The sequence below is a fragment of the Pseudoliparis swirei genome, chromosome 5 (assembly GCF_029220125.1).
Source record: "Pseudoliparis swirei isolate HS2019 ecotype Mariana Trench chromosome 5, NWPU_hadal_v1, whole genome shotgun sequence".
In the NCBI taxonomy this organism is placed as follows: Eukaryota; Metazoa; Chordata; class Actinopteri; order Perciformes; family Liparidae; genus Pseudoliparis; species Pseudoliparis swirei.
The window spans coordinates 8793316-8898668 of NC_079392.1; the positions used below are offsets into that span (position 1 = coordinate 8793316).

General features: G+C 42.0%; 5 protein-coding genes and 2 long non-coding RNA genes across 8 annotated transcripts in view; 3 read left to right on the top strand and 4 right to left on the bottom strand.

Moving 5' to 3' along the window:
• Window positions 1-3675, top strand: part of LOC130193813 (tetraspanin-1) — a 20546-nt gene extending 16871 nt beyond the window's left edge. The window contains exons 4-7 of the mRNA XM_056414571.1: window positions 867-965; window positions 2335-2478; window positions 3133-3216; window positions 3603-3675. Coding sequence (XP_056270546.1) covers window positions 867-965; window positions 2335-2478; window positions 3133-3216; window positions 3603-3662 — 387 coding nt within the window. The 3' untranslated portion in view covers window positions 3663-3675. The remainder of the gene's footprint in view (window positions 1-866; window positions 966-2334; window positions 2479-3132; window positions 3217-3602) is intronic.
• Window positions 3676-7028: 3353 nt separating this feature from the next.
• Window positions 7029-9935, bottom strand: LOC130193815 (uncharacterized). The gene is made up of 3 exons (XR_008831711.1): window positions 9848-9935; window positions 8966-9037; window positions 7029-7973 (listed from the first exon to the last, which is right to left on the bottom strand). It is a non-coding gene; the product is annotated as an uncharacterized LOC130193815 (long non-coding RNA).
• A 4005-nt stretch (window positions 9936-13940) lies between these two features.
• On the bottom strand, window positions 13941-31305 carry pomgnt1 (protein O-linked mannose N-acetylglucosaminyltransferase 1 (beta 1,2-)). 2 transcript variants are annotated; one of them, XM_056414564.1, is made up of 22 exons: window positions 31183-31305; window positions 30778-31029; window positions 29545-29647; window positions 28707-28822; window positions 28546-28611; window positions 28169-28282; window positions 27946-28063; window positions 24600-24698; window positions 24264-24391; window positions 23328-23398; window positions 22873-22948; window positions 22184-22267; window positions 21952-21993; window positions 21625-21683; window positions 19713-19785; window positions 19139-19267; window positions 18555-18680; window positions 18293-18357; window positions 18145-18189; window positions 17926-18061; window positions 17655-17764; window positions 13941-16313 (listed from the first exon to the last, which is right to left on the bottom strand). In XM_056414564.1, exons 2-22 carry the CDS (start codon window positions 30895-30897, stop codon window positions 16232-16234), a joined length of 1962 nt encoding a protein of 653 aa, XP_056270539.1. In that variant the 5' UTR covers window positions 30898-31029; window positions 31183-31305; the 3' UTR covers window positions 13941-16231. The 2 variants fall into 2 exon arrangements, with proteins under 2 accessions (XP_056270539.1, XP_056270538.1); XM_056414563.1 differs by having other exon boundaries at window positions 31195-31296.
• Window positions 31306-31436: 131 nt separating this feature from the next.
• Window positions 31437-34766, top strand: LOC130193811 (interferon-induced protein with tetratricopeptide repeats 1-like). Its single transcript, XM_056414568.1, has 2 exons — window positions 31437-31794; window positions 33128-34766. Exons 1-2 carry the CDS (start codon window positions 31787-31789, stop codon window positions 34431-34433), a joined length of 1314 nt encoding a protein of 437 aa, XP_056270543.1. The 5' UTR covers window positions 31437-31786; the 3' UTR covers window positions 34434-34766.
• A 1112-nt stretch (window positions 34767-35878) lies between these two features.
• Window positions 35879-37823, bottom strand: LOC130193816 (uncharacterized). Its single transcript, XR_008831712.1, has 4 exons — window positions 37787-37823; window positions 37004-37084; window positions 36729-36881; window positions 35879-36630 (listed from the first exon to the last, which is right to left on the bottom strand). It is a non-coding gene; the product is annotated as an uncharacterized LOC130193816 (long non-coding RNA).
• A 21110-nt stretch (window positions 37824-58933) lies between these two features.
• Window positions 58934-62413, bottom strand: gpx7 (glutathione peroxidase 7). Its single transcript, XM_056414572.1, has 3 exons — window positions 62263-62413; window positions 60109-60370; window positions 58934-59424 (listed from the first exon to the last, which is right to left on the bottom strand). Exons 1-3 carry the CDS (start codon window positions 62392-62394, stop codon window positions 59261-59263), a joined length of 558 nt encoding a protein of 185 aa, XP_056270547.1. The 5' UTR covers window positions 62395-62413; the 3' UTR covers window positions 58934-59260.
• Window positions 62414-62938: 525 nt separating this feature from the next.
• tut4 (terminal uridylyl transferase 4) lies at window positions 62939-81366 on the top strand. The gene is made up of 31 exons (XM_056414556.1): window positions 62939-63029; window positions 63142-63255; window positions 65418-65973; window positions 66062-66222; window positions 67032-67148; window positions 67260-67437; window positions 67887-67975; window positions 68081-68132; window positions 68887-68956; window positions 69582-69708; window positions 70124-70243; window positions 72686-72868; window positions 73016-73190; window positions 73288-73787; window positions 74380-74530; window positions 74794-74880; window positions 75282-75385; window positions 75495-75552; window positions 75651-75754; window positions 75857-75946; window positions 76704-76817; window positions 76929-77006; window positions 77185-77362; window positions 77678-77725; window positions 77888-77970; window positions 78086-78201; window positions 78767-78921; window positions 79045-79142; window positions 79627-80191; window positions 80561-80731; window positions 80830-81366. Exons 3-31 carry the CDS (start codon window positions 65490-65492, stop codon window positions 80916-80918), a joined length of 4545 nt encoding a protein of 1514 aa, XP_056270531.1. The 5' UTR covers window positions 62939-63029; window positions 63142-63255; window positions 65418-65489; the 3' UTR covers window positions 80919-81366.
• Window positions 81367-105353: the final 23987 nt, after the last annotated feature.

The following is a 105353-nucleotide window of genomic DNA, read 5'->3' on the forward strand; positions in this document are numbered from 1 at the left end:
GACCCTGTTGGACTTCTGCAGTGAATAGATGTGCTTCTTGTCTTTGAGCTGCAACGAACAATGGAATGTAACACAATACATTTAATCAAGCACTTAAATACAATGTTGAGGTACTTGAGTATTTCCATTACTTTTTACTGAATTTTAAATGTTGCACCTTTTACACCACTACGTTTTTTTTGACAGGTTTAATTATCGTAATTTCACAGATCCACATTATTTAAAAAAATGTATCAACCAATAAAAAATGATATCTTATTATATATTAAGCTTCCCCATCAGTATTTAAAATGTGCAACTATTAGAGTTTCTCTAAGCTAATTTCCGCTAATAAGCGTGAGCTAGATCTGCTGTCAAATAGGTTAACTCTGTTTACTTTTAGTTTAGTGTTTTGTTAAAGTGTAATATTTATTATGCTTGCTGTGTTTTATATATAGGATATTATTTATATTGTTTGCTTCAATGATTTGTACATTTGTTTTGTTGATGTAATCTTTTTTTATTTTTTTATTTGGTAGACTTTGACAGACAATTTAAGGTTGATTTAACAACAACATACACACATACATATCTGTCTCTTTCCTCTTCATTTGTGATGGATCAAAGGAGCCGGGCGTTATGAAGGACTAGCTTTCATGAGGACGGTGCAGGACGTCGGCTACATTGCGCCATCACGAAACGGAGAGGAAACAGATGGAGGGAATTTCTGTCGAAAAACACATTTCCTTCAAATGAAAAAACTGCAATCAAGCATTTGCCACTTTACTTTTCTCTGCTAATTGTGATGGAAATTAACCTTTCCAATCTCCCTTAGAGGAAACAAGTGTAATGTCGAAATGTCCTTACATGTGTGTGGTTTCTCTCAGGCAGAGGGGATCCTCAACGCGTGGGCGGCCCCTGCTTTACAGAGACACTACGGCAGCGACCATGTGTTCACGAAGCTCTGGAACACCACCATGACAGAGGTACAGTGTCTGCATTGTTGGTTTTCAATGGACTGCTTTTGATCGGTTCTTTATACCAGATATGTATAAATACTTTATTTCCCCTTTCCCAAAACACAAAATCAGGTTTTACATTCTTGTTCTTCTTTCCTCTCTATGAAAATGTTCTGAATCTTGAAAATGCTCACAGCCAAACCTCTATCATGTTGTATTACTATTCAAATGATTCAATCATTCTATAATATTTGTGTGAAGGTTATATTATTGACATGTTGCAATAAAGATGCATGGAGGAAGTATTTTTTGAACACTTCTGTGGTGCATGGACACATTCAACAGAACATAGTTCTCTTTAAATCTCCACCCCATAAATTATACACGCATTATAATTTAGTGCGGCATTTTTCCACTTTATACACAATAAATATATTTCACTGTTTTGTACCATCGGGAAATTATCCAATAAGTTTGCCAACTGCTAGGTTTTAAAATATACAAATACCAACCAAAACTATTAGATAACCTCCATTTCTGTTCAATCAGTACATTTCTAAAGGACTATGCACCTTGTGTGCTCAATATTAACTGAAATATTTAAGATATTACAGAATATTCCTTGACCACGGTGAACCAGGGGATTTGTGAACCCCTGAAGGTTGATTTAATAGACGTAATGTTCTCCCGGTGTCCTTCAGCGAACTAATAAAACCGAAAAAACAAACAACTTGTTTCTAAAGTGCAGTGAGATATTTTCTGAACTGAAATCAAACAAAAGCAAAACTGTGTGCCACATCGATCTGCCTTCATCCATTCCTTTTACCTCAGCTCACCTGCACACAATGGTCCCAGTCAAGGTAACTCGAGAACCTTCTATCTCTCATTTTACATCCCTGAAAAAAAAAAAATTCCATTCGTACCGTGTGACAGCTTTACAATGGCTCAGTTTACATTGGCAAAGTGAAACATTCAAGCGATGTCTGACCTTGACAACAAAACACACACACATGTGTATCGAGTGAAGCAGAAGCTTTGGCTTGAAGTTTCTGTTATGAGGTGATGGAATTTAATTAACACTCAAGTTGCTAAAAGTCACATTTCTAAAACTCAAAGCAATGTGGTGCCCCGGAGAATGTGTCACGGTTACTTGATAGTTTTCAATTGTTGAACTCTTTTTGAGCACCCAACACAGTAAATACAGATCTGTTCTGAATGCCAACGCACAACAAAACAGAGCGACAACTTCTTCTCACCCAGCAGCAAGGCCCTCGCTCAACTTTAATTAAGTTTTCTTAAATGGTTGGACAATGAAGAGCGATTTCGTTTATGAATCTTTAACCCCACGAGATTCTCGTCGTGTGTTTTTATGCCATGTTTTCCTCCCCTCTCCTAGCTGGAGTGCTGCGGTTTCACCAAATACACGGACTTTGTCGGCTCTGAGTTTGAACAGGGGAACGGAGGCCGCCTGCCGCCCAGCTGCTGCTGGACCAACAGCACCCCCTGCAGCCCTTACGAGGCAGAGCGCAGCACTGTGCAGGTGAGATTTTAAAAAACGCGACGGATAGATGAACCGAAGAGCCGCAAGTTGTAAACATCGAATATTTTCAATGCTAACTCCCATTCCGCACATGAACGCAGCGTCAACAATGCCTTTGCATTGACTACTGGGTAAATACTCAAAAACAGATTATCTTATTTTCTGATTCAATCCTTGGGGTACCATTAATGTTATCATCCTTTACACGCACACAAAGGGACACAACAGAATAAAGTAAGCGAGAGAGAGTTATTCTCTCATCTCATGGCCATCCAATAGCTGCTGAGATATTTCCATCATTTTTATCATTTAAATCCATCGCTGCCATGCTACAAATTTGTTTTTGGACCGAGATAAAATATCGTGAGAATATCGTGAAAATACAAGGACATTCATTTTGAGACTGAAAACTGATGATCTGTTATGACGTGGTAATAAGTCCAATTATTGAACTGAAATAACCTGAAGTACATTAAGAGTTAGAATTAGCTATTGTGTATTAGGTGCAGTTAGCCCTAATTTCATTACTATGAAAATGTGTATTATACTGCAGAATTAGGTAATGTATTTTGGCCATTGGTCCCTTAGTTTGTTATGTTAATTATGTATTAATTAAGAATGTATTATTCCGTTGACACAATCCATTATGCACAGGGCTGTTTCAAACATATCTTGGAGACCATCAAAGAGCACGCCATCATTGTGGGAGGCGTCGCAGCAGGAATTGGAGCCTTAGAGGTAACATAACTAAACTTTCAAAAGTGTGAGTCAGTGCTTCGGTACATAATAAAGAGTGTACAAATCAACAAACTCTTACTGCAAGACCAGTGTCTTGGTTAACATCAGTGGTGGTAATGTCTTTATCATAAGAGGAGGGATTAGAACCCCGGACATCGACATGGAGCCAGCTTTTCTGAGAATGGGATCTTTTGATAATGATATAATACAAGTTTGAAGAGATAATATATATATATATTTATATACTCAAATTAGCTTTCTAATCTTTTATTTATTATTACTATAGAGCCCTGTAATGTCTGATTATCATCTGATCTGCACGGTTTTAATAGCCTCAAAATAATACGAAAACAGATAAACATATTTGCATTATGTTGTTTCTTCAGATTGCTGCGATGATAGTGCCCATGTACTTGTACTACCACCTGGACACGAGAATCAGCTGAGACGGCTTCAGGGAAACACCAGTCGGGACACAGAAATCTTTTTACTTTCTGGTTTGCTCTTTTTGTCAGAAAGACATCGACATAGAACAGTTGTATTTGTACCTGCATTGTGTGAATATTTCATATTTGCCAATAAAAAATGTCAGGGATACACCTGTTTGTTCCCTGTATATTTATTTGATGGACAATCTTTTTTACAAATGTATATGGTGACACGATGGTCAATTATTCTCAAAGGTGTCAATTGTAGTTCTGAATCTCTCACATTTGTGACCACAAAGAGATGCAAAACTACCACAAAGAGATGCAAAACTACCACAAAGAGATGCAAAACAACCACAAAGAGATGCAAAACTACCACAAAGAGATGCAAAACAACCACAAAGAGATGCAAAACTACCACAAAGACACCACAAAGAGACTCAAAACTACAGCAAAAACACGAAAAATTACCACAAAGAGACGCAACACTACCACAAAGAGACAACAAAGAGACGCACAACTACAGCAAAGACCCGCAAAAGGGACATCAAAAAGTCGCAAACCACAAAGAAATGTGAAACAACCACAATAACAAAACGCCTTTTTTACATATCTGTGCCTGGCGACCCATTGTCTCATAGAGCTTTGATGATTTAGATGTCCAAGACTACAAGTTATTCTTGAACTAAAAACCTGTATTTAAAGCCTTATTCCGCCATATGACAGATCATGCAGTAAATAGTTTGTCCTATTTACAATAAATCAATGTTCATCTCGTGCCCTTGAATATGACCTTCATATTGGGACAAGGCTAAGGTAATACTGACCAACAGAATGCCTGACAAAAGGATTGGAGCGTTGTTCAGCCATGCAGCAGGTTATCTGTCGCTGCTGAATTAGTGCTTTCATCACAGTTTGTTCAACTGACTCAATGCAATGGATGTGCATGTCTGTTTGTGTGTGTGTGTGTGTGAGGGAAACAGAATGACAGTGAGAGAAAGCAATCAACAGGAAGAGATCATCTATTTTCAGTCTTGTGTGCAAATAATTCAGCATAGCCATAATTTATTTCTAAGTCTAAGAGAGAAGATCCTTCAAATGTTCTGAAAATGTCATTCCTGAAGCTCCTCTGATCAATATGTTTGTATTAACAATGGATGAAATGTCAACGCATAATGTGAAAAGTGACAAATATGTCGTTCCCGTCAGCTCTATAGAGCTTTCCAGCATATTTTTGGTTGTAAGGGCCAATTCCTTATTCTATGCTTCAGCTCTCATCAGAATTGTTTCCGTTACCATAACATGACATCTGTAGACTAAATCGCTAGACTAAATCCCAAAGTTATTGATATAACAAACATCTCGGTGCGAACTAGCCAGTAGTAGTTTGAAAAGAGGAAAACACAGGTGGACACAATCAGTACAAATGAATGCTAATGTTGCTGTGTATTTAATCAACGGGTGGTGTTGCCCTTTTCCTCCAAATTCGACTTTAACAACAAAAGGGCATTTTCATTTCTTCTTTTCATTTTCCTATCAAAACATTTTCATTCACCGTTTCCACTCTGTTGCTGCTCTTGTTTCCTTTTTTATGCATTTAAGTCCAGACGACCGTTGGATTTGAGTTGAACTCTATTCGACTTGAATGATTGCATTCAAAGGAGGTCATCCTCCCTTTGTCCTCCAGAGATTGTATTTCTCTTGTTTTTAAACATCGAAAATTTAAAATATTTAAGAGGAAAAACACAACATGGCTCATATTTATAGGTACAGTAAGGCTAATGGAGGGGAAGTGCATAAAGTGCCTGAGAATGTGTGGTGGTGTGTATGTACTGTCATTGTGAATGTATGTATGGAGGTATGTGTCACATGTTGGTGGAGGGTGGATGTATATGGACATGTATGTTTGAGGGTATAGATGAAGATGAATAAAAGATGTAAAAAATAAATGTAAACATATTCCAAGAGATTAAATGAAAATCAAGATAAACAAAAAATCCCAGTAATATGGTAAATAAAGGCAAAATGAAATGATCTCTCCCCTTAGTGTTTAATCTCATTGTTCTTTCTGTATTCATGTTTTCTGTGCATTTTGTTAACTTCTACAATAATAAAACCAAAACATTTTCTGGCCAAACACTAATGTTCTTCAAGGCAGGCTTGTTGTGATGGAGGGACAGAGACGGAAAAGGAGCGGGAAGACAAACCGAGTTCGTTCTTCCATCCAATTATACACCTGCGAGGTATTTAGAGTTAAATCTGTCTTCGTCTCAGCGCTGCTGAGCTCCATGTTTAACAATAACCCCCGGCTCCCTAACTCACACATACACAAAATCAATATTCCATCTACATCTCAGCCATCAGCCTCTGAGCTCGGCTCATCAGAATGCTCAATAGGTCAAAAATGACATTTAAAAGGCACACACACACACACACACACACACACACACCGATACGAACCAGCAGGCACGTGCACAGATAGAGCCCTAGTGGTGCTCAAGCACGTGCCCCTTTGCCCTAGATGAGAAAAGTGCCCTTTCTGTATTCATGTCAAATACACATTATTGTGGTCGTCATGGTCCAGTTTATTTTTTCAGTTTTTTAGATGTGAGACGGGAGTTGTTCTTCCAGGAAGCCCGTCCGGCCCAAAGATGAACGGGACGATTAAAGTCTGTTTGATTCCTTCTACAGGTTGGAACCGACATGCCACGTTCAACGAGTCCAGAAGGCTGAGCCCTGTGTCCGGCTGCTGGGAGGCGAGGAGCTTCCAGACGGACTTCAGGAGCTGCTGGACGAGGTGCCGGCTCATGTCTCCTGTCCTCAGCCTCCAGAGGACGTCCATTCATGCTGCTGAGGAGACGTCCTCCTCCATGTCGTCTGTTCTTTGGTTTTGTTTCAATGTTCTCCATCCAGTTAGGAGTTTGGTATAAAAGCATCATTTCATATACTGCCGGGGTCTGTTACTTACTTTACTATTCTCTATTTTTGTCAATGAAAATCTTGGAAATAGAAATGATGCATTGCTTTAGTTGGATTATTTAGAGTAAAGATATGTTGGTATTTGTTACTGATTGTTGCCAACTGAGATGACACGTTTTGCCATGTAGGATTTTTTGTACGATAAAATATTTTTGTGGTCATTTAAGCTACGTTTGGCAAAACACAAAACAAAAATATAATCGTTTATCCGTTATGAAGATGAAAAATGAGCACTGGTGTAAAATATATTAGACATTAATTATTAAGAATCAACACAATAAGTAAATATAAAAACTATAACATTGTAGTGCATATGTCTCAACCATTAAAGTTGATTTATAACCCAATATGAACATCATAACAGTGTTTGCTGACCCAGTAGTTTGGAATAAAAAGACATTTAGATGTTGCTGTACATGTATTTATTAAAATCAGGAAATAATCTAAATACTGTACACAGTTAACATGAACGTACAGTATTCCATGTGACAAATGAAAGGATTATTAAGTCTCGTTCAGGCTGAAGTGTCCGTCTTCTTCACAGCTGCTTCCTGGGTGGGCGGGGCGGGCGGTGTCGGGGGGCTGGGTGGTCCTTCATCCTTCTCATGTGGTCCTCCCTCGTCATCTTCTTCGTCGTTAAGGAGATCCCGGTAGACTCTTCTGTGTCACAGCAATCGATACCTAAATAAAAAAGTAGAACCAGGCCAACCAGCCTTCCCCGCCAGGCGCGAGGGAAGGCTGTCTGGAACTTTATCGGTCCTGCCGGGCAGTCGGGCTCCTCCTCTTCCTGCTGCTCCTGGGAGACTCTTCTGGTTTCTGGGGGACTGGGGTATCTGTTCATCGCTCTATCCATCCGTCTATCTGTCTATCTATCTATCTGTCTATCTATCTATCTGTCTGTCTGTCTATCCATCTATTGTAAACTATATTTTCACATACAAGGAATGTGTCATGGCGGGTGGTGCAACATTAGACAACATTAAACAATCAACAAAGTGCAAGAATTGTAACATTACATTGACAGTAGAATATAAAATAAAGTGCCCATACAAACCAATAACAGTACTTTAAACAGTGTAGTGTAAGTTTAAAGGGACAAGTGTATCACTAACCTGATAACTTACCTGCGGGCCAGTCCCTGGCGGAGTCGGCGGATGGCGCGGAGCTGGCGGAACCGGCGTCGGATGTCTGGGTGTCGGAGTCGGCGCCGGAGCTCGTCTGGTGTTAAAAGGGCAAAGACACGCAACAAAGACACACGCGCATTATGAAGCCTAATGTCCGCCATGTTATCTTCCTGGACTAACCTGATGGCCGTAGGGAGGCCAGGAGCTCCATCGTAGTCTCCGCCAGCTGGAGGGAAACATTTAAGGATTCAATAAAATAGTTCTGGATTACATTGAGCAATAATAGATTCAGATTCCAGCTGCTGATCTATCAGTTAGCAGGTCAATATACAACTGTTTAGACTCGTGAGCCACACCTTCCAGACTAAACAATGTTTCATATCTTCTCACTTTCCCCCTATATAAACCTTTAATTGTGCATTGCTCTGATTTCTTACCTCCGTAGTCGATTCCGATGGCTGCCGCCGGGGGGCTGGGAGGGGGGGGCGGTGTGGAGCTCCAAAGTCGCCAGCTGCAGGGAAACATTGAAACAGGATTCTTCATTCAATAAAATAGTTCTGGATTACATTGAGCAATAATAGATTCAGATTCCAGCTGCTAATCTATCAGTTAGCAGGTCAATATACAACTGTTTAGACTCGTGAGCCACACCTTCCAGACTAAACAATGTTTCATATCTTCTCACTTTCCCCCTATATAAACCTTTAATTGTGCGACAGGAGGGTTAATTGTCAAAGAAATAGTTCATGGGATAGTATTGAGTAAAAGGGGCAGATGTTTGTTGAATAAGTGACGTTTCAGTCAAACAGTCAAAACAAACCAACTCATTCTCACAATCAGATGCGTCTCCAACACACCTGGTGTGATGACGTCACACTGACACATGATTCTATTTCAGTATTAAGAATATCTTTTTTCAGAAATGTCAAGGTAAAATCTGTCATATTTGATAGCCTCTAAATAAAATAAGTTTTAAATCCACTACACTAATAGTTAACACATACCACAGATATCCAGCGACTTTTAAGACATTCCGGTCCTCAAATAATCATTTTACACGGAGAACCACATCTGTATTTTTCAAACAGGCCCCTTGACATTGTGAACTGTTCAACTATAAACTCAAAAGGTTTCACTGATTTCTCAACTGAGAACGTTTTAAATGATTTTAAGGTAAGAACCAATAACAAAAATGCTAAATATAAATATAAAACTTACCTCCGCGCAGCGCGTACGGGTGGTCCTCCATTCTCCGGCTTCTCGGAGGTCCGCGGAAGAGGAAGTCAGAAACTAGAACGAGATTCAAGGATAACTTTCAGCTAGCGGTCAACAGCTCGAGGAGTTCGCTTCACAGCTCCGGTCAACCAGAGGGCTCAAGCTCAAACGGTTTGGACCGATAGCTCTGAGTTAAGGGCCCCAAAAACAGGTCCATGCGAACTTTATGGGATACGGCTACAGATCTCACTCATTATTCTCCACTTCACGAGGTGCATCTCAGAGCGCGAGGACGAGATGCTGGAGGCAGCGCGCGCTCGTGCACTCCCATCAGTTAACTATTACTTAACAAGCAAAGCACCGCGACAACGAGCACAGTGCATTTTAATGTTAAATACATCACTTTCATATGATAAAGTAAAAGGAGGAGACGTGTGTACAATAAGGCCCGTTTCAACGGTCACGACAGAGCAGCTCAGGGTCACGCGCAGCTCAGGTCAGGCGGCCCGCGCGTTCCCGATGGTTACCATGGTGCTGAGTTTATGCATTTTACAGGGTACATTTGAGAATTCTATAGAAATGGTTAAGGCGCCATCTTTTTTCTGTAATTTCAAAGTTAAAGTTCAACGTTTTGATGCCTTAAACCTAAAATAAAAGGGGTTTCGAGGCGTTGCACTTATTGTCAACACATTCCGCACATCTCCTGACATTTTCAAGACATTCTGCACCGCAAATCTCATTTTACACGACGAATCATCGACTGTCAACATTCTAAACGTTAAAACTCAAAAGGTTTCACTGATTTCTAAACTGAGAACACTTTTATGGATTTAAGGGGATACGTTAATAATAAAAATGCTAAATTAAATGTAGAAATGGTCTTACCTTAGTCCAAATCACAGCCCGGTCGCGTCAGCAGGGTCTCGTCCTCGGCTCTCGGTCGTCGGAGGGCCTTCCTCGGGGTCTCAGGTCTCTCGTAGTCCGGATCTCGTGTAGTTCTGTAAGACAACAAGTTTTGTTTCCAACAAAAAGACTCAAGCAGTGCAAAAGTCTCAGAGTTTCCTTCACAGGTCTGGGTTCACAGGAGGGTTCACAGGTGAGGTCCGCTCGCGTCAAAGTCCAAAGTGCAAAGGGCAGAATCAGAACGTCCGCGGCCTTAAATAGCCTCGGTCCGGTTTCCATGGCATTGACGTGCGTGCGTACGTACGTGCGTGCGTGCGTGCGTGCGATTGAGCAATAAAGAGGCATTATTTATTTCCCCCATATTTTTTAAATATATATTTGATTCATACGAGTTATTATTATTATTATTTGTATTAGTAGTATTATTATAAGTATTATTATTTCTCAGTTATCTGTTGCTATTCAGTAGCTGTATGAGCTGTAAAGCCAAACTGTATGCTAGATGAAATATATTATATTATATATTATAATCTTATTATTTCAGAGGGACCATGTACAGTTAAAACAAATGTCACCATTTGATGCACTGCACCAGATTGTACTTGGCAGATGGATGAGCAATAGATGACGCGGGCTTGCAACTAAACTTCATTTATTTGACAGCTATACGTTTCCCCTCTCAACTTCTTGAAACTGTTAGAGAGGTCAAATGATTACTTTCCATTATCTTTTTTCGTAAATTCTTCAGTCCATTTGTTGTTCTTCTTTAAACAAATAATGTATTCTTTTATTTGGAAATATTGACAGGTACATAACACAGTAAACATGAACTGATATTTCCATTGTTTTTCATCTTTTTGTTGAAATATCAGATAACAAACCCACTCCCCCACCCCTCCCACTGTATACACTAGAGTACAGGACATTAAATACATACAAAGAGGTCACCTCATTTCGCCGAGCCAGACGCACATGCACACGCACACACACACATCTGGAACATCTGCATGGAGACACACCTGCACAGAGTCAATACCCAGTATCACACAAGAACAATATATCCAGAAATTAAATGACAACATGAGTTGTTCTTCTTCTTTGAGTTCGGGCAACCTATTATACCACGACTTGGGGAATAGACACAACTGAACATCAGAAATAGAATATTGTAAATCGACAACTGGCACATCTCCGGCTCAAGATTTATTTCCCAGGGACGTAGACATATTTTTTCTTCATTAATCAGTATTTAAGAATAACACGTACTCTCTCTGTCATCAATTCCCCCCAAATGTGTTTGGATATCTGTCGGGGCATTTATTTGAGTTCTTGTGAGAATTTCGCCTGGACATGCTCCGCGGCGCTCATGTCTTCAGCTCTCATGTCTTCAGCTCTCATGTCTTCTCACGACACAATGTGTTTCAGGTGTTTCGTAACAACCAATTACTTGCTCACTTCAAGTTACAGTGATCAATAGAAAAATCATTTTGCCAATGGTGCCCTTTTCTTTTGGTTTGAGCACCTGCCTCCCAAAATGTCTGTGCACGTGCCTGCGAACCAGCAACCTCTAACTGACAGGCACAAATGGCCAGGTCTGGAGCTATGGGCTGGTGAAGACGGATATATATATATATATATATATATATATATATATATATATATGTGTGTGTGTGTGTGTGTGTGTGTGTGCACATGCCAACAATGAAACAAATGCCTTGTGGAGAAAAAGGCGCTACACGCTGCTGTTGGCACTGTCAGTTAGTGCATAACATACAGCCAGTAACACACACAGTAGCTATCACGATATATTCAGTCAGAAAATCCATCTTAATTAGAGGTAATGCAAAAAGATTCCAGCAGAATGGTTCATAAATACGGTGACATCGGCTCACAAACACACAGGGTAGACTTCACGAACACTCCACGTCCATGTTGATGAGACAGAGACCGGGTGGCCACCCGGGCTGGTGCTAGTGCACCCTCAGCTGTTTTCAATCATAATGGCTGATTTACAGAAAATAAATGTGTTCAATCGAAAATTCAGATTCATCACAACTTGGTTCTTGCGTTTGTTGTTTGCTACATAGTTTATATCAGAAATAACAAAAACTAGAAAGTTCATTGTTTATCTGGGAACATTCACCGCAGGAAAGGCAGGCAGGTGAAGAAACACAAGGGCCCAATCTTAACCTGCACACTCACGGACTCCCAACAAGTGGGTGAGGGTTTAGGGCTGACCCTGTCAAATCGTTGAGTGTTTGAGGGCTCTCTGGCAGACATGATGAGCCCTTCATGAACCCTTTCCCCAAGTCAGCATCAGATGCAGACTTTGCCCAAGGGCATTACCCACAATATGTGCCGTTAAACATGGGGTAACCAGTGGAAGCGTGGAGATATAAAAAAAAAAAGGTAGGCTAAACAAAGATGGGTTTTCAGTCTGGCAAATGACATGTAGGCCTACTCAGAAACATATGGGATTTAAGATGGAACACAAAAACACATGAACTACCCAGCTAGGCAGCATAGTTTCTAAACATGACGTTTCTACGTAAACCTAACATTAGGAGAGACTTTCCTAATGTTAGGTTAGGGTTAGGCATCATTAGCTAGCGCTAGGACATCTATGCTACGCTAGCTACTGAAGGTATAATAATGTAAACACATGTTGCTTTAAGGAACCTCGACTTAATTGAATTGTCTTCCGTCTCAATCACCAGGTGATGTAATGGTTCACTTTTCCAAAACTTTAGGTTTTAGCTTAAACTTCTTAACATGTTATTTTAGACTCTTCAATTTGCTTTTCTCTGAAAGCTACTGATCAACAAAAACAAGCTAACATTTATTCAGGGAGTGCAGTGAGGTTAAGGAAAGCTCAGTTAAAGGAGAACCGAGAAGGGGAATATGCACACGATTGTCGGAGGTGTTGATCACAAAAGTACAGGTAAGAAGCAGGAAACATTAACTCGTAGCCACAATGCAAAAAAACAATATTTAGAAGTTGTTGTACATGTTGTCTAGTCGCGCTCTTTCCAGAACATCAAAGGCTCGCAGAAGACCGGGTACCCCGAACTGCTGTTGGGATAAGCACAAGCCGCAGTCGGAGAATTCCTCTCAGCGACTCGTTGTCGCGTAGAGGCGATCTGCTCATCCCCCGGGGAAAACTCCCATCACAGCAGAGCCTAGGCGGTGGCTCGCGAGTATCCTCACAGCCGCCCGGCGCCTCTCACCATGATTTTGCATACTTATAGCACTTGACCTGACAAGACTTAAAAGTCCTTAAAAGAGGACTTAGTAGCGCACTTCTATTTCGTTTGTGGAATACATTTCAGACGGACTAAACATGTATACATGCAGCAGCATATATCAAGATATCCGGACATTTAGTCCCTAGTTTGTCAAGACGGGGGAAGAGAATATACTATTGTTTAAAAAAAATACATTTTCAGATGGAAATATAACATGTTTTATTATACATTTGACAGCAGTAAAAGCTGACATGATGCTGACCATGATAGATTACTAAACTCAGTTTCAAGCTGAATTTCACAGAATTGACACAAAGGGAAAATAAATGCTGCTTTAAAAAGGTGGTGTAAGGGCGGGGGGGAAATCACCTTTGAAAATGTAAAAGTCAAATATGAGGTATTAAACAATTCAAGGTTTAATATAAGCAAAAGCGTATTCCAATAATCAGACATAGTAACCCTTGATCTGAGCCGAATTTGTCGAGTTTTATTACATCACAGGTTTCGAAAGTCAGAGCTCAAAGGGCAGGAAGCCGCATGTGTCCTTGGTAGACCACATTGGCTGCAGCAATCCACTGAGCCCAGAGGATTTGCATACATTTGCCTTGCTGCACGCGTTTCCTTTCACCGTTGCTCTGCCTGGAGCTCTCTAGGGAAATCTGCAGGCAGCAGAGGCCACACAACTACAAAAATCGGAGCCAAGAATAACAATAACACCAAGTTTATTCCATGAATAACATGCACTTATAATAAAACCTTCTTTATGAATTATTTAAACAACATAAAGTTGGATATGACCTAAAAATAAAAAAAAGACACTGACACATCAGTAAAAAACAACATCTTTATTCATCTCCATGATAAAAGATCTCATACATGTCAAACTGCACCGGAAATGTACAGTACGTCCATGGATCCTCAGCATGCACACGTCACTATTTTCAAAATTATCTCACAGCATCACACACACACAAATCAACCATATTGCTGAGGAGACGATGATTTAGTTAAACACAAATGCACACATACTACCAAAATAATATGGTTGAATGAAAAGACCTAATGAAAAAGCAGCTTTATAAAGATAGGCATATTCTACTTCTTCAGATTCTTAAAACAAACTGACATTTCCAGGCCACAAAGGGACATTAATTCAGTCATGACGCAGGCTGTAATACTGCTGAATAAGTGGTTATGCCCGACAGGATCGTCCGACTACAGATAGTAAATATGTGGTTTCTCAGCACAGCAATTAATCACATTAAAATCAAACTGCTCTGCAAATACTGATCGATGCATTGAAACGTGATTCATCCTCATTCATGTAGTCGGTACAGTGTTGCGTCAGATGGAAATCACTTTGAATCCGAGGTGAAGCAGGTGTATTAAAATTCTGCGCACACTTAAAATCAATTTCAGTTGAAATGTTGGGTGTCTTATAAATGCTGATTTTTGTAATCCCCTAAACAGTAGCTTTAAGTTATATATCAGCAATTGCTAAATATCTCTAAAACCCTATATTGCAAAAAAATGTCAACAGCTGTAAATTCTCAATGAAGCATCTGACCTCACTTTATTTATTTTATATATATATATCTCCATATGGTACTCTCAAGGGTTCACTATGTTTTACACCAGGTACGGCTGCTTCATAAACATGCTTCAAAATTTCATTTTAGTTTCTAGCTACTTTACAGTGTTTTGAACCATTTATTAAGTGTTAATAAACCTCTTAGTGTTTGGATGTATTGGCGTTCCTGACCATCAATTCCTTTTTGATAAACTGCGGCGGAGTAAAAGGTAAATGACGACTTAATTTGTTGCTTGATCTAAATTGTACAGAATATATTGCAACTATGACTTAGTATCTAATAATTATCGAGTTACAAATAGTTTAAGTAATTATCTACTGTAAAAACGGTTTTAAAATGCAACGTGAGAACCACAGAATCCATTTCTCTCATAAAAAGAGATGTTACATTGAGATAACCACCCAAAAAACTGCTTGTTACTTTGAAAGATATTTAAGTTTAAATAATGACCATAACACAATAGCAGCAACCACGAGTGAAGGTGGCTGAGGCCAAAACGTACATTGCAAAAAGGTCAAAAAGCATCTGTATGTAGTCAAAAGATTATTTAAAAAATTTGTTTCAGGGACCGTCTTATTTGATCAAAGATATAAAATATCTGATTAGAAAAAGGTGTGGGACAATCGAGTAAGCATAATGTATTACATCGTTTATAATTGGAGAGTATGTTGCTAAATGTGTAAATATCTTCAGACTTTTGTCTCTTTCAGCCACGACTGAGTTTCCCTCATGAAACCTGATCCGAGGCAACTGACCCATGCAGTCAATAATAGTAAAAACCCACAGGGCTGTCATCAACTCTAACTCAAAGTCAATGTCTAACGCTGAAAAATATGCTGACCCTTTACATTTTTCATCAAAAAATATATAGGTATCTATGTACATTTTTATTTCATAAGCTGTAAATGTTAGGCTCTTAAAAATGCACTGATCTCAATCAAATTTGACCTAAAAAAGAAGAAAGAAAAGCCATAAAACCATTGAACTTCTTTTCGATTGATAGATGTAAAATAAATAGAGATAAGTTAAAATATATGTACAAAACAAAGCACTCAGTAATTTAAAAACACATCAAACCGAAGCGAAAACTGGCGAACTTGTGGCGCAAGTGTGTTTGTGTCATGTGTACAGTTCTCGTTTACAAGTCACAGGTTGAATTACATTTACGGCCCACAGTTGTCACGGAAACAGAAAAAGACAGCTGTTAGTCATGTACCGGTCCAGTTGGTCAGTCACGCTTAAACAAAACTGGGTTGAGCATCATCGCTCCTCTGAAAGCTGTTGGACGGATGAAGTCGTGCATTTTGTGGTGTTATTCACCCTTTTGTTTGGAAATAAGAAAGGAGTCAACTTTTAACAAAGGACTCCATTTCTTAGATATCCTTTCGCACACATCTAGGAAAAGTCAAAAAAGCGTTCTGTGTTTATGGATCGCAGACTGGATTACTAATGGTTGTTGGTGACGAGAGGAGGAGGAGGAGGAGGAGGAGAGTTAAGGCCCGGGCTGGTTGAAGACTGTAACATCAGGGCTACATCTGCTCCACCGGTGCTCCCTCTTCTTTGGGCGGAGGCTCCAAGTGAATGGGAGTGACACTGGCTGGTTTCGTCACACTGGTCAAGAGACAAAGAGATGGACAGACAGGACGGAGGCAGATGGTGAGATATAAGAAAATGGAAAGACACATTTCTTCTGTATTGAATGTATTTTGCTGCTTTATAACAAATAAACAAACCGTAAACAAGACGAAAGAAGAGGGGAAACAAAAGATACCGTTTACACAAACAGTAGGACTCAAATCGACAACTTTGCTGACTATGTTGAGTCGACAGGGATTCGCCTTGCACAAAATGAGCATGTGCTGTGCGGAAAAGAACGACATTAGGACTTCAGGTGTTTCCCCGTTTTTGTATAGCAGCAGTTTTTGTATGCATCTCATCACAGTCGTAGAAGAATAAGACCACGCTGAAAATGGGAGACAGGAGGATCCCGTTTGATATCGGGTTGTTGCTATTGTGTGTGCTCTCCTGCGCATGTGGTCGGAATACATTCACGCATGACTTTTAGCTTTCAACCAGTAAGTTATTTCTGGTGACACCCGTGAGCACCCCCAGACCCATTTTCCACAATGGTGCGTCCACGGTTACCCGACTCCTAAAGCGGGGATGCGTTTTCCCCAGAAACCTCAGATCCAGATTTGTCAATCTCACAAGCCGTCTCCGCTTCGATGCATTTTTCAACCCTCATTTTCACAAATGTCTGAGTGAGCAGATACAGATAATTTAATCGATTTGGCTCCGTTACGGCGGTGCTTCGAAGAAGCCTTGGCACAACATGAAACTGAGACTCGCCTATTTTAAAGCATTCTTTACGCCGATTTATAGAAGAGAATAGCTTCAGGGCTGCTTTCTTTACACAGACGGCATAAGCAGGGTGTTAGCTGGGCCCCTCACCTGGAACCAAAGCACCTTGGGAGACCAGATGCCACAAAAGCCAATACTGCAGCTTAGTCTGTGGTGCTAATGATAGCCTCACTGCTACAGGCCGAACCTCATCGCAGATAACTAGCTACATGCAGAGATGGGCAGTATTTCTATTTCTTGTATTTTAAATACGTATTTCAACTACTTTGGAGTATTTTGTAATTTGTATTTAATAAATACATTTATTTGAGGGGTATTTTGTATCAAAATTCATTCTCTTTGGTGGCCACAAAAGCTATTTACTCCTGTGTTTCATAGCTTTGATATACTAATGATATACTTTTAAGGTGGACTGCAAACAGCACACGGTTATGTCGATAGCCTATTTGGTTTGTGCGTAGCTGGATGCGTTTATTTAAGTGTCGTCTGTCTGTAAAGATTTTGGGCTGCACACCAACGTGGGCAGATTACACAATTTACGTCACGCGGCCTCCATGCGAGCGCACAAAGTGCAGTCTGAGCTCCACTCACGAGTATGGGGAGATCGGCACGGCCACCACAAGGACATGGTTCCTTTTTCTGAAGAGCCGCCACAGGCCTCGGTGGTATCCCCGGACATCCAGGTCCCAAACATGGAGGCACTGAGCAGGGGACGGAGACACACTTGTGAAGGATTGGGTTTTTTTAATGTGACAAAAACGAGACTTCAATATAAATAACGAACAAAAGGACAACAAAATTGATGTGAAAACACTCAACGGTGACAATATGGCCACCGGCCGGTGTTCCCGTTCTGACTTACCTTGGAGAGCTCCGTCCAGGTGGATGTGTCTGTCTCCGTCTCCATCTGAATATACATGATGTAGGTCTTCCCCTCGGAGTCTGGCAGGAACGAATCCTCACACGGATTCTTTGTGTGGTCCAGTACTTCCGCTAACCTGGGATCACACACACACACATCATACATCGTGTAACAGAAATATAATGTCAAAATCATCTTTGGAATCAGTATCTCACTCACTTCAACAGGTTTTGGATCTCCACCTCATAAGCAGCTTGCTTTAAACTGTGAAGAATAAGAACACCAAGACTGTCACTGTGTTGCATAATTATTTCCAATAAACAGAACAGAACAGAAAATAGTCAAATAGAAATTAGAGCGAACGCACCTGTCAACATTCCTCAGCTGCACATTGGGAACGGTGTTGAACCGGTGTTTCTTAAAATATACCTCCTATGAGTCAGAAAACAGTTCAATGAGACAAAATATCTATACATCACAAAGACACATCCTAACACAATGTTCTTTTGACTGCTGCAAGGCCGATAAAGACGGAGAGGTTAATGCTGAATTGTGTCGCCTAGGGTTACCGGTGTTAGTTTGTAACACAGAGCCAAATTAAGACCTTAAAAAGCTCTCTCAGGTCTTACATGAAAATAGCCGTTCATGTTGAGGCCGACGATGCCGAAATGGTACGAGCGGGACACGTCGGGGATGATGCACTCTCGGCCTTTCCTCTGCTCCGGCATCCGCATCCACATGTCCCAGTCCCACAGCTACAGGACAAACACACACACACACAGTAGAAGATCTTCGACACACTTTTCACACGCATTAAAAAAGACCACACATGTATGTTGAAACTCCTTATACTTAAATGCAAACTTCAATTCAGTTTATTTTGTATAGCCCAAAATCACAACTTTAATTCACATAAACATATTCACTATTTTTTTAGCTCTGGTTTAGTCTTCACCAACTATTAAGAAAAGTATCCGGCTCTTGAACTGCGAGATACAAACTTTATCTGCAAATATTATTAATACATAAATACAAACAAATGATAAAAGTTGAGTCATTTTCAAAGAAATCAATTGTAACCAATGGGAGTTTTTGGAAATCCATCGGAAGCAATTTAAAATGCAATTGGTCCGCTGGGATGTAGAATATGCATAACTGGTAACAGGTATCGGAAACACCCAAAAGCGTTGGTTAATATTCTTAAATGCTGCACCTTCTCGGGCGTCGGCCACTTTGGCTCCAGTTCGTCCTTGTAGATGCTCTTCTTCAGCACCCAGCCCAGCCCGGGCATACTCTCCACTCTGTACAGCAGGGCCGGGTCCTCTGCTGTGTGCTCATAGCCCTGTGCAACAACAAAACAACAGCAGTCAATGACAGATGCAACCTTTCTGAGGGCTCATTGTGAGACTCATTCAGATGTCCCCCCCCCACACTGTAAGTTATACCCCTGGGTTAAAAGAGAACTGATGGGTCCTGTCATCACATGCTCTATTGTTGAGGTCACGCCAAATGACTCTTAAACCTCCAGAAATGTTCAAACATTCAGACATCAGTTATGTAACAATTTACAGCTAAACACACAGACACCATGATACTTATTTAATGTAGTGGTCATGTGTATTAGGGAAGGTATGGGATAAAAAGAAGAGGGGTAACAATATCATGCGAACAGCTGACGGGCGAAGAAAAATGAACCCGTCAATACTTTAAACCGATAAGTCAGAGAAAAGAGATGGAGGTTTTAGGGTGAAGGGACAGGTTGAGTCGGGGAATGAGTCGGCACTCACCTGGTCGTTCCAGGCGGAAATACAGTAGAGGCTGTCGTCCTCGTCCAACAGGTGGAGGGTCTGACTGAGAAAACTGAGGGAGATGCAGAAACGCAACATTAGTACAGACAGCGACATCAGTAACGATAACAACAAAAACATAGATTAAAAGAAAACTGCCTTGTTGAGCAACAGTAAACTCGGAGAGGACAATATCATACTTTATTAACCCTTGTTGTGTTCATTTTGACCCTTTGACCGATTAATTATTAACCCTCGCGCCGTTCGGGTCATTTTGACCCAATATTTAACCTCTCCTCCTCTTCCTTGGGTCCAATTTGACCCGATTTAATCTCGGTGTTCTTCGAGGAGTCAAACAAACAAACAAACATAAAGTCACTCAAAACTTACAATAATAATTCTAATAATTTTTTTTCTTTTTATAATTTTATATATTGACCTCAAGGGTAAAAATAAATAAAAATGTTAAAAAATATAAAGGAGGTTAAACATTGAATATTGAATCAGTCAAATTGACCAGTTAAAAGACATTTTAAGAGACATATTTTTTGTTTTGTTTTTAAATGTTTGCGAGGCGAAAACTTAAGATCCTACAAACATACCTAAACTACATGGATGGGCAATAATAAGTGGACACCTGATGGTGGCTGAACATGTCCTTCAAAGACCACGAGCGTTAATGTGCGGCTTTAACAGCCTCCAAGTCTTTCCACCTTGAACGTTGAACCTTCTGCAGGAATTTTCTTATTGAAGCCCGACACTGATGCTGGGTGATGAGATCTAAATGGCGGCCTAAGATATCATGACGATGAAGCATCATAGGGGACATTAAATGCACTTTCTGAACATGTGTAGTACCATGAGCCAGGTTTCATCTGTGCAGGCTATACATCAGGTTAGCAGCAGGTTAGTATTTATTTATTTTTTGTTTGGAGGGGAAGCATTAGTTTGGCCCGAAGAAATCAAAAACATTTTGACGAAAATAATGTTTTCATCATGAATCAATAATGAATTCAAATGAAAGAGAATTTTTAATTGTTATGTTCCGATAGCAGCAAAATATAATTCAGGACTATAAGGACTCCCAATCACCCGGAAAATGTTTCAGCAGTAAACATAAAATATTAACAGGCTTGTCTTTGTTGACAGGCGGTCTTGTTTATGTTTTTCCACCGCTCTCTAACTGAGAGCCCAAAGCTCGTTTCAGAGAACAACATGGCACTAAAAGCTCAGTGTTTCTGATCCATTTGAAGTTGGCGCTTCAAACGGCTCGGTGAGCCCAGAAGGGGGGCTGGAACTTTTACAGTCGCAAAACGCACAGTTCAAAGCCGAGCCTGTCCAACAAAGGAAGACTGGGGTTTCTGACAGAGCTGATTTATCACTGTGGATCTGCTGCCATCACGTGGTGAGAGGCAGCCGAGAGGCTTCATGATGCTTTGTGTCCAGAACACGTTATTTAACACGGTAGCAAAGGGCTCAATCCAACAGAAATAGATTAACTAATGCTTAAATTACACATCTGCCTATATGTGGGAGTATATCTGGTTGTCATTCCTTTCAGGTTATATTTGTGTCACTCGTAATAGTAAAGACAAAATAGGGCATCAAGGAAAGGGTTTATATATGAAGGTAAGTCCTGCATATGATGATTTTATCAATTAATATGTTGATTGTTTTCCACAATAGATGAGAAAATAGATATATAATTTTCTTTATCAATAAATATATTTCATTTATAAAAAAAAGTAAAAAAAATAAAGCAGCTAATCTTCACATTTGAGAAACGCCCAATTTTTTACAAACATTTTGTGCATCTCCTCATATAAAAGTTTAAATCATTGAGCCTGCTGTAATTCCATATATAATAATTGCCGTTATATTTAGTAATGTTTGTGCACACTGGAGGACGTACCTGAAGAAGTCGATGGAGATATCCAAGTCTTCTTCAAGGACAATAGCAAAGTTGGCCTCCTGATGAAAATAAATAAATAAATGAATAACACGTGCCGTGTCAGTGATGTCGTGAGACGTCTAAAAAAGTATTCAATGCAACTCACAATTGATGAATGAAAGTTATAGTCAAGGAATAAACCGACCAATAATACAATAAAGTAAAAAAATAAAAAAAGAAGAAATGCTGTTGCTTTTAAATCAAACGCATTTCATTGCTCATTCATCAAGAACATGAAAGAGTAACTTTCTGTTGATCGTCTTGACAGAAAGAAACCGCAGCACTCACTGGGTGAAGGTTGAAGGTTGCAGTCAGACTCGCCTTGTAGTGCTGCGACAGGGAGCCGAGACAAGAAGCCAAAACTTATAAAAGCAAAACATCTGGACGGCTTGTTATTTCTGTGAGATGTAAAGTGTAATGTTACGGTTGAATTAATTAGTAATCAGTCTACTTCTGGGTTTATTTTCCAGTGAAAACATGTATCGTGAGTTAACTCTTAAATGGGGAGCTGACTGTTCACCTGGGACACTCTGGCATTCTTGATGCTGATGGGCGTGTGCTGAACTCCCTTCAGTCCAAACAGCTCTACGACATCCATCGGCTCCTGGGTCAAAAAACACACACAAAGACGTACGAGTGGTTGAGCTGTTTATGAAGCTACACAGGGTGCATTATGCCACGTATACCACATAATGAAAATAAACACACGGTTCCTGTTCTTGTGTATTCCCAACGTATTTTCCTGTATGGTTGTTTATGTTTGGACATTAAACATTTGAGACAAAGTGTCAGAAACCCCTTTCCCCCCTAAATTATTACATGCATGCAGTTGTTTTTTTAAACATGGGAAACCCAGCTAAAAATAAATAATATGCTCTTTTCCCACTGCCACTAGACAAGTATGCCTTCCTGTTTATTTTGCCCATGAGTCACTTTAGGAACCGTTTTGGAAAACAGGGTTAGTAAGCTTTTTACATCCATTACTTATGCATTCACTCTGCTGACTAATTTGGTACTCTGTTCGAGTGCTGAGTAATTATTCTTTTTAAAGGATGAATAATGCACATTTCTTAAACTCAGATATTGTATCAATGATATTATTTACAAGTGAACCTAGTTTTACACCCATATTACCACAGTGTTGGTACTTGTGGCGTGTAGGACCGGCACCATGGATGGATATGATGCGAGGAAAGAAAAATCTGGTACCTCGTAATATCCATCGATGAAGACAGTGATCATCTGCGGGTTGACGCCGTGAGCTGAGAGAAGAGACCTCAGCATCCTGAAAACAGACAACACACGGCAGTCAATTTTGTTTCAGGCAAAGGAGATGAATGAGAGCAATTTATTCTTCATAGAGACAATGTGATTTGTTACAATGAAAGAAAAGGTCGGACAGATACATATGGGGTCACATCGGTTTCAATATTAATGAAAGCACAAATGTCATTTGTGACTCATATACAAGTGATTCTCTAAACAAAAATGTTTTTTCAATGCACATTGGTGGGAAGGATGTTTAAACAAAACAGTTTGAAATGATAATATTGATAATGTTTATTTGTATATATTTGTATTATTTCCTGATATTTTAGGAATTTGCCGTAGTATTATATCAAAATTATTGTTTGGGTATTATGAAGAACTATTTCAGATCTTACCTGTAGAGATAGTTGGGTCTGTTCCCTGCGATGATGGCCACTGGGACATTCAAGATGTTATTGTTGGGAATCTGGAGACAGAAAATAACGTGAGTCCCTCAGCTGGGTTTTGTTTTGACAGTAAAATGTAGAGTAACAATTTCTGTCCATCTAAAGTGGAAAGGTTCAGAACATAACCTAGCAACGTTCAAACACATAACCTGTGTGAGAAGATAAGGATGACACGGGATAACAGGATGTATCGCTGAATATAAAATAACATTTTACACTATCTGTAGTACTCCTACAAAATGATATTCTTAATATTTTTGTCATTCACAGTGATAACGACATACATGCATTGGTTAAAGCATCTCTGGATCAACATTTAGTAGATATATAGACCAAAGCAATTTTCTACGTCTTCATTCTTAGTACTTATGTACTTTTTTTGCAATATCCTGCAATTTTACAGCAATTCAGTCATTTACTTTCAAAAAAATATGCTTATGCACTCTGGCAGAGTTAGATGAGAGGACCGACATGACTCAGGTCAGTAAGGTAAATATGAAGCTACGGCCAGCAGCCTGTAATTTTTAGCTTAGCATGAAGAAAGGAAACCCGACTCTGCCATACAAAAACTAAATAAGCACCTCTAAAGCCTAATTATGTACACTTCAAAATTTAGTCCACGTTTATTTGAGTGGGTCTGTCTATTGTGAGGTGAAACTGGTCTGACTGGGCGTTAAAGCCTCGTCAGAAAGTGAAGAGGCAATAAAATTCCGTGCCTAAATCAGAAACAGCATCTTGTGTGATTGTGTTAAAAATCGAGAAAGTCTCAAAATGTAAACCGTGACAGAATCATCCCACGAGTTACTCTTGACGCTCTTCTGTTACGTGTGGCTCAACGAACCATACATCTGCCAGAGACGTAAAGCGTCCTGCTGTGTGTCTTACAGGGTCAGGGTTGAACTCGATGGGCGCCGGGTCTTTGCAGCTGCAGATGCTGCCGTACCCTTCCACTTTGCTGCAGAAGAGCTTCCTCCTCTTGTTGAGCTCAGTGGCTGCCCAGTGGCACTCTGCCTCTGCGGGACGGAGGACCACATCCAGTTTGTTAGACATCGCCATCAAGTGCCAGCAGGCGTGTGCAGCTTTAGATTGAAGACATTGAGAGAACGCTCCGCCTTTTTACCGACTGGTTCTATTGGTTTGTTTAAGTTGTGGCCCTTCAAGGTGCATCACAATATGAGCAGTTATGGCAGATTTGACACTTGTCCATGGACTGTGTCTTACCTTCAGAGGCGGTGAGCTGCACCTCAGTCTTCAGCAACACCGGGTCTCCCCAGGTGGACAGAGCTGGAGACTTAGAGTGCCTTTCTCCATACACCTGGCCTGGAACCCCAAACACACAGATAACCTCATGAAACAAGCTTCATTCGTTCATTAAACCTATTATAAACGTAATCCTTGCCTTTCTCCCAGCTATTATACCAATGTAAAGTTTACTCGTGCGCCTGTTCCTGTAGCCAAAAGAGGCGCGTTGCTACTGGCACCATTGAGACGATGAACAACAACCCACTCATATTGTAGTCCGAATAACTGAATTATGAGTCTTGAGCCTTTTTTTGTCCCCAAATTATTGGTAACTGATTCATCATTAAACGTAATGAGAAATGACATTATACAATACGGCATGAAAGCTTTACTGAAACACAGGCCGAACTGTAAGACCCCAAGAACATTAAGACCCCAAGAACATTAAGACTCTTTCTCGTTCCTGCTCGCCGAACCTGGAACATCTGATCTACTCATCATGCCATCTCATTCTCTTCCCCGGAGTTCAGCTCATCACCAACCACGCCCACATACCACACCCACCACACCCCACGACACCACTTTCTCGGACCTACATGATGTGTGTTGTCGGCATCACATCGGCGGCTGTGGTGGTGGCTGTGGTGGGGGGTGGTGGGGGCAAACCTAAAAAAGTCAAAAAAAACTTTCGTGTGCTCACACACGGTGCTACCAGAGGAAGACCACTCTGGACCACTGCTATACCACCATTCAAGCCTATCGGAAGAGTCTCTCTCCCTCTCTCTCTCCCGAGACCATCGCCATTTTTTGCTGCTTTCTGCTTCATCGGATCGGCAAAGGCGGCGAGCGAAGTGCGCGAGGAGACCGACGCGGTCGGTACAAGTGGTCTGACCGCTGGAGCGAGGTGCCGTGACTGGGACAGATCCAATCCAGTCCAGTCCGTCAGCGCCCAGTTCCAGTAGTAGCGTTCAGCGGAGTGCTTAGTACACTCGGTACCCACGTAGTCGTGGGGTCTTTCTAAGTTGATCCAAAGGTTAACCAAAAGATGTGAGTTCCATGGCCATCCGCGTGACCTGCCTTGCTGCCCGGCTGCAGCCGGCCGGTCTTGTATCCGGCACGGCGGCACCATAACTGAGGACCGGCTGAAGGGGGCCGGGCGGTGAGGAGGGCCAGGAGGAGAGAGGAACAGAGAGCGGAGATGGCGCGAGCCAGACGCCTACAGACGGGGCTCACAGACCTATGGCAGAGACGCAGCAGGCTACATGGACACCCGGACTGTGCGTGCCGGAGCGGCTAGCAGGCTGAGCATACGTCGCCGGTTTGAAACTTTATGCACGGAGCGAACAGCGCTAACAACACCGTGCACACAACACAACAAACAGCGTGTAGGTGAGCCGGTGATGAGTTCTCTGACTGGGGTGGTGGTGACCACTGTGCGCTGAGACAGGGAGGGAGGAGGGCAGAAAACAGGAAGTGTGAGGAGGGCTCTGCAGAGGGTGAACTGATATTCATGCTCCTGCTCAGCCACCCTATACCAGCGTCTACTGGAGATCCCCCTCCTTGTCCCTGTTCCAGGGGTCCCCGCCTGTCAAGAGTGCTCCACTATTGTCCTCCCTCCCAAATGATGTGCTCTCCCAGATGCATGGTCCTAGTGGCCCTCACCCTCACCTGAGGAATCTCATGGAGGATTGAAATAAGGACTACATCCTCGGTGGTCATCCTTTGCTTCCTCCCTCCCAGCCCAGACACCACAGTCTCTCAAACAGATCCACAGATGATGCTCTCTCCACTGTCTCCACACCACACTCTCTCATCTGCACAGCCAGAGGGGGCTATGTGAGACTGCTAGTTCAGCTTTCAACACCACAGTCCCCTCCATAGTCCAGCTTGGGACCTGGCTGCAAGCTTGATGACCCCCAACAGACTGGCCCCTGGACTTCCCGATCCTGGTCCACAGACCGCCACAGGTGGTCAGGGTGGGTGGGCAGACCTCCACCTCCTCCCTCCTCACCCTGAACTCAGGATCCCAACCCCCCTGCACCTCAGCCCTGTCACACCATCATCCACACAACATGCTCATCAAGCTGAACGCATATGATCCATCAATGATCTGTTGGTGGTGGTGTACTCTCCACCACATACAACAGGCCTACCTGGAAGCCTCTGCCTGAGTGTCACTCTGGTGTACCAGCATAAGGATCATGAATGTCACCAAAACTACTGAGAACCTTAAAGAGGACATTGTGACCAAAAACTGGACGAACAACAGGTGGAGGAGGACAGGACTACCTACAGATTAGGGATCGAAAGAGGAACTCTGGGGAGGGAGTCATCCACCGGTCCTGACCAGGTCCAGCAAACACATGCACTCTGGTGAGAAAGGCAAGGCAGACAGTAATCTCCACCAGCTCAGGCTGCGGAGGAAAGTTGAAGGCCAGGTCCTTTAGGAGTTCCTTTCAGCTCCCTTCCTGCGTCTACTCTGAGAGTGGAAGCATCACAGCCTGAACAGGCTGCTTCGCCTGGAGGTTTGGAAGCCAGCAGGCTCAGTAGTCGGTGAAGAGAGCAACAGAGCTGCACACCTGAACTCTCTGACTTGTACACTGGAGGATCAGAACCAGAGCCAGGCAGGCCAGAGAGAGATCACCAGGACCAGCAACACAGAGGATCTCACCACATCAACAACACAGGCACCTCCGCTGGCACGCGGCAAGGCCCAGGCTGACACACACACACACACTCACACACACACGACTGTGAACACACACACACACACACACACACACACACCCACACCAAAACACACACACACACACACACACCAAAACACACACACACACACACACACTCACACACACACACACACACACACACACACACACACACACACACACACACACACACACACACACACACACACACACACACACACACACACACACACACACACACACACACACACACACACACACACACACACACACACACACACACACACACACCATGTGTGTGTGTATTGAGCATTGCCACTTTCATTTCTCTGCCTGTACTTGTTGCATTTGATATCCGAGCCACAAATAACAATTTCTCCTCAACACCACTATGTGTTTAGAAACTTCATGAACAAATGTTTACATACGCCTGGTGTTAGCCTGGTGTTAAATTAGCCAGGGATTCAAAAGACTCTTCCGAACAGACAAGTTGGTGTTTACATTTTCAAATATCGTTCGTCACCACATTGGAGACCATAAACAGACTTCTGGTCACTCCCATTGTAGCCAGTCTAAGCATTCACACCTATTTGTAAAATGGAAGTTTGCTCCTCTACCTCCTTTCTTCACCACCAGAGTCCACATGTCCCTCCAGCTGAGGTTGAGGGACACCTGGCTGCCGAGACTCTTCAACAGGTTCTTCGCAGCCTCCTTCAGGTGGAAGGTGCCCTCATCCTGCAGGAGGAACGCCGCTCATCTTTTAATGTATCACAAGTCCGTGTGATACATGAACATCACATGAATTATTGATTTCTAATTCCGACAGTGGCGGTGACTGACCTTTATGGTAAAGATGAGGACTCGACCCCGGGTCACCATGTTGAGTAAGAGGATCATGGCATCGTCCTCGTGGGGAGAGTAGGTGTCGAATATCCTCTTGGCCATCACATGACCCTGAGACAAACAGACAGTGATGGATTTTCAGACCTTGGTGATTTGACATTGTTCAAAAAAATTAGATTGACGAAGAACATTTTCCGTAATTCAGCGCCTGCTGTTTGTCGGGCAGAAAGAGTATCAACACTGCACAACCAACCATGGGACACAATGGGGAAAGAAGCTTTAAATTGTAATGAGAAAAGAAACAAAAGCCATAAAACTGAAATGAGGGAACGGTTGCTTGTTGAGATGAAACATAATAAACAGCAAATGCTTACAGTTGCCTGGTTGAGAACTATCACATGGATGCCTCTGCCCTGCTCTGGCATATCATCCTCCAACACCTGCAGGTTATGAGCAAAATAAAGAATGCTCAGTCGGGACGGGTTGTCAGTTTTATCTTTTTGTACGGAAGAAACGTTTGTTTATTTTAACTCACAGTGGTGCCGTCCACAGCCACGTAGACCTTGGAGCGGCTGGAGTACACCTCAATGTCCAGGATCTTGCGTCCCTTAGCCGGCCTGCGTGGGGTCTCCATGTTGGGTATCGTGTCCTCTTAAAAAAAAAAAAACAAGAGCATGCAACCAATATCAGTTTCTCTCTGGTGAAGCCATGCTGAGATGCAATATTTTTTCCACAACAGTGTCAAAATAAATTCACAAAACAAAACGCATCGCTGTAATCAGGTCTCAATAACAGACTTTGACAAGTTGGAAAAGGGTGGATTCATTCCTGCTTAAAAAACCCACCAACAGGTCCACCGTTACAGTCTCATATTGAGACCATTCATTGTTTAAACTTTCTGAACTTCTAGAAAAAAAGATGAGTCTCAAGTTTTCAAAGATACAAACTATATGCATCAATGTTTTGATGACATTATGCAGAGGACATTCATAGTCATGGTTTCACTCTGTGTGCACATCACACAGCTTCCATAGAGAGTTAGAACCAGCTGATATTAAATACGTATGTGACTGACAGAGCAGAAAAGGTTTCTACATTTCAAAATGGTCACATCAAGATTTTAAGAGAGTTACCGATTGATTTGATGGCCATATTCTGCTCTGGAAACCTCGCCCACGTTGAGTAATACTACAGCATTTTCCCCAATAGATATTCTTGAAATGGCAATTATGAAGATAAAGACACAATGCATTGCAACACAAACTCGGACAAAATTACATGCCAAAGTCATAGACTACAGCATTCAGTGGTTGTGATAGTCCGAACGTGAAACAAATGATGTTAACAAAATGAACACCGGACATGTTTCTTACCATATGCTTGAGCCGCTGCATCTTCATCAGCTACTCTTCTCGTGTCCAAGATGAGTTTGATGTTGACGATCACAGTTATCAACAGAAACAGCACAGCGCCAGCCTGCGGGAGGAAGAGATATACACTTTGAAATATGAACTCATTTCATCCCTTGGGAGGGATTTCTTATCTCGGTTAGATGTGCAGGTTTCAATACAGGTAGGCTGTTAACAATCGCGTTCCACACTGAGGTAGGGTCAACAAGGAGTGTTTGTATGAATCTCCAATGGCACTCTTTTGAAATTGCACACAGTGCTCTAAATGTTCAGCTCTACTCATGATGCACTCCCATCGCAGAATGATAACAACCTTTTCCCACTTCAACTCCTGCTTGTTATTGATGCCAAATAGAGACGAACAAATACAACCAGAAACATATAAAAGGAAAGCGTGGTATAGGAAGATACAATTTTGTATGTGTCGATATTAAAATCAGGTTACCATAACTTAACACAAAAGAAAAAGCCTCTCTTGAGAAGTTTCTATTTTACTTTACCCACCTGTCTACCACATAACTTGATGTCATATACATGTTATATTTGGATCCCGATATTATAACTTTATATATATTATAACATTGCAAACTCCTGCCTCTCTGTGGCTGTTTTGTTTGTACATAATATCTAAGAATAACTTTTTCGGACAGTTGAAACATTTAAAGAGTAGACCAACATGGTTACATGCACTACACACATACACACACTTTGCATTTTGCACACTGTCTATATTTGGTGTTTTTATATTTAGTTTAATTTGTCATTAGTATTGTGTATTGTGTATGCATATATGTTGTATATATACATATATATTTTATTTTATATTTTGCTTTGTATGCTTCTATATCTTTCATCCCTGTTTTTTATATTTTATGTTTTATTTTTTATTCTTGTGTGTTTGGTTTATTGGTGCTGCTACTGCTACGACAAATTTCGCCTTGGGGATTAATAAAGTATCTATCTATCTATCTACATCAATCCAAAACAACTGTTGGAAGAACTACTAACGCTACTAACTTAAACAAGGACAGTTTTAAAGACTCAGAGGGGGTAGCTCTAGTGTCAGTTGTTTTACAAAGAAAGAATAGCAATGAAGAAATGGGACTAGTCTGTGATTCTGCTGCTGAAACACACGTCAACTCCAGCTTTTAAGCAGAGCTCCAGAGTCAGAGACAGTCGTGTTTCACTTCACGGTACCTGACAGAACCGACGAATCGTCCTCTTGTTGGTTAGTTTGTATTTCCAGGTGAGGTACAAGCTTCTTTGCTGGCGAGGGATGAACGGCTTGGCTCTGGGATTGGGGGTCCAGGTCTCCATCCCGGACACCGACAGTCGCCGACAACAGAGATCAGACCCTCCGCATTGGCCTCCTCCTCCACCTGCTGCTGCTCCAGGGGCGTGCACTGCTCCACGACACCACCCAGACACGACTGGTTGTCACATCGTCATCTGCAAAGCACGGATAGAGCACGGACACGGGTCATAAATAAAGTTGGCAAACCACGAAGTTCAGCTAACGAGAGCTAGCTGACTATTCATACACCAGCACATTAACCGGGCCCTTCTCGCTCACTGGCTCTCTTTTCCTGCTGAGATACTAACGTTGCTACTCACGGAGTCGTCAGCAAACTCAGCATTATCGTTTCAATCTCGTAGCCAGCAAACCCAGAAAAGTCGCTTCTCGCTGCAGCTACAAGCTACAAGCTACATGCAGGGTGTTTTGTCGCAGGCCAAATGACGTCACAGAGCTTATTCTTCTCCTTGTTGTGACTCTGCGGCATAAACAATGTCAGGCTCATTACTACCCTCAACAGGAGAGCATAACGAATGGCATTAGTCACCATTCATTCTGTTAAAGCTGTAGCATTAGTTTGAGACTCATGAACTATCACGAGAGGTGAATCTGAATACCTCAAAGTGTACTTTAATCATCACATCCATGGAATTACAAAGGAAACGAGAGAAGAGACATAGGCCTACTGAGTCATGAGTCGGTGTGCTTGTTTAGTGTGACCGATAGGACTGTATACTGTATACTGTATGTTACTGGGAAAAGAAGGTCCACTGAGTTAAACTCCAGTGCTCAGCATTACATCATTTACAATGCCAAAGAAGTTGAACATTTGTCATTTTATGGCGCCGCACCTAAAGCAGCACTGTGCACAGTTCAAAGAGCAGACTCCAGAGACTCTCAAACTACAGCTGGATGATGAGGTGAGCGTCTGCTTCTGCATGTCAATCGGTAGCATTGCTAATATAGTTATACAGTATGTTACATTTTATTTTTTGGATATTGCCCTCCTATTCTATTATCTTCGTTTCTATCTTTATTTTCTTCACACCATTTATTCCTTTGTTTTTGTTTTGTTTTTTTCATGTATTTTCCCCCTTAACTGGTAGTATACTTTCATCCTTTTCAGACTTTCCCTCCTTTAATTATTTTCTTTCTTATTTCTTTCTGGATTTTTTTCAGTTCTTCCCTTATGTTTCCTCCTCACTTTGTGTGCGATACCACCTTATTTCCCTTCATATTTTGCTGCTGCCTTCTGAGACATTATTTCCTCATTCACTTATTTTCCTTCTTCCATCTCATTAATTTATTGTGACTCTGTTTTATCCTTCCTTTTCACATTTCGAGTCCTTCATTTCTAACCTTATTCCCTTTCCTTTCTGTCTTTTCTCCTCATTTATTTTTCTCCTGGCGGTTCTCCCCTCTGATACTTCCTCATCTGATCCTTATTAATTTCCTACCTAATTTCCTTCCCACTCGTTCATTCATTATCTTTTTTTCTCATTCTTTCCCTCTTTTCCATGTTTCTGATATTGTTTTTTTCATTCTTTCCTCCCTTCACACATTCATTATTTTCTGTCCATTGGTTGTTCCTTCCTTCTAAAAGCGTATTTCAAGATTGGTGGCCCGCTGGTGTATCTAATAACGGTCAAACAACTTCTAAATTCAAGATGATTTATTCTTCTGGTCACAGGCAAAGTATCGGTGCTGTAATTGCAAGAGGTGAGAAGTCCATTCAACTCGCAGGTTGAAGTGTAACTCTGACTTCAAACAAGGATGACGTCATCTGACTCCATTCAAAATCCTTAATCTAAATGGACCTAGCTGGCATGAAGGAGGGCAACTGCATCCTCACATGTCTTGACATTTCTGTCTGATCTCAAAGAATATCAAATTCGAACAATTGTGTGTTGTATTTCTGGGCATGTATCTATCTGGAATGCAGGTGCCTCTTGTTGTTACAAACTTATCTCTGTCTCCCCTAGATAAGTCAGCCGTCTGACCTTCAGTTATTATGGGAAACTGAATTCCGTTCTTTAAAAAAAAATCATGAGTCTATTGCAGGTCAACGTTTATGAGAGCTCTAGCAAATGGAAGTATAACAATAGAAAGGATATAAGAAAAGAAACAATTATATATAATACTTCATTCCTCAACTTATTATCACTGTGATCACAAACATACTACACCACAGAGCACATTATCTGACTGTACTGCATAAGTGTTTTTACATTTGGCATTTTTAAACTCCATCAGTGCAGCTCAGAGTCAAACACTGGAGTCCAAACTGGAGGCCCTGCAGTGCCACTTCACATGGGATCTGGACCCCAGCAGAACTACACTTAACTATCTCAAGGACCAGCTGGTGGACATCGGCACAGTGGATGAGGGATACAGCTGGCTGGGTCACAGTTACAACCTGCAGGGGTATATCTGCTACCAGCTGGGATTAAGCAATGACGCCTGCCATTTGCTCAGCAGGGCTGCGGAGGCCTTCCGCCAGATGAGAAACACCGTCTCAGATGAGGGCCCCTGGTTGGTGGTGAACCACGGGAACCTGGCTTGGCTCCACTACCAGAGGAAAGAACGAGCAGAGTGTCGGGCTTACCTGTTAAAAGTCGACGCCTTGATAAATGAGTACCCATCTCCATCCCAGGATGAGCTCCATCCGGAGATCTACGCTGAAAAAGCCTGGACCCTGATGAAGTTCAGCAAAGACAGTGAGCTGGTTGCAGATTACTTCCAGAGAGCCATCAGGATGCAGCCGGACATGGTGGAGTGGCACACCAGCCACGTCATAGGGTTAGAGAAATCTCTTAGACACAGTGACAAAGGGCTGGCGGCTGACATCTTGGAGAAAATGAAAATCGCCAAGGAACATGATCCAGAGAACTTGTATCTCGCTGCTCTTTACCTTGAGGCCTGTGCCAAGAAAGGAAAGAACATTGAAAGTGAAGCACGCGAGTTAGCGAGAAGGGTTTTAAGAAAGCCCGTCAGCAGCTACAGTGGTATCGCACCATTACTAAGGCTGTACAGAATATATGTATCTATGGATGAGGCCATTGATTTGGCAGAGGAGGCTCTGGAAAGAAATCCAGATGAGCGTTATCTGAAGAGATGTGCTGCACTCTGCTACAAGGGGATCTTCCAGGGGAGGGACAATCCCCTGGAGCACAGCATGATCGAAAGAGCAATCAGTCTCCATAAGGAAGTGATTACCCTGTACCCTCTTTCTTCCCTTCCAATAGAAATATATCTTGCCAACATCTACGCAGAGTCCAATAACCAAGCTAAAGCTGACCAGTTATACAAAGACCTTCTGAAAAGGGATCTGGATCCCAGAGCGGCACAGATGCTTTACAACTTCTATGCAAAATATGTACATTTCGGTCGAAGGGAGACCTACTTGTCGATAGAATACCACATGAGGGCGGCAGCCATACGGCAACAATCTTCCTATCGTAAGAACAGCATCAATACTCTGGAAAGGATTAGAAAAAGAAACAGGAACCGAATGTGCGGAGAAATTGATGAGTTTCTTAATAATCTGAAAAAATCTTGAAAAAAGAGGGGAATATTTAATGTATTGTTGTGACCGTTTGGCGTGGAAGGGAAGCAGCACATATTTAAAAAATTGAGAGAGCGGTACACCCGGAAGGTCTGGCTAGCTGGAAGCCGTCGTGCTAATGCCATATTTTGTTTTCCGTGCTTGCTTTTTAAATCAACGGGGATAGATCCTGCATGGACAGTTATGGGAGTAAGAGACATGAAGCACATGTCGGAAGAATTAATGAAAACATGAGAACACCAGGACACACATGAAAAGGTGACACAATGAGGAGGTGGATAAAAACAGACTCACTTTTAAGCTAACAAGGTTCATAGGTCCATCTTAATAAATAAACATGTTCTATTCAATTTAATATATATATATATATGTGTGATTCATATTATATGATATTAATATGTTATTATTATATATTTATTATGTTTACTGTATATTAACATTATATAGTCATATTATATATCATATTATACAGAATATTATCATATGATTTATATATTAATATATTGAATTGTATGAATAAGATGTCCTTATTATGTCAGTGTTGGAATAAATGTTAAATATGTAACTACAAAGTAGAAAAGTGTTTGATACTTTTATTGCATTGAATCATACTGGGATGTTTGCTATAATTGATTGGATGGCCCAAGCAAAGTAAAATTCCACCAGCCGCCAACGATGGCTCCGTTGCAGCCCAATAAACAGAAATACCTTTCCTTTGCACATGGCTGAGTTACAGATAGAGGCCAAATGTGTAGTTTCATGGAGAACGTTGTCTCATTTTTGTTGATATTTTGTGCAACGGGTTTGCAAATTATTGGAACTTCTGAGGATAATTTTCCTGCCTGTAAAATATAAATTAATACTGCAGTAATACAAGTAAAACCGAGCCAATACCACAGTCCTGCTGAGCTCAATATATAGAACTAACTTGTCCAAAGGTCATATTAGAATTACTCCTTTGGATAACTGATATTTGAGGGCAGAAAATGAGTCAAAAATCTAAAACAATAAATGGAAACCATCAGGATTTGGTGTCTATATGAAGTAATCCATTATAGACAAGGCAGCAGTGCCGCTATTTCTTTCCTCAAACAGCTTTAATAGACCAGAATGCATTGCATATTTTAAATGTATAGTGGTGTGTTTATTATGAGTCTGATTGCAACACTGGTGTTATTTAGAGAATATGTGTATATGTGTGTGTGTAAGAGAGAGTAAGAGTGTCCACTAGTTATGTTTGTATTCAGCACTGTATTTTAGTCGACACAATTTCTTTCTGTGGTCTGTCGTGACTTCCCCTACCACTCATTCATTCTCGTAAAAGTGTTCTTCTCATTGATAAAAGAGGTTTTAATCTCAAGAAGGCATTTATCTGATCAAATAAAGTAAACGTAAAATAAGCAAGTTATCCGCAAGCTTCATAAAACACCAGAGTCCAGTAACAGAAACAGAAGAAAGATGTTTATTATCAATTTTATAAGGAGCTTTTCTGCAACTACATTTGTTTTAATTGAAAGTGCAGGACAACAACAAGAGCTGTAAACACCTAACAAGAGGACTGCTGGGTGTTGGTCGTTTTTAAGGAGGCAGCTCTCAAAAGATGAAAAGTTTGAACTAATCATGTGTATACATTCATTTGGACATTCGGAAGTTGGAGTTTGCGTTGCATTATATATTCATATTTTACTGTCCACCCCTTTTAGATCAATGACGTTGTTAGTTGTTGGTTGTAAGTTTTTCAATGTACCTTTCAGTTCTATTTCACTCTTGGTTCTAATAGACGATAAGGAAAAGAAGAACAAGAAGCATGGGAGCAACACTCAGATTGACCGTCCCGGCTGAATTACAGAAGCTGGTTCTACAACATTCTGGTCCTCGGGTAAAGTTAATATGACCAATCAAAGCAGATGTCTTGTTCAGCTGAAGAGTACACAGGTTTGCAGAAGCACAGCCAAGAAACGGGAAGGTGTTGTTATTAGCTTCCACTGTGGATGACAAAATCACTGTTTTACGAAAGAATAAATCAAATCCATCAAGGAACACTTGAAGGCAGACGTAACACCTGTGAAAGGCTCACCGTATCCTTTAAAGCAGCGGGACTGCACTCCCACACACTGAACCGTCTTATTACAGACAGCATCATTATCGCAGGTGACACACTGAAGGCTGTTATTCGTTTGAACACCTGGGTCTGAAACAGAAGAAAAGACACTAAGTGACAACAAAACATTTTCCATGTCCCCCTTTGTAGTGGTCTGATATTTCAACACATATTCTTACTTTACTTACAAGCCACAGCTTCACTATTGCAGTTATTTGTTTTGCAGCAGTGAATCAGTGCAGTGGTGGTATCGCCACCAAAGTTGAAGGAGAACGTCTGATTGTTTGGTTTGCACATCGAAGGCGACTCGCATGACTTAAACTGAAATGATCTATCGTTTTCTGTGAAATCGAAGTGCATTTTGTAAATGTCATTCAAAAAAATGATGCACAGGACAAACGCTGTAAAGCCGAAATCGAAATGACCCGAAAGATATGCTTTTTTAAAAGCTTTTTACACTTACTCTGCACAGCAGCAGTTGCACAATATTCATCGGATGCACACGTTTTGGAGCCTCGATTAACCTGACATTCAAGAGCTCCATCTGCACAGAGAAAATACTTATCACTTATATGATGATGGTGAATTGAACAATCAGCAAATTATTTGACCACAAATACACACAGATATATGATTTCATTGCAATTAAATACAACCTCAACTTATTTGGCTTGTAGAAAAAAGGTGATCATCAATTTAAATGTATGCTATGTATCAAATTGCTTATTCTTCAGCCTCTAACTGAGCTTGACTACAACACGTTATCTCGATTAGATGTCACAAATTCCTCATCATATTAGTTGTTTTCATTCTGTTTGCTGGTTTAATGAACTCTCATGTCATTTCAGACCCGGCCATTCACACCTGATCATCCTTCATTCCCTTCACCTGGTTCTCATGCCCATCTCACGCACAGCCCATCCCTTCATTAGTCTGTCAGTATTTAGGTCCCCTCACTTGCATCTGATCTGCTTGTTCTGATCCTGCCTGCCTGTCCTTCCCATTGATTCTCTGCCTGCCCATTTTTTTTGACTTGTTTGCCTCACGGACTGATCTCCCTAGTTTGACCCTGCCTGTACCCAGTAAAAGAAATCATCTTTGTTACTCCTGTCTCAGAGTCGTGCTTTTGGGTTCTGATCCTGTTTATTTAAAGTAAAAGCCTTCGCCAAAACAAAAGTCATTCAAGAAAGAATAGTATATCTTAAAATGTGTCCATAAACCCAGATTTAGGAGTGAGTCGAGTTACCTGCGCTGGAGAGCACCCAGATAAGAGCGAGAAGGAGACCCAGCTTCATCATGATGGGAACATGTGCACAATGTCGGGTTTACGGAGCTTCTATATGTGACATTGTGTTTAGAAAGAGGAAGCTAACTTACCGTAGATACATGGAGAAAAAAGGAACTGGATAGTACCTTGACTTTCAAAGCAGGGAACTTCAACAAGAAACTATTGTGCTTAAAAATAAATTTGCATTGATCGAATAAACATGCTCCACTCGTCATAATCCTTTTTTGTCTTTACAGGAAACTCAAAATCGTGAATATGTTGCTTTATTGGTGCTCATTGTGGATGCTGGGGCCTAATCTATGGTGTGATCGATGGTCATTAGTCCAATTAGTGCTGACAGAAGGTGAGTTCTACACTTCTGAGAAATGTTGAAAGTAAGAGACTCTTACAGGTGACACGTTCGCCACCATAAAACATCCAAGCATCTTATTTCAGGTGGCGAAATGAGCCGGTTAACATTATTTATAATTTGTGTGGAGCTCAGCAATGGAGGAGCTAATTACTAGTTACCCTATTGGCCTCCACATATTTAAAAAAGTTGGGTTCATCTTATATTCGAGGTCGACGCAATTATGTCTTTACAACATCCGTGTGTTTGTCATCACAAAGTGTTTGCTTAGTCCAATTTAACTGCAGAAGTTTCTAAAGGCCTGTGTGACCTATTTTGCCTCCACAGAGGAAATGTAGTCGCTGTGAGTGAAGTGTCACACCTTCACCGTGACGAACAAACAGGCGAGAACATGTCAAGTGACCAAGAATGACCATGTGACGTCAAACAGCTTGTCCACATGGTACACATAGAGACTGAAATACAGAGCTGTCAAGGCTGTGAGATTCCTATCAAAGAAACCTACAAAGTGAGGCCTTGTTTCTTCCACAGCTATCTTGATTAGATTTGCATCGTATTGAAATGTGCACACAGTCCTGGCTTCTAGACCTGCTTCCGAAGAATAATGATGATCCACAGCCATTTTCTGATGTTGTATAAATATGACTAGCTGTGACTTTAAATGCTTCACACAGTAGACTGATTTACGTATACATATATATTATATATTTGATAAAGTGTGTGTGTGAAAGTTGTCAGTTGTCCTGGTATTTCCTGTCAAGTTCTGAAGAACAGATAACAAGGGTTGGGTCCAGATGCAGACAGACTCAGGGAGCAACAGGAGTAGTTCAAAACAAACAATCAGGTGAATCATAAACCAGCACGAGGGATACTGAGAGGAGACATGGCAGACAAACCAAAAGACGAGGGACAAAAGTCAGGACTATAAATACAGAAGAAACAAATCAGACAAAATAAAACGGGGAGCAAAAACAAAATAAAAAAGATCACGATGTATCCAGAGCTGCTAAATTCCTTTAACTCTACATAAATATTTGCATTTAGAAAAAAAGTTAAGTAAAATGTGTCCAACATTTTAATTTGGTGTAATTTGCAGGGACAAAACTAAAATCATCAACAATCATCTGGATTTTGGTCTGACCATTTTTCGCAAAATCGTGGCTGTAGATTGCAGGACGACACTTTAGATTGCAGGACGACACATTTTGGGCTGAAGAAAATGTTTAGGCCCTGTGGCCAAGTGCCTTTTAAACAAAAAAAAATCTTTGAGAAGTCGTCATAATAACCGGATGATGAATGAGAGTAGCAGGTCGCCCTTAAATGTCAGGCATGGGTCGAAGTCGTCCCCAAATTTTAGGGCGCACCCCCTTCACTTTAATCAGCAGGTGTCTCAGCATTTGTTCTGCAATAAATAAACTGAACACACACTGCAGTGCTTTGTTCACGGCTATAACGTTACTGCTAATGTAACTCTACACACTGACGTCTTGTGTTTTTCGTCTTTTTCACTCACAAGTTATTCCTTATAGGTTGCAACACATTTCAGTTTAGAAAAGATCTCTAAAATACCTTCTTTTAAAGAAAAATCCAGGATGAACCTGTCCACACAGTTTATACCTATCCCTCCCTGCTGCTATATATCCAGTGAGAATATTTACCACATTTTACTTCAGAAACCTTAAGAAAAAAAGAAAAATGTGTTGGATATTTTGCAGTTTGATCAGGTCATTGCTGAAACCAGGATGAATGTTTGGCTTTCACTTCTCGACAAAACTCTTGTGCGAGCACTTCATATCAACAGAGTTCCTGGTAGCTCTTTTTTAGTTCCTCGTAGTTTTGCATAAATTCACGTTGAAATCATGTTGACTGCCAAATAACAAGGCTGGTTAACTCAACCACCTGTCCTTGATTAACCCCATTGGGTTTATTGTTGCAGTTCAATTCAATTAAACTTCCTAAAATGTAAATCATCTTGTTTGGAAATAAATCTTTCTCGGACTTAAAGGTCTACTTTTGACAATGGCGAATCTACAGTTTCTAAAAAAAAAAAATTTAAACCTTAAAATGTACTTAATTTATGACACAGATAAACTGTTATCCCTCTGAGCAACTGCAATTCAAAATACTGAACATTTGCCCATACCTTGGAGTAAATGTAGTGATTAATCACATAAAATGGCGATGAAGTATTTTATTGTATTGGTCCTTTGCACATGAAAGATTTATTGGTGTGCAAAAACTTTGTTTAGCTGTTTGAAAAAAATTGGCACATATATATCGTAAATGTTTATTAAAAATATCAAACTACTGTTGATATAAACTAAAAAGTGTTTTGTCATTGTATCTAATCAGAACAACACAAAAGCATCTCTGTGCCTCTCAAGAGAGGAACCAGAATTAATTTCCCTTCCTGTTTTCCTGCTTTGACCACAGACTTCCTGACAGCCTATTTAACTTCACAGACTCTACAATTATGACAATAGTCCTTCTGTCTACCCACAACTCACGCAACATTTAGAAAGGTCAATTTCACAATAACAGCTCCTTATCGAAACATAATAATGGTCCTAATTTTGGAAACTCACACTGTCAATCTGTGGTGTATTAACGCATCTGTTTTCTTACGGAAACAGTACTTTATTTGGCTCATGTTACTATCTTATGTGATGTTACTATCTTAAATATACAAACAATCTCACAAAAGATCTTCATTTGTTTGTAAATCTACATGTGTGTGCAGAAATGTTTCATTAATGTGGTCAAATGATCCAAAACTAAAATACAAAAATTATCCTACAGGCAAGGTCCAGATTCAGTGTGTCCTGGTTGGGGCTGGGGTAGGCTGCCGTAAACACAAACGGTTATTTCCCCTGCTGGTTTGGGCCAAACAACAGACTGACATTGCAGCGGTTTCGGCAGCAATTTATTGGCACTTGTTGAGGCAGGAAATTGCATATTACTACTTCTACTTTAAATGCTGTTAATATTAAGCTATACTATAAGGTGATGCAGACAGTGCAAAGCAGGACAAAACAAATGTATTTGTAAAGCAACTTTCAACATTAAGGCAATAAGGCAAAGTATTTTACAAAAGACATAAAGGACTTGAGATCGAAAAGTTTTGAAAGAAAGTAGAATAAGAATGAATAAAGATAAAATAGAACAAACCAGAGTCCAATAGAAAAATAAAATGCAGTACAAGATAAGAGAAAAATAGTTTAAAATGTAACACTTTCCAATTCCACAGCTTTCCCAAAGATGGAAAGCAAGAAGTGCATGCTCGCAAGTTGTGAAATATTCAAGTGCAAGGGCCTTCCTTTACAACATAATGCATAGGAAAGTTGTATCAAAGGGCACATTGTTCACAATGCCATCATCGTAGTCTTTTGCATCAAGCAAATTTTCTTCTTGTTTTTTGTCCAAAAGGGTGTGCGAAGGTGTGTTGGTGTGTTGCTATTCCGAAGAAGAAAAAAAGAGAAATTGAGAGGCAGAACGTTGTGAAAATGTGTTCACACCCAATCCCTAAAATGCTTCCGTAGGCATGCGTCATATATTTGTAGGACACCTGCACAGTATATTCAGAGCAGCGGAGCCAATAAGGTGTAGCATCACCTTCCAGGACAACTAATCTACAGAAGACTACCTGCTAATCATGATGAAGCTGGTCCTTTCTCTGACTCTCATCTGGGCCCTCTCCTGCACAGGTAACTCTACTTATTCTTACAATATATAAGTGACTTATATATATCAGAAATAGAGCATATAAAGAAATTTTAAGACATTTGTCAATTCCCAGAATTAATTTTTTTGTAAAGTATTTTAAATCGTACTAAATCGTAGCAAAATTCCATTCAAAATCGCTGTGAATTGTACACATTACAATTAGTGTTGTGAAAAATAACGCGTTAACTCAGTTAATTCAATTACAGGTTTAACTAGTTTTTATTTATTTAACGCATTTAACGCATGCGCAGAATGAGCTTCCAATCCGTCTGTTGTTGGTCGTCGGGACGAAAAAAAAGTCACTTGCAAAATGAGCTTCCAATACACCACTTCAATCTGAACTATGTCCGCTCTCATGCAGACGGTCTTGCTGTTCATCGGTAATGATCCTTCCGCAGGTTCACCTACGGAAACCTTGTGACGACTTTTACTTCCTGTAGATCGCGACCTGCCAGTCGATCGCGGCGTAGTGTTGGTAGATCGCATGACATTAAAAAGATTGGCCCGCCCCCTGACATGTTCTCTATAGCACGTATTTGTTCTTTTATTAAACTAAACGTCTGTTGTTGATCGTATCACCACAGCAGCATGTCATTTCTGTCTCTTCGCGTTGCGTTAACACTTATCGATCTCCGTCTCGCGCGCCGCAGAGCTCCGTGCGCGCGCATCGGGACCGAGCAAAAAAAAAGAGTCACTTGTCAATCTGTCCACCTGTCCGTGCCGGTGAGGTTTCAGCTTTGCAGCGGTGTCCCCGCCGTCCGTTTCATCACGGCCCAGTTCATGAAGAAAACCCACACAGTCAGTTTGCCTCAGCAGCTGCTAGAGGAAGACTAGAGGCCTTTAGATTGTATCATGGTGGAGTTAATGGTTGACGAACAAGAGAAAAATGTTCTGTTTAACCCTCCTGTTACCTTTACATTTACTAACATATTTTACCCTCGGGGTCAATTTGACCCCAGCAATTAAAACCTCCAGAAAATTATTAGAATTAATATTGCTTCCCAAGTTTAAGTGTGAGGTACTTTATGTTTGTTTGTTGACTACCTAAATAGCCCTTTAAATAAATAAAAAGTTGATATTTCTGATATGTTTGACACAGTGAAAAACAGCCTGGGGTCAAATTGACCCCAAAGAACACCGACATTAAACATTGAATGGGGTCAAATTGACCCGAAAGGTAACAGGAGGGTTAAACATTCTGTTTAGGATGAAGATGTATTAATGTTCCATATGGAAGAAAACTGCTAAATAACTGCTGAGTTGCAGCACCATTGTATAGAAGAATGTATAAATGTATATATCCGTCTTTTGTCATAAATCTATGTTCTCACAAAATATACCGAGAATATCGGTAATATGTGATTAATCATGATTAATCCACAACAACCTGTGATTAACCCGATTAAAAATTTTAATCGTTTCACAGCCCTAATTACAATACATGTCTCGACTTCGCTGTGCAAATATATTTGTACAGAAGAAGAAAAAAAAGAGAAGAGCATATTAGACATGCAGGTTTTTTAGACATTTGTATTTGATCATAATTTGTATGCACCACCAACAGCCACAGCTGCTCAAACAACGACCACAGCTGCTCCAACAACTACACCACCACCAACAACCACAGCTGCTCCAACAACTACACCAGCACCAACAACCACAGCTGCTCCAACAACTACACCAGCACCAACAACCACAGCTGCTCCAACAACTACACCACCACCAACAACCACAGCTGCTCCAACAACTACACCAGCACCAACAACCACAGCTGCTCCAACAACTACACCAGCACCAACAACCACAGCTGCTCCAACAACTACACCACCACCAACAACCACAGCTGCTCCAACAACTACACCAGCACCAACAACCACAGCTGCACCACCAACAACCACAGCTGCTCCAACAACTACACCACCACCAACAACCACAGCTGCTCCAACAACTACACCAGCACCAACAACCACAGCTGCTCCAACAACTACACCAGCACCAACAACCACAGCTGCTCCAACAACTACACCACCACCAACAACCACAGCTGCTCCAACTACACCACCACCAACAACCACAGCTGCTCCAACAACTACACCACCACCAACAACCACAGCTGCTCCAACAACTACACCACCACCAACAACCACAGCTGCTCCAACAACTACACCACCACCAACAACCACAGCTGCTCCAACAACTACACCACCACCAACAACCACAGCTGCTCCAACAACTACACCACCACCAACAACCACAGCTGCTCCAACAACTACACCACCACCAACAACCACAGCTGCTCCAACAACTACACCACCACCAACAACCACAGCTGCACCACCAACAGCCACAGCTGCACCACCAATAACCACAGCTGCAAAACCAACAGCCACAGCTGCAAAACCAACAGCCACAGCCGTACCAACAACTACACCTCAATCAACAAAAACTGCATGTGGCGCCTGCTCCATCCGACTGGGTACGGTACTGCTTGGACTCCTTTTCTTTACCCTCTGGTAGAATACAGAAAAGACACAACTTGGGTTTAATGCTCACTGACACCTTTAGTGGGCCGGTACAGTGGGCCTTTTCAGATTGAGTGTTGTAAATACTCAATACGCCTCATGATGGGGAAAGTTTAAAACCACCAGCCACATTATTTCTGACTCATTTCTGGAATATAAAGCTCAATGAAATCTCAATTTAAATGTATAATGGAAGGCAGTGGTGGCGAAGCAGAATATGTATGTTGGTCATTACATTACAGCTGACGCATATTTGCAACCAAGTTCATTTTCTTTTTTGTCATGTTGTGTTCTTTTCTTTCATGGATGGTCCTCAGATTTTATTTCTCAAAAATGGGTCCTAAATTAAGAAAGATTAAAAAACACTTTATTTCACCATTGCAATGAAATAGAGGATATAACAATTGTAGTTGATAATCTAATATCTCTTTATGTAATTTAACTATGTATTTGTCTTATGACTGATATAAATGTCACATTTTGTAATCTCTTGATGTATCAATTAAATATGTGTTGCAATTAAATTGTGTGATGATATTCACACTCAGGTAAACCCTTTTTACAGTTTATATGACCCCCCCACTGACTGGCTTGCTCTGGAGGAGGGATTGGTACAATTTGTTCCCTGCACCAGTGGGGCAGGGTTAGGAGACGTGTGCTCACAAGTAATCCAAGATTCTACCTCCGTCCCCAGATGAGTGCACAGCATTAAAAGATGTGCTACATCTATCAGAAGATTATGAAAAGCAACCTGTGAAAAGTTCAGCAAAAGCCGGTGTGGCAATATTCTCACGTCCCTGAAGCGATTGTACATTTTGAAGAAATGTAAAACGTTAACTTTGACTAACTATTTATTGGAAAATACCAGTTTTACAAAGACATTGCAGCATTGTCGGAAAAAGTGCTACATTAGTGAGAAAGTTGCCAAATCAGTGACACCTGACAGTCCATGTGTTCGGACTCCCTCTCCCTCACAAACATGGCTGTTGTCAGTACTGAAAGCTGTGAAGCCATAGCAGCTCGTGGAAGACTCTGGGATGCACAATGAGTGCAAAGCAGGTATGCAATCCGATCATTTCACAGCTTTCTACAGTCCTGTGAGCCACATATTCCAATTTTCTTTTTAATGTAATGACAATTTCAACAAATATAACAACACATTTTCTCAAATTACCCCACCCTACAGCCTTAATATAATTGACTTTTATTATAATGAATTGTAGTTGTAATATAATGTAGATGTAAGCAGATATAATAAATGTTAAGTGTCTATTAATGCGTAAGAGATAATCAGCAATTTGAACTTCTCCTATAAAAATGCAGTGTACATTATTACAACTATGTTACATGTCATAAAATGTCTGTGTATATACCAGCAGAACTGGGTGCTTCAAAGAAGAAGATGAATTTGCTGAAAACTACACTTAGAAAAACTGAAAAGGCCTTCAACTACATTATTGTCTGCTATAGCCCTTATATTTATGGTAAATTGAATGACAGTGATAAGCAGTAAAACTCAAAACAGCAGAACCTGGTTGGAGATTTTATGTCATCTTCATGGCACCCAATATCGTGAATTCCCTAAGAAATTTATGTTTTTCATAAGTTAATGTTTGTGTTCTGAAAATGTCCAGTAAAGAAAACCGTAGTAGCCAGGTATACCTTTCTCTCATCACAGTAAATGTTTATTCGATCAAATCAGACGTGATCATCAGCCAAACACATAATCCACAAGGCAAACAAATAGGAAAACAGGAGCTCTTTGGATCAAAGTTGCAGCTTCAAATGTCATCCACCTGATGTAAAACTTGATCTTGAAATTTAAAAAAATGTTGATGTTTCATCAGTGCTTTCATTAGAGCAAGGATAACTTGCTTTTTCTATGTGACTTACTAATGGTTTAGTAAAACAAAGACTGATTGTACAAGTAAAATAAATGTGTTTAGTTTACCTCTTAAAATCTAACCCGTAACCTTAACAGCAGGTTAAAGCTCTTCTTTCTTCTTTAGGATTATCTGCCGCACCATTTCAGATATTTTGGGTCTGATTTCTTTGACAGGAACCTTTGGGCCCCATGCATCCAACACTTTCCCATTCACATCAATGAGATACTTCCAGAAATTCCAGTCAGGCTCATTTTCAGAAGACTCTGCAGAGAATGAGAGATTGAAAATGAGTTAATATATATCAGCCATCTTCCTTTATACCTTCATCCCATTGCTGCCCTCTTTTTTTTAATACTTGATATTTTATTTAGGTATTTTTACAGAAATACAATCTTCAAAGGTAAGAATGCATAATAATAATAATAATAATAAAAATAAAGTAAAAATTAACCATGCATAAGGAAAGACAAAAATAAAAATGTTAAAGCAGGAACAAATTATAAATAAGGAAGCAAAAAATCAAACCAACCATGTAACACTTCACCAACGTTTTCAGTCAGTCATAAATTCGGTCCAACAAACAGATCTCTAGTACAAAATATATTCAAAGAGTTCTTATCGCAGGGTATTTTTAACTTAGTTTTAAACTTATATATATGGGTTGCATCTTGGTTAAACATAGTGCTTTTCTTTTTAAGAGATACTGAGCCTCAAGCGCTAACAAAAATCCCAAATCCTGTGAGGTTAGGGAGGGCGTGTCACTTGCCAACTTCCTTATTTTTACATATATTTTTTCCATCTGACAATAGTCGTTCTGTCTAGCCACAACTCACGCAACATTTAGAAAGGTCAATTTCACAATAACAGCTCCTTATCGCAACATAATAATGGTCCTAATTTTGGAAACTCACACTGTCAATCTGTGGTGTATTAACGCATCTGTTTTCTTATGGAAACAGTTCTTTATTTGGCTCATGTTAATATCTTATGTGATGTTACTATCTTAAATATACAAACAATCTCACAAAAGATCTTCATTTGTTTGTAAATCTACATGTGTGTGCAGAAATGTTTCATTAATGTGGTCAAATGATCCAAAACTAAAATACAAAAATTATCCTACAGGCAAGGTCCAGATTCAGTGTGTCCTGGGTGGGGCTGCCGTAAACACAAACGGTTATTTCCCCTGCTGGTTTGGGCCAAACAACAGACAGACTGCAGCCAGACTGACATTGCAGCAGTTTCGGCAGCAATTTATTGGCACTTGTTGAGGCAGGAAATTGCATATTACTACTTCTACTTTAAATGCTGTTAATATTAAGCTATGCTATAAGGTGATGCAGACAATGCAAAGCAGGACAAGACAAATGTATTTGTAAAGCAACTTTCAACATTAAGGCAATTAGGCAAAGTATTTTACAAAAGACATAAAGGACTTGAGATCGAAAAGTTTTGAAAGAAAGTAGAATAAGAATGAATAAAGATAAAATAGAACAAACCAGAGTCCAATAGAAAAATAAAGTGCAGTACAAGATAAGAGAAAAATAGTTAAAAATGTAACACTTTCCAATTCCACAGCTTTCCCAAAGATGGAAAGCAAGAAGTGCATGCTAGCAAGTTGTGAAATATTCAAGTGCAAGGGCCTTCCTTTACTACATAATGCATAGGAAAGTTGTATCAAAGGGCACATTGTTCACAATGCCATCATCGTAGTGTTTTGCATCAAGCAAATTTTCTTCTTGTTATTTGTCCAAAAGGGTGTGCGAAGGTGTGTTGGTGTGTTGCTATTCCGAAGAAAAAAAAGAGAAATTGAGAGGCAGAACGTTGTGAAAATGTGTTCACACCCAATCCCTAAAATGCTTCCGTAGGCATGTGTCATATATTTGTAGAACACCTGCACAGTATATTCAGAGCAACGGCGCCAATAAGGTGTAACATCACCTTCCAGGACAACTAATCTACAGAAGACTACCTGCTAATCATGATGAAGCTGGTCCTTTCTCTGACTCTCATCTGGGCCCTCTCCTGCACAGGTAACTCTACTTATTCTTACAATATATAAGTGACTTATATATATCAGAAATAGAGCATATAAAGAACTTTTAAGACATTTGTCAATTCCCAGAATTAATTTTTTTGTAAAGTATTTTAAATCGTACTAAATCGTAGCAAAATTCCATTCAAAATCGGTGTGAATTGTACACATTACAATACATGTCTCGACTTCGCTGTGCAAATATATTTGTACAGAAGAAGACAAAAAAGAGAAGAGCATATTAGACACGCAGGATTTTTTAGACATTTGATTAGACATTTGTATTTGATCATAATTTGTATGCAATAGCCACAGCTGCACCACCAATAACCACAACTGCACCACCAATAACCACAGCTGCAAAACCAATAACCACAGCTGCAAAACCAATAACCACAGCTGCAAAACCAACAGCCACAGCTGCACCACCAATAACCACAGCTGCACCACCAATAACCACAGCTGCACCACCAATAACTACAGCTGCACGACCAATAACCACAGCTGCACCACCAATAACCACAGCTGCACCACCAACAACTACAGCTGCACGACCAATAACCACAGCTGCACCACCAATAACCACAGCTGCACCACCAACAGCCACAGCTGCACCACCAATAACCACAGCTGCACCAATAACCACAGCTGCACCACCAATAACCACAGCTGCACCACCAATAACCACAGCTGCACCACCAACAGCCACAGCTGCACCACCAATAACCACAGCTGCACCACCAATAACCACAGCTGCACCACCAATAACCACAGCTGCACCACCAATAACCACAGCTGCACCACCAACAACCACAGCTGCACCACCAATAACCACAGCTGCACCACCAATAACCACAGCTGCACCACCAATAACCACAGCTGCACCACCAATAACCACAGCGGCACCACCAACAGCCACAGCTGCACGACCAATAACCACAGCTGCACCACCAATAACCACAGCTGCACCACCAATAACCACAGCTGCACCAATAACCACAGCTGCACGACCAATAACCACAGCTGCACGACCAATAACCACAGCTGCACCACCAATAACCACAGCTGCACCACCAATAACCACAGCTGCACCACCAATAACCACAGCTGCAAAACCAATAACCACAGCTGCAAAACCAATAACCACAGCTGCACCACCAATAACCACAGCTGCACCACCAATAACCACAACTGCACCACCAATAACCACAGCTGCACCACCAATAACCACAGCTGCATGACCAATAACCACAGCTGCACCACCAATAACCACAGCTGCACCACCAATAACCACAGCTGCACCACCAATAACCACAGCTGCACGACCAATAACCACAGCTGCACCACCAATAACCACAGCTGCACCACCAATAACCACAGCTGCACCACCAATAATCACAGCTGCACCACCAATAACCACAGCTGCACCACCAATAACCACAGCTGCACCACCAATAACCACAGCTGCACCAATAACCACAGCTGCACCACCAATAACCACAGCTGCACCACCAATAACCACAGCTGCACCACCAATAACCACAGCTGCACCACCAATAACCACAGCTGCACCACCAATAACCACAGCTGCACCACCAATAACCACAGCTGCACAACCAATAACCACAGCTGCACCACCAATAACCACAGCTGCACCACCAATAACCACAGCTGCACCACCAATAACCACAGCTGCACCACCAATAACCACAGCTGCACCACCAATAACCACAGCTGCACCACCAATAACCACAGCTGCAAAACCAATAACCACAGCTGCACCACCAATAACCACAGCTGCAAAACCAATAACCACAGCTGCACCACCAATAACCACAGCTGCACCACCAATAACCACAGCTGCACCACCAATAACCACAGCTGCACCACCAATAACCACAGCTGCACCACCAATAACCACAGCTGCACCACCAATAACCACAGCTGCACCACCAATAACCACAGCTGCACCACCAATAACCACAGCTGCACCACCAATAACCACAGCTGCACCAATAACCACACCTGCACCACCAATAACCACAGCTGCACCACCAATAACCACAGCTGCACCACCAATAACCACAGCTGCACCACCAATAACCACAGCTGCACCACCAATAACCACAGCTGCACCACCAATAACCACAGCTGCACCACCAATAACCACAGCTGCACCACCAATAACCACAGCTGCACCACCAATAACCACAGCTGCAAAACCAATAACCACAGCTGCACCACCAATAACCACAGCTGCACCACCAATAACCACAGCTGCACCACCAATAACCACAGCTGCACCACCAATAACCACAGCTGCACCACCAATAACCACAGCTGCACCAATAACCACAGCTGCACCACCAATAACCACAGCTGCACCACCAATAACCACAGCTGCAAAACCAATAACCACAGCTGCACCACCAATAACCACAGCTGCACCACCAATAACCACAACTGCACCACCAATAACCACAGCTGCACCACCAATAATCACAGCTGCACCACCAATAACCACAGCTGCACGACCAATAACCACAGCTGCACCACCAATAACCACAGCTGCACGACCAATAACCACAGCTGCACCACCAATAACCACAACTGCACCACCAATAACCACAGCTGCACCACCAATAATCACAGCTGCACCACCAATAACCACAGCTGCACGACCAATAACCACAGCTGCACCACCAATAACCACAACTGCACCACCAATAACCACAGCTGCACCACCAATAACCACAGCTGCACCACCAATAACCACAGCTGCACCACCAATAACCACAGCTGCACCACCAATAACCACAGCTGCACCACCAATAACCACAGCTGCAGGACCAATAATCACAGCTGCACCACCAATAACCACAGCTGCACCACCAATAACCACAACTGCACCACCAATAACCACAGCTGCACCACCAATAACCACAGCTGCACCACCAATAACCACAGCTGCACCACCAATACAGCTGCACACCAATAACCACAGCTGCACCACCAATAACCACAGCTGCACCACCAATAACCACAGCTGCACCACCAATAACCACAGCTGCACCACCAATAACCACAGCTGCACCACCAATAACCACAGCTGCACCACCAATAACCACAGCTGCACCACCAATAGCCACAGCTGCACCACCAATAACCACAGCTGCACCACCAATAACCACAGCTGCAAAACCAATAACCACAGCTGCACCAATAACCACAGCTGCACGACCAATAACCACAGCTGCACCACCAATAACCACAGCTGCACAACCAATAACCACAGCTGCACCACCAATAACCACAGCTGCACCACCAATAACCACAGCTGCACCACCAATAACCACAGCTGCACCACCAATAACCACAGCTGCACCACCAATAACCACAGCTGCACCACCAATAACCACAGCTGCACCAATAACCACAGCTGCACCACCAATAACCACAGCTGCACCACCAATAACCACAGCTGCACCACCAATAACCACAGCTGCACCACCAATAACCACAGCTGCACCACCAATAACCACAGCTGCAAAACCAATAACCACAGCTGCACCACCAATAACCACAGCTGCACCACCAATAACCACAGCTGCACCACCAATAACCACAGCTGCAAAACCAATAACCACAGCTGCCACCAATAACCACAGCTGCACCACCAATAACCACAACTGCACCACCAATTAACCACAGCTGCACCACCAATAACCACAGCTGCACCACCAATAACCACAGCTGCACCACCAATAACCACAGCTGCACCACCAATAACCACAGCTGCACCACCAATAACCACAGCTGCACCACCAATAACCACAGCTGCACCACCAATAACCACAGCTGCACCAATAACCACAGCTGCAAACCAATAACCACAGCTGCACCACCAATAACCACAGCTGCACCACCAATAACCACAGCTGCACCACCAATAACCACAGCTGCCACCACAGCTGCACACCAATAACCACAGCTGCACCACCAATAACCACAGCTGCACCACCAATAACCACAGCTGCACCACCAATAACCACAGCTGCACCAATAACCACAGCTGCACCACCAATAACCACAGCTGCACCACCAATAACCACAGCTGCACCACCAATAACCACAGCTGCACCACCAATAACCACAGCTGCACCACCAATAACCACAGCTGCACCACCAATAACCACAGCTGCACCACCAACAGCCACAGCTGCACCACCAATAACCACAGCTGCACCACCAATAACCACAGCTGCACCACCAATAACCACAGCTGCACCACCAATAACCACAGCTGCACCACCAATAACCACAGCTGCACCACCAATAACCACAGCTGCACCACCAATAACCACAGCTGCACCACCAATAACCACAGCTGCACCACCAATAACCACAGCTGCACGACCAATAACCATAGCTTCACCACCAATAACCACTGCTGCACCACCAATAACCACAGCTGCACCACCAATAACCACAGCTGCACCACCAATAACCACAGCTGCACCACCAATAACCACAGCTGCACCAATAACCAGCTGCACCAATAACCACAGCTGCACCACCAATAACCACAGCTGCACACCAATAACCACAGCTGCACCACCAATAACCACAGCTGCACCACCAATAACCACAGCTGCACCACCAATAACCACAGCTGCACCACCAATAATCACAGCTGCACCACCAATAACCACAACTGCACCAATAACCACAGCTGCAAAACCAATAACCACAGCTGCAAAACCAATAACCACAGCTGCACCACCAATAACCACAGCTGCACCACCAATAACCACAACTGCACCACCAATAACCACAGCTGCACCACCAATAACCACAGCTGCACGACCAATAACCACAGCTGCACCACCAATAACCACAGCTGCACCACCAATAACCACAGCTGCACCACCAATAACCACAGCTGCACCACCAATAACCACAGCTGCACCACCAATAACCACAGCTGCAAACTCAATAACCACAGCTGCACCACCAATAACCACAGCTGCACCACCAATAACCACAGCTGCACCACCAATAACCACAGCTGCACCACCAATAACCACAGCTGCACCACCAATAACCACAGCTGCACCACCAATAACCACAGCTGCACCACCAATAACCACAGCTGCACGACCAATAACCACAGCTGCACCACCAATAACCACAGCTGCACCACCAATAACCACAGCTGCACCACCAATAGCCACAGCTGCACCACCAATAACCACAGCTGCACCACCAATAACCACAGCTGCACCACCAATAACCACAGCTGCAAAACCACAGCTGCACCAATAACCACAGCTGCACCACCAATAACCACAGCTGCACCAATAACCACAGCTGCACCACCAATAACCACAGCTGCACCAATAACCACAGCTGCACCACCAATAACCACAGCTGCACCACCAATAACCACAGCTGCACCACCAATAACCACAGCTGCACCAATAACCACAGCTGCACCACCAATAACCACAGCTGCACCACCAATAACCACAGCTGCACCACCAATAACCACAGCTGCACCACCAATAACCACAGCTGCACCACCAATAACCACAGCTGCACCACCAATAACCACAGCTGCACCACCAATAACCACAGCTGCACCACCAATAACCACAGCTGCAACCACCAATAACCACAGCTGCACCACCAATAACCACAGCTGCACCACCAATAACCACAGCTGCACCAATAACCACAGCTGCACCACCAATAACCACAGCTGCACCACCAATAACCACAGCTGCACCACCAACCACAGCTGCACCAATAACCACAGCTGCACCACCAATAACCACAGCTGCACAACCAATAACCACAGCTGCACCACCAATAACCACAGCTGCACCACCAATAACCACAGCTGCACCACCAATAACCACAGCTGCACCAATAACCACAGCTGCAATAACCAGCTGCACCAATAACCACAGCTGCACCACCAATAACCACAGCTGCACCACCAATAACCACAGCTGCACCACCAATAACCACAGCTGCACCACCAATAACCACAGCTGCACCACCAATAACCACAGCTGCACCAATAACCACAGCTGCACCACCAATAACCACAGCTGCACCAATAACCACAGCTGCACCACCAATAACCACAGCTGCACCACCAATAACCACAGCTGCACCAAACCAACAACCACAGCTGCACCACCAATAACCACAGCTGCACCAACCAACAGCCACAGCTGCACCACCAATAACCACAGCTGCTCCAATAACCACAGCTGCACCACCAATAACCACAGCTGCACCACCAATAACTACAGCTGCACCAACAACCACAGCTGCACCAATAACCACAGCTGCACCACCAATAACCACAGCTGCACCACCAATAACCACAGCTGCACCACCAATAACCACAGCTGCACCACCAATAACCACAGCTGCACCACCAATAACCACAGCTGCACCACCAATAACCACAGCTGCAAAACCAACAGCCACAGCTGCACCACCAATAACCACAGCTGCACCACCAATAACCACAGCTGTACCACCAATAACCACCAATAACCACAGCTGCAACCAACCAAACCACAGCTGCAAAACCAATAACCACAGCTGCAAAACCAATAACCACAGCTGCACCACCAATAACCACAGCTGCACCACCAATAACCACAGCTGCTCCAACAACTACACCAGCACCAACAGCCACAGCTGCACCACCAACAACCACAGCTGCTCCACCAATAACCACAGCTGCAACAACCACAGCACCAACAACCACAGCTGCACCACCAATAACCACAGCTGCACCACCACCAACAACCACAGCTGCTCCAACAACTACACCAGCACCAACAACCACAGCTGCACCACCAACAACCACAGCTGCTCCAACAACTACACCAGCACCAATAACCACAGCTGCACTCCAATAACCACAGCTGCACCACCAATAACCACAGCTGCACCACCAATAACCACAGCTGCACCACCAATAACCACAGCTGCACCACCAATAACCACAGCTGCACCACCAATAACCACAGCTGCACCACCAATAACCACAGCTGCAAAACCAACAGCCACAGCTGCACCACCAATAACCACAGCTGCACCACCAATAACCACAGCTGCACCAATAACCACAGCTGCACCACCAATAACCACAGCTGCACCACCAATAACCACAGCTGCACCACCAATAACCACAGCTGCACCACCAATAACCACAGCTGCACCACCAATAACCACAGCTGCAAAACCAATAACCACAGCTGCACCACCAATAACCACAGCTGCAAAACCAATAACCACAGCTGCACCACCAATAACCACAGCTGCACCACCAATAACCACAACTGCACCACCAATAACCACAACTGCACCACCAATAACCACAGCTGCACCACCAATAACCACAGCTGCACCACCAATAACCACAGCTGCACCACCAATAACCACAGCTGCACCACCAATAACCACAGCTGCACCACCAATAACCACAGCTGCACGACCAATAACCACAGCTGCACCACCAATAACCACAGCTGCACCACCAATAACCACAGCTGCAAAACCAACAGCCACAGCTGCACCACCAATAACCACAGCTGCACCACCAATAACCACAGCTGCACCACCAATAACCACAGCTACACCACCAACAGCCACAGCTGCTCAAACAACGACCACAGCTGCACCACCAATAACCACAGCTGCTCCAACCAATAACCACAGCTGCACCACCAATAACCACAGCTGCACCACCAACAACCACAGCGGCACCACCAACAGCCACAGCTGCACCACCAATAACCACAGCTGCTCCAACAACTACACCACCACCAACAACCACAGCTGCTCCAACAACTACACCAGCACCAACAGCCACAGCTGCACCACCAACAACCACAGCTGCTCCAACAACTACACCAGCACCAACAACCACAGCTGCTCCAACAACTACACCACCACCAACAACCACAGCTGCTCCAACAACTACACCAGCACCAACAACCACAGCTGCACCACCAACAACCACAGCTGCTCCAACAACTACACCAGCACCAACAACCACAGCTGCTCCAACAACTACACCACCACCAACAACCACAGGTGCTCCAACAACTACACCAGCACCAACAACCACAGCTGCACCACCAAAAGCCACAGCTGCACCACCAATAACCACAGCTGCACCACCAATAACCACAGCTGCAAAACCAACAGCCACAGCTGCACCACCAATAACCACAGCTGCAAAACCAACAGCCACAGCTGCACCACCAATAACCACAGCTGCAAAACCAATAACCACAGCTGCACCACCAATAACCACAGCTGCAAAACCAATAACCACAGCTGCACCACCAATAACAGCCACAGCTGCACCACCAACAACCACAGCTGCTCCAACAACTACACCAGCACCAACAACCACAGCTGCTCCAACAACTACACCACCACCAACAACCACAGCTGCTCCAACAACTACACCAGCACCAACAACCACAGCTGCACCACCAACAGCCACAGCTGCACCACCAAAAGCCACAGCTGCAAAACCAATAACCACAGCTGCACCACCAATAACCACAGCTGCAAAACCAATAACCACAGCTGCACCACCAATAACCACAGCTGCACCACCAATAACCACAGCTGCACCACCAATAACCACAGCTGCAAAACCAACAGCCACAGCTGCACCACCAAAAGCTACAGCCGTACCACCAACAACTACACCAGCAGCAACAACGACCACAGCTGCACCAACAACTACACCTCAATCAACAAAAACTGCATGTGGCGCCTGCTCCATCCGACTGGGTACGGTCCATCTACTGCTTGGACTCCTTTTCTTTACCCTCTGGTAGAATACAGAAAAGACACAACTTGGGTTTAATGCTCACTGACACCTTTATTGGGCCGGTACAGTGGGCCTTTTCAGATTGAGTGTTGTAAATACTCAATACGCCTCATGATGGGGAAAGTTTAAAACCACCAGCCACATTATTTCTGACTCATTTCTGGAATATAAAGCATACTGCTCAATGAAATCTCAATTTAAATGTATAATGGAAGGCAGTGGTGGCGAAGCAGAATATGTATGTTGGTCATTACATTACAGCTGACACATATTTGCAACCAAGTTCATTTTCTTTTTTGTCATGTTGTTTTCTTTTCTTTCATGGATTGTCCTCAGATTTTATTTCTCAAAAATAGGTCATAAATTAAGAAAGATTAAAAAAAACTTTATTTCACCATTGCAATGAAATAGAGGGTATAACAATTGTAGTTGATAATCTAATATCTCTTTATGTAATTTAACTATGTATTTGTGTGTTATCACATCATCCAACGATTATATTTATACTTAACTTATAACTTATATAAATGTCACATTTTGTAATTTCTTGATGTATCAATTAAATATGTGTTGCAATTAAATTGTGTGATGATATTCACACTCAGGTAAACCCTTTTTACAGTTTATATGACCCCCCCACTGACTGGCTTGCTCTGGAGGAGGGATTGGTACAATTTGTTCCCTGCACCAGTGGGGCAGGGTTAGGAGACGTGTGCTCACAAGTAATCCAAGATTCTACCTCCGTCCCCAGATGAGTGCACAGCATTAAAAGATGTGCTACATCTATCAGAAGATTATGAAAAGCAACCTGTGAAAACTTCAGCAAAAGCCGGTGTGTCAATATCCTCACGTCCCTGAAGCGATTGTACATTTTGAAGAAATGTAAAACGTTAACTTTAACTATTTATTGGAAAATACCAGTTTTACAAAGACATTGCAGCATTGTCGGAAAAAGTGCTACATTAGTGAGAAAGTTGCCAAATCAGTGACACCTGACAGTCCATGTGTTCGGACTCCCTCTCCCTCACAAACATGGCTGTTGTCAGTACTGAAAGCTGTGAAGCCATAGCAGCTCGTGGAAGACTCTGGGATGCACAATGAGTGCAAAGCAGGTATGCAATCCGATCATTTCACAGCTTTCTACAGTCCTGTGAGCCACAGATTCCAATTTTCTTTTTAATGTAATGACAATTTCAACAAATATAACAACACATTTTCTCAAATTACCCCACCCTACAGCCTTAATATAATTGACTTTCATTATAATGAATTGTAGTTGTAATATAATGTAGATGTAAGCAGATATAATAAATGTTAAGTGTCTATTAATGCGTAAGAGATAATCAGCAATTTGAACTTCTCCTATAAAAATGCAGTGTACATTATTACAACTATGTTACATGTCATAAAATGTCTGTGTATATACCAGCAGAACTGGGTGCTTCAAAGAAGAAGATTAATTTGTTGAAAACTACACTTAGAAAAACTGAAAAGGCCTTCAACTACATTATTGTCTGCTATAGCCCTTATATTTATGGTAAATTGAATGACAGTGATAAGCAGTAAAACTCAAAACAGCAGAACCTGGTTGGAGATTTTATGTCGTCTTCATGGCACCCAATATCATGAATTCCCTAAGAAATTTATGTTTTTCATAAGTTAATGTTTGTGTTCTGAAAATGTCCAGTAAAGAAAACCGTAGTAGCCAGGTATACCTTTCTCTCATCACAGTAAATGTTTATTCGATCAAATCAGACGTGATCATCAGCCAAACACATAATCCACAAGGCAAACAAATAGGAAAACAGGAGCTCTTTGGATCAAAGTTGCAGCTTCAAATGTCATCCACCTGATGTAAAACTTGATCTTGATTTTTTTTTTTTTTTTTGATGTTTCATCAGTGCTTTCATTAGAGCAAGGATAACTTGCTTTTTCTATGTGACTTACTAATGGTTTAGTAAAACAAAGACTCATTGTACAAGTAAAATAAATGTGTTTAGTTTACCTCTTAAAATCTAACCCGTAACCTTAACAGCAGGTTAAAGCTCTTCTTTCTTCTTTAGGATTATCTGCCGCACCATTTCAGATATTTTGGGTCTGATTTCTTTGACAGGAACCTTTGGGCCCCATGCATCCAACACTTTCCCATTCACATCAATGAGATACTTCCAGAAATTCCAGTCAGGCTCATTTTCAGAAGACTCTGCAGAGAATGAGAGATTGAAAATGAGTTAATATATATCAGCCATCTTCCTTTATACCTTCATCCCATTGCTGCCCTCTTTTTTTTAATACTTGATATTTTATTTAGGTATTTTTACAGAAATACAATCTTCAAAGGTAAGAATGCATAATAATAATAATAATAATAAAAATAAAGTAAAAATTAACCATGCATAAGGAAAGACAAAAATAAAAATGTTAAAGCAGGAACAAATTATAAATAAAGAAGCAAAAAATCAAACCAACCATGTAACACTTCACCAACGTTTTCAGTCAGTCATAAATTCGGTCCAACAAACAGATCTCTAGTACAAAATAAATTCAGAGTTCTTATCGCAGGGTATCTTTAACTTAGTTTAAAACTTATATATATGGGTTGCATCTTGGTGAAACATAGTGCTTTTCTTTTTAAGAGATACTGAGCCTCAAGCGCTAACAAAAATCCCAAATCCTGTGAGGTTAGGGAGGGCGTGTCACTTGCCAACTTCCTTATTTTTACATATATTTTTTCCATCTAGCTGTGTATATGTCCCTTGTCAGTCTCCGAAGGAATCAGTATCATTCATACTTACTGTACCATCCATATTTAGTTATTTGTGTCATTTGGCATTTCTGAATATTTAACATTTCCCCTTTCAAACTCACACCATCACATCTCACTCACCAACGAGGTACTTGTAGACATTGTTGGCTCCGGTTCCGACGACAGCGATTTTACTGAACATGGGGAAGGAGACTCCGTACACTCTGCGAACAAAGCTGTCGATCTCCTTGTCGCTGCCGGGCTCCTGCTGCCCGAACTGGTTGCAGGGGAAGGCCAGCACATTGAAGTGATATGGCCCAAAGTCCCGCTGGAGCTGCTGCAGGTCTCCGTAGTGCTTTTCAGTGAAGCCACAGTCACTGGCTACATTCACCACCAGGGACGCCTGAAGCCAAAGGAACACACTTCATGTGTAAGCAAGACAGTCACCGGCCTGACAGCCATAAAACAATAAACAGCAACCGAGGAACGGTTGGGCGTAATGTACTGAGCATGCTCTGTGCAGCTCATCTGTTAGTCGTGTTAGATTGTGTTCATCTCAGGAATTACTAAACGTGAAAAGAAGGACACAATATGTTTTCTCGTTTCTAGTTTCATGATCTTTGTAGGATGAAGCTTATGAAGATTATTACTTAGAACTGTTTATCCTATTCAGGGCGCTTGAGCCGATCACATTGGGCGAGGTATGGGTTCACCATGGACATGGCGCCCTTCTATGGCAGGGGCACATATAGAGACAGACAACCATTCACACCTACAGGCAATTTAGAGTCCAGTTAACCTGATGTGCATGTCGTTGGACGGCGGGAGGAAGACAGAGAACCAGGTAGGAACCCCGATGCGACGGGGAGAACATGCAAACTCCACACAGAAGGACCGCCCAAACTGGGAAGCGAACCCGGGCTCCTCTTAGAACCGCTATGGTTACATATTATAAATATATATATATATATATGTCAAGAATAAATTCAAGAACAGAAACGTAGATATTGGTAAATGTGGCCTCATAATATCAGATATAACAATATGTGTCACAAGGGCGAATCAAGGACTTTTACTTTGATACTTTCAGTACATTTTGCTGCTACTACTTTTGTACTAAGATTATTAATGCAGGACTCTTACTTGTCGTGAAGTATTTGAAACATTGCTGTATTGGTTATTTTACTTCAGTAAAGGATTTAAATACTTATTTCACAACATGACAGCTCCATCTCTGAGGAGTTCAATGCTTTTGTTGTTTACCTTTTCATGTTAGGTGTTATTGACGTGTTCATGGGTGTCCAGATACACGGTATGGAAACAGTTAAGTATATGAGTGCAGGTTAATACGTGTTAAAGCCTCATGCTTTGGTTCACTGTCAATCAGGTTTCTAATCACTGGATAAGTAAGCGCATGCGCTCTTTAATGTAGACTACAGACTGACACTTTGATGACATCTAGTGTCACAATGAAGCCAATTCAAGCATATGAAAACCTCATGGGGTTATTTATGACCATTATAGAGTCGACCTGATACAAATCAAATCCTTTACAGCGGCAACAGTGCATTATAAATGTTTAACACATAGTAAGTGATATATGGCTATATGGTGACAACATGGAATCATCTGTGAAAGAGACCTATACTAGGGACATTGGGGAGGATACATACTTTATATATGTTTACAGGAGCATCCTTTGAAGTTATGTTTAACACTTTAAAGATGACTTTAAACACACACAAAAAAATGTATTGGATTTACAGTGACACAAATACATTGCTGGTCGAATACGTGATACATTTATTTATTACTTGTATATACGTTTGCTGTCGCGTGGTGACTTTGGACATTAACTGGTTGGCGGATTGCAATACACAAATAAAACAACCAATGAAGAAGAAACCTGCCGACATAAAATAGAATGCATTATTATGTTCAGTCTCATTTAATAACCCTCTGAAGAAGACACAGTTCGTGCTACATTGTATCAATCCATTGCAGACCTCCGTACCTGCGTTGAATGAAGAGACAATAAAGCTCCTGCAGCTGCAGGGGCTCGGCAGGCTTTCTTGCCACGTAGGCTGGCGGGGCTACATGATGATGGGACATCCCGAGCGGGATACCGCAGTCAAACTGACCCGCTACACGTTGTTAGTGACGTAACAACATGCTGATTGGGAAGAATAAGCAATAAGCAGTGCCATGCAAAATCAATGCATGCCACCGGTTGAAATGCAGAGACCGGTTACAGTGAGACTTTTAACATCATGTATAAAGTTACCTCAAACTTACCGAACCCCGGTATTTTTCCAGGGACACTAACTTTCCCCTGATGTTCACAACTTTAAAAGTATAAAAGTCTTTCTCTTTGGTCTCAATGAGGCTGAATAGAGTCAACAACACGGCGAGTGCTCCTGGAAGCATCTTTATTCTTTACAGTCTAACTGCCAACGCAACAGAGGAACTTCTCGGGAAGTGAAGCTACAGATGGGGAGGACCACACTTCCTGGACTGGGCCCTAAATTACAAAATAAAAGCCGTATTGATGAATTGTAAGAGTTGCATTCTGTTGGCTGATAATAATAGTCAGGGCCCGAGACGACCGACGGAGTCGGTCCGACGAGGATCTATTGTTATTCTAATTAGGGCCCGAGACGACGAGGACCTTTTGTTATTCATATGTTTATTATTAGTATTTGTCTTACCCGCCTTAGCAGGGAGATACACGAGTGTCTCGGGCTCAAACGACAACGTTCAAAATTTCCAAACATATCAGGATCGGCGAAAATACCGATCTGATTGGGGTCTCGGGAAAAAGTTTTTGAGGAAAGATGCTTGTAGTTCATTTACTGTAAAGCGTATCCGAGCGGTATTTGAATGCAGCACGCTTCACGCCCCTCTTCATTCATCACTGACACTCCCACAATGCAGCGGGGTTATGTATTAACATGGCGTCAATGGTTGCCGTTTGACCAGGGCCGTGGGATTTTAACAATATTATGTAGAACAACACCATGGACGACTGAACAATTATCCGAAATCAACTTAAGAGCCCGAAAGTAAGTGTGTACGCGCTCTTCTGTGTTGTTCCGGTCGAAGTCGTTGTTCTCTGCTTTTAAGGACTTGCTCTTGTATGCCAACTGGGTGCCAATGTTATTTATTTCCCGTTAGCTTGGACGACCGTCACAGCAGCTAACGTTAGTTAGCCGACGAGGACCGCTCACAGGAAAGTCGGTTGAGCAAAGAGCCTCCTTGAAGTCAACGTGAACCGTCCCCATAACACAGGTGACATTTTTCAGGTTTTAATGGTGTGCGTTTATTTGAGTCGGGAATATATGCCTGCGGGAGGTGCCCTCTGTTTTCATTTCGGTTTTGGAAGTGGAGCTAACGCAGTGTTGTCAGTTTCGTTTTCCTCTGAAATAGTTCGCCGCAATGTTAACTGAAACCAACAGGAGCCCAACCAGTCACATGTTAACCACACGGGCAGTGTGCGTGGCCACTCTTTATAGCGTTCAATCAATCTCTTTCGTAACGCAATCATTTATCAGTTGATTTATGTTGTGTATCAGTGTTTTGTATATAACAAGTCATAAGGGACTGGAGTTATAAAACACATGTTGTTTTTTAAATATTTCCCCTTCCGTAAATGTAGTGAAGAAGATGGAAAGTAGGAAGAACCTCACACTTATACTTTAAAATACCAAACGTGAGTAAATGTTCTGAAATACTGAATTTAATTGTTAGTTCCAGTCTTCTAGGATACTTCTTGGAGTTGTCATTTTAGAAATGCACTTAAATGGATAAACATTACATACATTTCTTTGCGTCGATCGATCAAGGAAATCTTGATTAGCTTCTTTTAGTAAATTCACACCACAGATGTTTTGGACTGAATTAGAAGACTTGTTTTTGGCACGTGTACTTGATAATGTTTGAATTAAACATGTCCATGTTTTGTTTACAAGGAAAGGAGTTCAATTCAGTTACATTTATATAGCCCAATATTACAAATTTGCCCCAGAGGGCTTTACAATCTGTACACATACGACATGAATGAAGAAGAATGAACAGCGTTACAGTTACAACACATTTAATGAATATGACAGAAATGTATGAGTAATTAGTAGTAGGCTTGGACCACAATCCAGACCTCCACAATCCATGAAACAGAAGGAGGTCGACAGGAGGGGGGGCAGGGCCATGGGAGGAGGCCGGCCCACCAGGCAGGAGGCATCGGACACAGCCAGGTCCAATGCACCCTATGAGACGTGAAGTCACAAAGACTCTGGGGAGGAAGCAGAGTTAATAATGTCATTGTGTGATGGAGAGATGTGAATTCATTCATAAGGAGAAAGAGAGAAGAGGAGATAAGTGGTCAGTGTATCCTCAAACATCCCCCAGCAGCCCATAAGCCTATAGCGGCATATCTCGAGGCTGGACCAGGGCAAACCTGATTCAGCCCTAACTATAAGCTCTATTAAAGAGGAAAGTCTTAAGTCTACTCTTAAACGAGGTGACTGTGTCTGCCTCCCGGACTGAAAGTGGAAGCTGGTTCCATAAAAGAGGAGCTTGATAACTGAAGGCTCTGGCTCTCATCCTATTTTTTAAGACTAGGGACAACGAGTAGCCCCTCATGTAGTGAGCGTAGCTCTCTAGTGGGGCAATATGGTACGACACGCTCCTTAAGATATGATGGTGCATCAACAATACAGGCTTTGTAGAGGAGGAGAAGAATTTTAAATGTGATACCTGATTTTACAGGGGTGCAGAGCAGCTAATACAGGAGTAATGTGATCTCTTTTCTTGTTTTTTGTGAGTACACAAGCTGCAGCATTCTGGATGAATGAACCGAGTCTTCAAACCGAAAGTTAAAGTACAAAACGTAGAACGCCTTTACTATTGTGGCTTCACAATTAAAGACGACATTAACACTTCTATTCAACTTTTTCCGTGATTCATTTATTATAAATTTATTACCACACCATGTGTGCCAAAATGATTGTGTTTGCATTGCACATGTTTATTTTACCTGGTCATATTTTCAAAGCAAAACTGTAAAATACCAAGGTATGTTTTTTTCCATACTGAAATACTAATTCACAAGTTAAAGCAGAAGGTGTATATGTAATCTAAAACAACAGATTTAAGAACTAATGTCCTTTTTTATTTGACCAGAGTAATTGTTGTAAGACCTTTATCTCGATTTTTGACTTTAGAATAATTCAGATTCCTTTTTAGTAAATTCTGTACATTTCGATCATTGAAGAAAAACTAAATATTAATTATATTTAAGCCATGTACGTTAAATGCAAAGTAATTTTTCAAATGTGTTTGGTCAGTTGGCTTCACCTGATCAAAGAGACCAACAAGAGAAGCAGCAGCCTATCACAATGGAGTGTAATGTTGTAGTTAAACTGATTGCTATCATTTCCTCTCTTCCTACCTAGACTTGAGGTGGCCTGCCTGCCTCCCTGGTCATTCTGAGCGTGCCGTTGACTCCACCAGGGAGAATAACGGGGATGGATGAGTCTAAAGGTCCAGTAAAAGCAGTCAAACATTCTCAACCCAGAGGACCCAAAGCTTCGTCCAGTGAGAAGTCAAATATAGAGGCTCCCGCTCAGAGAGAGGGGACCAAGTCTGCAACCCGCAGCAAAGAAAGCCTCACCGCTGCAAAGGATGAACATAATGCAGTCAGTCAGGGAAGCCGTGGGCCAGGCAAGACATTCACTGAAATCCCCCAGGACAAGAGAAGAGGGCGGCCCTCCAGGCTGACTAAACTGACTGGAAGAACAAGTTCTGGGGAGAGGGGGAAAGGAAAGGTGGCAAGCTCACAACAGAATCTGGTGGCACAGGATCCCGACACTCGGGTGTCTATTTCTGCATACAGCAGCCCCTCAGCAAACAGAGAGACCAACTCTCCTGTAGTGCCTGGCACACCTGAGAAAGGCCTCACAGAGCTCCATTGTAGCTCCGTTGTAGTTCAAGCAAAGGAAAAGTCCCGTGGTGAGTTTACCCAATGATTTGTTTCCTGAAATGGCTTCCCCACCAAATGTACCTCTGGTTAACTGCTTTGTCATTGTCGGTGTGAAAGGAGTGAAAGCGGTGAAAGCGGTGAAAGTGGCTTCATTGATGCATCGGTCTTTTGAAGAGGCGAGGCCAACTGTGGAGGACGGGCCGCTGACAGAGCAACAGCTGGGCCTCCGACAGGCAGAGGAGCGGCTCGACAGAGACTACATCCACCGACTGTTGAAAGTAAGGAAACAATACAGTCATGTCTGATGTGATGTATGGCTCAGCTCATTTCAGCTGCTGTATTCTGGGTTCAGCCAGTATACAATAGGTAGTAGCTTGATAGATTAATAAATAGATCAATGGATGAACACATGTATTCATCTTTCAAACTGTTTTCCTGACCACAGACATGTTTTGATCTACTACACGATGGAGACTTAAAACATAAAGACCCTATGTGATTTCATACTTTCTGTGTTTTTCAATGACAAAGGAGTAGTTTTGATTGTAAGATTTTAAATGAGGTAATTTATAACATGGAAAAAAATTAGCGCACAAATTAATGTTCCCAACAGTGTATTTTTAATTCTCAATCATATAGAGTTCATATAGCCATTGCCCATAATTCACTGTAAAACTGTCCATTGTCACCTCATTACAACTAAAACAATTGTGGATGGAAAATAACTGCACACAAGAGAAAACTACTTATGGTCAATGGCAATACTTTGGCACCATTCCATTTGAGACTGTATTTTATGGAGGCAGAGTTTTTGTACAGCTGCAAAAAAAGGCTGATGCACTGGTTTGACTTAATTTGATTTAATAAGGATGATAATGAAAGCCCAGCTCTTCCATTGTTTAGTTTTGTTTCATGGAATCATCACCAGCTTGTTTTTTTCCCTGTGATTTGTTTGTTTTTATCTCCAGGTGGCATTTTTTATTGTGAATCAACATCATGTGATATCCAAATTTACAAGTGAAAAACTGCCAGAGAACATGCACAATCTGATTAATTTTGCTTCTCTCCTTGTTTTTTTTTTTTACAGCAGTCCCCCGAGTACCCAAACTATCAATACTTATGCAAGCTCTGTTCTGTGCACATTGAGAACATTCAAGGAGCACACAAACACATCAAGGAGAAGAGACACAAGAAGAACATAATGGTTTGGGAACTTTTACGTTTGTGTCATCACTCATTCCAGGCCTTGTTCTAGTAATGCCATTACAGCATTATAATAAAGTATTCAACGTATTTTCCGGATCTGGTTTTTCAGGAGAAACAGGAGGAGAATGAGCTGCGTGCCCTGCCGCCCCCCTCTGCTGCCCAGCTGAAGGCCGTGGACACGGCGGTTCTAGATACAGCGAGGCAGCACGGGATCTCAAAGGAGGACTTTGAGGTTCGGAAAGCCGTGGTCATCAGGATGGAAGAGATCATAAAGAGGAGCCTCTCAGGTTGTTTGCTGACATGTCACTCAGTCTCTGTTTTCTGCAAATCAGATGCAAACTGTTATTCCCAACAGTGTATTTTTACAGGGATGTTACATTTGGAGTTCATTATATTAAGTGAGGATTAACTGTATGTACTCCTTATCCACTGGGATGTGGAGTTTGCTATAATTAAGTAACTATGAAATGTTTTACACTAAAGACATATTTGGACAAAAATAACTGCACACAAGAGCAACAAAAACTACTTATGTTCAATTTCAATTCTTTGGTACCAAACTGAGACTGTATTTTACGTTTTGTTTCATGGAATCTTCCCTTATTTTAAGTCCTATGAAAATTAGACCTTGTTGGTCCTCAGTGGCCAGTTTATTCTGTTTGTATAAAAGTCTTCATTAATCCTTTTGAATGTTAAATATAATGTATTTTCTAATATCTTGTCTTTGTTTCTCCAGCTTGTGCTCTCCGTCTCTATGGATCATGTCTTACCCGATTTGCCTTCAAGACGAGTGACATCAACATCGACGTCACCCACCCCTCCTCAGTAAGTCAGCTCCTGCTATATAACAAAAACATGATATGTATTTTCAATAATAACATAAATATATATATTTAGTTGATGACTCTCACACTCCTTTCCTCCGTTCAGATGACACAACCTGAGGTCTTGATTCAAGTGCTGGAAATCCTAAAGAAAAGCCGTAAGTTTTGCTCAGCGCATGTTACGTTTTGACTCGAGCTGAGACGTGATGAATTGTTATTAGGGCTTGGCAAGACGGTCTGAAAATATAATATCAGATTTGTTCACATTCCATCAGATAAAAATAAAAAAATTGTTGAATCAAACGGGCCTACAAAAGACAACGGAGTTATTAACTTTCACCCATCTTCACTTTTTAAGAAAACAAATAACAGATGGTGATAATGTTTCCCTGAAGAAAAAAGAAAAAACTTTTGTAAACTATAATAAACCGGTTGTTGAGTACGTTACTGCTGATGAGACCGACTCTTTATGGGAACCAGCTCCATGCAGTTATGTTGATAACGACCTTTCTGAAGAGGACTCGCATGCTAACTGAACTACAGGAGCTCAGGGAAGTGATGGCAGTTCTGTACCATAATGACCCATGTCTTAAATCATGAATTCAAATAAATTAATCAAAATGATTGCCCAGCTCCAGTTTTTACAAAGTAGTACGAATCCACGGTTCTTCTTTGTCTGAAATGATTAGCTATGTCTTGTTGGTCCATGTGTCTGATGGCATTTGCAGAGTAGACTAAGCAGAACATTGTCAAGAAGCACGTGTTCTTCAAATTTCTTCTCTGCTTTCAAGTGGTTTGAATGGTTATGGCTCGTTGTTGTATTTTTATTTAAACGTCCTGCAATGAATTTCAGTTTGTGCAACTTTTCTCAAGGTAATTTAACGTTTTTTATTCTTTCTGTTTCTCCTCTAGCGGAATTTTCTGAGGTCGAGTCAGATTTTCATGCCAAAGTTCCTGCCGTGTTCTGTCGGGATATTAGCAAGTGAGTGTATCATCAAATGCATTGATGCAGGTTTTTATTACCTATTCATATATGGTACAAATGTATTTTAAAGTTTATTTGTACAGCATTTTTCATACAATAAATGCAGCAAAAAGTGCTCAACAATAATGGAAAAAGACAGGGAAAGTTTGATGGAAAATATAACTCACTGTATCGTAATAATACAGCATATATATGTAAAACACTACAGCACCATTAGAAGGCCTCCATTCTCATCTAATCTGCTCTTTTATTTCCAGTGGTTACGTTCTTAAAAATCAACCAATTGGCGCCTAGATCTACGTAAGCCATAAATAAACAAACCAGATCTCATCCCTCGCTTGATCACTTAAAAAACATGCATTTTTCAGCCACCTCAGAATGTCTTCCCGAGGGTGTAACATCACTGGGTTTTCTGTATCAAAAATATATTCTATTTTTAAGTAAAGCTTTCAGTGCATAGTTGTGTCTTTCATATATCCCTGGTTTAAAAGCAAAAACATACTCCATATCTTATCCCTCAACGAGCCCTTTCAGCACTTAGACTGGCGTTCTGTTCGATGTCAATTTAAGAATTTGATCCGACCCTTCATGGTGCTCTTCTCTCACTTCTGTGTCCGTGCAGCGGCCTGCTGTGTAAAGTGAGTGCAGGTAATGACGTTGCTTGTCTCACCACCAACCACCTGGCAGCGCTGTCTCGACTGGAACCCAGAATTATCCCCCTGGTGCTGGCCTTTCGCTACTGGGCAAGGGTAAGGCTGTCAACTGACACTCTTCAGCTGAAAGAAGAAATGACGAATAGCTTCGGATGGATTTCAGTTGTTTTTATTTTCATTCATTTTCCAACGCAGTTCAGCAAAACATGATATCCCCATTGTAGAACAAAAACAGGTGTTAGAACTGAGAAAGAACAGTTCGCAAGTCGTATAAAGCCAGTTTGTTTTACAATATAGTGTGCGTACACGTTGGATTTTAAAGCATGCCTACCACAAATACATGCTGTGTGATTGCAATGCTGTGGCGTTTTTATCTTTTTCAATTAAGCTCCGCGATCTCTGCACAAACGATCTATATATTACTTATGTCCTAATGCTAAATATAGAGTATTTGGATTCCGGCAGAACTGCAGACTAATGCATTTCCCCCCCTGTATGTTCTTCCCCACAGCTGTGTCATGTTGACTGCCAGGCTGAGGGTGGCATCCCCTCGTACTCCTTTGCCCTCATGATCATCTTTTTCCTGCAGCAGAAGAAGGAGCCCATACTCCCCGTCTACCTGGGCCGCTGGGTATGTGAAGTGTCGTGTATTGCAGGTCCTAGTCAACCTTTCCATTCAGAGAGGGAATAGTATTTATTTGTAAGTGCCAGCCGGCTTACCCCCCTATTATTTCTTCGGCGTTATTTTTCCCTTAAAAAAATATATCAGAGAAACGAGTATCAATTTAAAACGGCTCTCGGAAAAACGGGTTGAAGACTATGTGGAAGTCTGTCTGTATTGTTGTGAGCAGGCACATTTACTCTGGACCGAAACATCATTCTTCCTCTACACTGCTTTCATTTGCCTGATAATACATTTTTCTGGGGTGTTGTGTGTATATATTGGATATGAAATGTTTAACTTGACCACTAGGGGTGTAGTGTTGCAACTCCCCAAGCCTTCACCAATGGCGTCACGCTGTAGCATGGAAACCTGCCCGCTAAAGAGATGCAGAGTTTAAAGTCACCTCCAGGGATGGGAATCGAGAACCGGTTCTGTTTTAGAACCGGTTCCCAGTGAACCGATTGTTTGGGATCGTCAGCCAAATTCTTTAACGGTTCTGCTAACGGTCCTCTGTGGCGTTGCGCATGCGCGAACTTTTTTAGTTTCTTCTTCAGACTGCAGCAAACATGGCAACTAGGCAGAGGCGTTCTAAAGTTTGGCTCCATTTCACACGACAAAAAGTGCTAGTGTGAGGTAAGAGTGTGCTCACTTGTGTGCGCGCATTACGGCTGAGCGCTGCGAGTGCTGCGCGTGCAGACAGCATTTAACGGAGCGGAGCAGCGCGTGCGCTCTGATCGCTCTTTTAATGAAGTATCGATCCTAAAAATATGCTAAATCACATCGTTTTTAAAGCAACACTATGTAACTTTTGGACCTTAAAATAACAGCGTGAAAAAAATTGTGCCGCTACAATGACTTTTAATATGACGATTTGCGTCTCCGCTATTGCCATCGGGGGTCTGTGGGGAAATAACTCCGCTATGTAAGATTCTGGAGCCGCCCGGTACATCCGGCGGATGTACTCGACCTGCTTTCTGGCAGTGATTACGCAATGTCATTAAGTGCCACTCCACGCTCGCAGCTACAGTATAAGGGTAGCTTTTTATGTAGCTTTTTGGTGTTGTCAACAATATTGTATTCGATCACACGTACTCCACATTTGCAGTCCCCCCCCCCCCCCCCCCAAAAGCCGGCAAACAGCTGATCGACCAGGCAGAGACGTGGCGAGGCGCTGCGTTCAATCCCCGCGCTCCTTCACCCTAGTCCGGTCGGTGCTGGGCCAGTTCAGTGTTCCTGCGCAGTCTTCTATTAGTGAGCCCGCCCGTTGGTATGAATCCAAAATAGAAAGTCGCCGGATTGCTGCCGTTCTGAGTCCGCTGTCGGTCAGTGCGCTCCAAACAAAAAAACCCTTGCGTCACCTCCCCCTCGTCACCTTTTATAACCCGTGACACGTACAAATAATAATAATTATAATATTATAATACAGGACAACACATGATCCCAACTCAATACAAGTGTATGCGAGGCTGCATCTATCGTCACTGGGTATTTACGACACTGAAATCGATACCTAAATACCTAAAAACCTGAAGGGGGCGCCAAAAGTGAAAAGTTACATAGTGTTGCTTTAACGTACGGGTACTTTGTTAGTATCGCTACACCGTGCAGCGTGACAGCAGCAGATGTAGCGGACTAACATTCAAGCTAACCTAACTTCCCAAACGCTGTGGACATCTGAACGCTGATTGGCCGAGACGCGACACGTCCCATCAAAGATGTTTTATTGCGAAGAGCACCACTCCACATTTTCTCCGCGTCTCACTGCAATCTCAACGGCAGCGGGCCAGGTGAAAAAAATAATAAATCGGAACGCGTCTCTGGTATTGTTCAGGGGGCCGGTCCAAATGTGGAGGCGGGCCGTAGTTTGGGGACCACTGGTCCAAGGTAAACTCCTCCAAAGTGATCACAAATACTCACTGTGTGAAGCAATTTGCCTTTATTGTCTGGAGTCGATCAAGTTATCTTCTGTCCCTTCGTTTGAAGCATACATTTTAGCTCCGGCATTGGTCTCCCATTATTGATCACTTCACGTTTGGATAGTAATTTCTAGGAACATGTTTAAATTAAACAGAATACATTTTATTTAAGTTATGTAAGTTTTATTTTAAGTTCAAGAGGAATATGTATAAATGTTTTTGGTTATTTAAAATTGTTTAAATGTGTATGTATACATACTGTATATGGTGTGTGCAGCATTATAGAAAATTATAGAAAAGAAAATTAATGTAAATAAACCCGTTTGTGATCTTTTTTTCAACCCTTGCCCAATAAGAATCGATAAAAGAATCGATAAGGAATCTAATCGATAAGGCATCGGAATCGTTAAAATCTTATCAATTCTCATCCCTAGTCACCTCTTTGTTTAATATTAGTTGTCGTCTCTGTTTGACTTAATTCTCCTCTTTTTAGATTGAAGGCTTTGAAGTGAAACGTGCGGACGAGTATCATCTCACTGGAATCTCAACTCTGGACATGTTTGTGAAGTGGGAGCTGAGACCGCCGAGCTCCACGGACAACCGAAACGAGGCCAGAGAAGGCAGACCCAAACCGGAGCCGAAAAAGATCCCCGACCACTATTACACAGAAGGCTTGGTGAGTCTCACCTAGCGCAGTCATGTCACAAGAGAGCAATTTAGACTTTGATTCAGATTTCAAATCATATTTTTATGGCGGGGCAGTGTTTCTATTCTTGCTGTGTCAACCTGGTTTTTACGATGACTCTGCTACTGTCCCTTGAAGTCTCGCCTCACTTTGGACCTGGGTAAAGGTGTGTCGCTGGGCCAGTTGTGGTTGGAGCTCTTACGATTCTACACACTGGAGTTTGCTCTTGAAGAACACGTCATCAGCATCCGCCTGAAGGAGCTCCTCTCCCGGGAAGGGAAGAACTGGCCTCGGCGCAGGCTCGCCATCGAAGGTGAGCGACTACTCTGTTGTTAAAAAAAGACAAACGAATGCTCTAGAAAATTATCAGAAATTCACTCCAATCTTTATCATTCTTTTTACATTTTTAGATCCTTTTGCCTTGAAGAGGAACGTCGCACGAAGCTTGAACAGTCAAATGGTGTTTGAGTACATCCAGGAGCGCTTGCGTGCGGCTTACAAATACTTTGCGTGCCCTCAGAGAAGGAGCACTGGGGGGCGCCAGAGAGCCAAGAAGGCAGACAAGCGAGGGGGAAAATTGGAAGAGCTTGAGAGAGAAGATGATGATGATGGAAAAAGCCAATGCTCTCAGAAGGAGCAGCAAGGGTTTAAGGAGGAAGGGCAGCCTGAAAGTGATGATCAAGATGGATCCAAATCTTCCAGAAAAGCTAAAGAGAAGACTTTAGATGCAAGCCTCAAGGAAATGGTTCTCAATGAGGGGAACAAACCATCCTTCTCCCTCAACGGCCTGCAGGACAGTGACGAAGAGGAGGAGGAGGTGGAGGAAAGCAGTATTTTGGATAAGGAAGGCCCCGTTACATCAGACGATCTTCACTATGTGTTTGATAAGATGATTTTTACTGGTGGGAAGGTAACTATCACCTTTCACTGTTTGTTATCCAGCATAGAATCAAGTATTTGTTGATGTCGAGTGTAAATTCAATTTTGACTTTGACAATGGTAAAATATTGTAACCCATTGTACTGCCAAATATCCTACATTTTGTATGTGATACTTTTTGATATTACTTCTGATCGGTTTGTGATCCGAGGTGTTTTGAAGAAAAAAAAGACATTGTAGATTTCAACCTTTCCCACATTTAAAGCTGCAGTTTAGGAGAAACATCATCCTCATTGATGGGTTCATGTCACTGAGATGTTTTTATTTAGGGAGGATCTTTATTGGATTATTGACACATGATAACATAGTCTATATGTAGGCTTCAGGTTGTCGGAGCATAATACAACCGTTAAGACATCTTTAAGACATCCAACATGGGACATTGCCCCACACAAATGTTTCATAACAATGCTGTTCTGAAATTCAATTCAGTTTATTTAGTATAACTCATAATTACAAATCTGCCTCAGAGGGCTTTACAATCTGTGCGCATATAGTAATTGGAGGTCGTCATATGTAACCAACCATCTAATTTATCGCCTTTTTGAAATGTGTGGTTCCAGGCCCCAACGGTTGTGTGTAGCATCTGCAAGCGAGATGGTCACTTGAAGGACGAGTGTCCCGAAGACTTCAAGAAGATTGAGCTGAAGCTGCTGCCTCCCATGAACGACCGCTTCCGAGATATCCTCGATGGGCTCTGCAAACTGTGCTTCTGTACGTACTCAATGGTGCACTTTCTTTCACTTCACTCTTTTCTGTGTGTGTCGGGAATAGGCTTTACTGGCCAAGTATGTGTGTACACATACAAGGAATCTGACTCGGGTTTTATGCTGCTCTTAATGTACCTACACAGAAAAAGACAGACCAATATATACGTGTGTGTGTATATAGGTAGTTAAATCTACAATCCTATTAATTTCTACCCTAATGTGTCATAATTGCAGCGCTGAATTTAATTTCTGTTCCATTGTTTGTAGTTGAACTGTCACCTTCACACGCTGAGCAACAGAAGAGGGAGCAGATCCTCTGCAGCCTGGAGCGGTTCATAAGGAAGGAGTACAATGGTGAGCATGAAGCATAAACTACTGTAGACAGCAACGTTTTGACCAACGCCTTTATGTGTACTCCTCCCAGTGTAGCGATAACCAGGCCTTTTTTTCAAATGTCCGCAATTTATGTTTTATAAATATCTTATCTGCAAGCCCTTCTGCTTTTTCCCTTTCTGTTTTGTTTATGTGTTGTTTTAATGTTAATGCAAACTTAAATTAACCAAAATGTCTGAGGGGGTTGTTGAGTTGCACTAACAAACTGTTTAGTGAATCAGCTCAAGAGATATTCAACAAACTGACTATAATTTGAGAAACCTTTTTGGTTTTGTTTTCGACATTTTGCGATAATCATACAGAATGGCTATTTTACAGTTTTATTATAAAATGATCATCTCTTCCTGTTCCTGAATCCACAGATAAAGCTCAGCTCTGCTTGTTTGGCTCCTCCAAGAATGGCTTTGGCTTCCGCGACAGTGACCTGGACATCTGCATGACTCTGGAGGGCCATGAGACTGCAGAGGTGGGCGGACAGAACACACAGTGACATTTAATGTAACTCGCGCTTCTTCATTGGGAGAAGAGATGTCAGTCCTCCACTGTTGCATTTATATTTTGATCTGTCTCAATAGAGACTGAACTGCAAAGAGATCATTGAAGGCCTCGCAAAAGTTCTAAAGAAGCATACAGGTGAATAAACTCATTCTACCAATTATCTCTTTAGGACTATTTATATGTGACGCACTGAATGTGACTGGTTGTAATCTCCCATGTTCACAACATCGCAGGTTTGAGGAACATCTTGCCCATCACAACAGCTAAAGTGCCTATTGTGAAGTTTGAACACCGACAGAGTTGTTTGGAGGGCGACATTAGCCTTTACAATACTCTGGTGAGTGAACCAGAACCTGTGTGCACGTTGTATTAAGTGCTTAGAGATGTCTTTATTTATTAAAAAGGCTGTATGACTTGATTGTTGTTCTTACCTGTGTAGGCTCAACACAACACCAGAATGCTGGCTATGTATGCAGCCCTGGATCCACGTGTGCAATTCCTGGGATACACGATGAAGGTCTTTGCAAAGGTGTGTGTGTGTGTGTGTAACGCTTAACTAATTTGCTTTTGGACAGTTCGCTCTGTAGTTTTCTGTCTTGCTTGTTACTTCAAGAGGTTTAGCAATGTTATTGACATTCAAGAGCACTGCCTGAATATATCCCCTAACTATGACTTCCTGACATAAAAACAACAACAACTTTCAGATTGGGACGCTCCAACTATTTTTTTATTCACTACTAAATCTATGTGCAATGTCTTCAGACTAGCGGTTTACTTAATGTGTGTGCACCACAGTTGTTTAGACGGCTACGGCCATTGTAACATCGACACCACGTGAACGTCAATCATACATCCGTTTCCTGAAAATATTGGAAGTGGTCAATAACAAAAGTTAAGTTTTAATGCAGCATCACAAGCTATAATATAACTGACAGAAATATTAGTTTCAAAGGAGGACGTAACAAACATAAAACTGCCAATTCAAACTTGGTTTCATTCATGTATGCGTACATGGAGAGATACATCTTCAGCATCATTAGAATGAGTGAGGGAATTATTTAATGTTGCTCATAGTTTTACCAAGTGATGCTCTGTGTAGAGCAATGCTTTTCAGCCGGGTGTTAAGTTACTCTTAAAGAACAGCTTTTGCAAACAGCTGTCTCTCTTCTTTTAGTGTTCCTGATAAATTACCTGCTCATGTCTCGTGTACTATACATGTTTTCTGATGAGCACCTGAAGGCTCTGAAGTGTGACCGTCTCCTCTTGCTTTCCCTCCGTGCTCACAGCGCTGCGACATTGGGGATGCGTCCAGAGGAAGCCTCTCGTCTTATGCTTACATCTTGATGGTGCTTTACTTCCTGCAGCAGAAGCAGCCGCCGGTCATTCCGGTCCTCCAGGAGGTACCAGTCCACTCATGAACGACTCCGATGAAATGAACGGAAACTGCACCACAAAGTGCTTATTAGCTTTGACCAAAATATGATGAGTAGCTCTGCGTGATTTCTTTTTAGATCTTTGATGGGGACACTGTCCCCCAGCGGATGGTAGATGGCTGGAATGCGTTCTTTTGTGATGACCTTGAGGATTTGGTGAGTTAAATAAAAGAGACTTAAAAACATTTCACTTTTTAGGATGACTGTTTTAATTTGTGATGGTAGTGCATTAAATGCCATTATCTGAATGTGGTCGAAACCTGCTTGTTTATCCCGTCGCTATTTCACCATCGAATACAAATCGGTGCTCCGTGTGTTTCTTCTGTCTGCGCAGCGTCGGCTTCTCTCCGAGCTGCAGCCGAACACGGAGTCGGTGGGCGAGCTGTGGTTGGGACTCCTGCGCTTCTACACTGAAGAGTTTGACTTCAAAGAGCACGTCATCAGCATCCGCCAGAGGAAACGCCTCACCACCTTCGAGAAACAGTGGACCAGTAAATGCATCGCGATTGAAGGTGCTCACACCGCTCCTTTGCCCGGTTTTGACCTCAACAAGTCTGCTTTCCTTTCTTATTCAAAAACTATTATGTTGGGGGATTGTTTGAGTTTTTTAGACAGATAGCAGCGTACAGGTAGTCTGGAAACTGGGTGAGAGAGAAGTGTATAATATGCAATAAATGCCTGAATAATATGCAATAAATGCCTGAATAATATGCAATAAATGGCTGAATCAACCCTTCGTTGTTGCGGTTCGTACACGGTGTAACCGTTCAGCTACCAAGGGACACCACGGTCTTCATTTCTACTCACTCGTCTGTTCTTCTCCTCAGATCCCTTTGATTTGAATCACAATCTTGGTGCTGGAGTTTCTCGCAAAAGTAAGTGCCGTAGTCCATTATGTGTGATCAAATGTGTCATTTGTTTCCCCTTTTACTGGAGACGTGTGATCGCGGGCAACCTCTACCAGTTTATGACTATTTGAAAGAAGAATGACAGCTTCTGCTTTAATGCACTGACAAGTCCTCGTTTGCGTCCTCTAGTGACAAACTTCATCATGAAGGCCTTTATAAATGGGAGAAAGCTGTTTGGGACTCCGTTCTACCCCAAACCGGGCACCGAAGTGGTACGTCGCTCGCCAACCAACCAAATAGAACAAACAAACCACTTGAATGCGGTCCGTTCTGTGTCCTGAGGGAACCGTCTGAAATATCTGCTGTTTCCGTTGTGTTCTGCTGCAGGACTACTTCTTTGACTCGAAGGTGTTGACAGACGGCGAGTTGGCGCCCAATGACAGGTGCTGCCGGATCTGCGGGAAGATTGGACATTACATGAAGGACTGTCCAAAGAGACGCAGGTTGTCCCCTCTTTGTTTGCCTGTAGAATGCGAACAGAAAATAAAATAAGCATTATGTCGGTGTGGTTGTACTTTGTTATCTCGTAATGTAACATTTTAAAAAGCATCTCGGTCCACAATACTGCTTTTTATACATCAGAACATATTGGGGAGCAACAGTGAGTTTTCTTTTTGCGGATGTCCAGAAACGAGTCATGTTCAGATGGAAGAACTACAAAAAGGCTCATTAAGTGTCAATAAACATGACATAGCCAGTTTCTCCTTATTTATCCGTCTGTAAAGTATACTGCGTCATTGTAGCTGTCCAATTATGTTTTTAAACAGTGACATCAACTCAAATGAAGTTTGATGGTGTTTATTTGTAACTGTCAACATTATTACGACTAAGAAAAAAAGGATGCTTGAAAGAAAAGAAGCCAATGTAGGCTGTTCAATAGTACAAATACTGAGTGTACAATTTGCTTTTTAGGAGAGCATGTGTTGTTGTGCGTATGTCTGCACACTCATTTATGTGTCAGATTTATTCTTCCCTTCTTTTCTTGTCCTGAACGTTGTGCTGTGCCAGGATGAAGAAGAAGGAAAACGACAAAGACGAGGACATGAAAGAGGACGAGCGGGACCCGAAGGACCGGCGTTGTTTCCAGTGTGGGGAGATGGGTCACGTCAGGAGGGACTGTCCCGAGTACCGCCACCTCAAACAGAGGACCGCCGGAGCCCCAGGTATCCACAATACCCACATACGACCTACATGTTCAGAGGGGCTTTGTTTACGACTTGAAGCGTAGCTCACATGCCGACCGTTACAGGGCGAAAATAAACCTGCCAGTTGTTATTCTTCCCCAGCTCCTCACATGGCACGCACTGGTGTGAGCTCCCAGTCCATCCCTATTCCCCACACGGCTGCAGACCGGCCTGGAAGGACCAGGCAGCCCTCTGAATGTGTGAGTACAATAGTGAGACATGCCACTGGGGGCAGTTCACCCACTTTACAAAAAAACGATGTGTGAAAGATGACCTTTCACCAAAATGTGTGTTTTTGTAATCTTTGTAAGGAAGTTTCAGTCCACAGAGCTTCACCATCCTACCCGATGACGGCCTCAGAGCTGAAATGTAATTGAGAGCGTGATTACAAGGGATTGACAGTGTGTAGAAGTTTTTGGTTTCTTCGGTCAAGACTTTAAAATTCTATGTACATGTCAAAGCTCTAAGGCGTTTTCCGTAATCATTAGTTCCTATTAAACTGGTTCACGATGATATCTTGAAACGTGGGGCAAACTCATTTCAAAGAACTTAAACCTCCGTGGTTCCTGCTCAACTGTTCATGAAACACAATTTGGAAATCTAACCCGATTCCCAGTTGAATTCATTAATATGTGAATATAAAAATAAAAGCATGACTTTCTCTTCCTTTCTTCTTGTCAATAGTCTGATAGTCGGCAGACTCCGCCCTACTCCCCGCAGCCGACAGCTGTTCCTCAGAGTTCCTCAAAGTCCTCCAGTTCCCCTCAGCCCTCCCACATTAGGACCAATCATGCTGGTCCCTTGAAGCCGCCTGTTCACCCCCAGGTCCCCCGGCCTCTCATCGGCTTCCCTACCTCCCATCCAGGCCAGTACCACCCAGCGGCGCTCAGCGCCCTCGGGCTTCTTCCCCCTCACCAGCACCAGTCACACCAGTCCCCGGGGCAGCCGCATCAACCGGGCCACATCCCTACCACCGCCTGGCCCATACACGGACCGGTCCTCTCCTCGTCCTCTCCCAACGGCCCCTCCCCGCCCGGCCTGAAGTTCGCCCTGCATTCGGCGCCTGGAGACGGGAGTCCCACAGGCTCAGGGGGCAACTCCAGCCCCATGAACCTGAACGACCCCAGCATCATCTTCGCCCAGCCGGCGGGGAGACAGCCGGGCATCAGGCCAGGACGGGAAGGACACTGGCACAACCCCTCGGCACAACCTGGGTCGCTCATGGGCAATGGCACTGGTGTCAAGTCAGGTATTCACTGGGTGGACTTTGGTGGCATCGTCTGTGTGTGTGATTGGGTCTTTTTGTTTTCCTGTTTCCGTAGATACAGATTTAGTTGTGACACGTACAATCCTAATTACACCATCTGATTTTGACCCCGGTCTGTAATATTAATCGCAACAGTAGTTATTTGCCTTTTTCCCAAAGGATAATCGGGGAATAACATTGTTTTTTTTAAAAACATTTTAAGATGTGGTTTTTAGGATTTTTGTAATGTTCATAACATCACGGGTGAAGGGACACCGTTTGGTTTTTACAAACTGGGATATTGCTGAACTTTCAATATTAGATTTGATTGCACTTTTCGGAGTTATTAAGTGTTTGTTTTTGTCTCCACAGAGTCGGGTCACCCAGCCCAGTTTGCCGGCGTAGGCCAAGGCTCTCGGTTATGGGAGCACAATAAAACACCACAGTACGGCCCGTCTCCACCCTGGCCCTACCGGATGCCCCAGAACTTAATCCAGCAGGGCAACAGAGGCTACCAGCCTGGCAAGCCCTTTGCGGCTCAAGGTCAGACATGACAGATATTTATTTTATCCGAGCTGACAAGAATAGATAATAAGCTCCATTTGTTCCGACTTTTCTTGATTTCTTCTTTTTTCCAACAGGGTCTGTGGTGCGTCCGAATCCGAACAGCCCTCTGGTCCCCCACGTACGACATCAATTAAATCTGAATTTCATCCAACAGAAGAAGTGAACTTGCATCACCTTTTTAATTTAATTCATGGTCAGTAAAATAGCAAAGTAAATTTGTGTACTCAAAGTAAATTTGTGTACTCTTTGCACCATTTGATCACAAGTATTTTTTTAAATGAAGCTTTTCTCATTTTTGTAAATTTTTTATGTTTTTTATTTTATCTCATTACATTGATTTGTGATACAAATGTAAAATATTTTAATACCCCAATTTTTGAGGGGGTCCAAAAAAAGTGTTTTTTATTTTATGTGTAAAGTAAGGAGGAAAGATATAAATCTTTATTTTTATTAGCTGTATTCATACTTTGCTTGCCACGGGAAGAAGGCTTTGAATAGACGTTTGTTTTAAAAACAATCTAATATGTCACCTAAGTATGTAGTGCCAAAAGCAGGGATAGCAAGAAAGAAGGGAAAAAAGACCCCAAAAAATAAAGAAAAAAAGCAAACTACTTCCATGTGTCGTTTGGGTTATTCTCTCCAGTGTCATGTTTCTGTGATCTTTGGTGGTTTTTAAACCCGATAACCAAACCGGGTCTTTAAAGTGCACTCACACACACCGGAGGGTATATCTGTTTGATGACGATGCCTTCATATCTAGGAGTGACTGATTTCTTTTTTTTCACGACGATTGTGCGGATCTTCTGTTATTTCTGTCTGTATATTCATCACGACCTGGGCATCCCTGACTGTCATCCACGCTTGCTGGCATTGTTTTTACTCCCGATGCAGCTCCAAAGGGATGAAAGGAGAACAAGTGGCCTCCTCTATAGGGACGGCTGTGGGTCAGGGGGTTGGCGGTTCAATCCCCGCCCTAGTCGATGTGTCCTTGAGCGAGACACTTGACCCCGAATTGCTCCCTGTAGCTGTGTGTCTATGTGTATGAATATAACATGATTGTAAGTTGCGTCGGCTAACTACAATTTATCGTAATCTTCAGTTCATTGTCACAGCGCGGATACAGAGATCTGATTGGGTGAGTTTATCTTCCTCAGGGAACGCATTGCTCCTCATGAACCCCAGGAGATCTCTAACACATCTGTGATGCACCACTAACACATCTGTGATGCACACGGTGACATGTCGCTCTGTTTTCAACAGTTATTTGGGATGCTTTTCTTGCATGTCAAGCAAATTATTTGAAGTCAGCGTTTTGTCACAGTTAAAGGTCCTATAGATGAGATTTAGAGCTTTCGTCATGCTTCTCAATGGCAAAAGTGCAGACAGTCATCCTGGCTATGTGTTATTTTTACTGAATATTAGTACGCTACTGTAGATCACCCGTATACCTGGTAAATCACAGCCCAAAGGGCGGAGTCTGCTGTGGCACCTGGACACCTGGAGTGTGAGACCTGCATCAAATGTGTCAACTGGAGGAGTTTCTTCTTTTTTTGACATCTCTTCAGAATCTCTGTTGGGGGGGGAATAATAATAACTTCATTAAATCAAATCAAGTCCATTCCATCCCACAATCTCAGTTACGGTATCAAGGAGCTTCAACATGTTATGAACAAACATACACGCCAGGTGATATTGATTCTTTGATAATAAGTAAAAAAACTCCCATATTAAATCGATAGAATGTAAATTATGAAAAATGCAGGCGGAAAACAAAAGCAGTAATTAAGCATTGAAAAAATTCATACTTAAATGGCTACCAATTAATCTTCAGGCAACAATCAGACTGAGTATCTTGAATGCCTGCATATCTTTATACTCACTTGTGTGTGCTCGACTTGTTTGCTGACAAGTCTGGGGATTGAATTGCCTCCATGATGCAGGCGATGTGATCCCGATTTCCTGGAGAACGAGACAAGGAGCCGGAGAGGCATCAATCACACGGCTGATTGAGGGCTCGGACCTGTAGGTGATGGAGCCATGCGGTTAAGCACCTATAGAGCATGAAAAGTAGGTTATCTTCCGTTTGCCACAGTAATACTTTTCTTACAAGTATTCCATATTCCATGTCCCGTTTACTTTTCCACGACCACGTCTTGTGCTGTGTGTCTGAACCAGTTTCCCGAGGTGTCGGCTTCCTGTTTGTTCTTTCCGCTGCATAGTAACCACTCTGTTCCCAGCAGCCCTCTGCAGAGGACTGGCAGTCACTTCAGACACACGCACACACACACACACACACACACACAAATAAATATGACATTGATTTTATGACCATTTGTTGTCTCTTTTACTTTCCGTCTCTCTTGTGTGCATGTGTTTGTGTCTGATACGTATTCAGTATTAGAATACGTACTCAAATCCCTCATCTAAAAAGTTGTGTTTTGTGTTTTATTTGTATCTTTTATTAATGCTCTAATGTGCACCTGCTGCTGTGATCCTGAAATGTCCCTACTGTGGGACTAATAAAGGATATCTAATTTAATCTAATCTAATGGGATTCCTGCAGTGAAATGTATTTATTCATTAAGTGAATGTAAAGTATTATTTGAAATGAAAAGTAAATTGGCTTCCTACCTTTCCCAGGAAAACCTCCTCAAATAAAGTTCTGAAAGTCAGACATAAAAGTAAAAGTAACGTATCTTTTATTGTTTGTTATGTTCTTGTTACATTTTCTTTACATCTTGACAGTAATCAACAAATCAAATCAACTAAAACATGGATAATTTACAAATTACAAATAAAACCTGCCCGTGATGCTGGTAAACCCACGATCACCCAAATTGTAATTTTATATTCTCAAATAACTTGAATATCTTTTGCAAAATTCATTTCAATACTTTAAGAAGTTGTTGAGAAATCTCGATCTGGATAAAAGTGCTGCACCGACAGACAGATAGGAATTGCCTCCCGCAGTTAGAAATATTATAACATATCTTTCCTTTGCAACTGATTTTTTCGAGCTCATCTCATGTTGAATGCCAAATCTGAATCTTCAAAGTCACTCATGTCTGCCATCAAATGAAGTAGTTGAGGTCTTTACTGATCCACTCAGTTCTTGGTAACTAACCAAGTGGACTTGGATTTGTATTGGGTCCCTTTAAAAAAAAATTTTTTTAACCCTTGTGTTGCCTTAGGGTCATTTTGACCCGAATCAATATTACACCCTCCCCCCGCCTTTGGGTCATTTTGACCCGATTCAATGTTTCACTCTCCTGTTACCTTTATATTTACTAACATATTTGACCCTTTGGGTTCAATTTGACGCCAGCAATTAAAACCTCCAGACAATTATTAGAATTAATATTGTTTTCCAAGTTTAAGTGTGAGGCACTTTATGTTTGTTTGTTGACTACCGAAAGAACACCGACATTAAACATTGAATGGGGTCAAATTAATCCTAAGGCGGGGGGAGGGTGTAATATTGATTCGGGTCAAAATGACCCTAAGGCAACACAAGGGTTAAATACCCAGTTTCAGGTATATGTTATCCACGGGTCCTTTTTGGACTTGGACCATAAACATCTCAAGTAAAAGGTACAATATTTACCTCTGAAATGAAACTCAAGTACCATGACTTTAATACATTTTTGGCCACCACGGGGCAAAGTATATTTATGAGAGGAGCTCTAAGTGCAGCACTTATGGATATACATACTGTTATTCCTTTCCAGCCGTCCAACTCTTCATATGCCGCAGGCCAGTAACTAACAAGGGAAACAACTGGTTGAAGTTAACTTGAATTATGCAAAATCATTAATAGGAAAGATTTTTCTAATTAAATTTCCAGAAGCGATAAGAAAAATGGCATTGATAAGAGGCCTAAGCGTAGTAAGAGCAGGGATGGATTAATCAACGGGCCTACCGGGCCCAGGCCCAGGGGCCCATGAGCTCAGGGGGCCCCTGGGCCTGAGCCTCCGCGCGTGACGTCGCTGTGATTAACATTGTATTGATATGAATATGATGATATGACACGATGCGCCGTAGCCGGTATATGCTGGGCTTAAGTCATTCATGTCAGTAACAGGGCCCCAATAGTCCTACTGAGGGATGGATTACCGAACGAGCCTACCGGCACCAGGGGCCCGTGAGCTCAGGGGGCCCATGAGCTCAGGGGCCCATGAGCTCAGGGGCCCGTGAGCTCAGGGGCCCGTGAGCCCAGGGGCCCGTGAGCTCAGGGGCCCGTGAGTTCAGGGGGCCCGTGAGCTCAGGGGGCCCATGAGCTCAGGGGGCCCGTGAGCTCAGGGGGCCCATGAGCTCAGGGGGCCCCTGGGCCTGAGCCTCCGCGCGTGACGTCGCTGTTATTAACATTGTATTGATATGAATATGATGATATGACACGATGCGCCGTAGCCGGTATATGCTAGGCTTAAGTCATTCATGTCAGTAACAGGGCCCCAATAGTCCTACTGAGGGATGGATTACCGAACGAGCCTACCGGCACCAGGGGCCCATGAGCTCAGGGGGCCCCTAATCCAGAGCCTCTGCGTGAAGTAGCTGTTATTAACTTTGTATTGATATGATGATATGACACGATGCGCCATAGCCGGTATATGCTAGGCTTAAGTCATTCATGTCATGGTCATATAATTCGCGTTATGTTGTCTGCTCAGCTCCGGTATCGTTGTTCCATACGGACTGTTTTGTTAGCGATGTAAAAAAAAAAAGTATATTTATTTTACAAAAATTAGACTTTTTTTTAAATACTTTTTTTTGCGGGTGGGGGGGGGGGACCTTGACACGTCCAGGCCCAGGGGCCCGTGGTTTCTTAATCCGTCCATGAGTAAGAGAGCCGTATTGCATTAATTACTCTATAACTGGAGGAGAGATCTGAGTCAATAGGTTCTGCTGCCCTCTAATCTTTTCATAGAATAAAGCAGGAGGTGGACCGCTGAGTCTGGCGCGCTGCCAGGCCGAGCCTCTGGAACAACGAACGGCCACGCCGTTTGATTTCCAAGAATCAAGATATTAAACGGTCTTAACAACTGTGGAAATGGCCGCTCATCCGTCCTGGCATTGGCAGTCCCTCCACGTCACTCTCTTTGAATGTCCTGCCGCGGCTGAAGTGTGAAAGTCAAACAGGAAGTCTCGATCTTAATGGTCAAGCGAGCAGCAGCAAAAACAGCTCAGGTAGAAAAGAGGGATTTTTCTGATTCATGTGTTTGAGGATCAAAGTTACCAGCAGCAGGATGACATGAAACTGAAGTGTTCAGTCACCTCCGGGTGCCTCACAGCTCTGACTCACCCTGATTGATGCACTTGGCCGAGACGAACTTTTCGCACACGGGCCTTAATTGATTAGCGGCCCAATTACAGAGCAGCGGTGGGGGCCGAGGCCGGAAGAGAAGGTGACAGGATCACGGCGCCCTTCTCTCCTCCTGAGTAATTCTTTTACTGATATCCTAAATCACGTTTGCCTCGGACTGATAATGGATGTCCGGGCTATCTAAACATGCACCGAAAAGACGGCTCAATCCCTCGGCTGAGATAAAGCGGACAAATTACACAAGGAGGAAAAAGAGCACCTCCTGAAGGGTTTTGCCAGAAGTTTTTGGAGCGTGTGTGTTTGGACACGTGCTCGTAAGTGACTGCACCTCCATGTTTGTCTGTTGAGAAGCGAATGGGAGAAAAAGTTCAATTTGGAGCTAAAATGTAGAATTATGAATTGGTCATTTAATGGGTTATCTCTGTCTCGTTAACCTTCATCTGAGTGCAAATGGTGTGTTGGATTAAACAATGGGCTCTGAACATGGCAGGCGCTACATCTCTCTGATTGGCTGTGTGGACGCATTGATCAAAGCGCCACGTCCAGGATCGCCAACACTCCCCGCTGCGCTCGGAGCCATCCATCACCAGTCCCTCCTCTGGCTCAGATGGCAGTGTCGTTTAGCATTTTTATAAATGCCCTCTGCCACCACGTACCTGCTCAGGAAACATTTGACATTATAATGTCCTTGAACACCCCAATGGTCACACGGACCTGCCAAGCTTTAAAGCTTGTTACACTCCGAAAAACACATATTTCGGATGGATGAAAAATGCACCTTTTTAGGCCATTAACCATTCCAGTGGGGGGGGGGGGGGGATGTGCAGTACAATGGTTTGGTCGGCCCATGATGGCAAGCTGAGTTTCAGAAGTTTCATGAACTGACATTTATGTACCTAGAGTCTAAAAACCTGAAAGAATCTCATTCAATTTCGTGGAAAATAACAAAAATGCGTCATTGTCGTTGAAATTCTATCAAGAGAATACGTTCTATGCTATCACCGGTTATATGGACATGAACAGCATTAGTTGCGCGTGGGTAAAGTGTTCCTTCAAAGCCCTCTTGAGGTTATCTGCTTAGGCTTAGACAAATATTGTGGTTTAAAATAAGCCTGAATATATCCCAAGCACACATTTGGTGGCAGACAAAAATGATCCATTATAGCAGGAAATGAGTCTTCAGAGGAGCTGCAGAAGGGCACGTCTGCCTGTCGCATGAGGTCAAAGTGTAAATACATCTCTCAAGTAGTAAAATGTTTTGGTCAAATTGAAGTCTAAAAAAAAAGAAAATGACGTCGTGAGCCACATTCGGAAATAAAACACAACTACTGAACAGTAAAATAAACAATGAAACATATTAAATCAAATGCATGTTTCAGTCCAGGATAATAAATCAGTGTTTTGTTCTTGGCCGGCTGCGTCGTGGCAATGCCTCTCTATTAAGAAGGTGTCAAATGTGATGGGAGGGTTCTGCTCCGCCCTTCAGGGAGCTCGAGCAGCAGCGACACTCCACTCACACGGCTCCCCGTGTTAAAATGCAAATTGCTTTTTCCTGACCCCTCTGCCGTGGACAGGGAGGGGCTGTAGCTTTCAAAGTGACCTGCTTTTTTTGCCTCAAAAGGCCCCACGCTACCATGCAGCAGGCGCTGACAGGGCAAGACGGCTTAGCAGATAATATCATCCATGGCAACAGAGCAGCCGGCGATTCAGACTAAGTCACCCATATGCAGTCCCACACAGAGGCTCTTTAACCCTGTGTAGTCCGAGGTCACTTTTGCAATTCAGACATTTTAATATATTTTTTTCTGTGTAGTCCGAGGTCACTCTGGTGTTGTACCTGCTGGTCCACTGCTTTGGCTGACTGAGGCTCCCAAAAGGAGCGGAGAGTCAATTCATACAATGTATGATTTCAGTTAAGGGGCTCTATGTTCCTGATCACACCTGATAGAAACTTCTCATCAAGCTGTCACTAAGAGCTGCTTCTCCTCCCACAGTCCAGAGTCTGCAGGTTTGGTTGATTGGCTCTCAATTGCCCGTGAATGTGACCGTGGGTCGCCGTCTGTGTCAGTCCTTTGATTGACTGGCGACCTGTCCACGGTGGACTCCGCCTCTCGCCGAATGTCGCACGGGATTAGCTCCAGGTTCATGAGCCTAAACGAAGGATAAGTGGGTATAGTTGATGGTTGGATGGATGTTCAAAGGTTTGCTGGACTTTTTATTTAATATCTTTCTCTCTTTTATTGATTCATAATCAAAGGCATGAAACAAGTTGGGCATTCAAGGAGCCTTCCACGGACAGAAGATGAAAGCAGCTAATTAAAGCTTTTCATGGAGGAGTTGTGGTCCTGTTGACCTTCTGAGAGGTCCTGTAGCGCTCTGCTGGCCTCAGTCATTTCTAAGTGTAACAGTTTAGCTCCACGCCTTCCTTTTTGTAATAGTTGTTTTCATCCTGTCACACCATCTCGTCAATCCAACTCCCCTCACCTGCCTCTGATCACTCCTCCCTTATTCCCCCTCTCACTCCACCTCACACCTGCAGCTCCTCTCAGCCTGCAGCCCATCCCTCATTAGTCCCTCACTATTTAGCTCCCTCACTTCCACTGCCAGATTGTCTTCTTGTGTGTTTTTGTTTATGTTCTCCAGTTGACACAGTATATTCCTGACTTCTGCCTGCTCTGCCTGCCTCTGCTGCCCTGCCCTCCCTTGCTTCTTTGCTGCCCTTTTTTTTGGACTTGTTGCTTTTTTTGTTTGAAGTTTTTTTCCAAAGCCTGTTTCCAACCAAAGACCTGTTTTTGTGTTACTTTCGTCCTGAGTGGTACTAAGTGATGAAAACTTTTTTGAAAAGATACACAAATGTGAAATCCATCAATTGCAAAGCACTCGGGGTTCCTCAAAGGAAGAAAAAAACATGACGGGATATTCCTTTTTCATTTCTAAATCTTGAGATTGATACTGTACCAATACAAGTAAATATAAGACCATCAGCCAATTATCTTAGCTTCGCACAAAGACTGGAAACAGCGCTTATCATGGCTCACGAATAAACATGTCATATCTTTTTTATTTAATTCTTAAAAACTGACATTAAAACGTACTTCAGAGCCCAGACATAGTTTGGTACACACCCCACCCCCCTCTTTTTGAAAAAACAAACATAATATAATTTCTTAAATATTGACCTTTAGAGGCTCTGGTAGGCGGATTTTCTATCTTTTCACTCTGACAATCCAAAAATCGTTGTGCTAACGTTACTGGGTGAGCCTTTGTAGGCTACTACTGAGTTAGTCGTTGTGCTAATGTTAATAGGTAAGCCTTTGTACGACTGGATTAATCATTGTGCTAACGTTACTGGGTGAGCCTTTGTGATACTGGATTAATCATTGTGCTAACGTTAATAGGTAAGCCTCTGTGCTTCTGGGTTAGCTCGGTGAGCTGTGGTTCTCACTATTTTTTTCTCAGCGGGTATTTCTCAGCATGTTTTTTTTACATGACTTTTAAAAATGGTGGTTGCAGGTGTTGCATTGAGTCATGTTTTCGACCAATCACCTTACTCACTCTCACTCGCGTGCTCGGAGAGTAGGCTACCTTTACTTTGACTTTGAAATTGCTCTCTGACAACCACAATCGTTACTATTTCTTGCGATGGAGACAATAAAAAAATCTCCCGAGAATATACAAAACTGTCGGAGCTAAAATTGATATAACTTTTCTTCCTCGTCATGTTATTGTGGAAGACAACTCCGTGATCTGAAAGAACACATCTTCACATGGGGAGTCAGGCTCCAAAGTTATTGTTGTTTAGCTGTGGGACGACACTTTACCACTCTGGACTTTGATTCATCTTCAAATCAATTGATTAGCTCCTTCTGGCCGCTGAGCTCGGAGGAAGAAAAGGGTCCAGAAGAGATTATTTATCGACTGTCGGGACGGTAGTCAGGCGACAGGACAACAAACGGTGGCCCGTGTGCACTCGAAGCGTCCGGCCGAGCCTGCTGGTTTGTCGGCCGCACACATCTCGGGGAAAGAGGTTAATAAGGTCACCTCCTCCTTACCGGAGAGACAGCACCGACACTTTGCCTGCGAAGGTGCCTCGAACAGGTCTCTGCCACATGCAGCGCAGGAATATTTTAGAATATTAATTGCACACTTAGTATGCTGTTGTCATTTGGATTTTTATTAGAATTCCATCAACTCAATGAGGCGTGAAAGGGCCAGATGCTGTTTCCTCGCCTATCCCAGAATATATTCTGGTCTTTTGTCAGTTATCAGTGAGTGTCAGTCTGCTCATCACTTCAGTGATCTGATGTCATGTATTTATTAATTGGACCAGTGAGTTTTAAAATGGATTAATAGCGCTCGGGTAGGATGTAGATTATCAAAATGGGGGCTTTATCATGTGTGGAGTAACAGCAGTGACAGAAGGAAGGATACAATGTTAGCCGATATAGTATTTTTTAAATTGCCTGTATGTATATATATATATATATATATATATTTGGACAAAGGTGGATTTTTTTAACCCAACTCAGCCCTTTTTAATTGATTTGGAGAAGTTCATTTAATTCATCCCATAAACTCTTTATTTTTGCTGCTGGCCCCAATGAATGGTTGTGTTTTTACTTTCCATTTAGTGAAAATACGATTGGATTTTGTGGGAAGAAGTTCCTCTGGGGACGAGACTCATACATTGTTTGAACAAGTTATCTTTGTAGAGCAAGATCTGTATGTTTTGCAGCAAGATCTCTTTCAACTTGTTTCCACTACAACAGATCTTGTTCTCGTGAATTCACATTTTATTCTCATGGATGGAACATCTTTTCGGGACATGAACAGGGGTTCCTGCACATGTTTATTGATATTCATGTTGGTATAGGTCATTTGATATGCAATAGTTTCTTCTTTTGTGCATTGACATATTGTTTAACGATTGTTTTCAGACCAATTTCCTGAAGTCGACATACTGGTGCACTCTAATAATTTCTCTCTGTAATTACGTAAAAGAGACATTAATTTACAACGCTTTGTTCACTTCTGCACCTCAGCACGATTTTACCTTCAGCGGAAGTGTCTTTCACGACTGTGTTGGAGGTGAGAGTCAATGAAGCTCATGAGCGGAGGTTCTCAATAAGATTATAACTCTCTTTTACTGCACTCAAGAGCTGTGAGCCTTGTAGGAGCTGCGCCTCCTTTTCTCCTTCAACTTTGTCAGTATCACAAGACTGCTTACCTTCCTTTCCATTTATCTACTACATCTTTACTCAAAACCACAGCAACAAAAAGCTTTTTGGACAACTTTAAATGCAAATACTGGGGGTGTGGTTGAAGTATGACTTTTTGGTTATTGTAATATCTCCTCTCATACACTGAATTATTTTCTTTTTATCGTCACACGAATCTCTCCAAACATTGGATGGATTGGCTTCAACCTTTGTTCAGAAAGTCAAGTTCTCCTCAGGGCGTCTGGTAACTTCGGTGATTCCTTCACTTTTCCAAGTACCCTGGAAACCAATCATATTCTTATCAGCCTCGGCTGAATCCTATGGAAGCACATTTCTCTGGGATAAAAAAACAAAAAAAAGATCCTGGAATTTATTTATAATGAGAACATTTATCAAAATAATGACTTAGCATCTCATAATTACCACAGACGAGCTCGACCCGGACGTCTTTGCCAAGAAAATCTACAGCAGTAGAAAGCTGTGTATAAGCCAACAGTAGGGCGGGACTTGAGTGATCTGCCTCAAAATGAGAAACCGAATATACCATAATGCCTGCAAAATATTCTGCCAATAACTATAATCTATGGTTGGTCTGCTCAACGGTTCTGTTATTGTTAGTCTGGGTATGGCTATGTCTTATTTATTGTTCTTTGTATTCATCATTTTTTTCGGACTGGGCACACACATGCACACCTACGCACGCACACACACCCACACACACACCCACACAGACACAGTGATTGTAAGAGTCCCTTAGTTCGATTGGAGTCTGTGGTGGTGATTGTGGTTTGTCCCCTGTAGAATTGGAGAGGGGGAAATTGAATCCACAACCTTTGGACAAGCAGACATTTAAGACCGTGTCAGAGTGAGATAGGGCTCCCCGGCCCTGCCAGACCCTGACGGCTGTCTCCAACACTATCAATATCCTCCCTCTTATCACCGGTAGCCTTCCCCTTTAAAACAAAAGAAGGGGATGTCGAGAACAGATATGTCGACATGCTTTTTCTCAGGGTAAGTTCAAAGTACAAAGCACATCTTTTTTGGGGCATTTCATATAAAGCCAAAGGAAAGATTCAAGTCGACAGTTCACTCTGGAAGTCACCAAAATTAGCCAACATAAAAATAAAAAAATTAAATCCCCCCCACACACAATGAGACACACACTGCACCGACAGCATTAAATTAAGATGTTGGTTATTGTTGGGTATATTCTTACCATTTAAAGCTCTAGCTCCAACATATGGTCACAGATCACATTTGAGTTGTACTCCTAAATGCGAGGTCAGTGACATTTTCATGCAGCCTGCCAGCTATTCCCATCAGTGTCACTGTAATACAATTGAACCAACGTGATTGCTGTGAGTAAATCCACATCACTGAACATAATTCCCCCCCCCCCACCCCCCGTCCTGACATCCCGCTCCGTGCGCTCTCGCTGCTGCAGTCCCTCCCGTCGTTATGCCGCATCCCTTTGCAGAGACCGGACGGTAAATGGCAGGAGACGAAGAGGAGTGCATGTTCACCTCGGGGGAACCCGGTCCGGATGACGCGCGGCGGCGATGATGAACTACTGTGAGATTGAACTGTCACCGTTATATAACAGCAAAACAACAACTAAAACACTCCTTATCCTACAGAGACTGATACATGGAATCATTACGGAGAATGACTTGGGAGGTCACATCCTTATCTTATTGATTTATTAAATATATTGATTGCTTCCTCCTGCAGCTCACCATAGGATGATCTCGCAGTTATTGTTCCATCTCCAAACGCGTTGATTTGCACATAATTGTCAACAAGTCCTCCAAAACAAACAACCACCTCAGTCGTTTGTTCCGACCCTCTATTGCAACCCACAGGAGCGTTTACTAAACGGTCCCTGTTTAGTTAGAAAACTAAAATGGGTTCAGTTTAGGAACATATCATTGATTTGTTAGTTTTGTTACCTAATTGAAGGTTCAGTAAGGAAGACACTCTTTACACTCCAGTTCATTCTTCGTCTGTCTCTAATTCTCACAGCAATTACTCCCTCAGCTGATTGGGGGCATGTACATTAAATGAACCAATTGGATTTGGCGCGTTCTCCTCTCAGCTGCTGTCAGTTGTCATTTCAGCTCAACCAGTGCGACCCTCCAATCAGCATCAGTCCTGCTCATCTCTCATCGTCGGGTTACAGCAACTCTCTTCTTCTACACCACCACCACCACCAGTGTCTGGACTCCGGGGGGATTCTGCTTTCGGAGATGTCTACATCTCTACCCTTTGCTTATCCAGTTCAGGATGGAATCCAATCGCCTAAGAATGTGCACTATTCAAATATATGCAATTGTAATAAATAATTAAACTCTAAAACAATTCTCTTCTGATGGAGTACCCTACGCAAGTTGATCTATAATATGTACTGTACTGGAAGTGAGGTATAGTCATTACCTTTGACCTTAAAATAAATGTAAAAGTCAAATTCTAAATTTGACTTGATGGGGTGGAAAATTAAAATGATCTGGGAAACATGAATCTCTGTACCAAATTGTATGCCAGCCCATAGTAGATGTTGATATATAAACTGTTGCTGGTTCTAAAGGAAAGGTCAGAGAAAAACCTGTCACTAGGATTAATCATGTATTCATACAACATGTAATTATTTGCACCAATCCAAGCATGTGATTCACAACAAGAGTTTGAGTCCAAGCCTCAAGTTTGATCCCCTGTAAACCCCGCTCGCCTCCATGGTACACTATAGAGCTGCTGGTTAGAAAACCTCAGACTGAATGTACTGAGGGGTTCAGTATGATGTTCGTGGATTCCCCCCCCCCCCCTGTAAATCAACAGGCCGGCCCGGTAGTGCAACCCCCCGGCTCACCATTTGCGATAATAACATTTTATGCCGAGCAGATTTAATCTTTCTGACACATCGAGGGGAAGCTGTGCAAAAGACCATTTTCCCTGGGAGGACATCTGAGGATGGAAAGCAGTAGAAACCAACGTGTTTCATCAGGGGAACGACAGCTTGGAAAGGCTATTCAAAACAATTCCATTTGCCAGAGGTTTACAACATCACATCTGCGATGGAGGGGATGGACCATCAAAACTACATCTCAGTAAAAGTGAAATTGCAGGAAGCAATAAATATATTCAGCAAATTTGTTTCTTCTTTTTTTCATGATTCTAATTGGTGTTTATATACTCTTCTTTGACTACACTTTTGTTTTTTTCATTTGCCATTTGTCATTCTCTAGTAGTAAACAAAGTTCAAATTTGATGTCATGTTTAAAATGAAGTGGAAAATTGCAAAGTCTCTACTAACAACGAAATGTAACAAAACGGAGTAACAAAATCCATTTAGAATTGAATTGTCCTGAACACTAATGATGTCAGGGAAACCCCCCACGACATGTTTGGGATGCAGCCGCACAGGAGACCTCGTCTGTTTAATGATTCATGACTAAAGAACAGGAGTGACTTTGCTAAACGGGCTGAGACGGTTACCCTTGGAGTCCACTGGAAGGGGAGAGCGCGAGGGGAATGCATTAATGCAGTATTGATCACAGTGACATTACTATCAGTGAGACGAGCGGAAAGGTTGCATTCACTCACTCGTACTTTACCTCGTGAGTCCACCTCTCCCACTCGGAGAGAGGCCGACACACATCCACCTAAAAAGGTGTCCGTGAGCACTTTTAATTCAAATGATCTTGGTGTCAAGCCGTCAGACGACGTTCGACCACATCTGATATGATGTTACCGTTGTAATCCTTAACCCTCCTGTTACCTTTGGGGGTCAATTTGACCCCATTCAATGTTTAACGTCTCTAAAAAAATTATTGACATCATTTGTTTTGATTCATATTTCATGACTTTTCCTAATTTATTGGGGACAACTGGGAAAACATAAAATTCCCATGATGATATGTTTTCAATGTCCTGTACAATTTGACCCCAGGCTGTTTTTCACTGTGTAAAACATATAAGAAATATCAACTTTTTTATTTATTTAAAGGGCTATTTAGGTAGTCAACAAACACACATAAAGTACCTCACACTTAAACTTGGGAAACAATATTAATTCAAATAATTTTCTGGAGGTTTCAAATTGACCCCAGGGGTAAAATATGTTAGTAAATTTGAAGGTAACAGGAGGGTTAAGATATGCTTTTCTTATGTTATGTTTAATAACCAACATTAACAGGCCAAACAATTGTTTTCAGACTTTTAATCGTCAATCTCATCGATTATTATTTGACTCACTAGTTTAATTGCCAGACAGTTTTAAACACATGGTCTAACCCAATTACAGGATCTGAATCACATTATGTGGAAATGAAAACAAAGCAGTCAGTTGCCGTGCACAGATCGAACCGAGCGTACCGCGGGGTTTCTCAGAATCGTTCGATACGCCGGGGTTGGATTGAGACAGAATGCTCCTTTTTATCTTGTTGGCTTCGCCTTGTCTGAAAAACCTTGCGATTCAATCTCGACCTTGTGTTGTATTCTTTGACAAAGCGACGTTTTTAATAGAGTCTACAGAGTCTTGTACTCGTTTCGGTTCCTGCTGTCAAGCTGCGACGACATGAAGGCTCGTCACGTCTGCTCCTGTGAGCCTTGTGGAGCTACAATCACTCATCCACCGGAGGCAACGCAAGCTGTTGCTGCGACTGAAGTGGTGTGGCTCATTAAACAGGCTGAGGGGAACTCCCTGCGCCAGATGTGCTGCGCCTCTGGCTTCACATCCCAACATCCGCTCGCACACTGACAGCATCTCTTCATTGCTCATCACACAGAGTAATTCGCACTGCCGTCCCGGGAACTCATTTAGGAGAGAGGGTGAATCCCTATTAATGTTCAGGTAAAAAGCTGTTTCTGTGTCATGTCTGAGCTGTAGGCCGCACCAGAATGCAACAGTAGTTCCGACTCCAATGCTGCTCCCACTAGCAGACTACGGAGAAGTACAGAGCACTGGTCCAACAGACTGGTAGAACATCTCTAACATCTTGGTGCACATATCGAAGGATTGAAGTTTCCTCAAGAAAAAGTGTTGCCTCATCCCCTTCGTGTACACAGCGTGGATGTTGGCCTTCCAGTTCAGTCTGCTGTTAAAGGAGACACCCAGGAACGTGTCCTCCTCCACCATGTCCACATCCTCTATTGGAACTCTCAGCGGTTGTGAAGCCGTCCTCTTCCTCCTGAAGTCCAGCACCATCGCTCTCGTCTTGGCCACGTTCAGATGCAGGTGATTTCTACTGGCCCACTCCACAAAGTCATTCACTACTGCTCTGTAGTTCCGGTCAGAAGTCCTTGAGGTCAGATTAAGTTGACTTCTTTCTAACAGGTACCAGGCACAACATCTTCCACAGCACCGGGACTTCCTCCTGTCTCAGGCTCAGGTTGTAGAGGTGCTGCAGGACAGCTGGAGCCCCCCCGAGACCACCTCTAACGGTCATGGTGGTCACAGGCAGCCTCTGCACCACTTGGACACTGGGGAGTCAACAGGACCAGGTCATGATCAGACCTGCCAAGAAGGGGGGGGGGCACTGTATGCATTCTTATATTTGCATACAGTAGGTCCAGAGTTGTATTGCTTCGTGTGGGGAAGTCAACATACTGGTCAAAAGTCGACAGGGCTTTATCCAGGCCAGTGTGGTTAAAGTCACAATGAAATGTGTCATTGCCCTTTAAAATGCATGGGAAACTATTTGTAAGCTGTGTTGAAATATTTTTTTAAAAAAAGGTTCTGCCTGAGGATACCAGATATAGAAGAGAGTCCCTTACCGGAAACCCTAAGTTTAACAAACAGTGTTCCATTTTTGACTGAGCTAATGAGGTGTAGTTACATTGATAACTAATAGCCAGCTAGCTCAAAGAGCCATGCCGCCTATTTTGCTGTGCAACTTCATCTTTAAACTATTTCTTGGGATTTGTATGTCCTCGTGTATCTTAAAGCTGATGTTTCCAGTTCCAAAAATGCACTGCTCAATGCAGGACCATTCAGACAATGCTTTAGGTAAATAGAAGGTGAAGAGTTGAATAAGAAGAACGTACCAATGAGCAGTTTCATTTGTGTGAGTCCATACATGTAATGTTAAAATAGCTTTTGTGATGCAAATGATCCAATTTGTTATACATTTGATATTAATTTAATCATATCCTGGCTCAATAGATGTGATGATTAAGACGTGTATTGAATGTGATCATGATTTAATGTCTCACATATCACATCGCAGATAGCGACTGTTGAATAACTGGAATATGAAATAGTCTCAGGCTCAGATACTGTTCATCTGATCCCTCTATGTGCGGCCGCCGCAGCTGCCGTGAGGTTGAAGGTGCTCGCAGCGATACAAAAGTTCAAAGGTGAACAGGGAGTTAGTCTTTGCCAAATGTCAGCTGGTCCTCTGCAGGAAAACACCACCTGGCAGTAAAGTAAAGCAGGACAGAGAGATGGGATTGTACTGAACGGGGAAAATACTGCTGAATTAAAGACAAAAAGCAGCTTGACCTCGCACTGACGGATAAAAACAATCCACCAAATAGAGTTTTCATCAAAAAAAAAATTAATTCCCTTCCAAAATTCATGCTCATCTTTTTCTTGTTTCATTTGAAATATTGAGATCATAATAAAAACGGTGATGTCAATTTTTACAAAAATTAATCCCCAAATACAAAATAAATCCCTCCCATGTGATTAATGCACCAGTCACTGCATCATGTCAGAGGATGATGATCATGAGAGTCAAATATAGATTTTGTGTCACCTGTAACTGTTCGGACCCGACATGAATAAGACACAAATAAGCAATGTCATTATGGACAAGCTGACCTCAAGGACTAATACATGTTTGTTAGATTGTTAGTGTTGGATGTATTTATTGGTTTATTACGATTAATAACTTTATAGTTTATAACATATATGTTTTGAGGAAAAGAGTGAAGCATATGACGATATGAGGAAATGTTGTTATTAACGTTCGTAGCAAGTTGCAACCACTAACAGGACTCAGGATATGAACCAGTCAAAGTCTGGTGCAGGAGATGAATCTCTAAAATCACATTTCCTCAGAATATATTCCAGCCAGACATTCATTTCTAGCCAAGCTTTTACAACCTGTGATTGAGCTCCTCTGTGTTGGTCTGCAGAGACCATGCTGGCCGCTGAAACCGAGCGTTTCTGCAGAATGTTTACTGATAATACATTTAATTTGTTTTCATACATATCCGCCGGCCCCCAGAGACTGAGTGAAATATGTTGTGGTCATATTGAGGCAACTCACATACCAGGAATGTCTCCTAAAACCACTGCTGAGGGGGACTTTCATTCAATATATGGAGTGGGGGAGAATTAAGCAGGTACACTTTTCAAACCAGGATGAATGAAGAAAAATGGGGAACAGACGGGCAGAGAGACAAGCAGACAGACGAGCAGACAGATGGACAGACAGACAGGTAGAGAGATGAGCAGACAGACGAGCAGACAGATGGACAGACAGACAGGTAGAGAGACGAGCAGGCAGACGAGCAGGCAGACGAGCAGACAGACGGGCAGACAGATGGACAGACGGGCAGACAGACGGGCAGACAGATGGACAGACGAGCAGACAGACGGGCAGACAGATGGACAGACGGGCAGACAGACGGGCAGACAGATGGACAAACGGGCAGACAGACGAGCAGACAGACGGGCAGACAGATGGACAGACGGGCAGACAGACGGGCAGACAGATGGACAGATGGGCAGACAGACGAGCAGACAGACGGGCAGACAGATGGACAGACGGGAAGATAGACAAATTATTCCTACTTCTGTTTTATGCAACTGTTATTACTGTGAACTCAAGCATTTTACTTCTGAAATTCCCAAACAGGCTTCAATGTAAACACGAGTTAAAAGACAAAAAAGACCCTTGGAGCTACAGTTGTGCTGTATATTCGATAGAGGCCGTCAGAATGCATCAAACCAATTTCATTTCATTTGTAGAAAATCAATATATTCCAGGGTTATATCCCAGGGTCCCATTTACCTGCAGAGTAGTTCCAGAGAAGAATTAAGGAGCAGATGAAGGCTGACCTACTGCTGACATCGGAACGTTGTTTTGCAGAAGGGCTTTAAAATCCTCCATTCCCAGTTATCACTCCTTACGCATCATTTTTGGTCAACATTTTGAAAATCTTGTCCTGGTCGCAGACACATTACTATGGAATCTTTTTACATTTGGCCATATGATCCTAAAAGTGAGAGGAAGTCTAAATCTCTCACTTGGAGACGTTAATTCAGACTCCAAAAGTTTCTTGAACAGAAAACTGGACCACATTTCTAAACTGCCCACTCCACACACACATTTCACACAATGTGCTCATCGAGGAGTCATAACCCCTCCCGTAAAATCTAAGCAATAGGAGCTACATCTTCTTCTTTAATAATGAGTTTTATGACAGGTGCATCTCAGCTTGGAGATTGTCACACAAAGTGGATTGTAATCGCCACTTTTTAAGGAATAACCAGGCAGTCTGACACTGTCTTTTTCCTTCTCAGATGATGCCACATGATGAACTTCATTCGATCAAAATTCTATGGGCAGCCTCAGGCGAGTGTCACATGCACATACTCTGATTATAATTAGTATGAACACAGGTTGATGAAATTAATTACCTGTGTCTGTCGCCATAGTACAATGGTCCCAAATTGTTTCTTACACATCTGCTTAAGGGTAGATCGTTCAACAATAAGGCCTCCTCTGAGTTTTATTGATACCCTTTCCTAGCGTAGATTTAACAATTATAACCTGACCATAAAATCGCTAACAAATCTTGAAATAGTAAATAAAAGAATTATAAAACAGCTGATCCATTGACATCGAAGACGTTCTTTTTATGGAAAATGTCCTCCAAAAGGGCAAAGGGTTGAGGATAAGGATCACGGAGAGTGTTCACTGAAAAACAAATCCACTTCTTGAGACTCCGCTCACCTAAGGGCTTCTGAGGATCAGGATCTGACACAAGCAAGGAAGAGTACGACCTTGATGGTTTTAGGGAGAGTAAATGACTTTCAAGCCTGCAAGGATGAGCGATGAAGAGTGACACAAGAAAAGCTTCATTCAGCCTGCAGGATGGAGTTGAGGGGGCTCGGAGGATACAGAGAATGGATGAGCGAAGAGGTGGGATTGAGCATTTGTCTGGCTCGGGCTATATCTGATTAAAGTATACGAGTCCAGTGTGAGGGGTGATTTTCATCAAGCAGCCAGATAAGCCAGAGCTCCACTGACTGAGATGCTTTGTTATTCAGCAGCACTTGATCACAGGGGTGTGTCCTGCGCTGCCGTCACAATCCATGCTGATTAACACAGACATAGATAGGATGCTCTGTTCAAGTTCATTTTTCTCTTTCCCTCCCCATCTACCTTACAGTCTCCATTGTGTCTCTATATCATAGAGGTGCAGGGGGAGGGGAAACTTTTGATTTATTTTTACCTCAAACTAAAATCAATTTCCTGAAATTGGTTCGTGTGCTCTCTGTATTTTCTCTCTCTTGAGTTACTCAATTATCTATCTCAAATTAATATTCTGTATGCTAGGTTTTTAGAAAGAATCAACCAATCAGAGTTCAGTAGATGGGAATAAGAATGGAAACATCACTGTGCCAGTGCCAATGATACAGTGAACAATGCATAGATGAGGTGGACTTATATTCTTTGATAAGTAGATAACGGCTGAAACACTGACAAACCGAATAATTAAATGAGAATGAAACGTCAATCCAGTCTGATTATCAAATTAGGTATTTCCTTCAAATTAAAAGTGAAGGGAAGGTCACAAATTATTATTTGTGTCTGGTTTTTAGATTTGTTTCCTTCTTTTTCTCTTCATTGTCTCGGGCTTGTCTTGGTCTCACGTCTATTGTCATGCCCCGCCCCCCTGTTGCATTCATTTTTGTTTCTTGATTCCTGTTTCTTTTAAAAATACTCACTTTGGCTGCGGTCGAATAGTCAAATACTGATCTCCTAACGTCTAACCCTAACCACTTTTCCTTGACCTCTGTGGTAAACGTCACAGGAAACATGGGGAGGAGAATTCATGAGGAGTTAGGAAAAGACAATTGCGGCGTCTGGAGAATCCGACACTGAGCTACGCAGTTATAATACGACGCAGGCGATGGACTACAAAAAAGCATATCTTAGATAATTTGCCTGCAAGAAGACGACATGAACAACCTGGTTCAAAGTATGACTTTATTAACGAGGTTGGAATAGAAATTAAATAAGGAATATAAAGATGACACCCCTTGTCAGAGAGAACAAAGCTACGTAACTGTTTTAAACATGCTGAATATACATTCTCACACTAATGTCTCATATCCCTTTATGTTGTTATGGTTAATATGAAGATTATAATCTGATCATAAGAATATACAGACAATAGTTAATGAAACACCACTCAACTCAGTGTGACCTTGAAGTCCAGTTCAACCCTTAAATCAAAACTTTAACTAATTAAAGAATAAAAGAATGAGGGCTGAGGCAGTACAACAACAAAGATGTTGCCGCTGCAAGGAATTGTGGGGCAGAATTATCTCCTTTCCATTCGAAAAGGAAGGTCCAGTGTTTCCTATGCTTGAAGAGCGAAGTAGGGAAGCATCGAAGCTCCTTTCCTTTGCATTTAGAGAATTCAACCAGCACTTCATCAGGACGGCCACTTCGTTACTGCAGGTCATTTCACTCCGTTAGGAACATTCCTAGCCAAAAAGGACCATTCAACCACAGCCCTTGTTGTGACTCGTTAAATAACTTCAATTCCTGCCCTCTGTGATTGCCTGCCCCTCCCTACTCATTCCACTTAGTGTCCCATCACCCTCCTTAACTTGTGTATTTAGCCTATGAGCTCCTTCTCCTTGTGCCAACTCCTCTTTTGTACTTTGAGCCTTCCACACGTTCTTCCTAGTATAGATAGATAGATTAGATAGATATATACTTTATTAATCCCCAAGGGGAAATTTGTCGTCACAGTAGCAGCACCAATAAACTAAACACACGAGAATAAAATATAAATATAAAACATAAAAAACAGGGATGAAAGATAGAGATGTATACAAGTAAAATCTAAAATACAAAATGAAGTATATATATGTATATAAAATGAAACATATATGTATATATATATATATACACACACACAAACAAATATAATACAATGACTGTGCAATATAATACAATGACTGGTGTTTCTTAGTGTTTCTATTTCTAGTATCTGGTGTTTCTTAGTGTTTCTATTTCTTTTTTTTGCTGCAGCTCGCTATGCCTTCTCCGGATTTGTTTGCTGATAATCTGATCATCCCTCTTTTAGGTAAATAACTTTCCTCATCTAGATTCTGTCTGTTTATTTTTCTTCTTGTTCTTGGTTTGGTTTTAGGGCGGGCGGATGCTCTCGTTAAAGGTGCTTTACTACCATCCTCTTTGTGGACCAGCGTTCTTGTTTCCTATCTCTTCCACTTGAGTCCTCCTTGCCAGTTATTCCTATACTCATACAAAATCCCCTGATTATCCCTCAAAGGGACATAATACGATCTTGTGCCAATGCATTAGGGTATGTGGAAGTCCATTTTGATTGCCGAAAAAAAAAGTTAGTTAGCTAGTTGTGACAGCTGAACTTCTGAAGGCCACGGTGGCGTCCGCAGTGACTCACTGGATGCCATGATTGATTTAAGGGTCAGTGAGTCCAATGTATTTCCTCTGAGCCGATCTTTGAACGTCTGATGTGATCTTAATTGAGTCTAGTTTGTCTTCCCGGGAAAAGAGAACGAGGGGAGGACCAGTCTTCGGAGCCACACGGGTGCAGGGAATATAAGATAACTGACAGCACTCAGATCGAAACACACATAGTTTTCCAGCTGTTCTCTGTTCAAAGTGACTTTTTCTTCTTTGTATGGCAAACAACAACAACAACATTGTTCTTCTGTTGTGAGATGTACAAATCCCCATTTTAAAGTTGTTCAATTGCCTGACAGTGGAATCTATAAGACCAGTGAATGGCACTACTGTGTGATCTCTACGGATGCCAATGTACTGTAGGTCGCCCGCCATTTTAGTTAAAACTAAAGTATTTTAATAACTATTGCAGTCCACATATTGACTGATTTATTTAAAATAAATTGCAGTCGTGTTAATAGGCAACATTTTTAATATTGTGTCAAAGTCCAAATACTTATGGCCTAGCTGATCTCCAGAGGATGAATCTTAACCACCGTGGTGACTTTTCTTCCACCTATAGGCCTACAGGTCAAACTTTTCACTGATCTAGTGAAAGATCTCCATCATGTTTTGTGACAAACATTTTCTTTATTTTTTAAGGTTATTTCACAAGGTTTACCTTAACTCCTTGGTCCACATATGGTAGACCATGCTTGCCATCTTTGCTTGAGTCAAATATGTAAGACCTATAAGAAATGGGTTATATATAATAAATATCCCGTATTCATTTAGCAAGATATTTAGCATACATCTAAATGTAATTACTAAAATTTTCTTGCCAATCAGTCTAAAAACTTATGTAAAATGTAATTTACAATTTGTTATACAGTTTTGTTCATTTTGGTTAGTTTTGTTATTTTTTTAAGGATTTCTTTAACTATTGCTTTATACTATCTATATATATATATATGTTATTTTTTTAAGGATTTGTCTTCATTTTGGGGTTAACTCTTTAACTATTGCTTTATACTATCTATATATATATATATATATATATACAGGACTGTCTCAGAAAATTAGAATATTGTGATGAAGTTCTTTATTTTCTGTAATGCAATTAAAAAAACAAAAATGTCATGCATTCTGGATTCATTACAAATCAACTGAAATATTGCAAGCCTTTTATTCTTTTAATATTGCTGATAATATTTACAGCTTAAGAAAACTCAAATATCCTATCTCTAAATATTAGAATATCATGAAAAAGTATACTAGTAGGGTATTAAACAAATCACTTGAATTGTCTAATTAACTCGAAACACCTGCAAGGGTTTCCTGAGCCTTGACAAACACTCAGCTGTTATAAATCTTTTTTTTAACTTGGTCTGAGGAAATATTAAAATTTTATGAGATAGGATTTTAGAGTTTTCTTAAGCTGTAAGCCATAATCAGCAATATTAAAAGAATAAAAGGCTTGCAATATTTCAGTTGATTTGTAATGAATCCAGAATGCATGACATTTTTGTTTTTTTAATTGCATTACAGAAAATAAAGAACTTTATCACAATATTCTAATTTTCTGAGACAGTCCTGTATATATATATATATATATATTGATGTGTGTATTATGACACTATGTGTATTTATTGTCTGTACCTTTACCACCTTTTCTTCACAAAAGGATATATCTCCAATTACGTGCTCTTTTTAAAATAAATCAAGTGTACACACACACACACACACACACACACACACACACACACACACTTACTGTAAATATTGTGTTGTTTTTTTTTGTAAATAGTGTGTACTTGTTGCCCTTGCATTCCTTGAGAGCATTGCCACTTTTTTTTCTGCACACACCTGTGTGTGTGAAACATCTTGAATCTTGAATCTTGAATCTTGAACACACGCACAAGCACATGCACACGCACATCCCGACAAAGTCATTAACCACATCTTCGTCTTTATATATACACTACCGTTCAAAAGTTTGGGGTCACTTAGAAATGTCTTTCTTTTTCAAAGAAAAGCACTGTTTTTTCAATAAAGATAACATTAATCAAAAATACACTCTCTACATTGTTAATGTGGTAAATGACTATTCTAGGTGGAAACGTCTGGTTTCTAATGAAATATCTCCAGAGGTGTATAGAGGCCCATTTCCATCAACTATCACTCCAGTGTTCTAATGGTACATTGTGTTTGCTAATCGCCTTAGAAGTCTAATATCTGATTAGAAAACCCTTGTGCAATTATGTTAGCACAGCTGAAAACAGTTATGCTGGTGATATAAGCTATACAACTGGCCTTCCTTTGAGCTTGAAGTTTGAAGAACAAAATTAATACTTCAAATATGAATCATTATTTCTAACCTTGTCAAT

Excerpts from the sequence above, each read along its gene's own strand:
- pomgnt1 (XM_056414564.1), bottom strand. The coding sequence starts at position 30,897 with ATGGAGACCTGGACCCCCAATCCCAGAGCCAAGCCGTTCATCCCTCGC. Across the intron at positions 28,823-29,544 it reads TGCAGCGGCTCAAGCATATG|AGGACACGATACCCAACATG; the intron begins GTAAGAAACATG and ends TTTTTTTTTAAG. Across the intron at positions 28,612-28,706 it reads TGGCTGTGGACGGCACCACT|GTGTTGGAGGATGATATGCC; the intron begins GTGAGTTAAAAT and ends CATAACCTGCAG.
- gpx7 (XM_056414572.1), bottom strand. The coding sequence starts at position 62,394 with ATGCTTCCAGGAGCACTCGCCGTGTTGTTGACTCTATTCAGCCTCATT. Across the intron at positions 60,371-62,262 it reads TGGAAAAATACCGGGGTTCG|GCGTCCCTGGTGGTGAATGT; the intron begins GTAAGTTTGAGG and ends CTTTGGCTTCAG. Across the intron at positions 59,425-60,108 it reads TGTCTACAAGTACCTCGTTG|AGTCTTCTGAAAATGAGCCT; the intron begins GTGAGTGAGATG and ends CATTCTCTGCAG.
- tut4 (XM_056414556.1), top strand. The coding sequence starts at position 65,490 with ATGGATGAGTCTAAAGGTCCAGTAAAAGCAGTCAAACATTCTCAACCC. Across the intron at positions 75,386-75,494 it reads AGGGCCATGAGACTGCAGAG|AGACTGAACTGCAAAGAGAT; the intron begins GTGGGCGGACAG and ends CTGTCTCAATAG. Across the intron at positions 76,818-76,928 it reads TCATTCCGGTCCTCCAGGAG|ATCTTTGATGGGGACACTGT; the intron begins GTACCAGTCCAC and ends ATTTCTTTTTAG.